At 39.3% G+C, this 138,267-nt stretch overlaps 12 protein-coding genes, 1 long non-coding RNA gene and 1 pseudogene across 17 annotated transcripts; 10 read left to right on the forward strand and 4 right to left on the reverse strand.

Moving 5' to 3' along the window:
* Nucleotides 1-318: 318 nt before the first annotated feature.
* On the forward strand, nucleotides 319-14,090 carry LOC112559132 (1,5-anhydro-D-fructose reductase-like). 3 transcript variants are annotated; one of them, XM_025230115.1, is made up of 12 exons: nucleotides 319-457; nucleotides 905-1,284; nucleotides 4,326-4,490; nucleotides 5,643-5,759; nucleotides 6,452-6,529; nucleotides 8,189-8,305; nucleotides 8,800-8,903; nucleotides 9,390-9,462; nucleotides 10,097-10,180; nucleotides 10,601-10,683; nucleotides 10,950-11,023; nucleotides 13,738-14,090. In XM_025230115.1, exons 2-11 carry the CDS (start codon nucleotides 1,201-1,203, stop codon nucleotides 10,990-10,992), a joined length of 948 nt encoding a protein of 315 aa, XP_025085900.1. In that variant the 5' UTR covers nucleotides 319-457; nucleotides 905-1,200; the 3' UTR covers nucleotides 10,993-11,023; nucleotides 13,738-14,090. The 3 variants fall into 3 exon arrangements, with proteins under 3 accessions (XP_025085900.1, XP_025085898.1, XP_025085899.1); XM_025230113.1 differs by having other exon boundaries at nucleotides 320-457; nucleotides 10,950-14,043; XM_025230114.1 differs by having other exon boundaries at nucleotides 332-457; nucleotides 1,036-1,284; nucleotides 10,950-14,043.
* Nucleotides 14,091-14,560: 470 nt separating this feature from the next.
* On the forward strand, nucleotides 14,561-24,045 carry LOC112559131. The gene is made up of 10 exons (XM_025230112.1): nucleotides 14,561-14,898; nucleotides 17,414-18,448; nucleotides 18,673-18,803; nucleotides 19,060-19,249; nucleotides 20,155-20,418; nucleotides 20,705-20,985; nucleotides 21,515-21,610; nucleotides 21,776-21,916; nucleotides 22,201-22,419; nucleotides 23,070-24,045. The coding sequence occupies exons 5-10, from the start codon at nucleotides 20,253-20,255 to the stop codon at nucleotides 24,009-24,011; spliced, it is 1,845 nt and encodes a 614-aa protein (XP_025085897.1). The 5' UTR covers nucleotides 14,561-14,898; nucleotides 17,414-18,448; nucleotides 18,673-18,803; nucleotides 19,060-19,249; nucleotides 20,155-20,252; the 3' UTR covers nucleotides 24,012-24,045.
* A 160-nt stretch (nucleotides 24,046-24,205) lies between these two features.
* Nucleotides 24,206-29,956, forward strand: LOC112559130. Of its 2 annotated transcripts, none has more exons than XM_025230110.1 (7): nucleotides 24,206-24,615; nucleotides 24,985-25,222; nucleotides 25,345-25,602; nucleotides 26,768-26,923; nucleotides 27,163-27,320; nucleotides 27,466-27,680; nucleotides 27,986-29,956. In XM_025230110.1, the coding sequence occupies exons 1-7, from the start codon at nucleotides 24,233-24,235 to the stop codon at nucleotides 29,215-29,217; spliced, it is 2,640 nt and encodes an 879-aa protein (XP_025085895.1). In that variant the 5' UTR covers nucleotides 24,206-24,232; the 3' UTR covers nucleotides 29,218-29,956. The 2 variants fall into 2 exon arrangements, with proteins under 2 accessions (XP_025085895.1, XP_025085896.1); XM_025230111.1 differs by having other exon boundaries at nucleotides 27,989-29,956.
* A 2,524-nt stretch (nucleotides 29,957-32,480) lies between these two features.
* LOC112560757 (cytochrome P450 302a1, mitochondrial-like) lies at nucleotides 32,481-34,413 on the forward strand. Its single transcript, XM_025232806.1, has 4 exons — nucleotides 32,481-32,540; nucleotides 33,135-33,393; nucleotides 33,636-33,867; nucleotides 34,230-34,413. The coding sequence occupies exons 2-4, from the start codon at nucleotides 33,153-33,155 to the stop codon at nucleotides 34,357-34,359; spliced, it is 603 nt and encodes a 200-aa protein (XP_025088591.1). The 5' UTR covers nucleotides 32,481-32,540; nucleotides 33,135-33,152; the 3' UTR covers nucleotides 34,360-34,413.
* Nucleotides 34,414-34,669: 256 nt separating this feature from the next.
* On the forward strand, nucleotides 34,670-37,666 carry LOC112560560 (probable cytochrome P450 301a1, mitochondrial). The gene is made up of 6 exons (XM_025232479.1): nucleotides 34,670-34,882; nucleotides 35,001-35,151; nucleotides 35,592-35,751; nucleotides 36,232-36,310; nucleotides 36,541-36,740; nucleotides 37,123-37,666. The coding sequence occupies exons 3-6, from the start codon at nucleotides 35,620-35,622 to the stop codon at nucleotides 37,408-37,410; spliced, it is 699 nt and encodes a 232-aa protein (XP_025088264.1). The 5' UTR covers nucleotides 34,670-34,882; nucleotides 35,001-35,151; nucleotides 35,592-35,619; the 3' UTR covers nucleotides 37,411-37,666.
* A 27-nt stretch (nucleotides 37,667-37,693) lies between these two features.
* LOC112560561 (atrial natriuretic peptide receptor 1-like) lies at nucleotides 37,694-58,018 on the reverse strand. 2 transcript variants are annotated; one of them, XM_025232480.1, is made up of 24 exons: nucleotides 57,495-58,018; nucleotides 50,847-50,956; nucleotides 50,058-50,192; nucleotides 49,595-49,807; nucleotides 49,370-49,476; nucleotides 49,038-49,253; nucleotides 48,691-48,829; nucleotides 48,082-48,218; nucleotides 47,419-47,515; nucleotides 45,651-45,759; nucleotides 44,677-44,773; nucleotides 44,271-44,430; nucleotides 43,910-43,986; nucleotides 43,393-43,497; nucleotides 43,113-43,184; nucleotides 42,594-42,756; nucleotides 42,017-42,163; nucleotides 41,433-41,610; nucleotides 41,037-41,177; nucleotides 40,665-40,857; nucleotides 40,212-40,374; nucleotides 39,750-39,860; nucleotides 38,812-39,478; nucleotides 37,694-38,422 (listed from the first exon to the last, which is right to left on the reverse strand). In XM_025232480.1, exons 1-23 carry the CDS (start codon nucleotides 57,809-57,811, stop codon nucleotides 38,997-38,999), a joined length of 3,669 nt encoding a protein of 1,222 aa, XP_025088265.1. In that variant the 5' UTR covers nucleotides 57,812-58,018; the 3' UTR covers nucleotides 37,694-38,422; nucleotides 38,812-38,996. The 2 variants fall into 2 exon arrangements, with proteins under 2 accessions (XP_025088265.1, XP_025088267.1); XM_025232482.1 differs by lacking the exon at nucleotides 57,495-58,018 and adding an exon at nucleotides 52,735-53,586.
* Nucleotides 58,019-60,832: 2,814 nt separating this feature from the next.
* LOC112560244 lies at nucleotides 60,833-61,820 on the reverse strand. The gene is made up of 2 exons (XR_003098498.1): nucleotides 61,767-61,820; nucleotides 60,833-61,440 (listed from the first exon to the last, which is right to left on the reverse strand). It is a non-coding gene; the product is annotated as an uncharacterized LOC112560244 (long non-coding RNA).
* A 972-nt stretch (nucleotides 61,821-62,792) lies between these two features.
* Nucleotides 62,793-68,906, forward strand: LOC112560297 (CD151 antigen-like). The gene is made up of 7 exons (XM_025232060.1): nucleotides 62,793-63,185; nucleotides 65,703-65,894; nucleotides 66,288-66,362; nucleotides 66,643-66,741; nucleotides 67,231-67,419; nucleotides 67,636-67,719; nucleotides 68,015-68,906. Exons 1-7 carry the CDS (start codon nucleotides 63,075-63,077, stop codon nucleotides 68,072-68,074), a joined length of 810 nt encoding a protein of 269 aa, XP_025087845.1. The 5' UTR covers nucleotides 62,793-63,074; the 3' UTR covers nucleotides 68,075-68,906.
* A 588-nt stretch (nucleotides 68,907-69,494) lies between these two features.
* On the reverse strand, nucleotides 69,495-79,404 carry LOC112560296 (SAP30-binding protein-like). Its single transcript, XM_025232059.1, has 12 exons — nucleotides 79,296-79,404; nucleotides 78,315-78,662; nucleotides 77,643-77,818; nucleotides 75,893-76,020; nucleotides 75,422-75,440; nucleotides 74,818-74,906; nucleotides 74,500-74,591; nucleotides 73,967-74,027; nucleotides 73,492-73,543; nucleotides 72,657-72,715; nucleotides 72,107-72,170; nucleotides 69,495-70,717 (listed from the first exon to the last, which is right to left on the reverse strand). Exons 2-12 carry the CDS (start codon nucleotides 78,566-78,568, stop codon nucleotides 70,500-70,502), a joined length of 1,212 nt encoding a protein of 403 aa, XP_025087844.1. The 5' UTR covers nucleotides 78,569-78,662; nucleotides 79,296-79,404; the 3' UTR covers nucleotides 69,495-70,499.
* Nucleotides 79,405-79,541: 137 nt separating this feature from the next.
* Nucleotides 79,542-101,395, forward strand: LOC112558897 (kinesin-like protein KIF27). Its single transcript, XM_025229648.1, has 37 exons — nucleotides 79,542-79,710; nucleotides 79,906-79,984; nucleotides 80,388-80,525; nucleotides 80,903-80,989; nucleotides 81,291-81,398; nucleotides 81,834-81,966; nucleotides 82,349-82,495; nucleotides 82,858-82,938; nucleotides 83,076-83,086; nucleotides 83,434-83,530; nucleotides 83,651-83,772; nucleotides 84,058-84,159; nucleotides 84,703-84,783; nucleotides 85,196-85,317; nucleotides 85,589-85,724; nucleotides 86,162-86,245; nucleotides 86,591-86,677; nucleotides 86,902-87,021; nucleotides 87,426-87,545; nucleotides 87,771-87,947; nucleotides 88,343-88,460; nucleotides 88,899-89,070; nucleotides 89,353-89,449; nucleotides 90,521-90,624; nucleotides 90,776-90,883; nucleotides 91,133-91,232; nucleotides 91,989-92,140; nucleotides 92,532-92,628; nucleotides 92,792-92,896; nucleotides 93,353-93,567; nucleotides 94,045-94,156; nucleotides 94,912-95,049; nucleotides 95,518-95,711; nucleotides 95,934-96,037; nucleotides 96,249-96,363; nucleotides 97,646-97,917; nucleotides 98,229-101,395. Exons 2-37 carry the CDS (start codon nucleotides 79,952-79,954, stop codon nucleotides 98,261-98,263), a joined length of 4,224 nt encoding a protein of 1,407 aa, XP_025085433.1. The 5' UTR covers nucleotides 79,542-79,710; nucleotides 79,906-79,951; the 3' UTR covers nucleotides 98,264-101,395.
* A 1,090-nt stretch (nucleotides 101,396-102,485) lies between these two features.
* LOC112560865 (histidine N-acetyltransferase-like) lies at nucleotides 102,486-106,429 on the forward strand. The gene is made up of 4 exons (XM_025232960.1): nucleotides 102,486-102,590; nucleotides 102,900-103,165; nucleotides 104,771-105,004; nucleotides 105,277-106,429. The coding sequence occupies exons 2-4, from the start codon at nucleotides 102,923-102,925 to the stop codon at nucleotides 105,829-105,831; spliced, it is 1,032 nt and encodes a 343-aa protein (XP_025088745.1). The 5' UTR covers nucleotides 102,486-102,590; nucleotides 102,900-102,922; the 3' UTR covers nucleotides 105,832-106,429.
* A 1,201-nt stretch (nucleotides 106,430-107,630) lies between these two features.
* Nucleotides 107,631-110,663, reverse strand: LOC112560534 (annotated as a pseudogene).
* Nucleotides 110,664-116,890: 6,227 nt separating this feature from the next.
* Nucleotides 116,891-122,647, forward strand: LOC112560606 (histidine N-acetyltransferase-like). Its single transcript, XM_025232539.1, has 4 exons — nucleotides 116,891-117,520; nucleotides 119,928-120,161; nucleotides 120,687-120,920; nucleotides 121,264-122,647. The coding sequence occupies exons 2-4, from the start codon at nucleotides 119,988-119,990 to the stop codon at nucleotides 121,798-121,800; spliced, it is 945 nt and encodes a 314-aa protein (XP_025088324.1). The 5' UTR covers nucleotides 116,891-117,520; nucleotides 119,928-119,987; the 3' UTR covers nucleotides 121,801-122,647.
* A 2,106-nt stretch (nucleotides 122,648-124,753) lies between these two features.
* Nucleotides 124,754-126,516, forward strand: LOC112558898 (histidine N-acetyltransferase-like). Its single transcript, XM_025229649.1, has 4 exons — nucleotides 124,754-124,941; nucleotides 125,041-125,228; nucleotides 125,601-125,834; nucleotides 126,169-126,516. Exons 2-4 carry the CDS (start codon nucleotides 125,052-125,054, stop codon nucleotides 126,514-126,516), a joined length of 759 nt encoding a protein of 252 aa, XP_025085434.1. The 5' UTR covers nucleotides 124,754-124,941; nucleotides 125,041-125,051.
* Nucleotides 126,517-138,267: the final 11,751 nt, after the last annotated feature.

Consider the following 138,267-nt stretch of genomic DNA (forward strand, 5'->3'; position numbering starts at 1 on the left):
AGGGATTCCGTTTTATCGTCATTAAGTGTGTTTCCAGCCCTTTGACTTCATTAATACAGGCTTCTATGGTGCTGGTAGCAGAGTGAGACAGCCGGTGCAGTGGAGTTGTACAGTTGCGTATCATCAGCAAAAACCAGACACAACGAAGGTTGTAAAACGTAGACTAGTGATGCATGTTTCACATTAACGCTATCACACTGCATTTGACTTTGATCGTTTCTGCTCGTCACAGCTTGCTGTTCACCTTTATCCTTATTTATCAGCCAATGAGACAAAACTGTTTCGTACGATAAGGTACACAATTCTTACGCTATAGTTAGCGGATACAAACCATGGAGAACGGCCTGTGACCCGCTTATAATGCGTAGCGAACCTTTTGTTCTTCCTGCACTCTATAGGTCTTACCACCTGCACTTTCTTCAACAGCGTTCCCTTATTTATTCAAAACCGTATCTGAGTGAGTCTTTTTAATTAATCACTTTATTCACTGTGTCTCGTCTTTAAATCCACATTCCTCCCACCCCCATAACAGTAAAGTTTAAACTGTTGTAGTGACCTATATAAAAAGTAAGAACCACCAGTAACTCCCAGCACACACGCCTCCTTTATTGGACATAATGGTTTTATGTGACGTCTGGTCATAACATAAGCCTTGCAGGTCGTCGGTTTCTAAAAGAATGCCTAGACCTCTGCTGAAGTCAGCGAGTTATACAGACAGTGGACTGAATAAAAGATCTTTATAAGAAACGAGTTATTAAACAGAGTTTAGCGTGCGACTCCCCGACACGTGCATTGTGTGATGTCTGTGTTGAGACTGACGTTTATCATACACAAACATAATATATTATCGTTGGCTTCCATCACTGCATGTACTTCGATTTTCTTCTCTCCACCTTCCACCCAGACCCGATACATGTTGCAACAGCTGGTCTGCTCGGTAAAAGAACATCTACAACAGTTCCCGTTACCGAACCTGAACCCGTCTCATTCAGTTGTTTCCCTTTTGACCCGGCCTGACCTCACGCGAAACAAAAGCCAAGGTCAAGGGTTGTATGCATGCCTGCCGATTACTGGCCGCACAGTCAGCTGTGCCGCGCGTGAGACGATCTGTGCAGAAAGGATCTGGTGCTGATAGAGATTTGCTACACGAGTGCAAGACTGTCAACTTTCTTTGGACAAAGCAAAGGCGAAGATTGCGCGATGGCGTATGGCTGCCCAACTCTGAAACTTTTTAGCGGGCGTGCCATTCCTGCTGTCGGCCTGGGGACGTACGCTCCAAGAGAGGTAATGTTGGTGTGTGAGTTATCGGCAGTCACCTCACCGTGGCGATGGCTTGCAAAGCATTTTTTTATTATTAATATATTTTTGTTGTTGTTGTTGCTCGTATTCATGGCTCCTCGTCCTACTTTATAGTCCATTCTCTTTTAGCCCCTATTAAAAATATTACAAAGCTATATGGTTCTAAACTTTATATTGTTTTTCTGTATTTGCATGTTCGATCATTTACTTATAGTTGCATAGACATCTGACACACGTTTGTTGTGTATAGGTAATTGTAATGATTACGAGACGGCCCAACCCTATCGGTATGTATGATACAGGCCACGTTGACAGCCCACCATTATGTTAACCCTGTAATCGCATTTTAACTCGAAATCTTTGCAGTCCTGTTTACAGAGGATCATTCACCCTAATTTGACAGATTTTATATTCAGAATGCAAAGCAATGCAAAATAATCAGTTTAATGCATTAGACTGTGCAATAAGTACTTTCAGTGCTGGACAGAAAATTTAACACGGTACTATATATGCCAGCGCATGATCCACTTACCTGGCAGGCCTAGGTCAGCACAAAACTATGTAGGCAAGGTAATCATACCCTTATCATAAATATCACCTATATAGACTTACATGTATAAACAGAAAATAATTTAGCAGGAAAAAAACAGACTGACCTTGACCTCAATTAATCTTAAGATTTCTTTGACAAATGACTAAGTTAATTAATTCAATAGACATGGGAAAGTGTGCTCTGTTATGAAACAAAAACAAATCAGATAAAATATTATAGCTTTTTTGGGGGTAGGGGAGGGGATTATTTACAAGTTTAATTCTTACATTTCATTATTTTAAATATATTTTTGCCATAAATGCAGGATGTTTTCTGGTTAATTGAACGTACAATTATGCAATCTCACCTGAAGTACCTTTTAAGTATATTTTCTTGGAGCTAAATATAGTACCTCTCTATACTCAGTTTTCTATACAAACTTCAAACATGTAAAGGAACACTTATGTCCTAATGATGCACTTGAAACCATAGACTAATATGTTTTACCTCTATTGGTGCCTTGTGTTTTAGTATTCCATTTACAGCGACATCAGTCTTTCGCCTTTCTCTTGAACTTTTGTAACTTTCTTGCAGTAGCAGCTTTAATATTCTTACATCTGCTAATACTTTCCATTTAAAATGCTGATTCTGCAATGAGCCACATGCATGTAAGCTTCTCTAATATTTTGTGGGGCATTTTGCCATTCAGTTTGTTGCTATGCAATAAATTTTGATTACCACTGATTAGAAGTGAATTTATAAGGTAAAGCCAGTCTTACTGAGTAGTGATGCTATAGTATACTACATATAATTGTATTATATGCTACTTCATTTCATTTAAACATTAAAAAATCCCTTTTGGCTCTTTTAGTTTCAGACTAACAGAACAATAAACAACTTATTTAGTTGTATTTACACCACAACAAAAAAATACTGTCAATCTTTCAAAAAGCAGTGTTTATATCTTTAATGCTTTTATTGAACACTTGAAGCCATTCAATAAAGCTGGATTAATTGTTCGTAGCAGTTATTACGTCTGCTTACAAAGTATATAATTTGTTGCTTGATTTTGGTTCGGTTTTTTTTTTGCTTCTATTTAGAATCGACTTTCGTTTCTTCAGTTCTTCACCCACACGTTTCTTCACTACTCCTCCTCCCATCAAAACAAGGTCATGGGCAGATCTATAAACAATTTGCTCGAAGTCTCAACGTTCAAATAATCCTCAAGTATTTCGCGAACCACACAACAACAAAAAAAGCCCTTGAAATGACATCCAACTGCCCGAGGCAGTAACTTCTCAGTGTGAGAGTATAAAAGAAGCAAAATGATCTTTGCACGTTGCTATCGATTGTCGTCTGCTAACACTTGACACAGTTTGTCCGCGACCTTGTGGTTTTTTCATGGGCGGCTCGCCCACAAGCGCCCCGCGTTGATTGTGTTCCACTGTCAGCTTAAAGTTCTTTCGCGTAATTGTCGGATTATTGTTATAACCGAAACTAAAAAAGAACCCAACAAAGAAGCTCAGTCCAAACGAAGCAGCCCACGCTTTGAAGTTGAATGAAATGTTGACACATTCTTCCCGCTCTCTCACCAAAGAGATTCTCTTTGCTCTCGCACGCAGCCATTCACTTTATGTTTTTAATGTCATATCCCGAAACCAGTTCGCGAGCAATAAGCGCCTGAATATGCAGAAATTCGAAGTATTCAAGGACATTATAAAAAAACCAACGATTGTCCTCGCCATAAAAGAACTGCATGTCGTTTATTAAGATGCTTTTGATCGATTTCGTTCATGTCAACTTTCGAGATACGCCACACATCGAGGGTCTTGTCGCAACCTAGTAAGATAAAGATTGATAGCTTCATGTGAGATAGTCGCTATAGCAACATTTCACGGTGGTTAAAGAATTGATATCACTAGCTGACACCGATGACAGCACATTTTTTTATTTTAAAAAACTTAAATCATGTTCAAAGGACACTTAATTATCACCGGTTTAAGTTCAGCAGATCGAATTCTCATCTTAACTATTAAAAGTAGTTTTAGTTGAAAAAAATCAAAATTTATCAGTCAATATCATTTTTAATGTACCATTATAATTTTGTGTTTCTATGTATATAGTTATTTTGCTACTTTATTTATATATGTAAGGTCTTAAGCAAAACTTGACATTGAGTTCAAGTTTATTAGCTAAACTTCAAAAAATTTCCATTGCCTTGTGTGGATTTGATGTCTTCAAAGTAAGTCTTAAGCTGCCTGCAGGCTCAGCCGATCGAGAAGCAAGTCAGTTATTCAGACCATATTTAGTAACATCAACTAATGTACTTGGGATTTAAGATTTACCTTTAAAACCTCACATAACACCCAGTCCAGGCTTTAAAATAGTTTTTTTATTTCCATACATAATGTTACCTGTTTTTGTTTTGCATTTCCTTGAGACATTTATTGTAGCCACATGTCATATCCTCTTTTTTCATATCATGTGACCACAGAATGAAGAAGATGTAATTCAAGCAGTCAAGACTGCAGTGAGATGTGGCTACCGTCACATTGATTGTGCAGCCATTTATAGGAATGAACGTGCTGTAGGTCATGCTCTCAAGGAACTATTTGTTGAAGGCATAATACAGAGAGAAGACATTTTTGTCACTAGCAAGGTATGCATTCTTCTTTTTTGTTTCTATTGAAGTCTTTTAGAAACCTGTAAGTGCTACAGAATTTGCTTTTATCTTTATTTTTTTTTTAGATCGTAACTTACCTGCATTAAACTGCTTAACATAATTATGTTTTATATGAACTTCTGCTGTTAACTGAAAAGGAAATGTTAAATTTTGTTGATGAACGGTTTAAACAAAAAGTTAACCCTTTTACTGTTTGCATTTTGAACTTACATACATACATTTATATGTACACATATGTCAGGCTTTGTCTAGACCATTATTTCCATATTATTAATCAACAAAGATTTTTTGCTGAGAGAAAAAAAGTTGCAACAGTATGTTTGTTTGCATTGTGTCTTCCAAAGAATTCCTCATAGCTTTTTGACAATGACAATGAACAACTTTATTTGTCCCAGTGGGAAATTTGAACATGGGAAGGTGCTGTAGTCACAAACATAAAAAGTTGGAAATAAAATTAAGAAATAAAGTTTGTTGCAAGTTGCAGCATTAAAAGATGTTAACAGTGAAAAATATTAGGAAATAAAGGAAAACAAATGGGCAAGGAACAATTATATATATATAAAACAAACAGACAAACAATGTCAGGCTAAACAGCTCTTCATTCTGTTGGCAAAACAAAAAAGAAATCAATAAAAGAGTTTCGTGAACTTGGCAGACTTTTTAAGGCCGCCATGTCTGTCAGGACTGAGCAGATTATACCTGCTTGCATGGTAAGGTTATGCTGAAGGTGATCCAGAACCACATTCCACAGAATCAGGCAGCCAAGAAATAAAAGCATCAGAGGCCAGTGGCACATATAATAGCTGGTGTGATGCACACATAGTTAAGGGCTTCTGCTAAGGCTAAATTCTTTGGGGTCCCAGGGACCCTTCTTCAGATTTTTAAGGGGTCCCTGTTCTTCGCCCAAATTTGAATGGGACCCCATTGACGAAAATTGAAGGGGTCCTTTGAACTTTTAATGTGTACTGTACGCAATTTTTTGCGTAAGCAGAAGCCCTGAGTTACATGCACTACTTTCCTCAGAGATTTTGGTGGGTTTTTTTTTAATTTACATGAAATATGAAATTTTGATTTCTTGTTTAATCCTCAGTGCAAAAGTATTAGAGGATTTGTCACACTTTTTTTCAGCTGTGGAATACCTGTCATCAGCCAGACCTTGTACAGCCAAGCTTGAAGAAGACCTTGGAAGACCTGGGTTTGAAGTATCTGGACCTTTACTTGATGCACTGGCCTTTGGGATACAAGGTTGTTAAAGAATGTTATGATTTAAAGCATCTGGACTTGTATATGTGTATGTATACATGCATATCTGTCTGTATGCATATAATAAAATTAATGGAAATAGGCATATATAATTTGAATCATGTGTGCTGCTTGCATATGTGTATGGTCTCCTTTATCCTAGCCTTTTTTGTGTATGTGGCAGATATGGATGATGTTTGATGAATGCCTGCGTTTTTAGATGAGGACATGTTCTTAGAGGGAAACAAGCATTGAAAAGAAAAGAAAACTAATTATAAAAGGATAAATTGTAAGGATTGTAAAGGATACCTGGTGTCTCAGGGGAGGTAAAATGTGCCCGAAGAAACAGATTTTGAGCTGTCTTTAATATGATGTACCCTAGATATAGTAAACCACTTCCCATAAAACTACTTGGGTATGGGACTTTTTACCTTATCTTGCAGACACAATGCACATTGCTTCGAAATGTGTTTTCAATAGCAAAATCAGTTGATCAATACAATAGATGCTTTCTTCCACTGCTGCATAATTTTATTGATTGTTAAAGAATTATCGCTCTTATTAGTAAGAATCTGACTGAAATAAGACCCTTTCTGCAGCATCTGCATTACTCTTCACCTGTATAAACCTTTGCCAGTATTTGTATGCATTTCTTTTGGATAAAAATGATATTTCTCTTGCTTTGTTCATTGCAGGAAGGTGGAGATTTCTTGCCTGTTGATGAAAATGGGAAAGTTCTCTTTTCAGATGTTGACTACCTTGAAACATGGGGTGTAAGTTTATTTGGTTACATTAGTGGCTTAGACAATGGCATCCTTAGTAACAAATGTATTTTTTGTATCAAATTCAAATACTTGCATGTATTACTGTTAAAACAGTTATCTTTAATTGCACATTTGTGGTCAACAAATGGTAATACATGTAAGGATAAGTCAATCACCACATGCATTAACTTTACAAATCGCTGTCTTAACAGCCTTTCATAATGAAGTTATTCTTGCTATATTAGGACATACTTCGCATTGCGTATTATTGTGTAGTAGGACAATGATGTCAAACCAGGCATACACACTATAGTTGGTGTAATGCCTGTGTAACACAGCATACTTCTTCCAGTTGACATGCCTGTTAAAGTTCATGAAGATGCAGGGAGGGAAGGAGATTGGCTTAATTGATACCAGTCATAGGGAAGACTTGATGATATGTAGCAGAGATGAACTCACACCAGTAAAGCCAGTCTTGTGCCATCATGAAAAGATCCCCCAGCAAACAGCCAGTCCACTCCTTCACATTAGTCACCCAGACTTCCTTTTGTTTGCCATGGTGATGACTGCCTTCAACATATCCTTGGCGAACAGTATTTAACAAGGTGTCATGATAGATGACATGATGAAACCTCAGCAACTTTTATCACTTGACAATAATGAGGAGAAGCTGGGGACCCCACCAGAATAGGCTGCGGATATAGTTACTTGTCTTTGGCTCCCTATAGGGAGACCTGGAATAATCTCCTGAAACACTTCTTCTCAAATGCCTTGATCTGTCATACCAAATCCATGAGTAAGGTCCATGTCTTGCAGCCATACAACATGATTGGCACAATGAGATTTGTAAAGCCTGAATTTGGTTTGGTCTTGGAAGATGATATTACTGCTGTCCCCAATCTTGTTGAGTCTGGCCATTGCCACTGTTGCTGCCCACCATCAGATTGATATTGTCAGAAAAGCTGATGTTACTGAACGGCCTCCATCTGATGAACACAGAGGTGTTATTGTCTTGGAGTGTATCATGCATGATCTTCTCCATGTAGGTCCTGAACAGGGCTGGGGACAGAGGGCATCCTTGTCACATCTCATTGTCATGGGAAAGAGCTAGCCTGGTTGTTAAAGAGTGCTGAGTTCCTGAAGCCGCAATACAGTGCCTTTATGAAGCATGCAAGGCTTTCTTGTTGCTGCAACAACCTTTACAACTTTCTGTTGACAACAGACCTGAGCATCCTTCAGGACAATCCAGCAGAGAAATACAAAGCCAGAGGACCTGCAAGTCCTACAGGACGAGGTCAAGTGGGCTATTTGGATTTTTAAGCAAGGAAAGTTCCAGAGCATGGACTAAGTCCCGGTGGAGTTGATCAAAGGTGGCAGGGAAGAGATTGTGAAGGCTCATACCTGTCTTGGATGGGTATCACCCTCATGTAAAAGAAAAAAAGGCCGGGCACAAAGTCTGGTTTGTTACACCTCTGATGATCAAACATTGTGGGTTAACTGTTTTTCATTGAAGACAGTTGATTGACAACGTTATAAACAATAATTATGTTTTAGATAAAAGAAATTCAAAACAGGATAGTTGTCACCAGTTTTGTCTAAGGCACCATTCTCCTCTATCCATCATAGTAATGAAAACTAGAAACATAAGAACATGACATTTTTTTCCAGGCAATGGAAGATTGTGTAGACCTTGGTTTGGTGAAACACATAGGCTGCTCCAACTTTAACAGCAAACAACTGCAGCGACTGCTCGATGAAGGTCGAATTCAACCAGCTGTTAATCAGGTAATGGCAAAACTAAAAATTTCCCTTCCCCTGCTCCATGGTATCTGATTACTAAATTATTTTCTGTCTGTTCTCTTACTATTAAGAGTCTCTTACTATTTCGTATCTTACTATGTCATCATTTTTATTAGACAGCATATGCACGTCATTTATTAGCATCACTGTTACAATAATATATTTTTTTCCACTAAAGCATTCATAGAATAAATTGCATACTACAGAAGTATATCGCTGTTTTTGTCAGAAATATTGTGTAAATGCAGTAATGATTTTTTTGGCTGTATAATTTAAGATCTCTCAATGGTCAGTTTTCATGATGTTGATGAAATCACAAGCCTTTTTTTGTGATACAAATCTGCAGATGATCAGATCATTTATTTTGTAGTTGTTTTTCTTTCCACGAGACCATCATATTATTAACTTAGTACATTTTGTGAATTTTAATTGGTAGCTTCAACTGAAAAATTATAAGGTGACAAAATTTTGTGTTGCAGTTTGAGGTCAACTGCTACCTCACAAACAGGAAACTAATTGAGTATTGCAAGTCTAAAAACATACTTCCAGTTGCATATGGTCCCCTTGGCACACCTGGCAAAAAGTAAAAAACAGTAGCAAAGGCTGAACTAATGTAAATATGTAGGATATAGCTGTGAGAAGTATTTTTGTAACCGAGATTGAATTTGTTTCCTTCCCTTAACATTGAGTTTCGCTAGAATATGTTAGCATATGTAACACTCAGAAGAAGATAAAATGTTTTACTTATCCTGGATAATGATCCTGCCTTTAATATATCTGTAATTTATACTGAACATTATCGCCTCATCATTAAAGCATACACAGTGATGTGCAATGGCAATATATAAACTTCTTTATTATTGGCACATTATCACTTTATGAGTAATAATAATATGTGTATACCGCCTTTCCAAAAACTTGCTGAGGACTTTACATAAATCAAGCATAGACTAAATCAACAACCATGCACCCTTATTTGCATACAACAGACTCATGCACTTCTACAACATAAAGTCACTCATACAAAAGTGAGATTTTAATTTTTGCTATTCTTTATTTATTTTTGCAGTGGCAGTGTAAATCTCCTAAAAGATTCTGTTTTAGTTCAGATTGGCCAAAAATACAACAAATCATCAGCTCAGGTAAAATGATCCTTCGTAACAATACCAGAGTTGACTGCGGTCAAATTTTAGTTATAGTTCTATTTAGGGGAAAGGAAATAAAAAGGCTTTTGTTGAAGATAAATGCATCCTCAATTACTGCACTGAATCAAATGTGATTATAGTTCATCAATGCTAAACCATAAAAACATAAGATAGCCTTACAATCTTTAAAGTAAGAAATTACAAATTATTTTTCATTTGACAAAAATTTTCATCCTGACATCCAAAATTGACATCAATGTTAAAAGTTAAAATAAAAAATCCAGCTATCAAAGAGTCTAGTGTTAGCAAAAGTAATTAATATTTTCTTTTAATTTTCACAAAATCTGGTTTGTTTGTACTATCAGTATTCAGTAAAACTTTTGATAAGGTAAGTTTTAAGATTCCTTGTTTTAGGATATCTTGTAAGTGTAGTGTGATGTAGATCTAAAAGCTTTGAAATACCCTTAAATTATAAATAAAAGTTTTTTTCTACACCACTGACTGATAGGTCGGGAATTTTCCCTTTCCCTGCACAACCTTTCTATTTTAAAATGGTTCATATACTTTTAACATTAATAGAAAGTTTTGAGGATTGCTGCATCTAACACTGACATATCATGACTGAATACAGGTTGCCCTGAGATTTCTTATTCAACAAGATATTGCAGTGATTCCCAAAAGCGTCACACCTGCTCGGATTGAAGAAAACTTTCAGGTATTGCTGTGTTTACTGAGTGGCATCAATGTGTAATTTAAAAAAATAAATTGTATTAAATTTAATAAGAAAACAATTATATGGTTTACAGTCCATTCAGCATTTTTGTCCTGAATGGGATGTGAATGCTTTGTCTACTCTGTTTCTGACATATTTGTACTTTAGACTTTTGACTTTTAAGGCAATAGATCTTTTAAGATAGTATATAATCTTTCTGAGACATAACATCTTTTTATACTTCCACTGGAAATAATCTTCAATAATTGACACTTTAGTGACTCCATGATATTTGCTAGAAAGAGTTTTAGCCCTGACTTTGTGATAACTGCTGCATTTTAAATTTTCTTATTGTAGATCATTTTTAAAGACAATAAAGATCATGATGAATAACAACTATAACAATTTTGATGTTTATTCTAGGTGTATGATTTTAAACTCACAGAAGAAGAAATGGCCCAACTGTTCAGTCTAAACAGAAATTTTCGAAACTACAGAGAGGAAATGTGAGCTTTTCCTGGATAAGTCAATTTTATTGTTTAAATTATCAAATAGTAGAACATATTTAAACACAAACGAGGAAATATTTCCTATTGTTTTAGCATTTAACTGTCAGCAACGCCATATTTTAATTTTGCTTTTCTCCTTTAAGTCCCTTTATGGTCTTAAATAATTTTCTCTGATTCTTAAATAATTGAAACTGCATAGCTTTATTACATTTGTACCCCTGGAATTCTTAAATGTTTTTAAAACGCTTTTTGTTCTTTTTCAGTGCTTTGGATCACAAATATTATCCATTCTATGAAGACTTCTGACGAATGGTGCACCAGGTCAATCACTTAGATAGTATGTTATAAAAACAACACGTTTTACATTTATATTTTAAAAGTATTGTGTTGTCTTTATCCAGTTTGAGAGTGAGAACGAAATATTTCCCTGTTATAAAGTGACAGCAGTGAGCTTGGACTTTTGTAAATTTAATTGGGGAAGGGTTAGGGGTCAAATTACAGTGTTCTATATAAACTACCCATTCTGCTTTTGGCCTCAATTTAATTTCTTTATTTCATTTATTTATTGCTGTTGTTTTTAGACTTTTTTTGCTGAATTTCCTTTGACAAAGAACATAAAGCACATATAACTGTTTCAGTTGTTGGAGTAGCGCAAATATCCCTAGCATCATCTGTTTGTTTACATGCATTGCGTTTGAACTCATCTGTGTTTTGCATGATTCAGTGAAGTGAAGAAGAATACATAATAACCTGCATTTAAGAGCCACTTTAAAAAAGAAAAAGGCTCATGGCACAAACAGCTGTAAAATGGTGCTTTTGTATGAAAAGCACTGATACTTGTTTATACAATAGTTAAAAAAGGGGACCTGGTTGTGTTACTTATGAAATTTCGGATTTTTGTTGCTGCTGTTTTCAGATTTTTGGTAACACTGATGATCAATCCAGTATTGCTGATAATGTATAATGTTGGATTTAATATTTGATCTGTTAAAACATGGTTTTAAAAAATTACAAGAGCATAATTCTTCCTATTTGAAACGGTACACATAATCATTATTTGTGCACTAAAATTAAACTAGGAGAAAATTTACTTTTATCTTTTTGTTGTGTTTTACTTACAAATTATCCCAAATATGGTAAGTGTCTTTGCAAGTGTGCATACAAACCTGCACACATGTGTGCACAATTCCATAACCAATGTTTAAATGTACACAAGTGTATATAAATACCATTTTATTCTGTATTGTTAGAATGTGAAGAGGTTTCCAAAGAGTTCACAAGATTTTGCACTTAATATTAAAGAAATAACACCCTAAAACAAGAGAAAAATCCCAGATCATTACTATGGTGTTTTCTTTAATATCATTCAGCATGAGGATTCATCTTGGCTCAACTATGAAATGGGAAAAATTAAGATGAACATGCTATGTTAACCTGATTTGCAAAAGCTGATCATATTCAGCATATAAAGAAAGAAAATGAACATTATCTAGTCATCCTGTACCATGAGGCAGGTGAAAGTAAATAGCATCCAAATCCGAAGAATGCTGACTTTGCTGATAAAAAGCATGGTCTTCGACTCCTCAAAGGCTTTTTTTTTTTTGTTTGTTTTTTAGCATTTACCTTGATATCTTGTAATGAGATAAAGGTGAACCATGTAAAGGAAATTGAACAGGAAACTTTTTGGATACTCATACTATATACTACTTTCTGAAGTCTGGAGTTGTTAGGCTAGGCTGTGTATATGCATAGTGAATGATTGCTGTCAGTGGTTTACATGTACAGGAGTGTAGAGTTGGCAGTTTATTTCCGGAATTAATAAAATGAGACAATGCATGCATTTCTCAGGTAGAATATTGAGCTTTACTGAATATTTTTTTTACTATTGCCTTAGCTTTATTTAAATGCATGAGCGGGTTCTGCCAGATATATTAATGGGTGTGATGCATGTTGATTGGTTCCCATAAAAGCCTTGCTTAAACTTTTGTTTGTGCATTCTTTTTGAGAGCTACCTATGAGCAAGCATGTTATTGCTGTTTTGGGTGTTCTTTTATTATAAATCATTCCTTACCTTTTGTCTTTTCATTTTTGCAGAGATAAAGTGTGTCAGCATAGTTCTTTGAATTATTTCCCTGTATGTTACTTTTGTTCAGTGTTGTGCAATGGCACACTGTACATTACTCATAAAAAGGCCCAGCAGGCAGCTTAGAAGCCACACCTCTGTGCATGAGATGAAGGTTTTGTATAGCCATTGAATCATTTGTGTGATACTATTAATTAGTAATCCTTGATTCATAACAAATGTAACTTGTAGTGATCAACATGGTGGAGTGATGCCCAGTGATGCCCACTGTACATGTGGTGCAAGGATTGTGCATAGATGTTCCTCAGATAAACTTCAACCCAAGAGGATGTTATCCTTTTGCTTCAGCGATACATATTTTTAAAGCATTTAACGATTATTTCAGGTCTGTCTCAAATTCTGTAATAGAAAAATGTCTAAAATAGTGACTTTTATTTTCACAACAGTGTGCAAGAAGCCCTTTAAAAAATTAATTTTTCAAAATGCTATAAACTCTTCTGTTCAAACTAGCCTAATTCTTTTGAAGATATGGACTGGGAATACAATCAGTCTCCTTGAATAGCGTTCGCATGACAACTTTATAAAATTTCCAATTCTAGTGTGGTAGTTCAGAAGAGTTTTATGTTTTCTGGCTTATAAAACAATGGGTGGGGGCCATTTTAAGCAAGACAAAGATGACCATGTAATGACCACATTATTAAACATGATAGGTCGTAAAATAATACAAACCTTTCGTTCAGTATAGTAGAAATGTTGCATAACATTACTTTGTGTACAATATCTTAACAGTCTGCTGTTGCAGTCACATTTTTCATTTTAATAGCTTTAATCGTAAGCTGAGCTCAGCAGCTGAACTCAAAATTGGGCATTTTCTTTTTATCTAAAAAAGGTTTGTACAGGTCATTTATTATTATGAAAGTGTGCTTGTTTAACTAAACAGATTTATTCATTTTTGTTGCTGCTTGGAGGGGAAATGAAGGCTTGAAGAGGAGATGCCTACGCCGCAACAGCTGAGCAAGTTTTGCGAATGTACACATATGAACTAGAACTATAACATCAAGCTTTTAGAATCATAATGCAACCACTATAAGTTGTGCTCATCATTATATCTGCCACATTTGCATGTATTTTTTAACAGCCTGCTTAGATATTATTCATTTTGTTAATATTTGTACTTAAGCCAATGTTTTATTTCAATGGGTATTGTCTTAGCAGCATTATTTGTACATAAAATATACAGCCTGTTGTTTCCAATAAATTGCTACTAAAACTGATTTGCACTGAATTGTCATGATTTAATAATAAAAATGATTGAAACATGCATTCTTTGATGCTACTCTACTGCACTTAGAAATGCTTGTTTAAGTATAAAACATGTAGGGGAAAAAAAATAGAGAATAACAGTTAAAACTGTGCTAAATAATTAATACCTTCAAGAATTCTTTTATGTGCAATAACTAATGTGCATTTACATGATATGACGTTTTCACATAAAATATACATTTAAATTGCTTATAGAAAATATGCATTTGTTTTCTTTATCTGGTAATGTTAGTAACAAGATCACTGATAGGGGTTGGATAGTATGTGTTGTATGCTAGTACCTGTACTGTAGCACATATCTAAATATTAAACTGGAGAGATGTTCAGTATATCCCTTGTTGCCTGTGCATGCATGTGTTGTTATAAAAAAATATGTAGTTTCTAGACTCTTTTCTAATACTAAACGTCATTGCAACACAATTGCACGGTAAATGTCCAATTATTCAAAGCTCTATTTAATCTCTGAATGAGTAACGTATGTCTACCACCATACTCGCAGGTCACGTTAAAATCATACGCAACTAGCTTCGTGTGCAAGTAAAATACTGTCGTAACTTGGATACACAGTTAACATTCCTTTAACAAATTATATGTTTGAATTCGGTATAATGTTATCTGCACGTAAAATTGCTGTGAGCTGGCACTGGATCACACCGTATTTCCACCAACACTGTGGACTTTTTCTTTCCGGTTTACAACCCGCAACATAGAAATGGACCAATCGCCGCTCGCCTTTAGTCGGGCGCAAGGTCACTGATAGACTCAAGTCTGTTTTCAAGATTAGCGACGCATCCATCGTGAGGAAGGTAACCTCAATATTTCCATCAGAATTTGGCACTGTAATTCACTGTACGCGTTATTTTGATACATATTGCATAAATAATGGCTCCAGGCTGTAAATATTTGACATATGATCGATGTTTTGCGTTCCAACTTTGATGGTTAGTTTCTGGTGGAAGCCATATTGGAACGGAGAATAACTGTCGAAGCCAGTAGTGAACATGGCCTGTCTCGACTGTTTACGTAACACGCAATATTTCAAAATATGCGAAGTTAGGTAAATAAATAAAGAAATTTAGAAAGCTTTTGATATTCAGAGACATTTTACTTGTCTCTGATCTCTTAATAGCACGTCCTGGAGGTATTTATCGTGTTCAGTGGTCAGCATAACTAGGGACATTGGTAGCTTTATGTTGACAGGTAGGCGGTGGAGGGGTGGAGGTGGAAATATTTGATGGGGGCTTGGAAATGACATTTTGCGAGTTCAAGTAGTTAAAAAAAAAAGCAGAGTTAGAGGTAATTTGTCTTATTGTTTTCATTTATATTAAAGAATTATGTTTATGTTAAAAGTCATTAAGGTTGACCGATCGTGTGCGACTCCGAGATTTGATCGAACAAGTTAGTAAACATTTTGAAGAACAGAGCATAGACAATGTGGGGTAAACAAGTAAACAAACATAGTCGATCATTGGTCAGTGGGAATTCGATGGGCTTGAGGTGTAATTGATATGGTTAAAATTACACAAATTCGAAATATGAGAATAATTAAATAAAAACATTCTTCAATCTGCTTTTGTTCACAGCAGAAAGCAGTTTTCTCAGTGGTCAGCTCTAGTGGCACACATATAGGTAAATGTCTTGAGCTCGTGTATTATCGCTCGAAGGAATTTTTGAAATGCCACCGTATTTATGTGAAAGATTACACGATTTAAATAATATGTTCTTAATAACTTCTTGCACATCGTCTAATCACACACTAAACGATGAAAGAAAATATAAATTTACAGGGGTATTCCTGAAAAATAAAGTATATAATGATGCCTCCACATTATTTTGACTCAATGCTTTCTATCCAGATATTTTCAATACTTAAGAAATTGGTTTTATAAAGGATTTTTATAGTACGGTATACACAAAAATACACATTCACTGGTATGAAAACAAAATCCATACTTAAGAGGTATGAAAAGCGTTCGTAAATACAATAATCGACTTTCGTCCTGGTTAAAAAGATCAGAAAAAGGAAAGAAGACAAACAACACTAGCGATTGTGCTGTTGAAAGAAATTTGTCATTTCTGATAAAATGAAAACAGAACGATAAAAGCTGTGCACAATTATTTCCCCGCGCGCGTTATGAACGTTGTCTAAAAGGGGAGACTGAGGCGATATATTCTTTATTTCAGACAGATAAAGATATTTACACATGTTCATTTAGGAGGGATGTAGTAGAGCAGAACGAGAGAGCCTTCAACATTTTTATCATCGACGCTGAGGCTAGTGTGTGACAATGTGCATGTGTTGAAGCCAGAAGTTCAAGCAAACAATAATCTATAAATATTATATAGATATATAATCTTCTTCTTGTTCCTATTCACCCCCACCCCACCCCCCATGGAGCATGGGCCGCAACCACACCCCGCCATCGGAACCGGTTTGATATATATATATAATAGTTTATCTTATATTTTACAATAATTTTTATATGCTTAGGATGCAAAAGACAGCATTGTGCTCGGGGCGACAAAAGTGTGTCTGGGGAATAATAGTACTAAGAATTGGGCGAGCTCGAAGAGACGTGGGGCAGTGGTGAAAGACGAAAAATCAAACATAGGTTTCAATCTGTTTCACAAGAGATACGCGTTGTGTGTGTGTGTTTTTAATCCAGAGGTTTAAGCAGAAAGTAATCCATAAATAAAATACTTTTCATGGTTCTTTATGTGGCAAAGATGCAAAAGACAACATGTCGCTCGGGGCGACAGCAGGATGCATAGGCAATGAAAATATAACTTAAGTATGTTTCAGTCTGACTTGCATGGAGTGTGTGTGTGTGAGACAGAGAGACCCCAACAACAGTAGATACACTGTCACAAATAGATATAGATTTGTATGTGTGTGTGCACATAAGATGAGGGTAATCTTGGAGCCATGTGTTAGAGTCGCTTTTTTTCTATTTGTTATATACTTTTGATTAAAAGAACATCACACACAATCACTTGCAATCGCTAATATATGTGTACGGACAAAACACACACACACACACACACACACACGGAAAAACCATGATGGGATCCATGCGGGTGAGGGGCTTAGTTGGGATTTCTTGCTTAATTGTCGGTCTTTGTCACATCGACGGCGTCACCGTTGTGTTCTCTGCAATATTCATCTTGTCGGCGACTTGGCCATCTTTCTCCCTCTCTCTCGCATGAATTCACATGTCGGGATTTTTGTTATCGCATTCTGACGATAGACTAGTGACAACCTAATGTCGTATGGGCCTTACCAAAGGTCTACCTGTGTAATGTAATACAATTCTTCTTCAGATGGAAGCCAAAAACACGTGGTGTCACAGAGACCGACTATTCGACGAGGCACAACGGCCTCTACGACATTAACCTTTACCAGCAATTTCTGCACTTTGTCAGATGACCACATCCACTCCTGATGTGAAACCGAAGTTTTTTCTGTGCCTTGACTTTACAAACATGCTTTCCGCTTTGGACGTAAGTGTCCTGGCTCCTGCAGGTGGCTGAGGGCCGTGCTAGCCAGTGACGTCATGATGGACAGCGAGGGCGACTCCAGTCCTTTCTCTCTCGCTCAGTCCTTAGGCGACGGCAGTGGCTACCCGACTAGCAGCACCAGCCTGAGCAGTCAGTATCACGCTTGGGCGGCCGCGGCTGCTGCTGCTGCTGCAGCCTCCACGTCGGCGCTGAACAGCACCTCTAACGGCAGTAACAACAGCACAGAGCTGCCCGGGCACTTTTCCCCCGTGTCACCGGGCGGCCACGCCTCCATGTACACCGACCACATCGGCCTACATACGTCACAGGCGACTGTGGACGTGTTGTCCGTGCGGCTTGCCCCGAGCGAGTATCACGGGAGCCAGGGCCAAGCGGATGGATATCACGGCCAGACCGAGGGAAGCCGGCATGCCGCCGCCAGCCAGTCCGACTACCACGACCACGTAGGTGGAGGACAGGGAGAGCGCCACCTAGCAGTGGAGGTTTATCACCATGCTTCCTCCTCCTCCGCGTCCTCCTCCTCCTCCACAGCCCAGCAGCAGGGCGAGTACGGACATGCCGGTCAAACCTCGGACAGGCTCGCCCAGGCGGAATACCACATCGGACAGCAGCCAGACAGGATGGTGCACAACGACTACCACTCCGCCCAGCAGCAGGACCGTCACCCGCAGCTGGACTACCACGTGGGCCAGTCGGACAGGCTGACAGGGCCTCGGCGGGCAAGAATATCATAACGGGACTCAGGGCGAGCGCATGGGAGGACAGCAGGCCAGCGGCTACCACGCTGGGCAGGCCAGCGACCGGGGACTAGGACAAACGGAATACCACTCTGGACAGGTAGGGCACATTTCTGGCTCTCGTAATCAGTACCAGCAGACTGTATATTAATTGTTGCTTCTTTTAAATTAACGACCACATTACTTTCTATTTATTCTTTACCCTTTCCTGTCTGTTTGGCTGTGATGGCAATCTGGGCTTGATCCCGAGCATCTCTCTTTCTCCTTTTCCTTTTTCCTTATTGCTTTTACGCTCATTCTGGAGACTGATGGTTTATCGTGAAGGTTGACCTGGATGTCGGAATGCACTCCGAGTTTGAGCGAAGGCATCTGGAAGCCAGCATCCTGCCCAAGGATCTGGTAGACGGCGGCCAGCGCAGCTCCGCTGTGGACTATCTGTCGAGTCATGGGAGCAGGTACACAACTGTTGCTTCTTCGTGCAGTCTTTTGTCTTCAACACTAGTTTGCCTGTGTCTGCTGGTGATTCCCGGTCTTTTCTTTTATTAATAATTCTTAATGCTATTAGTTAAAGTTAAGATACTGTATGTAAAAGCTGATGAATAGATTTGTTTGCATACCTGCAGTCTTTTAGAGAAATGCGTTGAAAAAATAACAAAACTATCTTTAAAAAAACTTTAAAAGTCAGCACTAAGATGACCTCTTTACCGCCAGAGAACTGGCCAACCTGCACCGGGACATAGTGGGACTGCAGAGAGAACTGGACCTCAGCGTGGGACAGAATGTCTCGCCCTCACAGCGCGGTGCCACTACAGACCTGTCGACCTCTTCCTACGCTCTTGACCCCACGACCCTGCCGCACGACCTCAGTCCCTACAGTCAGCGGGATCTCGATCGCGCAGTGGTGAGTTCACCTTTGTGACCTTTCTGCATGCAATGCGCTGCATATGAACTTTTTTTTTTGTGATAAGAAAGGGAGATCATTTCTAGATCAAGGTAGCAAAAGCATAGGAAGATTGTTTACTTTAAAAAAAAATTCATTCAGGTGTAAAGCCGGAAAAGTCTTCACAGCAGGAGAGTACTTTTCGGGGAATGGTCATTCCAAGAGTGTTTACAAGCTATTCAAAAGAGTGAGAGAGAAAGAGAAAAAACATCTGTGTAGATCATTCACACGAATCTGCAAAAAATAAATGATTAAATAATTTCATATGAGGCAAAATCTCATATAAAACTAGATGCATTCAAAAGTTCGAAAGAAAGGCAGCGTGTGAATGCGAAATCCGGTGGGATGCTGTCTAAGGGAAGTAACTTGCATAAGCCTACATTCTAGAGTCGTTCTTCCCTCCGCGTTTCTCATTCACAGTCGCACTTGGGACACGTTACGAATATTTGCTTAGATTTCTTTATTTTCTATTTATTTTGATGAATAACAGTGCAGGTTATTGATTATTGATTACAAGCTGAGTCAAACTGACGCTTCGTTTGTATGCCATGCTAACATTTCTGTATTTATCTAATGATAACAATAATGATATATACTGTATTTTGTAATAATTATACAGTATTGTGCTAAAACGAGGGAAAATAGTCACTCTTCGTATTGTATTATGGAAAGGGAAAGGGGAGGATTAAAAGGAATCAACTTGTAGAAAGTGCAGAAGCGGGATAAAGTGTCTTATAGCATATCTTGTTTGTCTTCGATTATGAACATGCCAAAATGCCGATTCGCAAGTAAAAATAAAACAATGAAAGAACTAAATGCGTCCGTGTGGAGATCATTGTTTAGTGCCTTGTATTGTGGTTGGACAGATGTCGCAGGAAGTGGTTGGGGCCAGCACGCGGATGGAGCGGGGCGTGGAGGCGGCGCCACCCTGGGTCTGCATCCCCAGGACCTAGCGGTCATCGGCATGGGCAGTGCGCGCGACCTGGTGGACATGGCGTCACTCGTCCGCTCCACCTCCACGCGTGACGACTCTGCTCACGTGCGTGACGTCATCCACCGCCCTCGCGACCTTCAGCGGGCTCTGGATGCTCTGGGACCCCTCGGCACTGCCACCCGCACCGACGTCAGTGGTGGGTGTGCTGTTTGCGCTGCTCTTATATTAATCTTTTTACTTTTGTCATCTAGAAGTCAGTGCTGTCGTCACACTCCCACACTACCACTAGAATCATCATATTCTGCTCCCTTAAATTATTTAGTAGTATCTAGGTTATTACGTCTTCAACTTAGGGTTAATCTTATGCGTAAAGAAATTGCAGTCTAGAGACTCCAAACTGTAAATAAATAAATAGAAGTAAAAAGGAAACATTTTATGTACGTCTTGAACCATTTTGTTGTTTCGATTCCATGGCTACGCAGACCTTACCGTGGCAGCAAACACAGTCACCAAAGGCAGTTCTAGGAGCTACTCTACGTCATCTCGTCTGCTGAGCTCTGGCAGCAAGCGCCAGGGGCTGGTGTCTGGACAGACGGCGGACATAAGAACTGTCGGTGGCGCCAATAAGACCACCAGCACATCCGTTAACTTTTTGTCGCTCGCTGCGTCCCGTGATGCCATGGCCATGATGGGGGCGCAGGAATCAAGCGTGGGAAATTGTTCCTCCAGAATGATTTCGTCTTCGGATTTCTCTCGCCAGCAGGTTTCTTTCTTCGTTTTTTTTTCCACTCCCCACCCTTCCTCCTATTGCTTGTCTTTTATAGGTTTTGTTTCCTATCGTCAATCACATTGTCAATCACAAGACAGATTATAGTCCCATATCCTTCCCATTATTGCCAGAGATTTGAGGAAGATAAGGTAGCGAGAGAGAGGATGTGATCACTGCCCGCCTGTCACGTACAGCTGACCCTGAGAAAAATAAGATCTCTAACACCTTTCTCCCAAAGGACTTAAAAAAAGGTTATGGAAGTGTCTTCACCTTTTATGCTCAGGAAAAAATGATTAGGAAGTCAGGGATTGGTTGCAGGGAATTGAAGATGTCCACATTTCACAAAAAGGGAGAAGCCCTGAACATATCACAAATATTGGAGATGTTAGTATGCACAAAGGGATTACAATGTCTATTAGGTTCAGGGTTGTGATCATTGACTAGTGTACACTAATAATAAAAGCAGAGACCACCAGGCCGTGTTGCTGAGTAATGGATGGTCTTTGAATTATTTGTTCATCAGGCAAGTGAGACTAGCAGACTCAGGCGTGAACTGACGACGCCATACTCGGATCTTGGTGTTCATCGTCCTCTGCTGGGCTCCGCGGGAGTCTACAAGGTAAATGGTTACTACCTTGTAGTGCTGGCCTTTATCGCTTACAACAAATTTGAAGATCTACAACGACTATTAAAAAGGCTGTGTTCATTCGTTACTTAAGCAGGCGGTGTATTTGTATTATTGGCTGTTAAACGCTGGTGTGTTTTCCTTGTGACTGTTAAACAGGCGGTGGAGACGCTTTTTGCCCCACACGAATCCCTTGTGTCCACCGACACGTTAACGTCATCGCGCGAACGGCTGTACGAGATGATGAAGCAGTATCAGTTCTGTGATGCAGTTATGGCCACCAACCTTCACTCCATCAAGGTAAACTACAGCTGTGTCGATCCTGGTTGCTCCCTCACTATCCATTCACGATTATACATTTCACTAACAGCATATGTCCGTCCACCATAGTAGTTGTAGAAGACAAAACATTATTATTGATGATGAGGAGGAGGAGGATTAGGATGATGATGATGATGATGATGATGATGATTTTTTTAAAGAACGCTTTCCTTACCAGAAGGCTAGTTTCAAACGCTTAAGGTACACAAATGTACGCGATGCTACATGTTACAGCAGGCTGCAGGTGCTATATGACATTACAGGTGCACAAGGCGATCATCTGCTCGGCCAGTGCCTATCTGTGCGGCGTGCTAAGTCAGACTAACATGGGCAAGAGGGGCGGCCGAACCCTGACCGTCCAGTTCAAGGCCGACATTCCGGCCCCCTCCCTCAACGCCTTCATCGATTTCATCTATCTCGGCCGCGTAGCGCTGTCAGTGAAAAACGCCCGTGACTTGCACGTGATGGCACGTTGTCTGCATGTGAGTGTTGTTGGCATCGATAACGACCATCTTATCTGGACACACGTTTCCAAATATTTGTGCCCAAGGACCGTATATAGAATGGACTGCTGACAGTTTTTTCCCCCGTTAATTGCTAGCATGATGCTTTTGAGTAAATGAGCTTATACTTTTTGTTATCAACACACAGAAAAAGAGCAGACGACACGAGCTCTCGCGTTGACGGAGGTCCAAAAAATCTTAACATTTTTAATGGTCTTTTGGTTGTTCGGTTCATTAGCTCCAAGGGAGAGTGGAAGTCTGCGATTTTGATTTCATTTTGGTTTTATTGTTTTGTTTTGATTTTTTTTCCTATAAGAAATAAAGAAAAAAAGCAATAAACGTATGGCAAGTATGCTGATGACATAAAGGATTTCAGGTGCTCCATCCTTGACATTGTGGTTCCGAATGTTGGTTTTCCAAGTGCTCGCTGAAACCTGACACCCCACGACTTCACGAGAAGATAACCGTTGAGTTTGATAGACAAATGGCAGTTCATTCTATATACAGTCCTTATTGTTATGATGTTTGACAGTATTTTTAATAAAGCTATTTTAAAAGTCTGCTTAACACAGCCACAGTATTTATCAGATTAAGAATGCCTTTTAGAACAAGGAAATGTTGTCAATCAGATGGAGACCCTGAAGAAAGCATCCGAGGAAGTGCTGTGGACCGCGAATCTGAACAGCGACACCGATCTGAACATCCCTGAACTGCTCTTGCTGGAACAGCACGTGGACAGGCGGGACCAGGCGTGTTCCGCTAACCTTCCTTCACCTCGCGAAGCCCCGGCCACACAGGATGTGGGCGTGGTCACAGACGCTTGTCATGCCGTATCCACATCCTCAAATGTGGCCTGTCAGACGGAGAGCAGCCCTGCCTCAGCAGCCGTCGCCATTTCCTCTTCCGGATTGTCAGGAGAGAGAAGGTCTGCCCCCAACGCCTTATGGGTAGGTGGGTTGGGCACGTTGAGCCTGAATGCCAAGGGAACGGTCAGTGTGAGAGCGAGTGGAAAGTCAGGAGGCCCCCACTCGCCAGTCACAAACACTCCGGAGACTGCGGCACACTTAAAATCGTCGTCAGTAGTCGCTGCCACAACTAACACCACCACCATCGCCAGCGCGACTGCGCCTATAACCAACCCTCATCACAAGAAGCAGCTGGCGTCGGAGGCCTGCAGGTCAAGGTCTGGGGCAGTCAGCGACCTCGCCAGTTCACGGCCGGTGGAAGGGCGCGGCTCGGCCATCAATGCCGTGCAGGCCGACAGCAGCGCGTCACGATCTGTCATCAAATCACGTAAGAGGCAGACATCATGTACTTCGTTAGACAAAGACATGACCTATCCTTCCCCACTCCCCGGACAAACAGTTCGCACCATACATCATTCTTACGGGACCAGGGCTGCTGCCAGGACCCCCGCCAAAGATCTGGTCACTCCTTTTCCACAGGCTTTGTGCAAAGAAAATGGCAAATCTTCAGCCTCCAGCCTTCCCAAGCCCAAAATGGAAACCAGTGGTGCAGGTTCCGCTGCGATCCTTATGTCGGATGAGGTCTGGGCCAACAGACTCAGATGATCAAACATCGTGGAAGAACATTAAAGGGACGTATAGTGGACGTTCTGAGTTCGGAGGGGTTTAAAACCATCTCATCGTCGTCTCCCAACCTCCCACCGACCGCATCTGGTTCGATTCCAAACACTCGTGAGAGGCAAGATGTTCAAAATCCATCGGCTCTGCCAAACCTGTTCTTGCCAGCAACAACGTCTGCTGACTTGTCGACCTTGGCCGTGCCGTCAATGGTTTCTCTGGTCGCGACGACAACGCCACCGCAGCAGACGACACCAAAGGGCTACCGCAAGCGTCTGATCCAGTCCGTAGCCTCGGAGTCGCAGCGAGTTAGCCAGCTGCTGGCGGAACAAGCGGCTGCGGCTGCTGCAGCGGCAATGGCTGCCGAAGCGGCCGAAAGCGGCAAGTATGGCGGCCAGGATGCGGACACTGGCGTCAGCCCAGGGAGGGAGACGATATCTTCGAGCGAGCGGGCTGCCACGAAGCTGGTCTCGCCCCAGGCGCCACCTGCTGGTGATCTGACCAAGTCGCACAGCAGTGGAGATGGCGAACAAGCTAACTCATCTGTTGTCCCTGCGGCTGCCCCGAAACGGAGGAAGAAAGCCAAATCAAGGTCAGGAAGTGTGCGCGTGTACTTTTAGAGAAAAGACAGGAAATTATTCATAAAGAGATTGTCTTTCTGTTGGATAATTAAGAGGAAGAACGGGGGAAGGAAGGCTGGGTGATGCTGAAACAAAGGAATGTGGTGGATAGGAGAATGACAAAGGGAGGGTAGGCAGAAAAGAGAGAGTTTGACAACGATAACACGCGTAGATTTATTTTTAATGGGTGTAAATAAAAAAAAAATGGAAAGAATCTTGAACATAAATGCGACCTTATTGATAAAATTTTGAGAGCCTGTACGGGTTATGAAGATTAGCACACGATTTATTTGCTTGCGACAGAGCATACCTATCATTTATGACTTTTCTTCTTGTGGCAGCGGAGGAGTGAGGGTTCGAGCTCCGCCTAAGAAACGCGCTAAGATGGAGCTTGCCGAGCTGGAGAAAATGATGAGAGAGGAGACGGAGGAAGAAGATGAAGAGGAGGATTCAGGGTTGGCTGGCACGCCCTCTGCGGGCGAGGCGCTGGTTCAAGCAGGAACTCCCACGAAAGAGAGCGAGCGGCAAAAGCACGTGGAGCTGCAGTCCCAGCAGACGACTTCTGGTCGGCGAGCAAAGGTTAGTGGAAGGATAAAGGACTGCCAATATTAGCTGTTATTATCTCGATTTTTCGCACTGTCAGATACCTTATAAATTGACCCCTTACCACTAGTACAATCTTATGTTTCTCACGATATCAGCTACCGTACAAAGAAGGGCGGCGCGCCCGGTGGATCAAGAACGACCGTCTGACGCACCTGGTCATTCAGCTGAGCGTCTGCGCCCTGGACCTGCCGGAGGGGGACAAGCGACACTACCAGTGCCGGCTATGTAGCAACGAGTTCATGGTGCCCCGCCGCTGCATCTCGCACGTCTTGACCACCCACAAAATCCCGGAAGAGGAAGTCCTCGACAACATCTCTGTGCGCAGACGTGACGGGGACGACAGTGATCCCACGGTAAAGAGGGGGAAATGAATCTGCTGAAGAAGGCAGTTGATAACTCTAGCTGTGGCTATGTATTGTATTCGCTTAAGCCACGCAAAATGCATGGATCCCAATTTGTCTTTTCATTATTTATTGTACAGTGGAACCTCAGTTAGCGAACGCCTCGGATAGCGAATATTTCGGTTAACGAACAAAAATTTCGTTAAAAGTTTGTCTCGGATAGCGAACAAAATTTCGGATAACGAACAGCCACGTGAACCACACGTGACCGACCAGCATGTCATCATTCTCGCTCGAGACACAGTTACGATCAGTCGTTCCTTATCTGTAGCATCCTTCTTATTTAGTAATTTTTGTGCTTTATTTTAATAAGATAATCCTCAATCATGGCTCCAAAGAAGATTAAGACCAATTAATAGTAGTGAGGTAATGACAAGGAAGCGGCCAACAAATGAATTGAAAAAGGAAATGATTTCAAAGTATGAAGGTGGCATGCGTCTGTCGGATATGTGATGTCGTATTACCGCAGAGTTTTACAAAAAAGACAGAAGGAACAGACACTGGACAAGATTTTTCCTTTAACCTCAAAGCTACAGAAAAGGGAAGTCGCCCCCGATTTTATAATGTCACGTGTGCTCGTGGAGGGAGAATCAAAGCAGTAATTCCACCCCTTCCTCCCTTCCCCTGTTTCCAACCACGCCGTCAAAACGGCAAGTTTTCTGATGTTTAAATGCTTTCGTTAATGTTTTTTGTTTATTTAACTCCATTTATATTGCATTATAACTGTTCTCATTAAAACAAATACCTTTATAGCCTGTAACTTTCAAATATTAGCGAGTCAACAGGGGCTGGGAACCAATGAAATCTATTTCCTTTATTTCTTATGGAAAAAATTGTTTCGGATAACGAACATTTCAGAAAACGAACAGCTTTCCAGAACGGATTAAGTTCGTTAACCGAGGTTCCACTGTACTTTATGCATTATCAAAAAATATTTAAGCCGCGGTTAAATAGTTTGGACCCCAATCACCGCTGCTTAATGGCCCTACACTCTACCTATAACCTTTGCAGAGGAAATCCTTTATTATCTTTACATAGTTTAAGTTGTCGTTCTTGGCGTTGTTCTCGTCATCCGTGTTTCTGTCACTCAGTATTTTGAGCTGCTTATTCGTTGCAGATGTGCGACATCTGTGGCTACAAGAGTCGTGATGGCCATACATACTACCTTCACTACCACAAATACTTCAAACATGGAGTGCCTTTACCCAAGGGATGGAGTGTGTACAAGTGTGACGTGTGTGGAAAGGAACTTTTTACTAAATTTCAGCTCAAGGTCAGTCCAGAGAAGTAATTGTTAGTCAGGTCACAGCTGTTATAATGCTGTCACAGCTTTGGTCATAGTTGTTTTAATTCTGGACAACAATTTATCATCGCGTCATGAATATGGCCCATGGGTGACTTACAATTGCCAACCTCTTGCTCTGTAATTATCGGTCCTGTTGGCCATGTTGTGTTTGTTGGGAGTTGGGGAAGGGCAGGCAGGCCAATGACAACTAAGTGTGATCTGTGCAGGACCACAAGCGCGCGCACGAGGAGAAGACGCCGTTCGTGTGCGAAATGTGCGGCAAGGGCTTTCAGACGCGCACGTGCCTGCACAGCCACGTCTTCCACCGCCACAACAAAGAAAAAAAGCACTCGTGCGACAAATGCGAAAAGACGTTTAAAACCAAGTAAGGCGCTTTCATCTCTGTGTGTGAAAAGATAAGATAATGGAGGTGATGGCAATGGTGGTGGGAGGTTCTTGTCAGGAGTAACAAAGATTGTGGTCTTTGAGTCGTCTGCCGATGGCTTAGTGACCGACTTTTTTTTTCCCAGGACGCAGCTGCATATGCACATTCGCACGCACACCGGTGAGAGGCCGTTCGCCTGCCCGCAGTGCACCTACCGTTCCACAACCCGCGGGAACATGCGCATGCACCTCGTCAACAGGCACAAGATGGCGCCCGAGGTATCACGTGACGTCATGCAGGACGTCAAGCCCGACACGGACCCTGCGGCTGCCGCGCGCGCGCAGCAACTGATGGCGAAAGGTGAGCGTCAAGTTACAACCGTATTGCAGTTAATTTGTTACCAGTCTACAGGTTGCAGGGTAATACGGAGAAAAGTGTTTCGAGACGAAGATTTCTGGCAAACTCATTTTCAGATTTTGGCGTCCAGCTAGATTTATTTTTTTATTCTAACTGTTGGCAAAATTCACAATGATTTTCTTGAGGTAGGGGTTAGGGTCTCGACTTCCTCTTAGACGAAGGAATCGTTCTACTTCTCTCTGTGTGTTTGTTTGTGTGTATTGTTGTTATTGTGTATGAAAAATTATCTTTATCACATTTGTGCCCAGCAGAATCTCAACGACCGCCAGAGACAGTAATAACGGATGTGTTCGGCCAGCCAGCCGAAACAAAAGGCCGAACGAAAACCAGAAGGAGGAAGAAGAAAGAATCTTGCAGCACCAAGGGTAGCAACGAGAAGTCGGCCTTGCCAGGGATCGCCTGCTTGCCGGAGAAGCTCGGGGCAGACATAGAGTCGAGCGACATGGAGCAATTCCTCAAAACCGCCACAGACGACAGAGCGGTCGACGAGGACATTGCTTTGCGCATGCGCATGGATGAGGAGGGAGGATTCCCGGAGGTGGAGGAGCAGCTAGTGAGTCGGGCCTACATGATGCTGGTGCCGGCCGGCGGCGGGGCCGGGGCAGGTGCGGACGACAGCAGCAAAGGCGAGGACGGCAACAACGTCATAACGCTGCAAGCCACGGGTGGCCTACCCACCGCGGGGCTAGGACTAGACGTACCCGGGGAGGTGGCCACCACCTTAGCTCTCCTCCCGCCAGGGCTGGAGTCCGTGTTCTATGCGCACCCGCCCAGCAGCCTGCCTACCTCAGCAACCTCAGCCACCACCGCCACCGCCATCATCGTTCCGGAGAATCTCATGCACACGTTCCAGCAGCAGCACCATCCGTGCTTCTACACTCACCACCACCAGCAGCAGCAACAGCAGCCGTTCGCTAGCTTCACCGTGGTGGGAGCGGCGACCACCGCCGTGCACCCGCTGACCTCCCACGATCTGGTCATGCAGGCGACGACCCTCAACCCTCACGCTGTCAAGGGAGACGACCACTTAGTCGGGGTGGACGGAGGGGTGGTTGATCTAGGGGGTGTGGAAGTGCAGGTGGTGGAAGGCGGGGCCTTGAGGCAGGGGGAGCTGGCGCTACAGCAGGTGGCTTCGGCCGGGGGGGCAGTCTCATCCTCCTTCGTCCAGCAGTCCATCGTCACCTGCCCGGACCCCCCACACGCCCCCCAGGTGCACCTGTACATGCAGCACTCCCCCATCAGCCCCCCTGCCCCTCTTTCGCCAACGCCGACCTACGACGCCATCACCCCGACCCCCGCCGCCTTCAAGCAGGAGTCCGACCCCTTCCACGACCCACTGACGTCAGTGGCGAGTGCTGCAGCACTGACTGATCATTCTCAAGCACAGCAACAGCATTACGAGGCCAGCCTGCTGCAGGTGTACTACCAGCAACAGCAGCAACAACAGCAGCAACAGCAGTTCTATTCCCAGAACTATTGACAGTTACTAAATCCGGCTCAGTTCTTTAGTGTGTGGTTTATTAACACACCAACTGCTACTGAGAGCTTAGTATTTTGAGATTTTTCAGTCGAGTTTGTTTGCTACTTCACTATTTTGAAAATGTAATCATATCTGCTACAAAACATTACATAAGAGGTGCCTGTTTTGTAACGGACTGAAAAAAATTACCTAAGAGGTGCATGTTTTCTAATTGGGTAAAAGAGAATTGCATAAGAGGTGTGTGTTTTTGGCTGAAAAGCATTACACGAGGTATGTGTTTTGTAACGGGTTGCCTTTAATAGATAATCTTTTTTTCTTTTATTTCTAGTGCAGAAAAAGTTAAGTGTTACTGAAGTTAGTTTGTCGAAAAGAGGAAACCATGAAATTTTGGAATAGGACAGAGAAAGTGATAGATGTTTCGAAAACCAGCCGAGTATTTAAGCTTCTATTTATTCACCTAATAATAATAATATTGGTGGAATTGCCTTTTCTAGGTGTGCATGCTTATGCTGGTGTATATATATATGTGTGTGTGTGTGCGCGCATTTGTGATTGTGCGTGTGTGCTTTTTTTTAATACCGAAAGCGAGTATATGTTACATTTACCTGAATAATTCCTCGAATTCTGAGGGCTGTTTGTTCATTGATTAGCAGTATTGATTTCGCTTCATTTGCAAATGTACGAACTAGTTAATTTTATGAAATTGTTAAAAATAAAAGTCTTTCACAAAAGTCTTAAATGCTTGTCATTTTCCATTTGTGAAAAAGCTAAGCTTTATAGCAGAAAAGTAAACAACCGACAATAGTAATAAACATGTGATTTATATAGCACACAATCGCGCTCACAAATGTGGAAGACATGGACAGAAGACAAAGGATGGAAGGAGAAACAACTATGCAGACTTTAAATAAAAGACACAAAGAGGAATCAGGGAACAAACAGTAAGGATGGACAGTATCATAAATCTGCAGAGGAAGACGAGCAGGCGGACTAGTCAACAGACTATAACCACAACTATAATAATCGGTGTAAGGAACAATGCTCGTGGGACAGACGTATTTTTTGTAGCTCGTTGAAGTAATTCGATGGTAGACATGGAGTGAAAGATAGTTTTGCAACACAGTAACTAAAAATTTGGGAACATATGTGATTGTTCTGGTGACAGGGATACAGACTGTGTGGTCATCAGACGAAAAGCTGACTAGTCTGGCTGGAATGTAAGGATGGGATTTAATGTCGGTAAATTAAGCAAAAAATATATATAAATTTGGCACAACGTTTTTTAGCATTTCCCGTTTACATTATTTAAGTTTTATTGCTATATATTTATTCACACCCTTCTCCAGCTTTTATTTGCATTATCTTTCCCCGAACAGCCATACTATCATATTACAGACATTTATTCCCTCATCACAGTCTAAGTGAGGTTAGTACACTAGTCCTCAAAGACTGGTTCTAATTAACATCTAATTAACTAGCAAGCTTTTCTGCGAACTCACTTGTTATTACTTAATCCAATAAACGGAATTTTCAAATATTAGGTACAGTACAGACATCTGCACATGCGCAGAAAGCCATGCTATCATAGTACTCAACGGTTTTTGACCTGTAGGGCTTAGTGGACCTAAGACAATAAGGCTCGGGAGGGGGGACTGCGAGAACTTTCTTCTGCGATGAAAAGGTCAGTAGAAACCTTGGCGGGTCGCTATTAGCGCCGGTGGCGTAAGAACACAGCATGGTCGCGAGACAAGAGGATGAAGCCGCAGGTTGCTGGAGGCGCTGGCGTCAGTGGAGCATGCTGGGATACCAATCCTCTGCACGACTAATTATCGTGGATCATACACGTCACTGGGTCAAGGGTGAAGAGGTCAACACTTGTAACCGTGGATTGCTCAAGGCTGGACAGAATATGTTGAACTTACAGTTTCTGAATGTTGAGAGAAAGTATGCTTACAAGGTAAAGAAGAAGTGGAAGGATGAAAATTAGAGGTTTAGTTTCAGATTCAAAGACCTCGGGGTCTGATGATTGGCGCGAGGTGGTACACCAGAAATTCTTCGGTCTTTTTTCTACTTAAGTGTAAAAAGGAGTAATATCGTTGTCTTCACGGCCTTGTCCCAGCATGCCTGTCTGACCCAACTCCCTCAAGTGCACCACTGCATCACTCTTGAGACCTTTTAATAGGCTACAGCTGTAATGTTGTTGTACATCATGGAGTAGTACATGGACGATATTGGATGTTACATCTGCCTCCTTCTTTACTTAAGCCAAAATAATCATGATTATCATCATCAGCATTAGCATCGTCCTCCTCCTCATCATCATCTTTATTTCTTGACTTTTTAATGTCCTCTTTATCTCACTCTTCCTTATGCATATTGCAAATCTTACGGAAGTATGCTTGTGAAGTCTGCCCCTGTGTTCATATGTAATGCATGCCAAGCTAACAAGTCTTAGTTTGGACCCCGTTAGTATGATCTCTTTCTCCATGACGGACAGGGGTTCTTGACACTGACTGATGGGACTAACTGACTGCATGAGACCAACCCTGATCTTCTTGTTGGCTTTTGATACTTTTTGTCACTACCATCGACTGTCAGCCAGAGGGGTAGTCGAATGTACTCTGTGGAATAGGAATATCTAACCATAGTAGCCCCAGTCCGTGACTTCTGAGAACTTGACTACCCGTTTCCTTACTACCTAAATGTGCACTGCACGGTAGATGCTGTAAAAATTGCGATGAAGGTAACAAACAGGATACGAATATCGGTATGAGTGCAAGTAAACGCAGTTAGGTGATCACCAGAAGAGTTTGGCGAATTCAGAGAAATGTACAAGGCGTGGGTTTGAAAAACTGTGAAAAATAGAAATTGATCAGCAATGAGTAATCTGATTTGCAATGACTATACAAGTCTGCAGGAGTGCCTCGAATTATGACAATAACTCAGTGTTTTCTTCGTGATTTCGGTAAGCCGCTGACGAAAACTGCAGTCGCCCACTTTCTGTGTGACCCAGACATGACCTCAAGTTGACTCCAGTGTAACCACGCACTAGCGTACAAAATGTCCTTATATGGCGGATTTCCCAATGACGCCATCACTCGGGGAGCAGCACCCAGCATCTAGAACTGAAATCAAGGCTGATTGGATTAGCAGCCGGACCCTGCTGTGTGATCCGCTGAACCCACAGATGCCGGAGGACGTGTGACTGTGGTGAAGGGTATAAAAGACCTCCGCCATCAGCTGCTGTCACTGCAGCTCCTGTCCAGCTAAGGAAACAGGCTCATTCTTCGATGTACCATTGCTGCTAGAACAACGACCATCAGGTAAGTTGCTACGTCAAATGCTTTTAAGAAGTCTATGGAATCAAAAAGAAAGTTGAAAAAATCATGTTTACTTCTCCCCCACGTAATTTTCCTTCAGAAACTAATAAACAGAGAAAGAAATAAAACATATACATAATAATCTTTTCTTTCTATTGTTTAAACAGGAATCAAATGCACCTTCATGACAACAAAAATCCAGAAACATGCAGACACAATGCAAAGCAAAATATATTAATTTCAACAATTTTGTTGTTGTTGTTGGCCTACCGATGATCTTCGGCTAATGAAAAATCATTCACGCTTAATCAACGAATATACGTCGAGAAGGAATTAATGTCTTTGTCAAAAGTTATTTCTTATTCCTGACTTTGGATTACAAAAATTGGTGTATACATCATGCTACAGTATTTTCGTAGACTGAACAGATTTTTCTATAATTTCTAACCATCGCATGAAATAATGGGGTTTTATATCGCAAAGAAGACGACCTACTTATGTCACATTTTAGCTGTATGACTATGTCAGCGATAAAGAAATCTGCAAATACAGTTTAATATCTAGGTTTTATATATTCACTGTATTTTTTTTTTACAGCTATCACAACTCACAGACATGGCGAAAGTACGAGAAGTTCTTCGCTTTCTTCAAAAGAAAATGGGCCAGCAATGTCACATGTCCAGTATCTCCCTCCAATCTGAAGTAACCCCCTCCAGTCACGTGATTTACAACAATTCGATAAAGACACAAGAAGAAACAACGAATATTTCATACCCAGCATCTTTACAAATGTCTGATATTCCTGGACCAAGGAGTTTCCCAGGTATCGGGGCGATGTGGCAGTACTTACCTGGCGGTAAGTCTTTTAATGTCGGTTCTTTCATGATATGTGTTTACTGTCATTAATTTTTTTTGTACTAAAACTGTATTTATACTTTACCAGGGATAAGGTTTTTGCGACTCATTGAAACATTCAAAGCACTCAGAATTGACAAATGAAGAGTTGATGTTTCATGCAAACATGTAACAGGGTATCATGTCTCACCAAACTAACAAAGTCCGACCAAAAGCTGCTTGACAACCAATTCTGATGTTTAGGGAGGTTTTACGGGATGGATCTGAACGACGCAATACGCAGACTGCACACCCTGTATGGGGATGTAGTGCGCGAGGAAATAGTGCCAGGACTCACGGTCCTCAGGTTGTTCAACCCGCACGACTTCGCGGATGCTTACAAGGCGGAAGGAGAAAGTCCACATCGGGTACTGTTCGGTTTGCTTAATCGCTACAACGAGGTGAACAACGAAGGGGTCCAGGGTCTCCTCACGAGGTAACTTGCTCCCTCACCTTTTCCTTTTTTTCCCTTCTTTCCTTCTTTTCTTTTCTTCCTGAATATTACCCTCCTATTCATTCAAAACAAATTCATAATTAGACAATTTATATCAAAAACGAGTGTGATGCTTGGAACTTACAGAAAAACTTTTCTGATGATTTATATATCATGGAAAAGGGTGAAATTACGAGACACTTTTTCACTGTTGTTATAAGAAGAAATTACTAAACCACGTTTAAAGTTTAATGGGGATATAAGTATTATATATGCCATAGCCAATCATAATGTGAAAACAAAATAAGAAAATATAATAGTAATTGATTTTAATGATGACGATGATTACGATATTATTATTACAGTCAAGGCAAGGAGTGGAAACATCTACGACGGGAGGTGCAACAGGCTTTATTGCCTCCGAAGGCTGTGAGCAGTTACTGTGAACAACAAGTGAACGTTTCCAACGACTTTGTTGACCACATTTCCCGCTGACTGAGCAGAAAGCCATCCTTGACGATTTTTTACCTGAAATCTACAAATTCGCGACGGAAGGTGAACTTTTGATGATGTTGTGTTAATGACGAACTTAGCTGATAGGTTCTTCACTGTTATTTTTGTTGATTGATAAATTGTTCGGTACTATCACTTTAAGAAAAAGCTCGTCAACGTTCTTTCAAAGACACTGACTGCACATGGTTTACGAACAGTTGATGTAATTAAATATATTTTGGGAACAGTGACAAAAGTATTTAGTAGATGCGATTCTGGTGTTGTCCTTGTCTTCAGTCGTTAGGTTCCCTCCACTCTGTTGCAGCTGTCGGCACCGTCTGTTTCGACCATCGTATCGGCCTCCTGTCCGGCGACAACAACGACAACGAAGAAGGCGAAACTTTCATCCAAGCCGTGCATGAATGTCTCACCTTGACACAGAAGAGCTCAAGCTCATCCCCCTGTACCGCATCCTCCCCACACCTGTCTTTGAGCGGTTCTCGGCCGCTCAGCGCGTCATCCGCAGGTGAGAAATGCTTGAAGCCATAAAGAAATGACAGGTTAGAAATTTAGTGCGATTTCATGTGTTTATATATGTTTAAAATTATGAAGGCCACTAATTAAATTCATTAATTTGTCCACAGACTGACGCATCGCTTCCTGCCGCTGGCCATGACTCCAGAGAAGAACGGGGGGACGGGCAAGCTGGTCAACTACCTGTTGTTTTCCACCAAACTTACCTATCGCGAGATTTTCACCTTTCTTGCCGAGTTCTTCTCTGCTGGAGTGGATACAGTAGGTTCTACATTCATTCTATTCTCCTTCTCTCTTTATTTCTTCTTTTCTCTAATCTCGTGCTACAGGTTTATGGCCCGTTCCTCTATCTCCTTTGCAACGATTAAAGAGAGTAACATTGTTTTTAAGTATTTATTTAATGAGTAATAAAGAATATAATCATTAATATTATTTATTTTGTTCATTATTATATTTCATCATTATATTATATTACTATACTAATTATTTTACACATTACTATATTTGTTAGTTCATACACTATTTGTTTAAATTTGAATTAAGTTATCACTGAAATAGAGATTATCACAACACCAAATGTGGATTATTTCTCCCCCGAAAGTTCCTTCATCATTGTTTTTCCCTGTCATTTTGTCTGAAATATAATTGCATGATATGGCTCTGTATCACGTGATGTTTGATGTATTCATATTACTTTTCAGACCGGACATTTCCTGGCATTCACTTTATATGCTTTGGGGCGAAATCCTGAAGTTCAAAGAAATTGTACAACGAAGTCAAAGATATGACAGACAGCAGCATCACATCCGGGGCTTTGGAATCTGCGCAGTATATGAGAGCTTTTTTGAAAGAATCACTCAGGTATCTAATTCCAAAAAAAGCAAAATCATTAAATAATAAATGTTTGAAGTCTTTTATAATGTTTTAATTGTTTTAAGTAGTGCTGCAGCCTGTTGCAGCATCTCATGCACATAACAGAATCAACTTACCTGATTAGATGTGTCAAGCCTAATTACTTAGTGGTTTAAGCAGAAGCTGAAGCCAGTCAAAACAAACATAACAATAAATAACAGATGTTTAATGGTTGTCTGTAGTGAGTCAGCGGATTCTGGTTTTATCAAGGATTCCCATTCACCCATTCATTTCAAGAGTGATTTCGTTCATTCTACAATTAAAAACAGAATATTCAAAAAAAGGTTTTACATTCAACATCTTGGAGAGAACAGTTTTTAAGTTGGTTACACCACACAGCATTTCTTGTAGTTGTAGTTGTAGTTGTAGTTGTAGTTGTAGTTGTCAACGCCGGCCAGGTCCTAATGGTCCTTATTATGAACTCTGTAGGATGTACCCAGTGGCTCCAGGTCTCGGGCGAACTTTACAGTCAGATGCTGTCATCGCAGGCTACCATGTCCCAGCAGGAGTAAGTAAAGATTTATTTCTCCCTTCCTTCAATTTCTTCATCTTTCTTCATCAGACCAAACCATATTCTTCATGTTACCTGATTCGCTCAAGGACCTGGTTTCTTTCATCATTTCTTTCAGCTCTGTACAAATGAACTGTAAATAATGCAATGAGAGTGAAAGTATATTTTACTGAGGTAACACTTGGCACTTAATGAACATATTATTCACTTCTGCTTTGTGATTTCAGACGAATGTGGTTCTCCATTACGACATGGCGGGAAAGACAACCGATTTATTTCTTCTCCGGAAGTGTTCTCACCTGAAAGGTGGTTGCGCAGCAACAGAGAAAATATCTCCCCTTTCATTACACTACCCTTTGGTTTCGGACCCCGCAGCTGTCCAGGGCGCCGTCTGGCGGTACAGGAAGTCAGCATCGTCATTGCCAAGGTAAACAGGGGCGCACACACTGACCCGAAATATTTTACAGCAATTTTTGTTACAATGAAAATGTAATATTGAATCGACCACAAAATCACACACAAAATGGTCAAGGGTTCTAGAGAGTTTCCATTATTGAGACTCATGCTTGAATTACCAAAAAAAAAAAAAAAATCCACAATAACAGTTAAAACTTTCCATTCATTATTTCAGGCGATAATCATAATTCTCTACAAGAAAAAGAAAGTGAGAGATGTTTCGGATCTTCTGTCACATAACACTTTACCACTTTATTATCACTCACTTGATAATTCTTTATATAGATATACTTTTGGGTGGGCTAGCTAGATGAGAAAGAGAAGAACTGCATGAATTTATATTTCTATTTCAGTTGTTACAGAGGTTTAACATTGTGTACAATGGAGATGAGCTGCCCATCAGCATGCAGATTCTCAACACACCTGCCGAGTCTCTGTCCTTCACATTTGAGAAACGAAACCTTCCGATGATGTCTCTGTTCCTGAACTCCAATTTCTTTCTACGAAGTGTCAGAGATATTTCCATTTCCTGTGTTAAGAACAATACTGATATCTTTTCCTACAATCGTCCAATTTTCTTACTGCACTCTGCGTTGTCATTTTTCTTAATGAGAATATTAGTACCATTTTGTAACTTTTAAAACGAGTGATTCAAAATAAACCAGAAATGACATTAAGACAAAGACTATGAGTTCTTCTTGTCTGTGATTTAAACATTGTATTGCCATACTATTGTGTGTGTGTTTGTATGTCTGCACTTATATATCAATCTGTCAGCAGATTGTAAGAGATGAATTAATATTTTAATTGGAGACACTACAAAATATTCAAACACTTGTATTTACTAGTGTGAAGAAAGTTTTGACTTTCATTTTCCCTAAACATTTAAAAGCTTTGTTTGACACTGTGAGGTCATGTGCTTCCCGATTATACACGAGCAACACTTTGCAATGCAAACCTTCAACTTTATTCGAAGATGAATTCATAACTATTCATAAAAATGTTCTGAGATGCAAAATACCATTAACACTGGACTGTACAAGTGACCTACTGTACAGTGATATAAATAAATTTGTCGCACGGCTACTTGTAAAAATATTTTAACAACTGTGTGACATCTCATTTTGTAAAACACTGAACATCAAATGCAAATTCTAACAAACAATATTTACTAACCAAACAACTTGCCACAGATGCATCACGACATACAATCCTGATTACTAAGATCAATACAACATAATTAAAACTTCTCCCCCTAAAAAAAAAACTTAATCACCCTGCCAACCCAAGCTGTCTGTGGACTACATCACCACCAATGTGTCACTGACACACAGCAGTGTGTCACAAAGGTGTCGAGTCCAAGGCTCTGGTCATCCGGGAAGAGATCTGCTCTTTGAGCAAAGACACGTCCAGCTTGGGTGAGGCCGGCCTGGAATTGTTGGGTGAGTTCCGGTGCTCGTGTTGACCTGCTTGGGCTCCACGTGCAGGTACGCCATGACACTGGCACGCCGAGCCTGGGCGTCCGAGTTGGAGCGCTTGAGGTCACGCTCCAGACGCCTCATGCCCTCCGTGATCGGGTTCAAGGATGTTGGCTGTCATCTCCAGCATCGAGACGGTCGACTCGTTGCGGGCACCGATGTTGACAGTGTTGTTCTGTACGAGACAACACTGACCAGGTTAGATATAATAAACAAGCCACGCAGAATAATCGTATATCAGCAACACATCCATTCTTAATGGAAAAGAAAGGAAAGAGAAAGAGTGAAGGATTGATAACAAAAGGATGCGCTTTTGATGCTGTTAATGTTAAAAGCTGAAATCAGTAACTGTAACAAACAAAATTACTGGTACATAACAGAAGTTTCGAACAAAGGAAATTTTGGCGGTGATTAGCCTACAAAACCTTAAGAGGATCTGACATTGGGAATGATTACCTCAACTAAATCCCGCAATCATTTATTCCAGTATGTTTCTGACACTATACTTTGGATCATAAATTCCCCTGAACACCATATAAATCTACTAATAATGTAGTTTCCTACCTCTGCCTTAGGGTTCACGAACAGGTGTTCCAGTGGGTTTACATCCTTAATTCTTCTCTCTGCCTCCTCCAGCTGCTTCTTCTGCAGCATCGTCCTCAAGGTGCGCCCAGCGCTGTTCACTCGCTTCTCTTCGCCCGCTGTGCTGTGATGCAGCATGTCCAGGATGTGCTGCACGGAGTCCCTGGTCAGCTCCGACAGGCGCGGTCCGTGTGTGTGTAAGGTTCTGACTGAACCCTCGACGTGGGCTCGAAGTTCTTTCTCAACAACTTCACATCCACATCCTGGAGTTCGCTGGCATCGTCCTGACTGGACGTCACGGAACTGGTTCGGACAGGTTGTGAGACCTCGCCCACGGAGGAATTGCACGGATGGCTGCCTCCACCAGGGAAACCGTGACGTTGTTTGGCGTGAGAGTCCGTTTCCGACTGAACGGCAACTGTACTGGGAAAGACGGATGGCTGGCCTCCTGGCAGCTTGGTGTCGGAGCTCCCATGATGGTAGTCAGTGGCGTCCGGCACGTGCTTGTGGTAGTCGTCGCGGCCCCAACAGAAGTAGGTGGACAAAGTGCCTTTACCCTTCACGCTGATTTCGCCGCGCGGGACGATGTGGTAACCATGGTAATTGATGAGCTTGTCGCGAGCTTGAGACGACAGGTGAATCTTCATGGCTAATGACGAAAAAAACACGCTCTGAACTACTACTACTAAAACTAAAAAAAAAAACTAAAAAACTAATAAAACCACTACTACTACTAATAATAATAATAACAACAACAATAAAAATAATTTTACCGCCTTTCCCTTGCGCTAGACGAACTTAAATCGCTTTATACACAAAAGAGACAAGATAAGAAATAGGTGCCACAAAAAACCTGGTCCCGAAAAAGGTGAGGTCTCCAACACATTTCGCTTTACAAAGATGAAGGAGAGGAGTCTTACCTACTCCCGTCGACTCCATTCTGGAAGCAGTGTTGACAGCATCACCAAAAAGGCAGTAACGGGGCATCGCCAGACCTACAACCCCCGCTACCACTGCGCCAGTGTGGATCCCTGTGACAAGAACCACAATTTGACACACAGAACACATTTCTTCAACCCTTGTCTCTTGTTTGCAACCCCATCTTTCCCAAACCAGGATGAACATTGGCTTTATTATTACTATGCTGTTTTAAAATAGTTTGGGTGAACAGTGTCAATCAGGAATGGCGTGTTTTCATGGAAGTAAATGTTTGTGTCAAATGCTAGAAACTTAATAAAATCTTAGTTTTCTTCTCCTACTTGCGTTTTTCACTTTTCAATAATATATACTTAATTCTTTTCAGAATAGGTAGCTTTTTGTAATGAGCTACAGACAGCAAGAAGGTTGGTTAAAATGCCAGGTCATACTACCCAAATGTTTACCTATTCTGATCATCAGTTGCCGTTCGGGAAGGTGAGGGATACGAAAGGTGCCGATGGAAGCCAAGATGTCCATGGAGCAGTCTGCGATCTCTTTGATGTGCCGCTCCCCGTTCCGCTTGGGCAGACCGCTGGCCAGCATGTAGGCATCTCCGATCGTCTCCACCTGAGACCACCAAGACACAAGTATGGACATCGGACATCGGACATAGTGTCATTGGACACTAACAATATTCTCGGCCAATTTTTATTATTACCACGTGATGTCATACAGTACATGGAATGTGATGTTCAGTTGGTGTATGGTCAAAAGAACCGACAATTCTGAGATTCTGCAGGAGTATGAGCAAGTCGAATGTCTCAATTGCTGAATAAGAAAAACGAAATGCTGACAAGAGTCTGCTTTCTAAAGTAACGAAGAGTTAATATAAACAATGACAGACTGTCCTGTCCTACCTTGTACACATCATAGGCGGTGATGATGTCATCGAAAAGTGTGTAGAGGCTGTTGAGCAGATTCACCACCTCTATAGGTGTGCTGTCAGCACAGATCTTAGTGAAGCCCACGATGTCCGAGAAATAAATCGTGACTTCGTCAAAGAGTTCTGCTTTCACCGGCTTCCCGCTCTTGAGGTCCTCTGCCACCGACCTGCAACACCATCGTAGCTCATTACAACTTGTTCCTGCGGTTGGAGGATGGAGGCTTTGGCTCATCTTTATTAAATGTTAACATATAAACTTTGCATGCATCGTGTTAAATTCGCAATGGAAATGCTAGAACGGACCAGAAGATCATAAAATAATGGATAGCCTGGGGTAGTCACTCACTGGGGTAGCATGCGGTACAAGAGATTTTCTGTCTTTCGTTTCTCGGCATCCAGCTCGGAGGTCCGCTCTGCCACCAGTTCCTCCAAATGGTTGGCATATTTCTCCAGCATGGCTACCATGTTGTCGATAACTGTCATGTGTCTGCGACAAAAACAAAAATGGGATGATTTATGGTGACAAGCTAATTTTGTCATAAAAATGTTCAGGCAGTTTATTTACTCTGTCATGGGGGTCTATTTTCCCCTTTCTCTTTTGTTTTTTCATCACCACAAAGTAGCAAAGATTCCCACCCTGCACCTAATCCATCATTTTTTCCGTTTCTCGCGCCTACCTGGTGGAGGGATTTAACAACTGTGCACAGGTGCTGGTACATGAAAGAATCGTTGTCGTACTTACTTGGATGGATTGAGTTTGTTGAGGGTCTTGAGCACCCGAGCAGGTGTTGGGCGCATCGCCGGATCCTCCGCCCAACAGTCGCTTATCAAAGATGTCAGCTCTGAGTCATGGCGGATGTCACGTGCCAGGGTGGGACGAAACGGGGTGGGATTGGGGTTCTTCACCTTTTGGATGATCTCTGGAAATGATCCGTTTGGGTGATGAAAATCAAAGAAAGGCTTTTCAGCACTGAGGAACTTGGAGTGATTGATTGATTAATTAATTGATCCATAATCCATTCGTAACACTGGCATTAAAACATTCTTCAGTTTTTTCATTCTTCAGTCGCGATATCTTACCAAAGCTATCATCAAAAGGATAAAATTTTAAAATGTTTAGTATTTTGGAATGATTTTTCCATCCCTTAAAGACATGCTCGAAATGTACAAATAATTTCCAAATTTTCTTTAGGAAAGAAATCATTTGTCAGCGCCTTGTCTTCAGTTTTTGTATCCTGCTGTCACTCGATGTCCCTTACACACCTGTTCACGACATGCACGTGCAACACTTAACATCTTCACCGCCAGGTATATCACACTACCCACCTGCAGAAGACATGAATGAATAATCTGAGTACGGCCCGGATCGTGTAAAAACCTCCTTCAAAATGATGCCCAAGGCATAGATGTCAGCTTTTTGTAAGTCCACCCCGGTCTCACCCTTCAGGACCTCGGGTGCAGTCCAAAGCTCCTCTGTAACACGCAATACACAGCAGCTACAGACCAGGAGAACGGGTGGGTTGGTTTCAAATTTTAATTATTTTTACAGTAATGTAGGCGGGAAACATATCAAAAGAGATCAAATGTCAGCATCTACTTTCTTCATTTTTTCTCTCACTCACCCACTCACGCACACACATAGCTACTGTCTCAAAGCATGGCGTTTCCCAAGTTTTCTCGAGGCGTATCCCAACTGTCTGTGTGGAGGAGATTTTTCACCTGTCATCTTAGAATGTCGAAAACAAAAAAAAATAATCACGCTCCATAGCAACGTGCAATAACCAAACAAAACAAGCACCACCCAACCTCCTGCCCACCCACTAATTTATAAGACAGGCGTGGAAGGGGAACAATTGTCTAGTAGAGTCAATTTACTATATTTACTCCACAAGACCATACTTACTGTCCCAGTTATCCTCAGCAGATACAGAGCCCTTGTCGTAGGCACGAAGTTTGGGCAGACCGAAGTCTGTCAGCTTACATGTCCAGCGGCTGTCCACAACGCAGTTCGAGGACTTGAGGTTGCCATGGTAATTGATGTGTGTTTTGTGTAAATACTCCAGCCCCTGCACAATGAATGGTCATTAGTGATTTGTAAAGGAGTAGACAGTCATAATCGCTTCAACATTTATTGGATATCTAAATAAAAACAGCGACTGGACATTGTTAAATATTAGCTACTGTTTATCTCTAGAGGTTTGTAGATAAAGGTCAAAGGGTATCTTCTGTGTCAACGGGGTTTTTCAAGACTGCATCAAAGGTCTGTCTTTTGCTTGTTTTCTTGTTCTGTTGTCATGTGAATCAACAATATCTTTAATGAAAGTGTGAATTTCGAAATAGTAAAGTGTTTGAAATAAAAATGGAATTTACTCATTTTCTCGTGAGGGCGACTGACAATTTCAGGAAAAAAGAAATCGCTTACCTTTGCAACATCTTGACACAAAGCAAATTTGAATAACTGGTCCAGTTTGATGTTGGTATTCCAGATAACATCCTGTGAAAGAAACAAATCTTTAACAAATATTTAACTGATCGACAAATTGAGAGATATATACTTCTAATCTTGTTTTGCTGTTAATACAATGTGTTTTATTGTAAACTCATCATATTCGAAAGTAGACAAACGCTAAGGTAAGACTACCTGAAACGTGAATTTATATAGGAATATATGAAAATTTAGTTGAAAATCACTCTTCTCTTACCTGCAGGCTTCCTTTAGCACAGTATTCCCACAGCAACAAAATTCGACTGGGGTCTACACAAGCGCCAACGAAGGCTGTGACATTCTGGTGCTTGAGTTCCATTAGCTGCGAGTGACAACAATTAAGACAATAAATTATACAATATTTAAACATAAATAGGTCTGTAGACTCTATATTTATGTTATGTTTCATGTTGCATTGTTGTTGTTTCCTTGTCTGATTTCTGTATCTGTACAAAGCACAGATTTTTTTCCCATTGCCGAGAAGATGTTCAAATTAGAATGTCTGAATGCAGAGTGCTCTACAGAAGATAAGTCCGAGGCGAGAAGCTGTACACCTTCATTTCTTCTTTCCTTCCTCTCACTGCCGATATTTCTTTCTTTAATAAAAGTCTTTCGTGGCACCTTAATAACTTTGAGTATTGGTACAGGATGACTGCTAGGAAAGGAACCCTTACACGAACCCTGTTTTTGTTATTTATTTGTTTGGATTTGGTTGGTTTTTTTCCTTTGCTCACCCTGTTAAACTGCTCCAACATGTCCTTTGTCAATCCTACGCTTGATCTGTTCATTCTTTTCACAGACACCAAACTTCCTGGTGACAAAAATCAAGTCTCGAGCCTTTAAGATATTTGAAAATAAACTGAAAGCCAGGCTGGGAAAAAAAGACTAAAAGTCACCATAAAGTACCTAATCTACAATAAAATATGAAACACTATTCAAATTATAAAAATAATAATATCACAGAGTAGATCATCGGCTGAATATTTAAAGATAAGGCTAAAAAGAATTGGACACAACAGCTTTTTTTTCTACAAGGCCCAAGACAGAACTCAACATTCAGTATGAGCGAACAAAGACCGAGATTTTTCTTCTCACCTCTAAGGTATGCCACGGACCCGAACATGGTGGCGCCACCTTCCAGCAGGTGGTGAGAGCGAGGTGAGTCACTGGAGCCTGTCAGGTTGATATCACTGTTGGATTTCTGTAGTTTCTTTGACCCCGTCTGTTTTCTGCGACCCAGGTTCCGAAAGCTGGACTGTCGACAACAGAAAGAAATGTTGCACCTGGACAGCAGCATCTTCAAGGAAATAATATTTCACATACTTACAGATCTTTTGAGCAGCTTCACAAACACAAGCTGAAGGAGGACTAGAGAGCATGCGTGGATGTAGTGCAACGATTATCTGCGATGATATTATAGAGCATACTGTCATACAGTTAGATATCTTCATGACAAAGGATAGTCTAACAAGAAAGAAGTTGTTCAGGGTGTGCTACTCACCCTCACACTTCCACACAGAAAGGCTGTGACAAAGTCGATTTCTTCAAACTTCACTTGCCAGATTAGACTTTTCATTTTCTTTCGTCGCCGACATCGTCTGAAAACGTCCGATGATAAGAAATCCGTTTACTAGTGCATGCAATAACACAACTGCATTCACAAGCACTGTTCTTTCTTTCTTTCTAAATATTTTCTTTCTTTTGAATATCTCTTTTTCTTTCTCTCTCTCCGCACCTACACACGTCTTTCTGTTACATATTACTAATTATTCTTGTTTCCAATGCTCATTTTTATGTTTCTGATGTTCATTATTCCTGTGTTTCTAATATTTATTATTTCTGTTTTAATGTTTATTATTATTTTGTTTCTAAAGTTCATTATTACTGTGTTCTATTCATTATTCCTGAACATGTTTGTTTTTATTTTCATTATTTCCGTGTTTCTAGTTATTACCCTTTTTTTCAAAAATCATTATTTATTAGTTAGATATATAAATATGAAAATGGAAATAATTTGCATGCGGACAAATCGCTGCTGTAACTTGTACTCTTTTACATTTCTGTCAATACTCGCAGGACTTTCAAACCTTTGAAACTACTGTGTAGTACATGTGTGACACATATAAGCTTACTGGCTGTGGAAAAAGAATTGTTGTCGTCGGTCGTAAAAATGTCAACCAACCAGAGTATAATTAACTCATCCCGATGAGACCTGAGGGTAGCCTCTGAGCTTCTACTGACTCATCCTAGCTGTAGTCTCTCAAATCGCTCGCATTTTTAATTTGAATGCTACTAAGGATTTTAGAAAAGCGATTTAAAGATTTACTTCTATCATTGTCGGTCTTTGAGAGCATCTAGTTTCGAGTTTTCTAGTTTTATTTTTTCGCTCCTAACTGCTTGTTTAGGCAGTAGTGCTAGTAGTGCTAGTAGTGTTAGTAGTGCTACTGATGTCGAGGCAAGTGGACACCTGCACACCTGAGCAACACCTGTACAGCGATTGCGATTGCCAGCACGACGGAGGATCCTGCAGCAGCGCCGATGATGGAGTCCGTGTACGATTCGTCTGCTGGCTTTTCCACCGGTTCTGAAAGAGAGACAAGCTTCACTCTTGCAGCCACGAGTTGGTCAAGTTGAAATATTTATATTAAAAAAACATGTCATGTCTTGTGTGTGAACGCTGTTGTTAAGAAAGTCGACGGTGTCAGGTGTGAAGGAGACAGAAACGACTGAGGAGTTATTGAGTAAAGAAAGAAGAGAAAACAGAAGAGACAAAAAAGGCCTTCTATCTATCCCTCTAACAACACAACTTGGAAAGAAAAATTCATGTTTAGAACGGTCTATCTCTAAACAGGAAATATATCAAAATTGTTTCTCTTTCAATATTCGCTCCTGTTTTTTACCTTAAAATAATTTCATACGCCTTTTTCTTAATCACATTATATATTTTTTTATTACGACTAAAATATTACATTTGATATTTTGTACTCGGTGTGTTACCATTACCCATCAGCACAATACAGTTCTACATTGTTATACACAACTTTTCATATTTAATGTCTCACTCTAACGTTCACTACCGTGGTCTTCTTTCATCTGTGGCTAAGTGGGTAAATGTGTTTAGTGTCATTATGTTATTGCTTTCTGTTGTTTTAGTGTCCTTTCTTCATTATATTTGGTCATCGCAGAGAGCCCGACCTGATTTGATTGTGATGCTGCGAGATATGAGCGCTCAATACTACTATTACTACTGATACAGTTTGATTATCATATTTCAGATTTCCACAAAGTTTTTTAAGTAGTAGCAAAGTTTTTTTTTAATATAGTGCAAATATTTACTTTAAAAATGTTATAACATGGTTCCTTTAAATAGGATTTCCCTTTGCAAATATTGGGGACCAATGCGTTTATTCGATGTTGATCTTCTCCACATAGGTATCAGCATCTTTACTAGTCATGAAATGAGGCATGCCAACACTGGGGTCAACTGGAACGATTGATTATAATGTGTTAAGTGATCAATGTGAGTTTCCCTCCATCGACAGAGACAGAGAGCACACGTACAATATCTCCGAACTGACAGACACACATATAGATACAACTACACCTACACCGCTGTTCAACATGCCAGAATGTTTATTAGTAAACAAACAAACAAAATGTGAGCACAAACACATTTTTGCATGTTAGTCAGAAGAGGGACTTGCACCAAGTGACCGTAGACTCAAAAGTAAACTTAAATGTACAAACAACCAGTTTATGGAATGTCCGGCCTGCGCTTCATTAAGAAGCCCGAGAAAAGAGATGATTTATTATTTGTCATCAAGAAACGTTTGAATTGCGCAGACTTCCAATCACTGTAATGAGAAGAAATCACTGCGATGTCAACACTATGGATTAACAATGGAGGATTTAGAGAATGTTAGTCAATCATGGGTAGTAATAGATACTCCAATAAAAAGATCAAAGCACAAAAAGCCGCTTCTCTTCAGTTTGAGACTTTTACTGTATTAGAAAGCCGTGTCCCTCCCCCACCACACACACACAAATAAATACACATAGAAAGATAAAGATTGGGGAGAAAGAGGAAGAAATGAGGAACTGAGAAAAACTGATAACAAGACACAGACGTACATTTCTCACACATGGGTATCGTATTATCAAAACAGAGACAGACTACAGTGAGTGGTCGGAAAGCTTCATCATGCCTGCAGGAAGAGCAGTATCAACAGTGATGCTTGGTTACCTTTCTTGCACAGCTCCCCCTCAAATCCACAGTCAGGGGTGTCTGGAGGCGCTTGACTATCTCCTTCTCGACCATCAGGCCACCGGATGTTCGTCACCTACCAACGGAACGATAAAGTTAACGGGACCTCCACAGCCTCTGCTTGAAGACTTGCCGCCAACCACGATTCCAAATTTCTGCGACCCGAAGCTGAGACTTTTGCTGTTGTTTTAATATCTCCTATCAAACTACCATTGACCACAGATTTCAGGACAGTGGTACCTGAAGGTCTAGATTACATAGGTCTTTTACATCATGTCTGCTCCCAAATCGAGGATAACCCTCACCCTTGACTTTCTTTCCATACACGCTTGTAAAGTCATTTCTCGTTTTTAGTTTAGCATTTCAACTTACATATTATTCCATCTTTTAACTTTATGTCGTTATTACTTTTTGCATATTTTTATACATTGGTGTTTGCCAAACTTGTATGGATTGGTAATTATGGTAATTGGTAATTGGATGTTGATTTTCGTTTAGCAGCTTCCATTTATTTTCTATTGTTTTTGCGTCTAACTTTCTATCTACCTCATTTGAATTTACAATCGTTAAGTAATAAAATAACTCTGGACAAACGCTCTTAAAGAGGAAACAGTGTATGGGTGTACACCAAGTGATGCTCACCCGCGCCATGTAGCCGCCGTCAACGGTGTTGTCGATCTTGACAAACTCCTTGAATCGACCGTCTGCTTGCATGTCCAGCAGCCACATGTTAAACAACCGATCACAGTCCATGTCCAGCGCCAGCAAGCCGGTCACGCCTGCAAAAAGGCAAACAAACAAACACATGTATCCTGTCAAACTAATAAACAGACCCTGTGTTGCCATTGGTATGTATAGCTAAAATATAAAACTACTCGTTTTATAAGCCAGGGTTAATCACTTTAACTTTATTTCTTCCATGGTCATCTGTTTCATTGCTTTTACCGAATTAAAGAATGAATGGAGTGAGAAGTCAAACTAAACTGTTCTGAAATGTCAAAAGTCACCCAACCCACAACTTTCCGTTTAGTTATGTATAAGAAAATGTTCGTCTCACATTAAGACTTTCACTGAGCTTATGCTAGTTGCTCGTCAAACCAATCCGAATGGTTCACATCATCGTAGTCATGCCGAAGAATTTCACCTACTTTGTGCACACTACCATAATGTTTTTCTTTGAAATTTTTCTCCGTTTGTCTACTTACTGGCTTGAACCTTTCGCTGTTTCCAGCATAGCAATCCTTTGCTTACCTTTGGTTGAGGCAGCTTGCGCCCTCTGGAAGATGTAAGAACCGTTTCTGGGGTCGACGTCTGCTGCCATGGTTTGGTTGACCAGGATTGCCCACAGCAGCGTGGCATCGTACAGGAACGGAGCGTAGGCGTCCAGGGTCTGGCACCACAGCGTGTGAACACCATCAGTATGCATACAAATGATCGTTTATCTGTCTGTCTGTCTGTCTGTCTGTCTGTCTGTCTGTCTGTCTGTCTGTCTGTCTGTCTGAGCTACATTCTCTTTTCCTGTTTGTGCGCTGTCTCTCTATTCCTATGTGTATGGGAGGGGCGAGATGGGGACGAAGTCAGGATAAATGTGAACTCACGTTATTTCCTGTCGGAAGTTCCCAGCGAGAGTAGTTCAGATCCTCTGCCCGAGACACTAAGGTCTCAAACTTATTGTACACTTCCTCTTCCGCCGGCGCCATCATCACGTAGATGACAGATTCAAACGCTGCACGTGCATCGTCATCAAATGTGTCATTTCTGTGCCACACCTTGTCTGACAGTACATCCTCCTGTAGTTCTTTCCGCGTGTACACCTGTTGGAGAACAACAACATGTACACAGGTAACACATCAGATGCCAAAGCACCGATTATACAGCGATGAATTAACAGAAACACACACTTGTTGTACAGGTTAAAAATAGCGCTTACGTCACTGTTGATGCAGATGAAGGCGAAGTCTCCGGAGGTCATGTTGAGTTGATGTGCCACCAACATGTATTTCCTCATGGACAGCCACGGCACGGACAGAATTATCACTAAAACATACATTAACACCAACACTTACAATGATCATCACGGAGAAATAAATCAGCAAATCAAGAGCATCATTATAAAATAAAAAGAAATTACAATACTCTCTGTGCGGCAGCTCACCTCGTGCATACTTGCGCACTTGCATGAAGATGTCCTGCACCTCGCTGTCCGACTTGTCGATGTTGACGCCGTGGGCGGACGTGATGGTGTTGTTGCGCTCGCGCAGGTAGGCGACGATGGCGCTGTGCACGGTGCGGTACGTGCTGTCTTCGTCGAAGATCATCGCAAAGCGGTCCCAGCGAAACAGAATCTTGACATACATCATGGTCTTGGCTGTGAAGAGAACATCCCATCTCTCATTAAACCCTCTTTGCCATTTCGCGAACCCTTCTCTATCAGCAGACGTTCCAAACTCTTTGTTTCAATATCATCGGCAATCTCCAATGTATAGCATCTTTGTCTTTGTCATTCCAAAACCTCTAAAATCAGATTCTCTTATTTTTTTAATCTAAAGCTTATGTGTGTATGTGTGTCATGACTGCAAGTTATTGTTGCTTTGTTTAATTTTGGGTATATTACTCACAAAACTGATTTAGAGGTCCCAGAACTCTGACGAGGGTTGAGTAGATGTGTCTGTACTTCAGCTCATGGTCGTTGGACACCCACCCAAAGACTGGAATGTTCCAGTGTGACGCCAGCATTGCCACCCCGCTCATTCCTAAGAAAAGAAACACAATGGCAATGGCAATGGCAGAATATGTATCACGTGGAACACTGTGTGAGTAATCAGAACTATTTTTCTGGCAGAATATGTATCACGTGGAACACTGTGTGAGTAATCAGAACTATTTTTCTGGCAGAATATGTATCACGTGGAACACTGTGTGAGTAATCAGAACTATTTTTCTGGCAGAATATGTATCACGTGGAACACTGTGTGAGTAATCAGAACTATTTTTCTGGCAGAATATGTATCACGTGGAACACTGTGTGAGTAATCAGAACTATTTTTCGATTTCGGAAACCAAGATTCGACCTGTCATACCTTTATACCTTCTGTACCATAATTATGTTCATCTAACTTTCATGGTTTCTACTTTTTTAAAATAAAAAAAATCTACTTTCAACCAAAGTAAATGTCTCTGTATCACGTATTCGGAAAAGACAATGCGTCAATAAACTTGACAGGACCGTTAGTCATTGATCTCTGCTGACAGTCATTAGCTTTTCACTGAACGCAGAAACCAATAGAAAAATGAGTAATAAATGTATTACATAAAATGTTATAAATAGATGTGAACTAAACACAGTTCACATCAGTTGGTGTAAGTAGTGACCTTTTGGTCTATCAACAAAGGCAGGACAGTTGTACCTGGCGAACATGGCGGGCCGAGGAAGAGGTCGGGGTCAAAGTCGCTCCGAGCGTCGACGGCGGCTGTGATGGCGGCCTTGGGCTCGCACTTAGAGTCGTACCACTTGACACTGGACACACACAGATGACAAGCAAATGATAAATTGTTTTTTCGAGTTTGCGCAAATATACAGGAAATTGAGATCCTCCTCATCATTTTCATCTTTTTCTTTCCTTCTTCTAAGTATGTCCAAGTGTAAAGGCATTGAAAAAGTCTTAATCTCGTGAACTTTAAAATTCTTCATCAAAGTCACTCAACCGTTATTGGTCGCGTGGCAAGCATTCCAAAACTCCAGAAGGTTGCATAAAATAATTCGTTTCAAAAATATTATATTACAAAAAATGGTATTACCCAAATAATAAAAACGAGGGATTTTTTAAACAGTTCAGCATATTTTAAAAAATGCATTACAATAAAATGACACAGCTTGTGAAGTGTAATCTCACGAAACTTAACGTAGACCAAACATAACAAAATAAAGACCTACAAGTCACTATAATGATAAGACCTGACATCTATATTTGTTGCGACTTGTGACTTTGATTTGAAGACTTGAAATAATTTGCTATACGAAAACAAGACATTCACCAGGGCAGAAAGGCCAAACAGTTCTTTCCGGCAAAAAGGTCGGTTAATGAGGTATGAAAACCTGATAGCGATTCATTGTCTCTTGTGGCCATGAGAGAAGTAATCGAAGAAAAACCGTTTCCGGCGATCACTCAGTGAGAAATGTGCCTCCAGCATGGAGACCTAGTTATTAGCAGAATAGTCCACAATCAGTCAGCTGGACAAACAGGTGAGTCGACGGCAATACGATGTTTGCTCATCGTTATTAAGTCCCTCCGACAGACTAATTATACACCCGAGGATTTCTGTGTCAGTGAGCACATGTAGATTCGCGTGTGTTCGTGCATGTTCTCATGCATAAGTGTGTGTGAGTGTGTGAGTGTGTGAGTGTGTGAGTGATGCTTGAAGTACATTAAACTAGAACATGTCTGTTTTTGATTATTACTTTCTCCGTTTGAAGTTGTTAGTTGTGGCTCCATATGAAACAACACTACGTAGAAGAAAGTTTGTCATATGTATACTACTCTGACCATACTTAAACCAACATCGTAACATGAGATGGGAGATGGGTTGCTATGAGAGAGAGAGATGATGGAGAAAGACAAGGGGGAAGACAAGACAAGAAGCTAGGCTTTCTCAAGTCTTTTTAAAATTTGTATTAATCATTACAGACTAGAAAACTCGACATATCATCCGCTTTATGAATGTTATGGATCATCGAGGATATCACTAGTATTTAAAACTTTAAAAACCACCTACGTCAAGAATACCTCAACTACCTGATGGTCTCCTCCTTTTCGGACCTTCTCTGACAATTTCATCTCCATCCCCCCATTTCACTCATAAACTTTAATTTTAATTTGCCACTCTTCTTTCTTATCTATGCAACTAACTCGTGGCTACAAATAATTTATAAATGTTTATTCTACACTCTAACAACATAATAGAGATTGGTAACCCAGCATTTCTGGCGTGTTCATTCAACCGTCGAATGGACTGAATGTGTCAGCAATGTAAGGAGTGGAGGATGAGTAGCGCAGTCTCTATTTATCCCAGTCTAGTTCGAAACCAGGGGATGATATTAATGAAAAGTTTGTCCTTAACTACTATTAATAATAGTATTGTAGACAAGAACAGAAAATTTTCTTCCTTTCTTTCTTTCTCTCTCTCTCTCTCTCTTTTCTTTCTTTCCAAAAACCGCGTTTTTATATATATGTCCTGCATTTGAAAGTAAAGTTGTGGAAAGGGGAGTGTGGTCCACTAAGACAAGGCAGGACTTACCGCAGCTTACTGCCCCTCAGATGCTGGGCCTCGATGGCGCGCAAGGCCAGCTTGAGGGCGCTGACGCTCGTGCCGGCGCTGAAGCCACCGTGCATCTCCTTCGGCGCCAGCCACGCGATTCGGAACTCTTTCCTGGTGATGACAGTGGCGGCACAAGACGACAGAAGTACAGACGAGAAAACCACGGCTGAGACAGGTGATATTACTGCCACCATTTCCAATGGTGCAGGGTCAAGATGGCGACCACGACTTCTCCACAAATCTTCACAAGATTCTGCGTCCGGTGTCCAGGCCGCACATCACCCCCTTACAATTCTTTTTTTTTTCAGATCCTGTAAAACTTGATTTTAAATGTCCTCCACTGTCGTTATTTATAGATGAAAGTTTTTCATTTAAGTTTGGTGGGGGAGGTTTCTTGGCTTATTCTTTTGTAATTCTGGTTTTCCCGAGTTCAGAGAAAGGAAAAAAAAAGACCAAAGCTCACATTGAGGTTCCTTTCCTGAAGTTCCGAGAAATATCAGATCGCTGTAAATTATACAACCTCCTGGTGGTTGGGGGGATGATGGCTGTATTCACCAACGACACACACACACGCGGCTCGTAAGGGAAGCACAGACTGAGTGCACAGCTCCTGTTGTCGACAGCCGTGGTGGCGGTGGCGGCGGCAGGAGCTGAGGATGTGTGACAAGACAATCCATCATTCCTAACTCGGAACATCGCCACGAGACATACGTCAGTACAGGAACGCTTTGTCTCGGCCCATGTAGACACACTGACAGTCGTACACGGGCAGAGCACGAGCATCATGCTGTCACCAAGGCATTTCTGTGTGTCAGCGACATGTCCCCCTCCCTGGCGACTTGAATGTTCTTTGGGTGTGTGTTATGTTTGTGTGTATGCAAAAGTCTATATACATTTCTTAACAGCCACAGTTTACTGTATTGTCGTGGATTTAGGTATTATTTAGTATGTATAATGGCTACTTTATTTCTTTATTATTATTTATGATAGCAAATTTACTAATATCATGTGTTAAAGGGAAATTTATTAGTTATGTCTAAAATCCTCCTCATCATCATCATCATCATCATCATCACTGAGTGGTTAATTTTAAAAAATCAGATTGGATCACTAATATCGTAGTCATCTGCAAAATATTGTTCTTCTTTATCAGCTAGTTTCGGTGCAGTTTCTAATGAGCATTTAAATATTTGTCTACGTATTCGTGCATCCTGTATTCAAGATAACAGACAAGCAACAAGGGGAGATATGTCTTAAAAGAAGCCTCAGATGGCAAGTGGTAAATAAATTGCTTAGCAGAGGAGTAAGAGACAAGACTCATTGTTTATTTATTTAAATGACTTTGTGCTTTTTGTTTCTTTGTTTAAATGCGTTTTCACTTGAAACCCCAAAAAACAATAGATTTTTAAAAGTAAGGGTAAGGACAGTTATGCAAATACAATTGTTTCAAATGCCATGAGAAGATGACCAAATTGTGTGAATGGCTATATCGAAAAGCAGACCCTTGAGGTGAGATTACCCGCATCTGTGCCACTGACAAACTTTTTGCAAGCCCTCATCGGAAGCTAAGATATTATTCTGAATTATGATGAACTGAAAACAATATATGTCTGCAATTAAAGATGTGTTTCTTTGTATTTATATTCCTTTCACGGAAGCGTACACATAAACATCTGAAGATTGTGTCCCCCTGCCGCCACAACCGTCTAAGCATGACACTAGGAAGCAGTGTAAGGAGTGTCACGTGACTTGTTGCAGGTGTCAAGACAACAAGCTTCTGGCTGACACATCTCACGCAGAGGAATTCAAAAAGCAACACGTCGCCAACGAAGCTTAACGATACGACAAGAACCGATACACCATGTCGAACAAAGGAGATGTATCGTAGGCTGTATCGGTGGACACCTAGGACACAACGCTCCTAATTGTGTTCCACTTCACAATAACTAATCTTATCGACGAGGTGTATATTTTATCTTCTCGTTATCATATCAAAATATTTCAGCATTTTCTGTAAAACTCATCTCACTCACTCACGTATCGTCAGTTACAAGCACTGCAGTATAGATATGTATCGGCACACAAGCGACACATTGACAATACGATTATAAGATTATTGAGTTATCTCTTGAAACTTTTGTCTTTTTATGTCTTTCAGACAAATGAAGAACTATGCAAATATTTTTCTTCATTATCATAGAATTTCCCAGGGGTAATCAGGGGCGTTAGAAGATCACACAATCATGAATTTATTTCATTTCTACCTATCTCTTCTATTGAATTGTTATTTATTGTGACAACCATAATGTGATATGACATTGCCACGTCTGTAAGCAAATTTTTTTAATATCTTGAAGTAGTAAAAGTCTCCGATGTTTAATAAAGCCCGCTGCATTCTGTATAATAATATACGGCGATAAAGTCCCTCCCTGTAATGTTGACTTTGCAGAAAGAAAACTCTTTTAAAAGCTATAACCACCTCTTATTTACTAATTACATCCTGGATATTTTATGACATTTGTTTAGTTTTTTCCTGAGGCGGAATTCTTTATCCCAGATGACGGCCTCTGGCTTCTATTTTTTCTTATTTTTTTAAGACCATCCCTAGGGGAAAATATATGGCAAACTCCCCGCAAGGGAAGACAGAGTATTTCTTTTCTGTCAAGTCGCATGGGTGATTAGTAAGCATGTTAATGAGAAAGATTTTTTTTAAAAAAAGATGGTGATTTCGATATTCGATCGATGTATCTAACGAAAGAAATAGAGTAATTCCATCAGACTTCAAGAAACATTATCCGAACATTTATTAAAATTAGAATTTTTTTTCGGGATATACTTAAGTTTGTGATGTAAATAGCTTGTGGTTCATGTGTAAACAGTTTCTGTTTTTCTTATAAACAGCTTAAATTTGCATCAGTCTAATTGACTGATACTCTTAGCAACTTATCTAAATCTTTTGTAGCCCCCATCACTAGTCTGTCTCCAAGATAAGATTTTTAAATTAAAAAAAAATTACGTTACTGTTTTAATTCCTGGCTGTTAAGCAATGTGCTTCTCAAGTAAGCTTTGTTCACATTTGCTAATTGTATGCAAGAAAAGTGTCATTTAAGCCACTTGATGTGTGTGTACCTGAGAAGGCCGCTCTTCAGAGAAAGTGAAATGTTGGCACACCTGGCCACATAACACACAGGTGATATATGTTCAGATAATAATGGACCCCGCGGCATGGAAGCCGTTATTCTGCTCCACACTCGCCATGTCAGTCACACAACAAATTTTGGACAAACTGAGGTTTGTCATGGTATTTCCGGTATGTGTGCGCATGGCTTGTGAATGTCATCCTCCCATTTTCCTCCATTTCCTTCCTCTCTCCTTCTCTCCTCCCTTCTCTCTCTCTCTGCTGTTACTAGTGGTGGAACAGTGTGTTTTGAGAGAAAATAATTTGTGTATGTATAAAAAATAAAGAAAGAGTAAGAGACTAAAATGACAAAGAAAGAACGTATGCGTGAGTGTGTGAGTGAGAGAGAGATAGCGTGTGTGTAAGGGAGAGTTTGTGTGAATGTGTGTGAGTTTGTGTCTGTGTGTGTAGTTGTGCGTCTTTGTGTGTGTGAGAGAGTGTATTTATGTGTGTGAGAGAGTGTGTTTGTTTGTGAGAGTGTGTGTAAATATATATAATATATATAGTGTGAGTGAGTGTGTGATAGAGAGTGTGTTTGTGTGTGTGCATGCTTTGTGTGTGAGAGAGTGTTTGTGTGTGTGTATATATATATATGAGTCCGCGCGCGTACGTACCTAGTGCCAAACAATCTTCACTAAAAGTACACAAGTTCATTAAGTGTACCTCTATAAGGTATTTATTTTGTAGGAAATAAAACCCTTCCTTTTTCGGGATTGTCGTACATTTCGAAATAACATCAAGGATGTCAGCCTCAATTCTGTTTTTTATTGCAACAAACCAGTTTCTGAAGCTTCTGTGTGCGAGTAGAGGAAAAACACTAAAACAAATAAATTAGACTGTGTGTAAACAAAGAGCATCAGTGAACTGATTGAACTTGAAGTTTCCAGTCTTCTATTTACAGCAACCCTTCTATCAATTTTATTTGTCTCAGCGAATACTCCGAAATGCATGTGGGTCCCTGATTAGATGCAGTTTGTTCTTATTTCTTCGTTTGCTTTTGTTGTGTCATTAGAATGTTGCTGACTCATTGATAGCAATTCTTAGAACTGCAACAAGAACTGTACCATGGACACTTCAAGAAAGCTTTCATGAAATATATTGAAAGTTATTCACAAATAAAATTCACACATTGTCTGCTACTCTAATAAGGTTGTTTACAACCGCCCATCAAAGACTAGTGCTTTTCACGCTGTATAAGTGTGAAGTATATATTTAGAAATATGTCGGTTATATCATTGTTGTTACGCTGAGTCAGCACTGAGGTTACATAGCACGAGAGAGGTGGGGTTAGGGGGAGAAAACATCTTCTGGAAGCAAGATTTGAACCCACAACCCCGACTGTCTATGCGTAAGGTGTTTGAACCATCCAAGTTATCGTCATGGCGTCTCAACATGTGTCTGACGAAAAGAAATGTACCGCTGGAAACTGCAGCTCTTGACATATTAGGAAATTTGCGAACTGCTCTGGAATAGAGGAAGGATGTGGAAGGGAGCTAGAGAGAGAGATAACCTACCTGTCCCCTGTCACGAGAAATGACGTCAGAAGCCGCGCGTGACTCACCTGATGGTGTGGTTCTGCAGAAAGCGCGACTGCGCATCGTGGAGCGCAAACTTGAGGGCCATGACGCTTGACCTGGCACTGAACTTGTCCGCGTGCGCCGGGGCCAGCCAGGCTATCCGCAGGTTCTTCCGCCTTTCTGACCATGACGTCACTTCCCTTCTAGCGCGAGGCGCCTCTTGGGACCTCACTTTCGCGCCCAGGGTGAAGAGCAGTCCGCGATCTGCGGAACTCAGCAGCAGGCCATCCACAACCCCGAGTTCCATCATCCAGACTCCCATGAGAATTATTCTGACTGTAATCATGGTCTCACTAGTCATTACTTTTAGTAATGTCGATGTAAGTGAAGAGAAAACACAAACTTACAGCCACCTAGTTCAATGATGTCATAAACTGAAGTATTTTTCTGTCGTTAGAGATGAAAAATGGAAGGATGTTTTTTTTCTTTTATTCTGCCTGTCGAGGTGTGGGTTTTAAATGCAGAATGGGCTCCTCTCGTCAGTTCCCGGCATTTAAAGTTGTCTTCTTTACCAATTATTATGTCAGCAATGTTTCTGTATGACAGGAATTACAAACTCTCGGAAATCTCCCGCTCATCAAACGAAGCAATTTTTTTTCTTTAACGAAGAAAAAAATCAGGTATGTTCACCAAATTTCTTCCTGTCTCTGATTGCCTCCAAAAGTAGGATAGAGTCCTTTCAGTTAGTCTCTGCCATTCGAGTTCTGTTTCTTGACGATATGCGTTTTCGATTACACACATTGCACATCCCTAGCAATCCTCCGCGTTCATGAGTGAAAGTGCCTTTGGTCCGGATGCTTCTTGTGGTTCCTTGGTTATTGCAGCTGCTTCACTCGTTATGGAGACAGCGGAACACAAACCCTAGAGCAAGAGATCCTTTTGAAATGATCGGATGAGCAGCCAACTCTCCTCACCTTCAGTCTTATCAAAGAGTCTTCAGAGCATGGACAGGTATTTTAACTTAACGATTCGCCCACACAGGTGAGTGTTTGACCTAGGTAGGGCGTTTCGACAGACGCAAAACATCGTTGTCGCTAACACAAAACTGTAATATGTGGTCCACACCTTGAAATTTGACATCCCATTATTCCTTTACCTTGCAATAAAAAACTGGACATGCCTTCTGTGGAAAAGAAATAATTTGCTCTACTGCAAAGTTGTCTCTTATTTTCTTTCACTTTTTGGGTTAAAGGATGTCACTAGTCCTACAAAACTTGCCATGTCGGATTGTTTCAGTTTGAAAAAACAAATCAGCAAACAGGATGAAGGAAATTTCTGACAGTCAAAGTTTCAAAAAGGGTGAAATAAATATATTATTTGCTTCAAGTTTTACCAATTTCGTGATGACACCAGCCGCATGATGAAAACATTCCAACCATAAGTTTCGTGAAGACAAGATCCCACTGAAGGTGTTATAAATCGAAGAGGACACGTCCACCTTTCACCAAACTATGTTGAGAACGAGGAGTCTTTGTGTAAAGTTTCAAAGGTGACACGAAGATGTTGAGTTCAGTGAAACAAAAAACCCCAAGAACATCAGAGAAAACTGATCATTAAACAGAAACAGCGAACTCGCACTGACTCCAGGCTACTCGAGACACCGCGAAGACTTGAGGTCAGATGATGGTCACGAAACAGGTCACATCGTTACATCCAAACATGTGGAAGGTTTCCTTCAAGTAACACTCTCGACCAAAACCATGTTTGTGCGCTTAAAAAGTTCGCAGGAATAAAAATAAGGTCCCACAGTATCGCACTTATACACCTTGTCTTCCTCCGCCGCCGTCCTCGACACCGAGTGTCGCTCACCACGAGGTGGGGACCAAACGAAGCGTAGCCGCACCACTACAAAGGAACTGTTTTGACAGGATATGATGAACTACGAACATCTGGTGCTGTACTGATGCTGACATCCCCTGGTACCAGCCATCCCAATGTCTTATTGGTGTTTTCAACTCTGTTTGAAACAGCTTGTGTTGTTGCCGCAACAGTGAAATCGAGAAGTGAATGTCCTCATTGTTAAAACACCTGTCCTCCTAAAATTACCGCGGAAAGAGGGATACCACGGAAAAAAAGAAAAGTGATTGGATTCTTACATCATCATTCGTAGTTTTACTCTTTCAGTACGTTTACAGTTCAGTGTTTCTTGTTCCTTAATAACGGAAATAAATATGGGTTGTCGATTAAGAATAACTGAATGAATTTTCAAGAGTTGGTAATCATCCCATTAGTTTTCCTAAAGAAACCCCACTAACATAAACAATCTTTTTGTCCTGGAAAAATAATAAAAAAATAAAGTACCAATATTATTTATTCGTAAAATTATATCATGCCTCCTCACAAAGTCGAAGTCATACTGCAGTCACACTGTACAAAACAAAATGTCATCGGTGTCCTTGCGTTTGAATTCACGCCGCTGTGTCTTTCTCTTGTCAAGGTGGATGACAAGGTGCGACCCGCATGAAAGATCTAATAGAAGAGACATTTTTAAGTGTACTTCATGACTTGATTAGAGATTCAGGGAAATTCCTGCTGTCAACAAAACTATAACGTCAAGGTAATCCGGGGACTTTATGGTGGTCGGGGAGTAATGTGTTCAAGATCCCATTTATCTTGGGACCATGATTTTTATAACTTGGTGTTGACTATCTAATGTTATTCACTGCCTTATCCCCTCCTCCCCACAACTCACAAACCTCTAAAAAAAATCAGCTACCCGTTCAACAGCGGGGTCAGCTGGGGCAAGCACATTGCGTCACACGGGTGTCATACCGGGAGGTGGTCGCGCCTTCGGGTTTGGATATCCTTGCTGTAATTTATTGGCTATCCACTCCCACAAAAGTTTCAAACACAGAACATACAAATTTACATGCAAAAGTTATCTACAGAATGACGAATGGGAAGATGAAGCCAGTAGTCGCGCCCAGCTTTCTCAATCAAGTTGAAAAACTTCAAGAAAGGCCGCAAATTTTCTGTCTCCATCACAGTTGTCATTGTAGGACGGACCACTTGGCGTTACTCTGTCTTTACAGTCGAGCTGGAAGTTGCGAGGACCTGACATCGGATACCGGACAACATCGATCAACAGCAAAGTTCCGATATCTCTGAATGTTTTTCTCCCGAATATTCCTAGGTATCAATAAACAAACATATCGCGGAAACTGTTGACTTTGACTCGCCAGTGTGTGTTGTTTATCCTACCTCTTGTGCCAGTTCCGGTTTCTATGCCAACTTAGCTTAGTGTTAAGTCTCCACAGTTAAAAAAAATATTTGCAAATACTTGCATCAAACAGACCAGATATCGATTCATCATGCATATGACTCTGTTTCATTCTTTAATATGTAACAAATTTCAAAAGATAAAAATTTCCTGGATGTCTCCAGCTTCACCATAAAGATTACGTTCGGTAAGCAAACAACTTTTGTCTTTGATCTCATTTTTCATGTCTTTGTCGTTGTTATCACCTGTCTTCTTCTTCACCCACCCCACCTCTTATTCTTAACACTCCCAGGGCTGCTTTCCCAATGATTCTTAATTCTTCACCAATTTACATCCACTCTTCAAAACTCGTATACTTCGCATCCTCACTTTGCTTCTCCCAGAATGTGTCATCGCTCCGATGCGCATTCCGAAAGTTTGTAATAAAGGTTGCTGGGGAGGGCAGGGCAGGGAGGTCGGAAGGAAACGGATATTCCTCTTTAGGACAAGGGCAGGCAACTAATGCATTCATCAGATCTGCCTGCCCGAAGGAGGAGGCCAGAGGAGGTGATTATCGTGTGACGGCGCGATTAGCAGTTGCTCGTTTTCTGGGAAATCCGCTTCTCTCTCTCGCCATCCCGGCATTCGTTATGCTGTAGCCAGCTTGTCTTCTGCGTCTAACGGTCATATTCATCTTGCACTGAAACAGCCTCCAGGCTTCTGAGATAAAGCTGTCAAAGGAGATAATAGAAATCATCATCATCACCATAATCATCATCATCATCGTCGTCGTCGTCGTCGTCATCATCATCATCATCATCATCATCAACATCATCATCATCATCTGTTAACCAACAAAGATGTAGCAATCAAGCAAACAGATGAAACAAAAGGAAATAAATTCATCAACGATAATCATGGTCGTCGTCATCATCATCATCGTCGTCGTCTTCTGTCTCTCTCCCTCTTTCTTCCAAGACTTGCCTTACTAACCAAGCACTTTTGCGGCTTACAATTATCACAATGAAAATGTTTTTTCGCTCCATTTTTTACTCACATGCACACGCAGGTACAGACTCCTCAACACACGCACACGTCCTCGATTGTTATGAACACTGTACAGGATGTGAGCTCTTCACAGGGAAGTTGGACGACAAGGAATGCAGGCCTCGTCGTTGAGACCCATTTACACGATGCAAGCCTGTGTACAGTACAGATCACCACCATGCGCCTTCATAGAACTATCTGGTTGCAGTTTATTAAACAAGTTATCAGATCAGACAACAGATGTGTATATGAAACTCTGCCTTGTCTCAGCTGCATCCCACATATAACTCAAGACATATAAAAATATATTTTTTAAAACACCTCTGGGATTATTTTTTTTTCCTCAAGCTACATCAATAACGACTTCATCAACTTTACCTTCGCTTAATCGATTTTCTCATGTCAGTGCATCTCACCCACACTGCTACCATCGCAATCTTCTTCATCCTAGTCGGGAAAAGCATCATTGCCGTATTTGTTCATTTACCCGAAGTCTTTTTTGTTGGTTTCATTTTGTCATCTTCACACGAGATGACTGCTATGTGCGACTCCTTGAATACTTTTATACAAGATATCTTTATTGTCTATAGTCACAAGAGACAGAAATTTTTCTTCTTCGTTATAAATCAGAGAATACCTTAAATCCACAATTTGAGACCATTTTACAGGATCGTCTGCCTATAAGTTGACTATTTAACACAAACGCTATATTTAAAAAAAATGACCGAGTTGTGTTGGCGTGTAGGCTGTCATACAACATTTATTTTAAAATAACTTTTTTCTCCTCCTCTTCCTTCTACGTGAGGCGAACCTTGTGTTTTTAATAACAACTGATGTGACAATTCCTCAAGTTGTTAGATTTGAGGTTCAACTTACTTTTTTTGGTACACAAACAGCTTTAAGATGCCTGGAGCAGATAATGTTGAAATTTTTTCAAGGTGTTTCTTGTTTGTACTTTAGCTGTGAATGTTCACCACATCCTGTTAAAAACGCTTGGCTTATACCAAGCTTTTTATATGTGTGGGTCATGATTTGCGATAAGCTAACTGAAATGGTCTGGCCCGTGAGAAGCCATCGGAAGTGAAGGTGGCTGTTTAAACGGCAGCCGCGGTGTTTCTAATGTATCCTCGGCCTGAGATAAAGTTCAGAGGAGACACCAATGCAGGCCGAGGTGTGGACTCACCCGAGTCAGCTCACCCTCATCTGCTTGCGCAAGCTCAATCAGTTAAAAGCAGATCAAAGATTAGATGAAGATGGTTGATATCGGGTAAGGTAAATCCATGTCCAGAATACTTTACCCCGTTCTGACCATGTCAAGATGAAGTCAAAACTAACCATAGCAACAAGATTGAAAGACAAACAAGACGAAGGAGCTAAGCGGCTGCTTTTTCTGCAGCGTGTGGCTATCATCATCAACGCCATATTTTGGGTGAGTCACAGACAGCTTTTTGTTTTGAAAAAAATATCCAATGTTACGAAGACTTTAAAGATGATTACAAAGGGGAAGGGGAACTTTCATCTCAAATATTTATAGAAATCAAAATTAGAAGTGATGGTGTTACTAATGACAAAAGTAACGCGTCTGTATCTTCCTCCTCTTTTTTTTCTTCGCAATGATGTGGTGGTGGTAATTTCTCACATCTTAATTAAACATTCCTAGAGATCAATTCATCTCAACACCTTACTATTTGACAATAATGTAGCTTTGTACAACAGGACCTTCACGAGATCAAGAATATTTCCAGTATTTTAACTGTAATATCAAATCGTCAAGATTAATCAAATAAAGTATTTTCTACTAACTCGTTTATACGACGTAGTTAATGCTTCAAATACGTCGTAAGAATATACATTTTTTTTGACTAAATGTCTTAAAATAATAGAACACATATCTTAATTTTAAAAACAACTCTTCTAAATAAAAGGCTAGCTAAAAAATAATTGTAGGAAGTACGACTCCACGTCAGCGATGACATTTTTACAAAGGAAAGTTTAGGGAAGGGTGTCCATTCAATCACAGAACAGATACTAGGGTATTAAGTTAAGCTTTTCAAAAGAAACGGTTCTTCTTCAGCGTGACAGATGAACGAACAAGCAGACAGCCAGAAGTAGTTTTCACGAGAGTTCCAATTTCATTGCATAATCAACATGATGGATGAGCAAGCAACCGCCAATAGTCTTCAGTTTCGCTCATGCGAGTAGCGTAATGGTTGGAGTCATCATCGTAATTACTAAAAAACAAAAAACAAAAAAAACAAAAACACACACACACACACACACAAAAGAAAGGATTTTAATTAAAATAACATTGTTATTGGCGTGAAAATCGTGTTACATGTTAGGAATCTTCTAGACTGTACAAAAATATTATTATATATATACAACATTGAAGAAATGGTTCTGTGCTACGAAGGAGGAGAGTTAAATGTATGTCATACACCGGTAAAAGGATGTACTTGTAGGCAGGGACATATTCTAGAAATTTACAGCACAGAGAAACCCAAGAGATCGAAAAGGCACTTTGAAGAGAACTTTATGGAATATTTTGAAAGAACAAACAAACAAAAACGCCGGAGCAATAAGGAGAAAGAAAAAAAGGTAGATCGAGGGATAAAGCTCAGCCATTAGCGAGGACCAGAAGAGCATCAAGAAACGTTGTGGCCACAAGAGATTGTAGTATTTAAAAAGCTGTGCAATAGAAGAAAACAGATTGTCTAATCAGGAAACTTTGCCATGTTCAGCAGGAAATAATCTGTTTTAAATAACTTAGGGTAAGGTAAGATTGTGGCACTTTCTGGAAAAAAAGCGTTTTTATTCTGAGCAGGAAGCAATGTCTCAGATCTTACTGACCTTCCTAAAGCTCAGCTTAAACACAAAGTTCTATCTCCCAGTGGTTCGAATCTTCCTTTTTCTGCAGTGCAAGGACTGTGTAAGTACTGTGTATGAAATTTTGAAGCGAGATTTTACACTTTCTGTGCATCCTGTTACACGAAATTTAACTTGGAGGATGTAGGAGTCTGCGAACAGGTGAGAACACTGTGTCCTGTTGAACACGTGTCTCACAGACAAATAACATTTTCTGCACGAGCAGAATAAGACTTGGCGGTTGATCGCATTAATACACATGGCCACACAGGTAACAACTGTCTCACCCTCCTGCGTGATTAAAAAAAAAAGATGGAGCAGACGAGAGTTTGAGCCATTGGGCTATTTTTAGCTTCTCTCTTCACTTCAGCAGCTTGGGTGAGATTCCAAACCTGTCGTGTAAGTTTGTCGACGGTCGCAACTTCTGAGATAACCAAAGAGTATACAGCCACGATTAATTGAAAACAAAATCAGCAAATTAGTTCTACAGTTTAGTTTGCAAAGCATACTTCGAATAACTGCGAGGGAGGACGAACGAATTAAGAGATTTCACTTGGCAGCGATCGCTGGTACTGAAGACTTATTTTGCCCACCTGTGAGGTACTGCCTGGAGGCTGTTTTAGGTGTTCCACCCCAGTTTAGTGCTGTTCTGTAGAACAAAAAATTAATCTTAAAACTGCAAATAATGGGGCAACATGATTCCCAATCTCCTCGGATATAATTTTTTTTTTGGTCAGATCTGTAGAAAAAATAGCGTGCCCGAGGCGAGGACTGAACCCTGGACACCTTATCCTCACTGTATTAGTGATCAGTACTGAACTGTTGCGCCACATCAATGCCCAGGAAAATTTCTAAATACTCAAACTTATCCAGAGTGGCGGATTGGATTCAATTGTTTAGATTGGTTACTGCAAAACTAATCTTATATAAAATATTTAATTACATGTTTCTTGTTTATGATCTCTCACTTTCACTCATTCTCTCGATAGTCTAAACGCTCTCTTCCCTCCCACCCCGCATCCTCTGTGCCCTGCTTTCCTTCATAGGTCTTTGATCTGATCTTTGCGATTCGGCAATGCAGGTGACTGGACCGGGTGTAACCGGGTTGGGCATCTGGTTGTATATCGTGCTCGGCGTGTTTGATCCTGTCATCAAGAGGACGGAGTTCTCAGTCCCTGCTTATCTCATCACGACTGCTGGACTCATTTCGGTCCTGGGTGGAATTTTCGGCTGCATCGGAACTGTGACATTTAGCCGGCGATTGCTGATGATTGTGAGCCTTTTTATCTTCTGCACAAGTAAATCTCAAATGAAAATGTATTTTCTGTTTAAAGACTGTCTCAAAAAATATCAATCTATTCCTAACCCTAGTAGGGTGCATTTTTTAATGATGAGGTGAAAGCTAATTCAAGCGAAACACGACATCATGCGAAACGCCACTGGTAAGATAACAGCTATGCAGCTGAAATTAGCTGATGACATTAGTACTCAGAGAATTTACATTGTTTAGTTCAAAATAATTTTGCAGTCGGTCTAGCTTTGTTTTAACCTCGATGCTGATAATGCTGTAGAAATCCCTTTTACAAGATCACCGTCATTTAAAATAATATTGTTTCAAGTTGGTACTGATGGTCATGGAACACTTTGTCCATTTTTTTTTCTTCAGTATTTTGGAATGATGTCGGTGGTTTGGACCATGGAGGCCATCTCAGCTGTTCTCTGCTTCCTTTCGTATGACGAGGCATGTAGTTCTGAAAACAAGACATGCACTTTACACATGTTGATACACGCACACAAACACACACATTTATTTCCACGTTGTAGGACTATGCAGTCGTGCTCTGACAACTACCAGAAGAACGAACTTTTATCTTTTATAAAAACTTACCATGTTCGAAAAATATACTCAGTACTGCAGAATGTAAGTATTGTAAACATCAGGTTGCACCACGTCCTCAGTGAGAATGACAGAGCTGCTGAAGTAGTTGACTACCATGACCTGAGTTTTGTGCTTTCCTTAGGCAGTGGATACAATTCACAGAATGATCAACTACACGATTCCTGGGCAGTACTGGACCAGTGCAGCCTTTACATCCACGATCGACCTTCTTCAAAGAGAGGTAAAACAATGCAAAAAAGAATGGAGGCCTTCACAAGATAAACGTGTCCAAGTACAACCATGGCGTGTTTTTTTTTTCTCTCTTTTTGTATACGGGAATGTCTTCACACGTGCATCTCGATAATAAAAGTGGAGGTTTGCCCCCAACCCCTATTTTTGGAAAAAAATAAAGTATCTTACACTGAGCTTTACCTAATAGATCTTTGAGATTTAAAGGAATTAGACTGATGTGCAAGAAATAATTTATTCTTATCCCTGCTACCTTGTTCTACCTGCATAATCCGTGTATGTCGCCATTTCTCTCTCACCTCAGTGTTCCTGTCTTATCTCTTCTCCCCTTCCCATAACGATTTTGACCATAACCATGTTCTCAGAAGTTTAATTCTGCATGAACTTCACCCCAAACATCTCTCTTAACCTACTATGTCTGAATAAACGTGAATACAACAAATAGCAGTTAACTGTGAAAGTGGTCCAACTTCCTTTTCAGTTATCTTGTTGTGGCGGCCAGAGTTTCCAAGACTGGACCACCAGTCCTCATTACATCACGACAGCAGATGCAAATGTCAATAGTTCTCTCCAGACCTTGCCCCTGTCCTGCTGCCTACACAACCTGACACTCTGTAGACAGCTTGACGGAATGGGGCAGCCGATGTTTCCAGAACTTCTCCATCATTCGGTATTTACGTATAAATTTTCCTTTGAAAAGGAATCTAGAAAATAAATGTTTTCACCTCACCCTTCCTTCGTCATCCAAGCCATTTTCTAGTAATTGTACGAACATTAATTAAGAGACACATTGCCAGGTTCCGGGTTGCTTAAATTCTGTTTTTCTTGAGTTTAAATGGTGGTACACCAGCATTGCAAGCTGTGATGGCACGGTTTCATTATGCAGGGATGCGCCACGAAGCTGGTGGAGAGGACATGTCGCATTCTTGCTATAGCTGGCTGGACGGTGACAGGAACGGCTGGAATGATGGTAATCTTGTGAACAAAAATTAAGCGTTTGTGCTAATGGGTCCTTCAGATAAAAACTAAGCCCTTTCTCTCTAAGAACGCGGACACCACACATTCCCAAGCTATAGGTTGTTAAAAGAACCTGGCTTCTGTAATGTAATAGCCGAGTTTTTTCACAAAAGAAATACAATTTATAATTTCTATTGTTTCTAAAGTTTAGCAGACTAAACAATGTCAAAATTTCTTCTTTCTTTGAATTGTATCGTACGTTTTCCCCCTGATTATGTTTATGATGTGTTGCTTTCATATTTTTTCAGCTCCTGGGCATGTCTGCGGTCTGCTGTTTCATCAAATCATTAAAGGACTTCTTTAGCTGACCGTCTCTGGAATGTTTAAACTCCTATTTTTTAAGCAGCACTAAATGTTATTTTCTTAAAAATTTTCATGGACGAAAAAAAAGTAGCACCTGTCCCCGGATGACTAGCAAAATTATGGCACCTGTACTTAATTACCCCTTTTGCTACTCAGGTAAGCATAAAAAGTAGGGTGGGAATCATTTTGTTTGTTTAATTTTACACAAGCGGTCTAGAAAGACAGTCCACACACAAGACAAATTGTCGTTCGTGTAGTAGAAGGAAGCAGTTAACATTCTGCCTCCGTCGGGATCAGAGCGTCACCCTCATACCCTAACGGCCAGTGACGTAACATGCGGTTGCTTCGGTCCTTTGTTGCTCCACCCTGACCAGAATGTTTCTTTACACGTTATATTCATGTCTCCCTCCCGGATGTTAGCCGCTTGCTGTCTCACCGGCCCTCCTCTAGCCGCGTCAGCTGGATAATTAATATTCACACTCCCGAAAATGAAAACAAATGAGCTTTGTGCACAATTTTTGGATGTTTGCTTTCTTGTACCATCGTAGCAATTCTTTTGACGCTTTTCCAAAGTGGTTCCTAATCATCCACGGGACTCATTATTGCTTTTTATTTTCACCCAATGCAAAACGTCAATTACAAGTGTGTTTGTATATATAGTTTTTTTGGTTTTGTTTTTAGAATTCGAGTTTCATTTTTCTTGACATCTGTGACATAATATCCACTGTATATATCCAGTTCTAGACGGCTCGAGCATTAAATAATTTAATCACTAAAGCAGTGAGTGTTACTACAGGACTTATAAAAAGAATGTACCAGCCTCATGAAAAGTCTGAATAAAACGGTATTTTTTAATAGAACAGTAGTCTTTGAAAAAAATTTAATGGCAATGTCTATCATCATTATCTAAAACCAAGAAAAACACCAATATAATGGTAGAACCGGCCCTATATCTTGCGAAACATTGTTCTAAATTTCTACTTCATGTATACCTCTTTCAAGCAGATTTATTACAAGAAAACAAAAGAAACCTGACCACAATTATTATCCGAGACAATCATTGCAAAATAATTTCCTTGTCTTGTACCGTGCAAATAAATTTTTCTCTTAACGTATATAAAACACAAAGAAAGGAAAAGAAATAGAAAATGTGAGAGAAAAACATTAAGTAGAGAGTGTAGATTTCATCTCTGATGTTAAAACGAATTGTTGAATGAAAGGCGCGACATATTTCTGTGATCAGGAAGGCTGTGTGCATGATTTAATGATGTCAAATTTAAAAGTGTGAACAGCAGACTTCATGGAGATATAATTTATGCAAATCATGTGAAATCGTGAGCACAATGTCCTAACAGTATTCGTCACTTAAAAAGTAATAATGATAATAGTGAAAAAAAAAAACAACACAGACCATCACCGCGGACCTCTCTTTCGTCGAGAACAGATAAATGGCTGTTTATTTTCATGACACATGTTTGCAATCAGAAAAGTCTCTCCTTCAGAATTGATACCGGATTGAACCCTTACCTCTTGTATGTCAACATTTTTTGAAGAGCCGGGATCCTGTTCACAATTGTAGTCCCCTGTATTCACTGATTAGATTTTCATCTCCGGAGACAGAACACTGATTAAATAAGCGTTAAAGAGACGAGATGAGAGGTTTACAAAGTATGTCGTTTGCAAAGTAAACTGTGGACGACAATTGGCATGTGTGTGGCGACCATGTGAAGAGATTGGACAAACACTAAGTGAGCGTTGTTAGTCTCTTTACTGTCAGCATAACCTGATTTGAAAATTTCTTTATACGACACTATTCCATGTTTTTAACTCTCATCTTTTTCTGCAAAGGATATTTAGCACAGATTGGTCAACAAATAAAAATAAATAATAAGCGCTACAAAAACACTGTTAGCATTCAAATGTATTGTCTCCTTGGGACTTGTGATTAAAATGTACCTTTATGATATATTACAAAGACAGCGATTAGTCACTTCTTATGCCATACACATTTTCTACGAAACTAGTGACGCAATTCATAAACTGTCAAGACTGTTGATAAAGGATCCAGGCCAATATAATGAGAAAACTATCACTGAAACCATTTTATACATGTGAAAGCAATAACACGTCCGAGTTGGTCAGTTTATCTGAAACCAAAAAAAGGTTTCACATACACTTTTTGCACACAATGGTCATATACAACACAGGTTCAGCTTGATGTCAGTCATGACTTATTCCCCCAGATAAATCGCATTCACACATCTGCACAAAATCTGCAGTCCCTTCCTTAGTAAAACGTTTCAACAACAGTGTTACCTACCACTTTTTTCCTGGTTCGCTGTGAAGTGTCATTTCACAGGGATACAGCTGAACCAAGTAACATCAGATCAATCAAGAATTATCAAAGCACTCGACTATCCACTGCACCCATCATTTAGTCACAAGATTATTTCCAATGCCACCTATGGACGGCTTCTTGAGCAGGGTGCCAACTGCAGAAATGACGGTTGCTTTGGTTCCAGTCGCCGTTGCTGTCAGATTTACAACACCAGCAGACCCCACTGGTCCCATGCTACCGGGCCGCTGCTGTTGCTGCTGCTGTGCTGATGTTGGCTGCGCATCCCACTTACTCTTTCGTTTTTTCTCATCTATGTAAGACAGATGGTAAACTCGTGCAAAAAGACTGTCATATCAACAAACCAATCACTACAATCTTCTGACTCAGTAATGTGCCAATTGTTGACCAATACTAAATATAACTGCGGAACTAATTAATTTACGCATCAAAAGCAGTATAAATTGTATACTTTGGTGTTCATAAAATTTAGCACCTTATTGTTAACATTATAGTTCTACATGATCTAAAACACTGCAATAAAAAAACCCACACAAATTAATGGAAAAATGTCTTCTTAATTATGTTCAAAACAAAATGTGACCCATTACGATGAAATAAGCAATTTCGTGACAAAGCCTTTCGATGTTACTGACTCTTTTAAAAAATGGATTCCTTGGTTATTAAACTAACAGGAAAATATAATGCATTTATTACGTGAATTCATGCGGATTCGGCCTTATTTTCCCTCTCACAACCCCATCGTATTATACTTTGCCAGAAAGATTCTGAAAACGATTTGAAAACGTTTAGGGGTAAACAAATCTAGTCGTTGATCATGATGCTATCCAATGGGAGAATCAGATACTGAACTGTCCTTGGTAACGGAAGAAAGGCGATAAGCGATTGGCTGAATGGGACGAAACTCGTTCCTTCCACCAGGTTATTCACACGTGCTGCATACAGCGAAATTATGGCAAAAACGTGTGACGAAGCATTATTAGCTTTTAATTCACGAAGCCAGGGAACATTTTGTGCTTTTTATTGAATAAAGGGGAAAGTGCTTATTCAATGCTGAGTGAATTAACAGTATATATGCATGAACAAAACACAATTTGGCATACAAGTTGTGCTTTTAGAAATCTTAATCTTTCCGAGACCCGTCAGTTCTCAAAGTTTTTGGCATGTCGCAGAATGCAGTTTTCTTTAATTTTCTACTTATTTCTGCCATGCTAGTAGATCATTTTCGACTATTCTGCTGTTTCTGTGAGTGTGCACGCTAATTAGAATGCAGTAACAGTTCTCTTTTATTTTATTAAAAGGGTAAGGCACTGAATATTCATTGCAAGGTACTTTTTGTTAGTTGAAATGATATAGCGTGCGGTATTTTATCATCATGCAAAAATTTAGTACACTGTTGAAAAATTAGAAGTACCAATTCTAAAGAAAAACCTAGTGGAAGTGCTGAATCTTCAAACCCGCTTTTCTCTAAAAGGCCACCACCGTACTTGCACACATCAAACCTTTATAAAATGCTCAATTTTAGGACCAGAAGAACAATTTTTGTATTAAAAAAATGTCAGAACCTGTACCATTTAAAAAAATATCCAATATGCAATCTCAAATTTCTGAGTTAAAACTCATTTTATTGTGGCAGGTCACAAAAACCCATGTGTCTTATAATACTAGAAAGATGACAAACCTGGTGCTCCAGAAAGTTCTGGTGCTGGTGCAGCAGTTTTCTTTGTGCCTGATATGAACTCAATCTGAAATCAGAAAAAGCTCCTGATTCATTTCACTACTTTTGTGAACTTGTCAGTTTATCAGGAATGACAGATAATGCTGTATATAAGGTTAGGTACTGTCTTGGTAAGAATAAGAGCACTGTGCATGTTCTATACAGGTGTATGCAATTGTTCATATTTCTGTTAAATAAATCTGGGTCTCCTTTGTATAAGTATAAATGTACATCAGGATCACTTGCTTTTCTTTATATCTGATATTCAGATTTACATTTTTTACTTTCAAATAAATGAAAATATCCATTTGTAAATAAGTTCTACATGCTGCTTCACATAGTAAATATTATGATTAAACATCCCAAATGTGATTTCACCAACATTGAAGTGTGTAAATATTACACTTGAACCTCCCAAGATGCGATTTCATTTACATTAAAGCATGTAAATTTCTTTCTCTGCCCCTCTCCTTCACTTTTATCAGACCCACTGCTTTATCTCAGGTGCTCAAACCTTTGTCTTCTCCTTTCTTTCTTTTTCTCTCCTCTCCATGTCCTTCTTCTGAGCCTTGTCTGCAAGTACATGAAATTAACACTGACACAAGCACAAAACGAAAACAGACATGGCTAGAGAAGATCAATGACAGTTTGACAACAGATGACTTGCTAAGGAACATGCTATGTGATACACAGTTATTTTGGAAAGCAAGAACAGAATCCATGTTTCCTTAAACTACCCCAACAGCTCCCAACAACAGAAAAAAGAAAGCTGCACATCCAACAACACGATCAAAGACAGAAAGTCATCCCAAGTGAAAATTATTATTTAAAGTCAGTTTAATTAGTTATATGACACTGATTCCCAAAGTCTGTATGATTAAACTCTTAAACCCAAGTTCATGAGATACAAGCATAAGAGCTTCCTGTTTAGAATGCACCTTCCGAAACAGCTCACTAGGCAGAGCTTTAAAGCAGTTTATAAGCATCTTCAGACTTTTTTCTCATGATGGAAAAGCCCCACCTATGCTTATAACAGGAAATTTATAAGGACCTATTTGCTAAAACTAAGCACTTTAAAGGTCTTATTTTGCCCATCACAAATATACAAAATTATGAGCATTTATAAGAATCGTACACACCTTACAGCTTAATTTTGTTTATGAGGCTAGACTTTTAAGGATTAAGGTCACATTATTTTTCTTAGCATACATCATACTCTTCTTACTTTATTAATTATTATTTTGCAACAAAGATAATGAACAGCTGTATATTTTGGGGAACCCTTTTTAAATGGGAAATGAAAAAATAGCTATTCAAAAATATTGTTTAAACAATGTGCCCATACTCACCCAGTTCATCATAAAAGGACTCCTTTCCCCACATATGAGGATTGTACAAATCCTGGAAAAAATGTCTTTTATGAACATTTTCATTAGCAATGGCTGTGCAACATAGATTATGATAATTTAAACTACATGATGACTAGCATTACACTTAACTCTTTTCTAGAAATTTGTGTCCACAAAAGTGAACCTCTTCACTACCAGTTCCTATTTTGCACACTGTAATGTGAACAGGGTAGTGTCACAAAACTCATCATGCTGTGCATAAATAAATGTGAATAAACTCAGGCATCAAAACAAAACAAAAACATCGCTATACAGTTGGCAGACATAATATTATGAGAACTCTTCTTTTAACTTGGATCTTCCACTTGAATGGTAATGGTCTTAAACAGAAATTAAACAGGAGGAGTTCTAAAACCCCGTTCAGGAATAAAAAAAATGTACAACAGCCTGCATAAAGATGTAATGTAAAAATTACCAGTGGGAAGTTGGATCCTTTCTCATCAATTTTAAACTGTTGGATTAGTTTTTCATAAATGCTGAAAAGGAAAAGAAAAACAATAAGTTGTTGTGATAAGGGAAACTTTCAGTTTTGTCAGCAAACCACCTTTTGTTACAGATTACTGAAGTCTGAACTACGAGTGAACTGCATGAGGCTCTGTAAGAAAGATATGCTCCTTAGCAGGAGTTATAATTTTCAACAAGCTTCATAATTTTCAAGACTGTTTCACCCATAGCTATCGAACTTGCTAACATTAAGACAAGTTTTCACACAGATTAGTATGTCATGTCTCTGAGGTCAGTCTTGTCTACAAAACAGCACTAACATGCAAACACTAAACAAACTCATGGCTTTCAAGTCTCTCCACACCCACCTACTCTCTCTTTCATCAGTCACACTGCTATATCACAGGCACATCATTGTTATATCACAGCAACTGACATGATTTTTCCTTTCTCTCTTTTTGTCCAGTGACAGTTAAAAATGGGATTCTTCTCAAGACACCCTACCTTGGATTCCGAAAACTTGTTAGTCTCTGAATCTGTTTATTGGGGTCTACATCGCCTTGCTTTGTCCTCCTGTAGTATTCATTTATCTTTTCCTGCAATGAAATTTAACTCATTTTTAAAGACAGAAAAATCTAATATGATAATAGTCCACTGTCATATCTGCTTGCTACATATTCAGATTTCCTTTCCCTTCTTACACTAATATTTATGTATCTTAAAAATCGCTCAATGATTAAAAGAACATAAGGACAAAGGGGATGGGGGAGCTAAAAGTCTAAACATTCATATTACAAATTAGAGCTAGATTGATAAGAACACCTGTAGCTCTCTGGAACATTTGCCTGCTGGCTCAGGTGGCAGCTGGATGTTGTTGCTGTCTATCCCTGCCAGACCTCTAGGACCAGGTGCTACCAAAAAAAAAACTCTCTCCCATCAGTTTTGTCATGGCATGTTTGTGCTGTAAGTCTTCATTATAATGATGAGAGGAAACAAAAATTGATTCCTGGCCATGATTATTTCAGAATTTGTACATTTTCCTTGTGCTTGTTCTCTGGGTACTCTCATTTCCTCCCATGCTTTTGATCTTTATTTAGACATTTAATGATGTTTTGTTACTTGAACTATACCAACAGATTTTTTTACTTACATGGATATTATGTATGGTAAAACTTATTTTTTTATGTGTACATACACTTACAATGGTATTTTTTAAGAATCTATTGACGATGTTTCTTTTTTAATCATCAATTGCAAACTTCCCTTAAATGGATGTCTTTTTTCTTAAATCACAATTTAAATATTCATTCATGAAATTTATCAAGAGGTCCAATCAAACAATTGTATAGCAAGCCAATCTGTTAAAAATCAATAGGGACAGACAGGATGAGTCACCAATGTTAGGTGTGTTAAAAAAAATACTTACATGAAACAGCTATCTCTTGCTGAAAGATAAAGTACAACAGTAGTAATTAATGTCAGTTCAAATCTCTTAATCTCCTGTGTTAACAGAAAACTTCAATAAAATTAAAAATACAATTGCGCCTTGTAATCTTCTTTTCACTCTAATACAAACATAAACTAACATTTAGAGCAGCCGAACGTATTTGTCTTGAATGATTTTAAGGTGTGATCAAGAATGATTTGCAGTCCATCTAAAGTATATGTTCAAGCTATTCATTAGACATTTTTGAGCTATTTACACTCTTTCAGGGGGGGGGGGGGAATTGGTGTTTTACGCCGTGTCAGCAACTAAGGCTATATTATGGCAAGGAGCCAGCCCTGTAAACAGATGCCACGTGCAGAGAAAGATCAGCGTGCCCGCACTCTTTCAGATTATCTAGTAACACAACTTACTAGGTGGTATGTAAAACAGTCTGTAAAACTTTGAACTTACTGGACTGTTAGAAGCTGGTGACTGGTCCATTTGTTTCTCCTCATCACTGCTTTGTTCATTGCTTTCACTGGCTTCCTCATCTTCATCCTGGTCATCTGCTACGTATGATACCAGGATTTTTGTGGATGCTAGAAAAAAATTAACAGAATGTAGTAGTTTGTGGACACAGCCTTGTTTTCTGTATGTTTCAAATGTGTTAGTGGTATCATTACAAAAAGAAAATAGGAAAACAGGATAATAATAATGTGAACTTATAACATGCAGCATCACAACCAAGATAGATCACACTCTCTGTGCAGACTAATAACGATAAATGAAAGACAACAGCCAGTGGATAGTGATGTATGTATTGAGACACTGAACATAAAGATAAGGTACAAGAGTACAATGTAAAACAATGGATGAAGGTATGAAGGGATGTAGATACTTTTGACAGTGTAAGATGGAGTCATTATATGATGGTTAGCATGACAGACAGTACTGCCAGGGAGTTAAGAATAGTAATTCAGGGATAGTTCTTAGTGAGCAGATGTGTTTTCTGAGAGAGTTTGAAGGTTGTTTTAGAGTCCATGATAAAATACATGATAAAGAGGACCAAGTACAGAACCTTAGGGGATTTGGATGCAATAATAACTTTAAGACAGATGCAGAACTGGATTTAATCTTACTGCTTGCCAAATCATACATATACTCCAACCATTTATTCGGATACTGCAGCATAGATATAAACTTGAATTTTAATGCACACTTGGAAATGAAAGAAGACAAAATTATAAAACAGTGGCTACCTTTTATGCAACTTGTCGACTAGAATTTAAACAGTGTCTAGACTTTTACACATATGATTTGCCTTGCATTACTTGATATGTTTGTTACATTATATATGTTTGTTATATTGCAATCGGTGTGAATTGTTCAAGCATATAATGTGTTAAGCCTATAATATGCTTAACATGTTAATGGAAAATAAATATTATATTTAAAAAAAGAAAAAGAACAGTAATTCAGGGATAGTACTTTGTGGAAAGATATGTTTTCAGAGAGCGTTTGAATGCAGCAATGTCCGAGTGGGGAATGTGATGTGGAAGAGACTTTTAATGCTGAGCAGCATAGAGGGAGAATGTCCGTACGTGACTGTCTTTGTGGGAGAACGGGAAAAAATGCACGTCTGATGAAGAGTGAAGGTTTCAGGCAGGAGTTTGGACAGAAGATTTCATTAGTGAGAGGAGTAGCCTTCAAACAATATACAGCAAAGAGTTGAGAACTTTTAGTCTATTCTAGCTTTAACTGGTAGGCAATGAAGTCAGAAGAGAGTGAAGACCTGTTCAGATCTGCAAGTCCAGAAAACAAGATGAGCAGCCGAGTTTTGGACTTTCTGAAGCTTATCAATGAGATACTGTGGACAGCCAGCAAGAAGAGAGCTGCAGCTGTCTAGCTTAGAATAAATGAGCAAATGAGAATTTTGGTGGTTGAAATGGGCAAGGTAAGATGAATTCATTAGTGAGTCATTAACAGAAAAATATAATATCTAGTTAACATTTGCCTTTTAAATTTAAGGACCAACAGCTTATTTAAATTTGAGAATAAGTTCAACAATTGCCACTGTTAAAAATCCAATCAAACCCCAAACGTATGGCACACTCTCATATTCAGACCTAACCTTTTTATCCCAGTCTTTTACTAATGTATCCTAATAACCTCAAAAATACATTGTGAACTTTTAGGGAGTAATACAGCATAAGATGCTTACGTTTGGAACTTTTCTTCCTTCTCCCAGAAGCACCTTCAGCAAAACTAGAACCAGAATTTTCATCCTGTGAAGACACAGCCATAGGATCTGCAGCAAGTCGTGCCACAGCATCTTGAGAAGCTTGTGATTCTATTGTGCTTAGAACTTCTTTCTTATCTTCTGTCTCCTCTTGATAACTGCAACATTGCGGGAAAAAAAACATGAGATAATAGTATCCCTCGTTACTTTGCGCCTCACCTTTCGCAAATTCACTAGTTTTGGGGTTTTTATTTGAAATAAATGGGAAAAAATTATTCACAGATCTATGCTTCTTCGCGGATTTTCTGCTCTGCCCTTATATACCTCTACACATGCATAGAATGCTGTTGCAAATACTATTTGCACATAACAAAGCTCTCCACCATAGGAGAGTAATTTTCTTCTGCTTTCCTAATGGCAATTGAGAATGCCAATATTTGAAGGCCTATATCTTGAAATTTAAGCATAATTACCTACTTGTATTTTAGGGATTATTATTTTAAAATTAACTTAATCCAATCACAAAAAATGTTGCACTTGGGTTGTCACTTAATCAAATGTAATATATTTCAAGGCAGAAGCAATAAGGTTAAATGTTAAATATATGTAGCATCCACACAACTACTGATATAGTAACAGTCCAGCAATGTTTACCTGTCATGGTGGTGTTCTTCTTCATCAGATATGAAGTCAGCAGGTTGATCTGTGTAGCTATCCTGTGAAATCAATCGCATCAAATCATTATTATCTTTGTAGGCACTGTTTCGCCGAACTCTGTTCTGTGGAGGTTTAGCATCTGATGAGTTATCCACTGAATTTATTTCTGTAAAGGATGTTTCCTCATCCGAGTCTTCTCCATAGCCTGCTTGTAAAAGTGACATGGCAGTTGAGCTGTCATTGCGCTCCATTTTGAGTCTTGCAATGAAGCACAGGAAGATGCTCCTTGCCTTTGAATGCGTTGATATTACAGCATGGATTCGTTTACACCAACATTCAAGGAAACTGAAAAAGTAATAAATATTCTGGTTTTAGTTTCAGTAACAGGTTTTCTTTACATGGTGGGGTTGTTAACCCTACCACAACCTATTTTACCTCTAGGTGAGGTGTCCACCTTAGTCGCCTCTTACGAGATGCCTGGCTGGATGGCTATTGGCAGGGACCCTATTCTTACAATGCTCGCTAGGCAAGCATACCCCGGCCGGGGTCTCACATATTACATGCACATAATTTTTCACAAACACAGATAGAGTTGACTTGTATGCTTATCTAATAGTAATAATGCTTTTGAGTCTGTTCGGACTCTAGACCATGGCGTAACTTACTTTATGTAGATCTCTGAATCCTAATGGAATTGAGTGAGTTTCTAATACAAAAAATAAACCGATATTCGATGCATCCACTTTGAAATTATATTTTTTGTACATTCATGAACAGACTATTTTAAAGCTCCCTTGACTTGTTTTTCAAATGTGTGTGATAAGTGTTATCTTGGGGGTCTATTTTATTGTTCGGAAAAGAAAAAAGAATTTGGGGCAAATTTAGCAATTCCTCTGACATATTGTCTTGTGGCAATCGAATCTTTGTTTATTCATTGTTAATGTGGGAACAAATCTAATTCATAAAAATAGACTTTACCAGAGTAAGCTCGACCAAATCGACTTTGTTGACGGTTTCAAAACAGTATGAACACGCCACAGGAAGCGGAAACGATTAACCTTAACACATAAAGTTCTCAGATAGTTTCGAAAAAACTTGTCGAGCCTATAAGATTATCTGTATTATACGTATTACAGCTTAGCTTTAGTTAAACCAATCAAAATCTAGGTCTTTTCCATTTATTTCTTTGATAAGACGATCAGTGCGATAATTTCCATAGTTTCGTATTATTAATGGCGGCGTGCGCTTATTTACATTAGATTGTTTACGGTGTTGCTGAGAGGGACTTCTACGAAAGTTGTTTTACATTTGGACATCTGAGCGAAGTCATAATCATTGCTTTGATATTTCTTTTGTTACACGAGATCGTCTAATGTTAGAATCGATGTGAAAGGTAATTGAACGAGTCAAGACATTCGGCTACGGCCATTCATAGCAACATAACAAGCTAGAGCGAGTTAGATCTTTTTTTGTGCAATCGCATCGATCCGTGTGCTTATGAGAAAGTAGTATGTTTTTGCTTGCACGAATTTAGATTATCCTCTATGCTTTATTTTTAATGCATTGGACGTGATTTCATTAATTCCAGTCCACATATAGTCGTGTCTAAGAATGAGACGAGGAATCAAATCGCCATGCAAGAGGACAACGTTAAGGTTGCCGTAAGGGTGAGTTACAGATCTTTTTAGTAAAAGTTCAGACTGGTAATGTAAAATGTAACAACCTTTGCTTCTCGAAAATATATCCTTTGCGTTATTTGTCTTAATGCTTATGTCAACAAATATACTTAAGATCATGAATACAATCCATAAAAATCTTTTTAAAAGTGTATTTTTTTCCCTTGTCCAAACAGAGTAACTGAACTGTTGAACTCATGATCTGTTTACCTAAGAAAAGGCTAGCTCACGCTCAAAATGAAGTTGTTAACATAACATAGTTTGTCACTGAAAACTAAAGATCATACAAGATACGTGACAGTTGACACATTTTAGCATTCAGTTTTGGACCTGAAGATTTTGACTAAATTGAATCTAATTTTTACGCTGTGTTTTGTTTTTGTTTTTTTGGCAGGTCCGACCCTTGCTGCCAAAAGAAAAGTTGGGTGGAGAACAAGTGTGTGTTCGTGTAGTATCTAATACAAACCAAGTAGTGGTGGGTAAAGACAGATCCTTCACATTTGATCATGTCCTGTCTGCTAAAAGTACCCAGGTAATTAGTCCAATAGAGAAATCATGTAAAGAAATTTTAATATAAATATGTAATAAAAAGAATTTTTTTTTTACAGGAGCTTCATAATAAGCATACATTTTGGTGGTAGAAAGCATTGTCAGAATTAATCATCAAGCAGCAGTTGATGATTCTGCTTTAATGATTACAAAGTTAAGAACAGTAGTTGCAGATTCTACAGCTTTGAAAAAAAAATTGAGTTATAAAAACTTGGGGGATAAAATAATATCAAATAAAATTCATATTTGAAAGAGAAAAGAGAATATGTACCATATTTGTTTGGTATTTGCTACTGTGCAGCCTTCAAAAAACAGGCCATTCATAAAAGTTTGAATATTGTGCTACTTTGAACTTTTCAGGATGACATTTATATTCAGTGTGTGGAGCCTCTAGTGAAGTGTATCTTTGAGGGTTATAACTCCACAGTCTTTGCTTATGGGCAGACGGTAAGCTTATCAGCTATCTTCATCATGTGCCTCCCCTTTTTGCTAAATATTTTTTCCTTAATTTAAGCATTTATTTCTCCTTATATAAATCTTAAACATTTTCCAATGAGGATTAACTTTGATAATATTGATTAGAAATATAGTATATCATTCAAGCTGAATCATTTGTTAATATATTTCTCATTTTAAATTGGATGAACATATTTATTCTGTATGTGTGTGTAAGAGAGAGAATGTGCAGGTAAATAATTTGACTATATACACTAGATCCTTTTTTCATACGCTATTTAACTTGACATAGGGCTCTGGGAAAACATATACAATTGGTGGAGGAGACATTTCTACCTTGACAGAAGAGGAATATGGCATTATTCCACGTGCTTTGCATCAGATGTTTGAATTGATGAAGGTTGACAGTTGATATATTGCTTGTAATTTGTTTTTGCATAGACATTTTGGCTTCTGCATTATTGACTGTTTTCACAATGTGTAATGTAGTATTAGTCTCAGTTTTGGATCTAGTTCGGAACTTGTGCTTCCATAGATTTTCTGCTGCCTTATGCTTTTGCCATTGCTGTTTTATTGACTGTGTGTTAATTATATGCTTTAAAAAGTGCTTGTGCAGATAAAAGCTTAAATTGATACTTTAAAAACACTTATTTCACTGTAAAAATCATAAAAAAATGCATAAATTCTACTGTAAGAGCAATACATTTTTGCAAATAAAATGTTGTTTGAGTTTGTTGTTAATAAAAGTAGATATTTCATATATTTGATCAGTTGGAGAAATAAAAATCATTTAATTATTTGTATATATTAAAATAACTTTTTACAATGTCTTTAGAATAACACCAGTGTGACATTTGACGTACGAGTGTCATATGTAGAAATATACAAAGAAGAATTGCGGGATCTTTTGGATTTAGACACGTCTAGTAAAGATCTTCATGTCAGGGAAGATGACAAAGGCAATACAGGTAAGATGCAAACAATAAAGGTTACATTGATAATATAACTTCTCATTCAAAATCGTTTTTCTAGACCTAAAAATATTTTTTGCATGCCTTTTTGTCTAGTTATGGTACATTTAAAATAGTGCTTAAATCTATTAAGTTGCACCTACCAACTCAAAGTCAGAATATATACAAAAATTAAAAGTATTGTACCTGTATCTTAGTAGATGTATTAAACCCTTTATCTTTCCCATATGTTGATCAAGGCTATAAATGTTCGGAACAAATCACTACACTAACAGAGCTGGCAACTTTATACTAAAAAATCAAAGCTAAATTGAGTAGCTGTATCTAGAAAGAAACTTGCAGAACATATAACATCACATAATCTTCTGTCTGCTTGCAGTCATTGTTGGAGCACAAGAGATGAAGATAGAGTCATTGGATGAAGTGATGTCACTGTTGGAGGCAGGTTCTGCAGCACGGCACACAGGGTCCACACAGATGAATGAACATTCCAGTCGATCTCATTCTGTGTTTACCGTGGTGATTGGTAAGATTATTTTTGTTTTTAACTAACAGTTATCTCAACTCATATCATTCATGCTTCTTTTTTGCTCATATGTTTACGCAGGCTGCCAAATTGCTACTGACAGAGAGATGATGGTGGCAGTGGAGAGTGTGTGATGTTGTGGTCTGCCTCCGGTCTTTTCTTCTCTTTATGTTTGCACCTGTGAAATTATTCTTTATCCTTCATTTTTTCTTTTTGGATTTTGTATATTATATACTGTTTACAAATTTCCACATGTTTATTTGAGATTTTTTAATAGTAAAGAAGATGATTAAATTTATGAACCATGCATCTGCTTTAGGAGATATAAAGTGGAAAAAATTGTAGGGAGTTTCTTTTTAAAGGTCAGAGCTGGACTGAAATAGACCCTCTTGCAGAAAAACGAAACCTAAAATCTAATGGCAGCCCTGATGAACAAGAAGATGGTATGTTTCCCATGTTGATTTGTCACATTTAGTGTCTGATAATTGTTAGGAATGCTGCACATTAGCAAGCTAAGTCATTATTTTTTTTAATCTAACCATAGTTGTAAGATTTATTCACCTTGCTGCTAAACCACCAGGGCAAAGAAAAGTTTGTCTTCAAAGTCAAATTTCAAACAAACTGATTCACAGCGACAGATCCCTCTTGTGCTTACGTGTATTTAGCGCATTTAAATAACTCTATCACTTGTTGAAAGGAGATAACTGGAATACAGAAAAATCAAATTATGTATCTTCATGTCATATGACACAGAAGAGATGATGCAGCTTCCATTTGACTCTTTTGCTCTTTATCATTGTCATCATAAGTCAAGCTGTTATCCTCACCACAGAGACTTTACAGCAAAGAGTGAAAATGTTTACACTATCATCAATATGTATGCATTTTAAAGACCTGGTATGTGATTGTAGAGTGATTGTCTTTTAACACTCTTGCAGAAATTCCACACTACATGTCAGGGAAAGTTTCATTTTGTTGATCTAGCTGGCTCAGAGAGAGCCCATCGGACAGGAAATGTTGGCGACAGATTTAAAGGTTAGCCCACCTTGTATCACTTTGGCGATGTGTTGTCTAGTGTGTAATTTTCTTTTGTCTCACAATGCATAACAAAGTGTATTTTATATCATGTTCTTTCATGTAATGTGCTTTCATCAGAGTCCATCCACATAAACTCTGGACTGCTGTCTCTTGGAAATGTCATCAGTGCTTTGGGTGATGTAAAAAAGAAGCCTGGACATATTCCATACAGAGACTCCAAAATAACAAGGATATTAAAGGTAACTAGAGATTATTTTTTTTTTTAAAGCTGCATTTGTTTTCACAGTCTGTCATGTGGTGTCCAGCAGTGTAAAAAATTAGATACTTGTTTCAGGCAATTTTTTTTTCAGTTATTATGGTTCATATAGATTTGGATCTTCATTTAAAGAGATTTTCTATTGAATGAAGTGCATTTTGATTGGGGTGATAGAGTGGAGGGAAGGTTGGCTAATGATTTTCATTAAAAAGCTGTATTTAATTCATTTTTTCTAAAATGTTTCTCTTGGCTGTAAATATAATTGCAGGATTCATTAGGAGGAAATGCCAAAACTTTGATGATCTGTTGTGTCAGCCCAGCATCATCTAATTTTGATGAAACTTTAAATGCACTTAAATATGCGAATAGGGTAAGTATATGTTGTCTCATTTGTCATCATCTAATAAGATTCAAGAATCTTTATTCTGTCACCTTATTTGAGGTATTGAGATTTAGTCCTTGCAGATAACTAGGCTAGACAGGCCAATTTTATCGCAGTTGACACTATTTTCGTGAAGTTTGAATAAATCCTCTGATGTTTTAATATATATCGGTTGGTCCTGACTTGAGGGCGATATGATAACTGGATTTTACCATCTGTAAATTTACTGGTCTATATGAGTGCTTTTTTAACACGGGTTCAAATATTTTCATGTATGTTCTGTCTGCTGAGAAGTATATATCTCAACCTTCCAACAAAGTCTACAGCATAATCCCTCTTTCTTACATCCTGATAAATGTGCATGTTCATGTGCATCTGCATATATTTTAAATACACAGACACTATCCATTACATTTTTATATTAAATGTAGTAAGTTATACTTTGGTTACCAAGTTTTTTTGTATCAGTCCAGTATTTTAATACTAATAACTTCTGCTGCAGAAAACTAATATGTCTTCATTTTTTTACAGGCAAGGAACATAAAAAATAAGCCAGTCATTAATCGAGATATCCAGTCTATACGATTTGAAGAAATGCAATTTGAAATCTTGGTGTGTGGCTTTGCTTACTTAAAATCTAAGTTACAGAAATTTCCCAGCTTTTAAAGTTAAGTCAGAGAGTAAAAAATAAGACATTCTCAATGAATCTGAGAGCACTGTATTATTGAAACAGCTAGATAATCTGAAAGGGACTTTATGAAAAATATTTAAAATCAAATTTTTAACTCCAACTCTTCAGTTTTATTAGCTGTGTGACAGCCAATATTTTTTAATGCTATAAAGCTAACAATGTGTTGAATGATTCTAGGGAGTTTGTCATTTAGATTGTCATTATGATTTATTTAATTCAAGCTTTGGATCTGATCAAACAAAATTGTAAATTTGGCTTCAGCTATGTTATGAGTTGTAAAAATTGTGTTTTCGAAGAGATTGCATTCACAAAGTTATGCTCCTGCAATCTTAGGCTTTGAGAGAAGAGCTGGCCAGACAGAGAACAGGAGTGCAAAGTGCATTTGGAGATTGTCAGTCTGAAATATCACTGCAGAATGCAAGTCAGATTAAAGACTTGGAGGGCAAAGTCATCAAGTATGTTGTCCATTTTTCTTAAAAGTAATCTATCATTGCTTAAATAAGTTTAAAAAGAGTGTCAAGTGCTCATGTCTTTCTCTTAAAGAAATGCATTTCCCTCATTTTCCATTCTTGAAAACCTACACTTTTCTGTGAGTCCATTTGTTTCATGTCTTTCTCTTTGCTGTTTATGCTTCCATTTGTTACTCTGTTTCTTGGATATTGCTAGTACATCAACAAACTAACATCAGTTGGGATCTATTTTTCACTATATACATCACTTTTACAGGTTGCAAACAGAGTGTTCACACTACAGAATAATTGCAGAAGAAGCCTACAAACAGTTGACTGAGATTCAGGGTCGTGACCTTCTGTCTAAAAGTCTTGACATTCGATTGAGAGACTGGTTAGAACTTATGGAAGAGGTTAGCCTTTTACTCATGTCTGAGATGTGACCTTCTGTTTATGTGGAGAGTATGTTTTGGTGATAATTCAGCTTTCTCTTATTGAGCCTTGCATCTTTGAAATTACCTGTAAGACATTATCCTTCATCTCTTTTTCCCTTAAGTTGAATCTGTTATGATGAAAATGGGCAAGACCTTTGAATAAAGTATTCACTATCATACCTTGGTAATGTATAGTTACCCATCACTACAAGAGATAAGAAAAATAGAGCATACCTGGGCCACTGCAAGGTTGTGCAATTAAGTCAACGGCTACATCTTTTGAGCACATGATTCTAAACAAAATGTATGCATTATCCAAGGGGATAAAGTATAGGAAAGTGCTTGCTGCATATAGCTTTTGACATTTAAAATGTTGTCTTGTCATTTACTTGATAAGGTGTTATATTTAAACACAGATAAAAAACAAGGTGCCAGCTACATTAAGCAGAGAGGACTGGCAAAATCAAACTATTAAAGACTTGGAATCTGAACTCTTGAAGGTATGCTGTCATCATTCCTGTACCACTGACATCTTGTCAAGATTGGTTTATTCGCACAAAGGTCACAGTTAACTTTAAACAAGTTGAATTCGTTTTGCCATTCTACCATTTGATGTGAATGTCTTGTCATTTGTCAGCAAACAACCCCTATGCTCTCTCACTTATCTATAGCTAGATTTGTACCGTTAAATAATAATAAATTTTTGAAAGGCCATCCCATCAAGATGTTACAAAGCATACACGACAGTAGATGTTTTGCTTAGTGGCTTATTATCTGGGGTCATTATTGGTCATCATTCAAAAGGAATATGGTTAGCACATATACTATGCAATGCATTTTTTCAGTGCAAGTCAGACCTTAAAAGTGATGAAGAGATCTTTGCGGAAAAAACAAGAGAAGTGAAACAGCTGAGAGAGCAGCTGGCAGAAATGGTATGGCAGCACTTTATGATCCATAATGGAAGAACAAGAAAAATATCTGTGTTTGATAAGAAATAGCCATTTTGAAATAGGAAGGAATAGTTGTGTCATTTTTAACTGATTGACAATAGTTCTTACACTATGGCTAGGTATTGGAATAGTTGCTATTTTCTTGGCTGACAGATGGAAAGTGGAAGACAAGCAAAATTGTATATTTGAAATTAATTACTGGACAGGAACAGGCAGGCCAGGAGCAAGCCTCAGTCCTTACTGAATGGCACCAGCGATGCCAACAGCAGGAGCAACAGCTCATGCAGCAGCAGATGAAGATTGAGGAGTTAGAGGCAGCACTGAAGGTAATATGGCATAACAGTTAAGTAATATAGTAAGAAAATTAATTTTTTTGTAATATGGGGAAGTGGATAGCCAAGTGGTTAAAATGCTGGCATCTGACCTGAGAGGAATGCTGGTTTGATACCCAAGTAGCACAGCAAGCTTCCCTCAGTTGACCCAGCTGGCAGCAATGGGTATCTGACTCAAAGAGGGTTGGGGAAGGCAAGGCAGCAAGGGAGAGGATATGAACACCTCCCTCACAAAAAAGCTGGCCCCAAGAAAAGTGAGGTTTCCAATACCTCACTCCCCAGCAACCTGAAAAAGTTAGGGGAAGACCTTTACCTCTACCTTTTAGTGATATATAGATATATAATTTATGCATTGTAGATAGCTGTTACCTTCAATGCATGTCACCTGTTTGCCACAGATAGCCACTGTGAATGAGAGTAGCATTCTGGCTTCAGCAACCATTGCCTCCAGTATGTATCCTACCACCACACGCAGGCCAAAATCTGTTCCAGTACATCTTCACAGTAAAAGTGGTCACGTGAGTAGACAGTGGTTATATACAGTCCACAGTGGGAATGTGCAAGAGCATGATAGGTTTAATTGCTTGTGAAGGTCGAGGTCTTTCGTGCAGACCTCGATTGAGGACTAGGGTGGGTAGTTGAGATTACCCCTGAAGGACTGATATTATTTGTTAGTTTCAATGAATCCTACAGCCTGGTGGGAACATCTAGTGAATCATGCTCACTTTGTTCACTGTGTGCAGAAGGATGGACTACGACCACCATCACGGCTGATCAAGACAAGCCCAGCTCTGTTTTCCCTAGAGCGTGTTATGCAAAGTTTCCGTGCTCGTTCACAGTTGCTTGTAAGCCGTCTTGAGGATACAGATGAAGTTTTGCATCAGACTTTCTCAGATGATAGTGGTGATGATGCAGTGTATGTGTGAATTTTTTTTTTCTTTCCAATTTAGAATTCTGTAAAGTGTGTGTTGCGAATTAGGAGAGTTTAAATGTCTTCATTACAATTCTCATTAGTATATGATTAGTAAACATAAAAAATAACCTACTGGTAATCCTTGTAAAAAAGTTTGTATTTTGCCATCTTGATTTAAATCAAACAGACCTTGCAAATATTATGTCTGTGTATGTATGAATATTTCCACTTGAGACACTTTTTTTCCCCTCACTCTCAAATATGCTATAAGGCTGGCAGATTTACTCTTTGTCACATTTTGTTTCCTGTTTTTTACCTTCCCCTGACCGATTTCACCTGTCATTCCTCATGCTTAGATGGAATGACATTGCTAAATTGATGAGAGCTGCTATAATTTTTCAGAGGTGGAAAACAGCTTCAGCGACGAGGACCTTTAGAGTAAAAAAGACTGTCAAGGATGAAGATACAAGGGTTGAGAGATTGTCCATGGAAAATATGAAAAGTAGCAACGCTTACACTAGTAAGCTGATTATTGTTTACCCCTCTTTCTGTAATAATTCTTTGTCAGAATAATTCTTTCCTGAGTCCTTCAATTTGAGGCAAAAATACTGAATTATTCTCTACCTTTTCAACAGACATCCACACAGTAAAGCTCGACTTCAATAATTACAAAAAGATTAAATCAAGAGCTTTATTGTGTGGGCGTCTGTGGAAAGTATAGAAAATAATTCAGTGTTCTTGTATCCCATGGAAACTCAGGAAAGAGTTATTCTGAGATAAAATACTACTGACTGTCTCACATTTTGGAGTAATTATGTGAGAAGATTATAAGATAATTGCTATAATCACTAATGAATTGTGATTAAAAGAGGTGTCTCAGGTTAGCGTTGTGTTTGGTCTTGGACATAATTATTGCAATAAAAATAAAGGGTTAACTTGAATTTTTTGCATTTGACAGGTCTGCGGTGTAGCACACGTAACATGGACATGGAAGAGACTGAGACAGGAAGTTTACTGATCAACATGGACGTGCAGTCCAGCGCTGAAGTCCAGCGCAAAAAGATCAAGCAAGCTCAATTAAAAATCCTTGAGGCCAACCAGAAAGTCCGAGACCTCTCTATCAACATCAGGTGAGTACATTACAGTCAAGGAACCAGTCTGATCTTTCTTTTGAGCAAGATGTATTGATGTGATGATCAGGAAGTAACTGCTGTGAAATTAACAAGTTAATGTTTCTATTTTATAACACCAGTTTAAATAATTGGCATTTCCACAATGTGATGTACACGCTAGTGCATGCATCATGCATACCATATTTTCTTTTTCTTTTAAAGGTTTTGTGTTTGTTAACTTTTCACAGAGATGATTGGAACTCAAGAAAATGTTTTTAAGGTGTTGTATTTTTATAACAGACTAAAAGAGCAGCTTATCCGAGAACTGGTCAAATCTGGAAAAGATGCGGAGCTAATGAACAAGCAGTATGCAGAAAAAATTAAAGCTTTAGAAAAGGTTTGTATTGGTAATGTTGGATACTTATATGACTATCTTGTCACCCATCCATCCAACTCGGATGGTGTACGAGATGCAATGGTGTCAACGTGGGTATATAATCCATAATCAGGGCAATACAATATTGTCGAACCTGATTATCTCCCCTCTCGTGGGGCCATCACACAGCACACAGAAATGGAACCCCAACAGTTTAAAACGTTCTTACATAGGGGCTTGGAGCTTTCTCCTCTGTAAGTAGACTAGGAGTTCAGACAAGGTTACAAGTGCTCTCTTTTTTTGAGACCAAAAAATTCACTAATTATAGGACACTATACTACCATCAGGCGGCAGTCCTCATGTCTGTCTTCTCATAATGAAAACTTGTTATCGAAGGGTGCTGCTATGTGTATAAACAGCATGGCCCTAGTAAGTCCGGTCAGCCTATGCTCTTTCTCAGACTTGCTTTTATGGCACTCATGCCTCAGTAGTTTGCCCTTTTGTCTCAGCAAAGGGTCTGGTGTAGACGATCTGTGACAGGTGCTCATCCAGCAGTCTGATGCCTAAACTGCATGCAACATTATTAAAAATACTTGCCCATGCCAGGCTGACAGCAGCCTCACTCGAGCTGTACAGGAACTTAAAAAAATCCCTGCAAACTATTCTTTGTGACCATGTATTTCCATGTGGGTCAACTTAATACCTGGCAATACATTTTAGCTGTGATGGTTTGTCTGATCCTAACCAAAATTTTGCAGTACAGCAACTAACTCACTATGTCTGTGTTACATCTTATGGAAAGGGGAGTTAAATCTTCTGAATCTTTTTACATTTCTAGATAGATCAAATGTCTGTTTATGACTTGGCCTGAGTGAGCTTTGACTCTGCAAACTTCATCCTGGTTGGAAGTCAAGCATACTTCCACACAGCCACATAGTCTTCCTATTGATAACAAAATCTATAATGATAATTTATATTAACCTATAATAATCCCTAGAATATTATAAAGATTGCAATAAGCTATGGCCAGAAAAAATCATAATAGACATGAATAAGTAATGATTTGATTTTATCCATGATTATGGATTTCAGGAGAAAGATCAGGCCCGGCAGGATATTGTGGACATGCAATCAGCTCTGCAAGATCTGGAGGCAAAAGAGCAGCAGGAATCAGCAGAGAAACAGCGTCTGCAACAGTGAGGATGTATTTTCATGATAAAGATACTAAAGTAGCATTGTTGTTGAAAGAAGTAGTTTAGGTCACTACTCTTTCACTATGAAACTAATCTTTCTTTGCTGCTATTTGTTCGACTTCTATTTTATCTGAAGTAGAGTATTTGTATGCAGAGATTACAAGCGTAAGATTGAGGCAGCACAGCAGAAGGTCACAGTGCTTCAGAAAAAGCAGAAAGAAACGGAAAAAGTTGCTTCATTTGCACACCATCATGAGAAAAAGTAGGTTTGTCTTCAGATTTATTTGTCTTTTGATGAGTTAAATCTGATCATGTTTGTACTTCTTCTTAATTTAAATGGGACATTTGATTAGGAAAGAGGAGGGAAATAATAAAAGACAAGAAAATCAAGAATGTTCGGTAGATGTTTGCCACATTCTGCAGACATGCCAAAAAACTTCAAAAGAATGAAAGAATCAGTTGTGTGCATTATTTTAGAGATGATCTTGATGAAAAATCGTAATGCTGCTAGGATTCAGGATCTCGAGTTGGCTGTGGATCGCATGAAACAACAGCAAGAGGTTCTGCACAAGAAGCTGAAGGACGAAACAGAGCAGAAGATCAAGCTCGAGGTTAGAATAGAGACAGAAAAATAAATGTGGCAGAGCAAATTTATTCTTCATTGTTGTGTGTGGTCACAACAAAATGTTTTATTAAATTTTCAAATCTTTTTCTTTCTCTATGAGTAAAAGATCAAGCTGGAAGTTAAAATGGGTTGGTTTCCTTCCCATCCCTCTCCCTTATAGTGCAAAATCATTTTTAGGTAAAAGCACTTTCCAGCTAAGGCAACCAACCAAATAGAATGGATGTAGCAGGCAGAGGAAATTCTTTATTGTGTGTAGTAATGATGGAATGTTCTACTATGTTTTGAAATTTTTTTGTCTTTGAATATGGGGGAAAAAAAACAGAAAGGAAAGAAAGCTTCACTACACACACACATACACTCAAGGGCTTTTGGTGCCTGGAACAAGTAAAACGCTGTCCATACGTTCTCCTTCTGACATCCCCTGCCTATCACCTTCATTTAAAATTTGTCGATGATAACGGTGATCTTAAAGGATTTAGCCACTGACTACTGTTAATTTAAATATGTTGATACCAAAAGTAGGGGTTATTGTGAAAATATAAAACATTAGAACTATAACATAGTGTATACATTAAAATAGAAACCTGCGTAGAATATTCTTAAAATAGAAATCTGTTTCAAAAAGCAGTTAAGAAAAAAGACAGCAGATGTTTTTGATCCCTGCCTCCCTGTTTCCTTCAGAACACTCATGTACACTGTAGGTTAGAGAACTTGTGAAGGATAGTATTTCTTTTATGTTCAGAGAGAGATGCAGAAGGAAAGCCAAAAAGTCAAGGAGTTGGAAATTCGAAATGAACACCAACAGAAGATTCTGAAACGGAAGACAGAGGAGATTGCTGCTGTTCAGCGCCGCTTGCGGTCTGCCTCTTCAAGTACACTACCTCCAATACATGGGTGAGCTGTTTTCTTGCTGAAGCATCATTTGCTTGTTTGGTGTCTGTCACTTACTATGTTGAGGCTATAAGTTTTCTTCTGGTATGTGCAAAGTTAGGGACGTTTTTATGATGAGTGAGATAAAGAGTAAAATTCTTTTATTTTGGTGTATGTGTGCTTGTGCATTTAATGTTAGGCATGCAGTGCTCTGCAGTTTCATTAAAAGACAAAAACAAAAGAGACTTGAAAAAGACTTTGTCTAGTTTTATTTCATTTACAATTTTTTTAGCAAATGAAATGAAACTTGACACTTTCCAATTACATTTAACTAGAATATTGTTTGCCTTTCTAAAAATGCTGATCCTAAAGTGGCTGAGTGACATTTATCTTGTTCACTGACTTTCAAACGCAGGGAAGAGCAGGACAAAGTAGAAGAACAAAGACGACAGCTTGATGTAGAGATAGAAAGGGTTCTTGCGGAGAGACAGAAAATGGATGAACTTCAAGAAGCAAGTAGTATTTGAATAACTATTTCACTCTGTTAATCTACCTACCTGACCTATCAACCTACCTGCTGACCTAATACCTGCATAACAGAAATTTTATAATTTATAATTCTTTTTTAAAAAGCACAAGCAAAATAGCTTACCAACATATATACTCTTTGGACAGGAACTGCAGAAAAGAGAAGCAATAATTGCCAAGAAGGAGGCAATGCTGGCAGAGAAAAGTGAGCTAGAGATGAGGAAAATGCGCTCAAGTCAGATGCTAAGCAAGGTTAGGTTAATGAGCAACATACTTTAAACCTGATAAAGCGTTACTGGTGTTTGCTAAGAGCATTTTTAATTTTTATGCATTCTTATATCGTTATTTGCTTTTGTTTTAGCTTTTAGACTTTTTTTAGATGCTGAAGTTTTCATTAAGTTTTAAAACAAGTTCTTTTTCATCTACAGAAAAACTGAAATAGAAATACTTTTACTCTTCTTCATACAGCCTTACTGATATTTATTTCCTTTCTTCTCACTCCTCGTTCTCCTCTTTCTTTACTTTAGCTTTTTATATTTTCATTGCTTGCTGCTTTTCTTTTTATCTCTTTCTCCATCTCTCCTTCTCTTTACACCTATATCTTCTTCTGTGTTTTTATCTCTCACAGAAGGGTTACTTAATCAACAGTCATTGATAGTTTAAAAAGAAAAAAAGGTTTGAAACATTTGAGAAACCTAATGCTTTTAGGAGCTTGTGATAGTGTCAACTCGTCTGGATTCTGTGGAGCATCACCTGGAGGAGAAACGACAGGAGCTGACTCAACTTCCAGCAGAACAGAGAGCGTTGGCCAAGGAAGAGATCCAGCAGCTTAAACACAAGCGAGAAAAGTTATTCAGAGAACAACAAAATATAAATAACAAACTGCATGAGGGAAAAATCTTGTCATCTGCTGAGGAGAGGCGGTAAAGAATAAAACTTCTTTTCATGTCATTTCATTTTTTTCTAAACAAAGTGCCTTGTCATTTTGCATTTCCTGTTTATTGACCTTGTCTTTATTGGCATCAGTTGGTCTTTTATTTCTCTTAAAATAAAATTCATAAGGATCATTATGCTTTGATTTCTATGAGTTGTCAGTTATTAAAATGAAATGGTGTAAGAAAAAATAAAGTTTAGGTAATGATTGAAAAATGTGGTTCCTTTGTGCACTATGCTAACATTTTGCAAGGGCTTAAAAAAGAATGTATAACGTAAAACATAGTTCGAGGCAAATATTTCTGATAGGACATCACAGTACATGATAGCTCACAGAACATCAAAGAGCAAATCTTTGTGTGAACAAAATGGACAATAAGTTGGTCCAGTTCTGCTGAAGCTTTTGCTATGGTACAATTTGGTAACAAAATAGCTCCAACATTATGAGACTAAAGTTTTCTCTTCAGGTTGATAGAGCTGGAGGAGGCTATGGAGGCTTTGGATGCTGCTATTCAATACAAGAACGAAACCATCAGCAGCAGGCAGATGGAGCTGCGCCATTCCCAAATCTTAGCAAAGGTAGATCTTCCTTCTAGGTCATTGTTCTGACAGGAGCTTTAGAAAAGATTACATACAGTCTCAAAGGTATAAGAATGGACATACACAGGTGTGAGTGCTTGAAGGAATATGTGCAACTACATCTTTGTGAATCTTGAACTTGCTTAAACAGTAAATTTTATACAAATTCTCTTAAATTGTTATTGGACCTTTTGAGGTAACACAGACAGCATTTAAAAAAAAAAACATTCGATTAAGAATTTTATAGTATGATGAGTGTTGACTGGTAGAATTATAGGTCCAGTCATTTTATAGGATTTGGGGCAATGGAAGTCACAGGGTACAAAGTCACAAAGCTTTCATGTTTATTACTTCCTTTTCTAAATGCATATCTCCTGGTAGGTGGATCACAGATATGAAGAGTGCTAAAATCATTTGCAAAATATTTTGTGTAGTGTACAGAATAATGATAGATGAATACAGAAAGGAGAAGTAAACGATTTTTTTTTAAAATCACACATATATATCTACCCAACAAAATGATTTTACTTAAGCACATGTGTGCCTTACGGTTGCAGAACAATGACCGAAAAAGCTAGTGTTGCTGGGGTATGATCAGAAATGATAAAGTTTGCTTCCTACACAAGAGTTAAATGTTGTGCATATACATATTAATGATAGATTAGTCCTCATGTCTGCATCAAAATATTTTCAGAATCTTTAAAAGTTGTATCATGCGTAGGAGATACAATCAAAACTATTGACTGGTGTTGCAGAGTGATGATGGACTGTTGAGCCGGCTGAACACTTTATCTCCCTCAGAGATACGTGCCATGTTATCACGTTACTTTGAAAAGGTCATCAACCTGCGTGAAGCAGAGCATAAACTGAATCTTCAGTGCAGTGAAAAAGAGGTTTGTTTAGATTGTTCACATTTTCCCTACATATTAGATATTCCAATCATATATGTTTGTGTGTGTGCATGCTTAGATGCAACTACCTGCTTATGCACAGATTCACATATGCACAACAAACATCCATGCCTTGTCTCCACATTAATGGTGAGCAAGTGCAGGATAAGCTGCACCATATTTGTGTGTGAGGGGGTGTATATGTGTACATGTGCACATATATGTTTGTGTATTGTTTATATATATGTCCATGTACAAAGAGAGACATGCTCACATAACCAACAATTTTTTCATCTAGTATTGCATGTGCTTATGTAAAGTTTGTTAAAACCTTGTTTTGCGCTTGTGAAAGGCACTGAATTAATGAACTTTATTATTATTACTGTAATTGACACTTGGTACAGTGAGGTGTTTGATGTTTACTCAAAATATTCTGTTATGCTGTTAATTTATCCCAATGGAACACTCCAGGTCAAGTGTGAGGAACAAGAGAGAATAATTCATGAGCTGGAGACAGCACTGCAGCGGTCAGCGCTGGAACTTGACCGGCGCTTGACTCAGCAGCAGCAAGAGTATGAGCGCAAGATTCAGATGCTGATGCATCAACTGATGATGAGTGAGGGAGGGAACGCAGTGACAAATGGAGACATGACAACCAGTGTGAAGTGGTGCACTGGCACAAGATGTGCCTGCTGGTCATCTTAATGTAGTTTATGTGCTTTAGTCCTGCACTAAATAATATTTTGAGGAAGGTTAAAGTAACGAGCTTCTTAGTAACTTGCAGAAAACAGGAAGTTACTCTGTACTTATAATGAATAGTGGTCTTTCATCTTTGCCATTTGAAAAATGAGAACTTACAGGTAAAGTATGTTACGTGATTGTTTCAGAATTCAGCATCTCGAAAAAGAATTGTATTTCTACAAGAAAACAAGCCGTGATTTGAAAAAGAAGATCAGAGAGCTGTTATCCAATGGAGTGCTACCACCTCAAGGTACATTCAGATAATAAAACACTTTTTTGATTTCCCGTTTTGCGGCCTTTTCATTTCTTTTCTTACTCAAATACCAGCGTTTGAACTGTTCATTTTTCATTTAAATTTCAATAAATTTTGTTATCATGATTTAAAGGTTCATTTCATAACAGCAGCATGTATTTTGTATTTGTTGTTTTATTGTTATTGGTTAGTATTTTCACCCTGGCAGTTGCAGAAGAGATAGGCATTAGTGTTACAAGCTCAATTCAGAGTCTGGCAGATGGAGATGGAGGTACTCCCAGGTCCTATCATGCAAGTGCTTCCAGAGATTCTGTTCAGTACAGGTACATTCATTCTTGATATGTCAGGACTGCTTCATAGAAAAAAATCTTATGAGGAAATAATTTTAACATATAATTTCTAATTATATAATTATAAGAGATAATTAAATTTAATCTCGTTTTGTTTGGTTTTTTTCTTTGCTGGAAGCAGAATTTTGGATTCTTTCTGTGTTCCTTTAAACTCATTTGTATTTGGGAGTGAACGTGTATCTAGTATGTTTTCAAAAGTTTGTGTGAAAGCTATGAACATTTCTCTTCCTGGATACTAAAATCATCCATACATAAATCCAAGTTGTCTTTGGTTTTTCTAGTTTTCTTTTATATTTCATGGTGAGCTTTAGTTTGAATGGAATCCCATTTGGTTAGAACATGTTCTAGATTTACATTGTTGAATGCCTGAAACATAAGATCAATAGCACATTGTAGAGTGAGTGCTTAAATCTGCACTGCAAATGAACAACACACTCCAACTTGAAGCCCTTAAGCTAGGAATCAGAATAGTTTCTGAGAAGAACGAAAATGGCAATGTCATGCAAGGACTTGGGTTTTTAGCTGCCCACCCCTCTTCAGCATAGATGCCCTCTAACCTTACTAATCAGTGACTGCTAGAGTTAAAGAAGATCAGGTTTGTCACAATGAGGATTGGTCACATGATTTCTAAGATGAGATTTCAGACCTTGTGTGCACAATCCACTCATTGTATACAAAGTACTCTGTCCATAGGACAGAGCATTAGGAATGTATTGTCCTAAACTATTGGTCTTAATGACTATGATAAATTATATTGATAAGTACAGTATATTGATTATTTGCAGTAGAAACAGGTCCAAGCAGAAATGCTAATGTGTGCCCTTAGACAACAAGGCAAATAGTGGTTGGTGCTTTCTTTATGAAGGTCACTAAATTATATTGTGGGAAAAAACAGCAGTTGATAAGTAAAAACAGCAGTTTAAACATTGGAATAATTTAGGTTATAGTCACCTTTAATTAGTATTACAATATCTTTTATCTACTGCTCATTTTGGTGTTGTTTAATATTCATCTTTAAATTATAAATATCTAATGCATTTCAATATATTGAATACATTTTTCTCATGAAATCTAATAAAATGTTTCCAGTGAATCATTCAGTTTACAAATACAAATTTTTATTTGAACATTACCTTCAGTACAAAGTGCTGTATATTGATTACTCTTAGTGTTTTCAGCTGTTGCAAGATTGAAATCTGACATCAAGTATTAAACAATGTATATCAGTTCATCCTGTTATTTTGACATCTGACAGAGACAGACCAGCCAGCCAAGGTCGCAGAAACAGTCAGCCAAACTCAGCCTCATTCCTCTCCCTTGCGGGTGTACCATCACCAGTCAGCGCCACGCTTCAACAAAGAACGTCTTCCGAAGATCGGCCAGCGGGGGGTGGCCTCAGGAGTGGGGGTAGTGTGGTCACCCCGGTCAAGATACCTCGCAAAGATCTGCGCATTATGTCAGAGGAGGAGGTGTCACTGCGACGTTCAAGCATGAGTCGTGGCAGCCTTAACTCCTCTCTGCCTAGAGGTGAGGTATATTGATGGATGACCGCAATAAAGAGTTTTACTAGAAGAGCCCTAAGCTCCAAGTAGACGTACCCCTACAAGAAAGGGGAAATTGCAGTGGTGGGAGTGGTAATGATAATGAGGATTTCCAGAACTATTACAACATATATTACTCTTTTATTTCACTTTATAAAGAGCTCAGAACTTTGAAGATATTGATCAACTTTTCATGAGAAAAATACATAGCTGTCTCCATTCTAAGGCTTTAGCCATGCACAATACATTGATTATAATTCAACATACTTTCAACAAGGTCCTTTCATCGTTTTACAGATTCTCTGGAAGGTGGCAAAAATCCTTGGGGATAATGAGAATCTGTTATCTTCTCTCCTGGTATGTGGACCACAGATACAAAGAATTGCTAAAATCATTTGCAAAACTATTTGTGTGGTGTACAGAATAATGAGTGATTTATAGACCCATTTGCGTAAATTATTCTGGTCTGTACGTGCATTTGTAAGTGTGTGTCAAGCGCGTGTAGTTTATTATGCAAAAAAAGATTTTGGTTGTGTTTGCATTCATTCTAAGAAAAAAATCCATTCCATCCAAGATCCAGTTCGTAACTACCCAGTTTATTCTTGAGTAATTGTTCAGTCATACAATTTGACAAATAGTCTAACGTGTTCGACAAATTCTCTTAGTAGTATGACATAATGTATACTATGTGGTGTAGCAAAATGTCTTGCTGTGCATTGTTGCAAAATATCGCTGTATATCCACATGTTTAAAGCGTGAGAGTTCTTCCTCCCATTCCTTTAACAAATAAACAGACTATCTTCAACCAATCATGTGAGCATGAGGTACATTATGTGAGTGGAACAGATCTTTATAGGGCTCCTTAGAAAGTTTATTACTTTTATTTCTAGGTCTAGTGGTTGTTGCTTCAGTTTATCTTTTAGGATGTGTGGGAATGATGAAATGTATATATTTTGGGATGGTCATTTTTTTTTAAATAGTGAGATGTAAACATACAATAGAGCAACAAAGATGCTTTTATGGCCTCTCTAAAAAAAATTGTGATAACTTCTAATCCTCCCGTTGTGTTTATTATTTGTTTTGAGGGTTAATTTTTAATTTTTTATTGTTGAGATGAGAGTTAAAATGGTGTGTTCTGTGTCTTTAAGTGTGGTAACACATGATCATCCCACCTGACAATGGACATACAGGTGCAAACTTTACAGTTTTAACATATCAAAGAACAAGAAACCATTTGTTTTTTTCCTCATTACTGTTGTGCACAAATCTACATTTTAAGATCCCAGATCTGTATTTGTAATATTTAATCAAAGGATTGTATGCTGAATGAAATTTGCAGTATCAATTTCTTCTTCCAGTCATAAAGGGATGTTAGGGAAGATAAAAGACTGTTGCATTTATATGTCTGCTGTGAGATTTTAAAATTTTAAATGCAAGGACGTATTCATGATTCCCTCTAGTTCACAGTTTTCCATGTATATGTGTGCAAATGCAAAAACTTATGAGAGAATAGTATTATGTAAGAACTATGTTTAGAGTAGTTTTCATTGTTGCTTATTTTTTACATTTCATGATTACTAAGATTAAGTTACACATAAAGAGTGAATAATAGAAGAGTGTTTGTCATTACTGCTCATATCATCTGGATGCTTTTCAAATGAATATTTCAAACTAGTTCATGCATCAAGCATATCAACCAAATAGATCGTTTCAAGTCTTGCCCATTCTTTCCTCAACAGTTGTGGGCTTATCTCCACTGATATATATTCTAATGTGTGCATATTATAAAGCAATACAGTGTGAAATTTCTTGCTGTGTGATAGTCATGTAGAACTTATTTTTCTGGATTGGCACTATCATTCTGATCTTCATCACCATCACAATTTACAACTGTTTTTGAGACCAGCATCCATGTTTGTGCATGTTTTTTTCCCCGTAAGAAGCTGTGAGCTCGCCTTTAATGGTGGGAACAATTCAACATATTAATCTACACCATCATATTCATGAGCTGAACATGAAGAGAAATATGCATTTTGATCTGGATATAAAAAATTTACTACAATCTTATTTTTTATAAATTCAGTTAGAAGTATTATAGGCAAATATTGTATGCCAACTTGTCAGCAAAATCTACCCATAAATGGGTGATGATTTTGCTGCAATTTCAAGCAAAGAATGTGCCATATGTGTCACTGACATTGTATGAATCTTTTCTCACATGAATTCCTGGTAACATGTTACTAGAGAGCAGCTGTGACCTGTAGCAGTAGAATTTAGGGATCATAGATTGTTCTAGTTCTTGGTCAGTTAGTCATGTGAAATAAGGTGACCAGACATCCCGATTTAGGCGGGACAGTCCCACCTTTGACCGCGTATCCCGCCTGCTGGATCACAGAAAATTAAGTTGTGCAACGTGGGAGGAGAATCAACATATGACAAATTTATTTTCCCATGTTTCTCTTTTGAATCTCATTGCAGATAGGGAACTACATTTGCTCACACATTATTTATAAAATTAAGCGAGGAAGGTTACAAGTCACGTTCATTAGTGTATAAATATGTAGAATGCTTACTGACCATTCATGTGTTCGGTGTTCGAAAATTTTAGAAAATGGTGTAACATTACAGTGTGTTAGACTTTGGAGCAAAAGGCTGCCTTGAGCTATATGCCCACCAAGGTGGCAGGAGAGGGTTGTTTCCCCTCCCATGCTGTGCCAACGACATTGTTTACTGACAGTTCATTGCTATCACAGTCTTTATACTGTTAGCTGTTATTTCTGTAGCAGTGTTATTTTTCAAGAATTCCATAATACATAGAACTCTTTAAGCTAGATTTGGAAACTGACCCATAATTATTATTCTGTAGATCTTAACATAAGGATCACCACCACCAACCCAGAAACTGAAATGTTATTTAATGCTTTAAAGTCATTTGTGATGAATAAGGAAATATAAATATATCGAAAACTACATGTAAATGTTTATATCAGTCATCCTTTAAGGAGAAAAATGGATCATACAATTGTCAGGAAGGTGATTGTGGGGTTTTTTAATTGGAAGTTTTAATGTGATTTTTAAAATTTGTTATTTATCCATCCATCCTGCCTTCCGTTGTTCATACCATCTCCCACCCACTCAAACTCATGGGCCATCAGTACAGTCTTCTGTGAAAATTTATTTTAAAAATTTAGTTGAGACACAATATCACCTATATTGTCTTTGTGTTCTGAGCTATTTTGACACATCAAATAAGACATATCCTTCAAGTTTGTAAATAAAAGTTCCTACTTGTGGATTTTAGTGGAAGAGGTCCATAGTTGAGCAGAGTTCAGTACAGCACATTTCAATAAAACCGTCCACATCTGCTGGTGTTTGCATATAAATGTGAACATTTTGTGTTATATATATGCTGTATGTTTTGGCAAACAATCCACCATTTCATAATAAAAACAATTAGCATCCTATTTACTAGCTTTCTGACTTTGATTTAGTAAGGCTGTTTGCTAGCTGAGATGTATACAGTGTACACACACTCAAGAGAAGGAAAGCAAGATCAGCATTTGTACATGATAGAAATACAGTCGGACCTCGATAAATCGACCTTCCCTAAGTCTAAAACCTCCCTACATTGAATTAATTGTTAGTTCCCGGCCAAATACCTGCGCCTAATACGCCATTTTCGCTAACTCGAAAACTCCCTGTTCGAATTTTTCAGGTCCCTTTGAGTTCGACTTATCAAGGTCCGACTGTAGATGCTCAAATTGAAGCAAAGCCCAAATGGAGGGGAAAAAATCAGTGCAGATAAAGAAAAAAAAAACTACTTTCAACAATTCACTTTGGCATTATTACCTCCAAAATTTTCACAAACGATTGGAGGCGTCCGTCAAGTACTTTTATATCAATTCCTTCAATGGTTTTGTCTAAAATGTGAAGTGGTGAAATCTTATCATTAGTTTAACCTGACTTGATAAAGCTCCCTGGCATGATTCGCAGTGCTCACAGTTTAAATCTCATTTTGTAGCACATACGTGTTTAAATTGTTTTAGATTTTCGTTTTGATGGGATTGAACAGAGATGTGTGCACATAAGGTTACCTCATGCGTTTGGGTTTAGAATATGAATTTAGGCAAGAACTGGTGAAATTGTGTAATTTTTTTTCTTTTTTTAAATACAGAAGTCACAAATTAGGTTGCACCATATTACTGACAAAAAATATTGTACCAGCTGTATATGAAAATTTTTATTCACTGTTGGCGCGTTTTCACCAAGTTTATCATGATCGAAATCACTGTGGTTGCTTCAGTCTTCAGAAGCTTTTGGTCTCCGCCAGCAACATAAACTGTATAGCAGTGTCAGTAAAATTTTCAGTAACAGCAAAATTAGGCACATTATCTAATAATTTATGCTTTCAACATCCTAGTTAAATTCACAATATTTTATCACCTCTTTGTCACCGGCACTTCCTCATCATCCGGGCGACTTACGTTAGCCTCCGGTCTACGGAAATGCCATTGATAGGGGAGCTAACTCTGACGACTTGAGTCAGCAGACAGACAGAGTGCTCCATCGTGTCTTGAACTTCATTCATGCGATAGTGATTATTAGTCAGAAAGATTGGTGATAAGGCCTGCATTCTTAACCCAGTGACCTACATTTAAGGTCAGTGGAAATTCAAATGCACCTGTCCTAGTAGACGCTTTAACTACTCCAATTTCAGTTTAGTTCCAAAAGGGAAGGGCTGGTTGGCCATCCTTACACTATACCTCACCCACAGGGTTACATCTTAATACTCTTTTTCTTTACTAGCTCGAGCACTCATCTTCATCATTTAAAAAAATCTACCTAAAGGTTCAATTTACATGGGAAAATGAATAGCGAATTATGGGAATATTAAGGCATACATTAGAACTGACCTACCAGTTCTGAATTAGATTATCTAGCTCATTTTTCCTGGACTGATTGAGACAGCCCGGTGAAACGAATAACAGACAATGACGACGGCAAGCAGCATGAAAGAAGACAGAGGTGAATGCTACACTCCACCACAATGTCCTGCTCCGAGATCAGAGACGGAAGAACAGCGCGTGTGCTTAGCCACATTAGAGGACAGGGACCCCGTCATTGCCATCGACAGAGACATCTTTCATGGACGAGACTTTCTTCCGGCGATTTATCCTTCGTTAGTACAAGGCCAAGGTGTTTACAGTCACATTTGCAAGATAGGGAACCGAGTGGTAAGTTTACGTGCCTATATATACGTACGTGTGTGTGTGTTTTGCGCCCGTAGATATATGTAGATAAACCATTTCTGTGTATTTGTTGTGTACGAATATTGCATATATATGTGTTCACATATAAAAGTGTGCATAAATGCCATAGGTAAAACCGTTATAATAGTAAATTAATGTGTATGTAGGTTTGTAGGACGCAATATAACATGATTTGTTTTAAAAGTTATCTCCAGGATCTACCAATTAAAATATCAATAAACCGCCTCAAATCTCGTCTATCTTCAAGCTGTTGAACAAGGCAAATAATGTGGTCTGATGTACAGTAGTGTCGTACTGCATACAATGAATGCTTTATTGCAGATCAAATCGCTTAATGTATTTTTAGATGTCAGACAGGGGAAATAAAATTGAATGTAGTCATCATTAACAGCAGCTGTGGTGTCGGTGGCAACAACAAAGCAACAAAACAACATTCACAACAAAGACACAACAAAAACAATGACAACCACGCAACAAAAGCAGAATACTGTTTTCTTATGTTAACACTTACTTATGAATGTATCACAGAAGATAAAAAATGTTGACTTCCAGGTCTAAGCGCGTGCATCTCTTTTTCCATACAGTTTCAAACATTTCAGCACTGCTTTCACTGTATCAACAGTCACTGGGGACTAATGTTCCATAAATATATATACATGTATATCTTCCACACTCACAACTTATTTTAAATCGTTTAAAAAAATTACACAAACAAAACACAGCTGACCTCTACTTGGGGACAGACTATACTCTAAATGCCGCAGTCTGTGGGGACCAGCGACCTCACTACTCAATAAGTCACGGTCTCTGGGGACGAGCGACCTAACCTTTTGATATATCACACGCTGCCTCTTAGGGTCAGACGTTATTTTCTGGGCTAGATACTCCAGGATACTAGTAAAATGTGAACAACTCACAAAACAAAAACTCTTCAAATATTTCATGGCATCTGTCAGGTCCATTACTCTGTGGCATTAGCCTGACACAAACACTCACGGCCCGCCTCCCGGCCCTCCACTCCATGGCCCATCTCCCGGCCCCGCAGACTGCGCTTAATGACAGTTACAAGAAAGAGAACACATTACTTATTCATGTCTTTTAAAGAAATAAAGGAAAGAAGTCAGCATACAGAAAGTTCGAAATACAAAAACCTGAGATATACAAACACCGCACCTCTCTAAGTAGACGCAGCCTTTCACTCCCCTATACACAGTGTCCCTCCACTTGTCTCATTGGGAACTGAAGCGCTGCCCCATAACAGTTAACTATATCGTCTTCCCTCTTCCTTTCCAACTTCTAAAAAAAAAAAAAAATCTGTTAGTCATTTAGCAGGTGCGCTCAGCCACCATCGCTTTAGTGTTAGCAGCTTCGAATTTTTTTTTTTCTGGATATGAAGGATGCAACACAACTACATGTAGATGTTTCCTGCTTTATAAAAATATTGTAACCAAAATCCCTTGCCTTCGTTTAGCTGCTGGCTTCTGTGTCATGGTGTAATTTTATCTAAGTTCTATCAATCCCGAGTGTGAAGGAGAGCTTATACAATCTGCCAACCGATGTTGCCTCTAGGTGAGCTTTACTTCAGTGGAAATTGTGGACGGAGGACAAACCGTGGTGACATCAGGAGGCCGCGTGTCTCCAGACTGTCGTGGTTCCGGTGTGTACGGGCGATTCATAAAACAGGTGTTGCAGAACTACACCTCATTGCCAGGAATCAGGTATCTGGCCTTCACAACGAACAACATTAACATGGACGCCAACGGAGCAAAAATCCTCAAGACGCACAAGCTAATCCTAGAAAAGGTACTGTCTTTGTAACCTAATATAATGAACCATATGCCTGGTCCCTCAAGGGGTTCTTTTTGTCACGTGTTGTTATAATGTCACCCTCTAACCTGTAACCAGGTATCGGTGCTGTGGTGCTGAGGATCAGCTCTCATGGGCTTTATTTCTGAGCACACTGTCCAGTTTTGTCTTCATTCACTCTTTTATGATTTTCTCTCTCGTTCAGAATTTCCCTGACTCTTAAGCATCTTTATTACCGGTTTTAATCCGTTTTCATTTTTCTGAAATAGGAAATCTTTACCGTCGATGTAGATGGTTCTGCAATGGACAGCAGTATTAGTGAGGAATCCCTTCCTGGGGTGAGAAGCCTCACCGAAGAGGACATCAGAAGACTGCTGTCAGCGGATCCTGGACAACTGCGCCATCTGTTCCCCGAAGAGAGGATCGTCTTGGGTTGGAAACCTTTTCGCTTGATGGTTTCCAACCTGCACCACCTCCTCACTTACTCATCGTCTCCCCGACTGTTCCTGGCCAGCATCGCTGGGAACGAAGATGTGATCTCCACACCGTTGCTGTCGTGCGGCAGCTTCTACCCTTGCAAGCTTGGCGTCTGCTACATGCTCGACATGTTCGGAAACGGAAACACCCAGCAGCTTCTCACGCACTTCGAATGGCACGTGCGACAGTTGCATGGTATTGTGGGAAAGAGCAACGCTTTGTTCAGTGTTTTCTTTTCTAGAAGCGTCGAAGGTGAGATGAAGCTGATGCGAGAAAACCACCCATTCATTCACGATGTCCAGCATCCGCCGTACAACAAACTTGTGGTCTTAGAGCAAGAATTGTAGCCAATGTCGTGATCATTCGTTTGTCTGAAACTTTGTCACGGTCGTGATGTGGTTATTGATAATGTTTTGCTGACGATTATGTGGCTGGGTGACGGTCAAAAGGGATTTTTTTTTTCTCGAGGCCGTTAAGTCTCCGTCAGTGAGCTATGCATTGCTTGCTGGATCTTATTTCAGAAACAATTGTTTATCGCAAACATTTAGTGTGGGCAAATGTTGGACACACGATTAGCTAAAGGCAATCAATAAATGTATTGAATAAATTATTCTGTGCTGTACACAAACAGAACTAATTCGCAGCAGCTAATGCCATTGACTGATAGCGCCGCCCCATAGAGCCCCTGTTTGTCTGCGAGCGTTGTATCGTGCCATATTTTATTTTGGTTATTGCTTCTGATAAAATGTTATTGTATTATCTATCTTAATAAAGTTGTGTAATTTGTATATGGAAAGCCGACTTGGGAAGTAAATATCGCCAGTTTCAGACTATTGCCAAAATTTTGTCTCCACTCTCCCTTCTATAAAGGGCGGTCTAGTGGCGTCACTGTTAGCGCCTGTCACCAACACAGTGAGGGTTGGACTTCATGGGTTCAGCTCTCGCCTCGGGCACGCTGTTCTTTCTCTGCATGTGTCATTGTTTACATGGCTGGCTGCCTTGCCATGATATAGCATTCGTTGCTGGCTGGACATAAAACACTAATTCCCCCACCCCTTCTATAAACCTTTTTCTTATTTTTTTCGTCATTGTCAAAAACTGTTGTATTCCTGTTCATTACTGTTATTCGAAATACTGAAGGGTTTTATGTTAATGTTCTCTTTTAATTTTTTTTTAACATACGTTCCTTACGGCTTTTCTTTTACAAAACTAAGACTTCGAAAACATACATACCGCAGCGTGATTTATCATAAATAGTTGCTGCCTTTCGTCTTTCTGTCATTAGCTCCTTATTCTATTTATTTTTTTTTTGTACTTTGGTAAGGGTTTGAATATTGATTTGGATGGGGACTAACCTTGTTTATGCAGCATACATCGTCAGGTTGCAAATCTCCATGTTTATTCGCAAATAGCTTATTGACTGATAGATAAGGATGCAGTCAGGTGCACTCAGAGGGTTCGGGTGCCGTGAGGACCGGTTGCACAACACAACACTTTTAGGCCTCAGATCTGCTTAGAAAATCAGTTATTTAAGAACACAAGCATAACACAATTTTAGAGAGTTTTAACACTAAAATTATTTTAAATAAAACTGTTTATACCAGACTTTCGGTCTAGCCAGCACAATGTTTCACATACGCTAAATGGCATTGGAATGATGCTTGAAAAACATTTCTAAATTTGATTCTTTAGAATAATTTCAAACTTTTAAAAGGCGGTACAGTTGCTGGTTGAAATAATTTGCTTATTTACCAAAATTAAGTGACATTTAAAAAAATTTAGCTAATAATTGTTGTTAAGTTGAAAAACCTTATGCCCACATCAAAGTATAGGGTTGCGAAAAAAAAAAACCTTGAACATATATCATAGATTGTAATTTTGAATATGCATTTTATTCCCACAAGAGCAATTGAGAAAAGACAAATGATTCAGGACGCCCCTTTCTTGCTGTCCTCCCGACGCTGCCACCCATTCGGTACCCAGGTGTCTGAACTATGATATTCAAGATTTTATCACAAGTAATCAATAAGCTTAGTCACAAATCGCAAAATCCATTCGAAATTAAAAAGACTTTTAAATAACTAAAACAAATTTAAATAAGTACAACAAAAATATGAGAGTATTTTTCACAAAGAAAAACTCAACATTTTAAATTCCTGTATTTATTAACCCAATTCAATAAGTTAAGTAGGTATTTTGCTAATTGAAGTCAAGGAAGAAATTTAAAATAAAATTATCATGTCCATATTCCCGAAGATTCGAGATGGTACTATAAGACAAATAAATAATACGTGAACTCCATAAGTGCTTGTGCTGACAAAACACACAACTACACACACAAGAGTGGGGGGAAGGGCCACAGTTTTAAAAGACAGATCACAGAATTTCTAATAAAGTTTATAAGCGGGCAAACTTTTGTCAACATCTGGTCCCATAGTCCTGGCAATTGTATTGGGAAACAAGTTTGGACTTCGTACATTGACTGAAGTTCAAATCTCCCGAACATCTGGTCAAAACCACTGGTTTTCTATGGCGATCACACACAACTTTGCCAGACTTGTAAAACATTCAACAACAATGGTTTCATGTGACCTTCACATAAAACTTTGCCAGACTTGGTCAAACGACATTTGCCACAGTTAAAAAGGTCCTCAAAAATTCTCCCAAAACATAGCATATGAATAGGAAAGCATATACTAATATCATCAAACTTTAAAAGTACAATTGCATGTAACCGTTGAACTTTTTAAAGAACTTTTGTCAGTGTCATCGATAATTTTTTCTGAGGAACCAAACACTTTATGGAAAACTACAGAAAACATACTGTTATTGTCAGGTTGTGTGTCACAAAAGCAGCTGATAAATTTAATGTTCAGTGCATCCATCGACAGGCTTCTGAAGTAAATAAGACCTGACTATTTCTCTATGACCATTTATGAAAGTTATAAACTGTGTACCACAAATATTTTAAGTCACAACATACAAGTGAGAAGCACAGAAGACTGGGGATACACGAAGAACAGCAATAATGAGATGAAACCGGAATTCCAGAAATCCGATAACTGTACCACAGAGAAAGAGATTTTAGACAAGAAAAATAAAGAGTAAATTTCAACTTGAACATGTTTCCTGTGATTAAATTATTTATCTATTTTGGTAAATGAAAAGTTTCACTTCAATAGCTCCAATACACAAGGAAATGCAGGAAATCATTTGGCGACCTCTAGATGTGACCATAGCAACCTCACCTGGAAACCAGTCTGCGTGCAAGGGACAGACCAGTCCTCAACACCATCCGGGCGTCCAGGTTCCATTGTTGAACATTGGGTGGGCGCTGGGCTCTAAATGAAGCCCTCTGGAAGGGACCAGAAACTTCCAGTGATACTCCAATCGAGCTTTCAGGTGGCTGACAAGGTCAAGGTGATCCTGCGAGATGTCGTAGTTCTCTTGGGGGTCGTTGATGACGTTGAACAGCATATAGTCTTGCAAATCGACATCTCTCTTGAAGTTCTTTTCCTTCTTTATCTCCGGAGGCGCGAAGTGACCATCCCTTTTCTCCCTCGCGCCCTGCACCAGCTTGTAAGGACCCTGGCGAATGGCGGACGAGTCGTAGACATCATCTATCTCATACAGCATCTCGTACCGAGGTCCTTCTTTGCCCATTTGCAGCGCCTGCCACTGGCTGACTCCGTCGATGTCAGAAAATTGTCTCTCTTCTCCCTCCGCGGCCTCGAGGAAGGTCGGGAACCAGTCGCTGACGTGGATGAGGTTGTCGCTGGTGTAGCCGCTTCGAGCGAGGAGCTTGGGAGCGTGGAGGAAACCAACGGCACGCGTACCACCCTCCCAGTTAGCACCCTTGAAGCCCCTCAGGGGCCAGTTGCTGGACGGGACATCCTTGGTGCCCCCGTTGTCCGTGGTGAACAGCAGCAGTGTGTTGTCCATGAGCCCTGCCCTGGTCAAGGCTGCTGTCACGTTGGCCACGGCCTCGTCTAGGGCCGCGAGCATGCCGCATTTGACCTTCCGGTCTTTGTTGCCCTGCACGTGACTGCAGAAGCGGTTGACATAATGCGCCGGCGCCTGCAGCTCCCCGTGCACGGCCTGGAAGGCCAGGTACAGGAAAAGAGGCTGGGAAGGCTCGTGGTCGCGAATGATTCGGATTGCCCGTTCGGCCAGCAGCCAGGTAGAGTAATGGCCGCGGGCCGTCCAGTCCACTTCAGTGTTATCACGGAAATCGTAACCATCCAGATGCGCCATATGAGTAAAATAATCCTCCTTGGCGTTGTAGTATCCGTAAAAGGAGTCGAACCCGCGGTAGGTCGGGGTGTAGCGCCAGTTGCAGAAGCCCAGATGCCACTTGCCTATGGCGTGGGTGGCGTACCCCAGCTTCTTCAACGACTGCGGCAGAAGAGTCACATTATCCGGGAGGAACTGTGCGCGGCCTCCGACGATCGTGTCGTGCTGCAGCCCCAGGCGGTGCGCATACATGCCGGACAGGAAGGCTGCCCGTGAAGGTGAGCACGTGGGGTGCATGTAGGACTGGTTTAGCACCACACCTTCCCGGGCCAGGCGGTCTAGCGTGGGAGTGCGCATGACCGGGTTGTTCCATCCGACTTCGTTCCAGCCCAGGTCGTCGGCCATGAGGACCACGATATGGGGCCGAGATGCTGTCGGCGTCGTGTCTATGCCTGGAACCAGCAACAGCAACAGCACAGGCAGCATCGACATACAAGATAGCGACTGACACCCGAAATTATTCAGCACTACTCTGTATGTCAGGACCATTTTGTTTTTGTTTTGTTTTTTTTAAACGCTGCTGTGATGAACTGGCCTCAGTCCGATGGCTGCGGTGTGCGAGCGAGGGAACAAACTGACGGCCTCGCTCAGGTGCGTCCTCATGCACACTGACATCAAAAGCAGCTGGTGCGGAAAACGGATCGGGTGTAATATAATAGTCAACACAAACTGACTTGGTGCGTCATCCCGGTCACCTCCCTCCACTCACACGGTAAACCCTCCTTAACCGCACCCTACCCCCTGCTTCCCCCGTGTCAAGGCAATGTCCTCTAGTGTGCAGCATGTGCATTTTCAACCCAAAGCAAGATGTCTTCAGTACTAAACTCATATAAAGGCGTCAGCACCCAGACCTAGTGCCCTCCATGATCTATTTCAAGGTTGGATTAACCAGAGGAGTTATGCGCTTGGCTTACATCTTGCAGCTGTTGACATTTGAATATATTGGCGACTGATCGGTTGAACGGAGGTTTTTAATGCTGCTTGTTGTTGTTGTGGCGTTTTTTGTTTTGGCATTTTGTCAATTGCTGTTTATGTTGTAAATTTTAAACAGTGTTGTTAGCTTGGAATGACTTTGCAAAGTTATGCGCGTATAAATATTTATCATAACTTTTACTCATATATAAAGTTACTTAGCGCCTGGCTGGAGGTGACGTATGCATGCTTTTCCTGTTCAGTAATGAGGTAAACATTTTGCTGCATTCTGCACATACATAGTACGTAGTGTGAACACATAACCATATATATTAAAAATTATTGATTTTATATTACTTCATGTCGTGTTATATATATTATATGTGTGTAAGAAAATCTGCTAATTCCTATTCCCAGCACGAGTAACCATCACTGGACTCAGCATTCAAATTCCTCCTACGTTTCGAGATGAAATAAATTATGTTTGAAATGAAGAAGCTGCTCTTGGGGTGGGTCTAGGGGTTGGCAAGTGGTTCTTACTAGGGCGCTTACACCACCAACACCTTCCCTATCCCCATGCGAGTTCAATACAATAAACTTCCGCAAGGTCTCATATAGAGAAGTAAGGATAGCAGGGTGGGTGGAGGTGAGACCACTACTAGAGACCTACCCGTACAGGGCAACGCCTTCTGTGCACCACCTGTCTGCTTCGTAACAGCAGTGTCCTCAGTCCTCCCTCTTGGGGGAGCCTCCCCTCCACCTCCCGCTCCTGTATACCGTCTGGTACACGATGTGCTCATTGATCACGAAATTAATAATTTTTATCCCCCTTCCCCTTTATATTCTTCCGAGAGAGATCGGGTGTTCTTGCATGGATTCAGACATTAATAAACAGCCGGTGGGGTGTCCCGAGTCCTCGGTCGACTGTACTCGTGTGCATTAAAAATCAGATATGTGGGGTAGTTTTTAATCAGATTGTTAATTTCCCGCAGACAGCGTGATTTTCAAAACATTTCCGTGACATTTATAAACCACAAAATAACCAGAATGATGTGTTGCTTTGTCATCACTAGCCTCTTGTGTTGCGTGCCCAGATTTGGAGGAAACGGTGGGTGGATCAAGGAGCAGGTCCGTGGCTGGAAAGTTTGCATTACTCAGAAATGAGTAACCGTTACCAGGAAGGATAAAGTCCGCTGAAGGAGAGAAATAAACTCCCGTCTTCCAAACGCCACGCTCTAGATACAGTGAACCACTGACGTCTATTGCGCCGATCAGTCAGTAATACATAACTTTACATTGACATCTGTGCAAATCCACACCGTTTGTTCAATCTTTATCAAATCTGTCAGCAGCAATATTTTTTTACAAGAAGATCGTGGACTGTGTTGGTGTCTGCTGCTGTACCTTTGGTTTTAATATATAATGATAGCCGTTATAATACGTTACCGACAGCTCCAAATAAATAAACGAGGTAAAGAAATCTGTCCTGATACTCATCTCTGAAAAGATCTACCATGTAGAGCAAATTGTGAGGTACGACCTCTACTTAGATTGTGACAGCTTACTTATTTAAGAGGGCATTCTCTGTAAGAGAGCAAAAGTCAGAGAGAGAGAGAGCAAAGGAGCATCAGCGTGATTTTTTTCCCCCCTTCATTCAAAATTCTTAGTTGCATATGTAAAATTCTGGATGGAATAAGCGTGACTCAAATGAAGTAGTAAATCGGAAGTTGACAAAATAGTCACGATTGGGACTTTGCGAGTCATCCTGTCCCTGACAACATCAGGTTCCTTGATTGCGACCTTTTGTGACAAGGAGTCGCTGTGTACTCCGCCCCCTCCTCTAGTCCCTCCTCTCTCCTATGCCCCCCCCCCTTCTTTTCTTTCTCCTTCCTCTGTTGACCCATCAAGCTGAACTCTTCGTTATGCACAGCATTTGAAAATAAAACAGAAGTTAACAACACATGGTGGACCTCACTCACTAAGCCACTGAGATGGAACCTGCACACACACACAAACACACAAACACACATAAAAATAAAGGATTTTACTAACCACTAACGTGGTTTATGCTACTAGAAGAACATGTAAGTATTTAGAATATTTGTGGTCCAGAAATTATGACTGTATTGCTTATGGCCCAGATGTATACTCAAAGAATTGTGGTAAATAAAGGAAACAATATGTTCAGCTGACATATGACTGTATTGACTGCAATTTTCTTCTCTGACATGCAATTTTATGATGTCAAAGAAATAAAAAAATGTCTTTAGCAAGCCTGCTATTTCCGAGTGCAAGCAGAGAAAACTCTTTTACACAGTGCAGACAATAACTACCAAGTTTTAAAGCTGAAAAAACCATTTTTGAAACTGCTCTTGGGTGTTAAAAGTGTTTCTAAGTGATAAGTTCATATGACATAAACACTGCACGGAGAACACGCACGGGCATATAAACAATGTGCACACGTGTACATTAAAAGTCATTAAAACATGCACGTGCGCACACACACACAATCAGAAAGAGAGCAAAAGACAATGAAAAAATATGGGGGTTGAGATGAAGTTCTCTGTGTGAAGGTCAGAGTTCAGATACAGGTACAACACTTACTTCGGCCTTAATGCACCACCTGTCTAGTTCTAGTTACAGCTGTTGACTTTTATGTCCTTTACATCCCCCCTCACCCACCCAACCTTTTCCACACACACACACACATACACACGCACACACACATACACACATACATACACACACATACACACACATACACACATGCACTTGCCGTGTAGAATTAGGTTTGCTCACTGTTTACACACCGAGGCAACAGATTTCAGTTCCCCTCCCCGCCCTCGTGTTCATCATCATCATCAAACAAATCAATGTCACACAGCTTCTAATGACCCACAGTTTATGAAGTAGCTGACAGTCTGTGCCTGGTATTCGATCAGCTGTACACCAGAGCAATATAAATTAATCATCTAGCAAATCAAACAAATAAACACACAAATACATTTAATAAAACCCTTATAATGCGCGGTATATTTTGCACTCAAAATGTTAACGGCAATCGCTCGGCATGATCATTTCATTTTTATTATATTTCCAAACTCATTCTACCGTGATAGTAAAGACTCGAAACACGCTATTAATAGTTTGGAATGTGATTTCTGAAAAAAATGTTGCAATGAAGGACAACCAGTCAGTCAACAAGAATTTTATTTCTATGAACGCGTGACTTCTGGGAAAAAATGAATCACAGTTAACTGACGCACGCTGGTAAAGAGACAACAACAAACACGAGGCAGGGGGAGCGGTTATTTCTATTTAAAATCATATCACCCTCGGATCGACCCCGACATGACCTATACGTACTGATCCACTTAAGATGACCTCTTCCCGACAACGAAAGTCAAATCGACTCAGGCCAAATAAAGTTCCTGAAGAGTGACATCTGCTCCCGGACTTTACAGTAACCGACCGTCTCTATAAAGAATAATGAAACCAAAGGCTTTGTAAAGATTCATTAGAGAGAAAATCGTGTTTATGCACCATTGTGAGATTTCAACCGTCTGCACGTGCACTCAGTACCAACCTCCAAACTAAAGAACAATGACGATAAAGGCTGTTTTCTTAGAGGGCAATCATTGAAGAGAAAGTCGTTGTCTGATTTTTTTTCTGTGTATTGTCAAGTCGGCATTTTTGTTAAGATGGTGGCTGAGCTTGCTTAAAGAACGCCTGGCTCTGTTCATGATATTTGACATTAACAGGTACTTTGTAATGGGAGTTCGATTCGTCTTTTGTGCTTGAATTGATTCGACTTTATGTGTTGGGAGGATATGGTCATCACAGGTGTAGTTTGACTCAGGCGGGTGATAGATGACTGGAGCCGTATGGTTTGGGTCGCAGTGATCAGTGACCCACTGAACAAGCAGTCTCTTTTAGAATGTGCTTAATTTTGCTGTGATTTCTGCAGATATAGGGTAAATGGTCGGCCAGAACCAGTCTATCTCAAACTGTACTTAATTTTTTTTGTCTATACGCGAATTCATCAACAAGAAAAGTCATAACAGAGTATACACTGTTAGTCGTTAAGTTGGGTTGGGTAGGTAGTCCTTACAGACATGACGATTATATTGCGAAATATGTCCGTAAAAAATTGTTTTGGTCGTAACTGTGGAGGGATCGTAAGGTGCAAGGTTGTAATTTTACGGTTTTACTGGTTGTTAACATTTCCAGAAGGCCTTACAAATATACACCTTTGTCGCATTCTTTTTATGTGGGACACAAGTGTTGAGCAAACTCTGGAAACTGTAACAAATTTTCCAGAAATGAGAAAACTGTTTTGGAACAACGTGGTATCTGTCTTGTCTTGTAAAACAGCCAACCTGGAACATGCCTTTCCAGACTTCAAAGTCGTATCGAGTGATGGGGGACAACAAAGCTTTCGTCACCAACACCTTTGACCCCATCTTTATTCGTTGTTTTTTCTCTCCTATCGGCCATTTTCTAATGTTTTTTTTTTTAATGCTGTTCAGATTTTTTCGGCTGTAAACATATTCGAGGTTGTGTTCTCTGAACCTAACAAATTGTGAAAAATCTGTTACCACATTAGTTTGCTGTGAAATCTACGCTACTAAAAACTTGTTAATCCTTTCATTTCTCATTAAGGTGAGATATTATGTATGCGCTACATGTTTTGAGAACTATTAAAGTTTTTGAATGTACTTAAATTTATTGAATGTAAACAGTGTGTAGACATCATTTGGAGATGTCAGTATCTCGATTACTAAGTAATCACATTTCTAGATCTGTTACTTTAACTTCTATCTGTTACTTTAACTCAGAGAAATTGTTTTTACTAGTCTTCACACTCATTTTTAAGACCTTTAGGGATTTTTGGAAGTTATGCCACTTAGGTATAAAGTTACGTCCGCCTTAAGACCTATGACCTTACGTGCACACCATTACAATCAGAACAACATTCGTGCATGTCGTCACACATCACTTCTGTTGATTACAGTCACGTGCTCCAATCTGGAAGTGGTTTGCACTACTTTGAAGGAATATAATTAGCGGCTACCTAAAGATGCGAGACACTCATTTTGCAGCCTTTTATAAGTTATTATTGACACGTATCAAGCTCGTTTGACATTTAAGGACTAATCAACATAAGAAAGGATAACTGCAGCTGTGACACAAATGTGCCGAGGCGTTTATGCTCCATACATTGCTTCCAAACAATAAACATCGTTTAGTCAATCAATACACAAACATAATACATAGCTGTTAGACTTCAGTAACAGTTTGCAATACTTACCTAAAAGTACCGAGGATGAAATTTAGAGGCGAGCTAATTATCTTCCCTTGTTCGTCCGTCTCTGTTACTGTCACACTTGCTGTATAATTTACTATCCCCCTCTACTCCCACCACTCTCCTCATATGTTATGAATCATCAACAAAAGTCATCAGCTAACATATCTATTTCCACCCGTTATGCATTATGCACGTGCGGTCGCACCTGAGAGGTGTAATTGTTTACTCGCTGCAGGTTTTTCAGAAATGGTGGGAAGCATTATATTCCTCCAGCAGAGTATGTGCTTGTGACGATTCTACAACTGGTGGGGAGAGCGGCCAGGGTTAGGGTGGACAGACAAAACACCAGAAAAACCCATTTTTTTTTCTTTCTCTCTCTTTCTTGAGTGACTGGTCAAACGTCCACTCTCCCTCTCTCTAATAATTTGCTGTGCTTTGTTCTGGCCTAGACATGACTGGCTCGCGATAATGCTCACGAAAGGAATGTCTCTTTAAACTTAATTTAGAGGATTTCAATGTTGAAAGATTATGGACTAAGTAATGATTCAAGTTTTCAAGCTGCTTACAGATGTACACAGTAGAAACTTTCAACACAGACAGAGACATGACATCTGTAGTGACTCATGGTCATTATGACATGGGGAAGATACAACCCCATTTACAATACAAAATTGCACGTTTAAGAACAAGCTGTAAGCAAATGGTCATGAGTCATATTCTCTTTCCAAATGGGCATGACTAATTCATGTAGGTATTTCCTTACTTTTCCTTCTAGATATACATCCACATAACTATGAGTAATTGAAACATTACCTATTGAATAGCATGGTGTGTACAGCTGCAAGCACAGACATATAAAAACAGTATCTTTACATTAACTTAACTGCTTTTGACTTTGAAAAGGATTCGAGGGAATGTACTCAGTAGACTCCTGAGTTTGTAACAAAATATTTTTGAAAAGAAAAGTTCGTCGCGGGGTCGTCTTTCTTCGCCTGGCGAGTGAAAGATGAGCCAATGCGTGTTGAGTACCGTCCTTTGTGCTCTAAACAGTCGGGCTGAATAAGCCGACACATTCACACGCATCCACCCCACCAGTCTTCACACACGTATACACGGGTGTATCCACCCACACACACTCTCTCTCTCACGTGTGCTTACAATCACCGCCCGCTGGCGTCCTTTACACAATCAGTGTTTGTTGACAAGTCTGTGCTAGTTCGCTATATTCTCTATTAATTCATATCGTCGACAATATTTTGACTCAGTCGAGTACACAGTTCAGGGTGGACAGGTCGCTGTGGCTGACGCACGTTTCAAGTGTCAGAGCGAAGCAGACGAACTCTTCAGGATTCGTTTCTCGAACTTCCCTGTACAGACACGACTTATTTTATCTTCGTTGAACTGAAGATTCAACAGTGTGTGTAGAAAATAAACAAGTTGAGCTTTTGCTGTGAGTCTTGATAAAGTGTCTAACCAAGCAAGGTCAAGGTCTGGGGTACCTGGCCGGTCATGATGCAAGGGAGGTAAGTCGTGTTTTTGTGCATGGTTAGCGATGAACAAACTGATGTAAAAATAATAGTCTACAAACGAACACTAACATATTATCGACAAAAAAGAAAATATTTCTTATCGGAACATTGTTTCTATATTGTGGTGTATGTTCTAAGATAGAAAGTATATTTGAACTGAAGACAGGATGTCTACAAATCTTGCCGGACCCTGTACTTCATGAGCTGTGCTCTGAATTATTTTTAGCAACATAACTGCAACAACAATAACAGCCAGACACACCAGTCAGGAACTAAACAGTTATCAAAGGGGCTATACAAATTTACTGTATTATATTATAGATACCAAGATAATGTGTCATCGCTCTTTATTTCCAATGTTAAAACCTAAGAGTAAGAGACAGCAGCGTGATTCGAGCAGTGGCGTAGGAACCAGGGGGGCAGCGGGGGCAGCCGCCCCCCCAAGGAAAATACAGGGGGGGCAGGAATATCCTTTTGCCCCCCCCCCCAATATTTGAGACGTAATTCTCACAAAGAGCAAAGAACTGAAGAAAGGTAGGGGAACGTAGAGAGGAGACGGTCATCACCGTCACAAAAGCGGGCCCTGAGGCAAGTGGAGGCTCTAACACCTCTGACGATCTGGGACAGTCCGTTGGTATTGTTTGCCATGCTAATTGCAGGCTGTGTTGAAGCCTGAGCGAAGAAAGCAGCCGGACAGTACATCGGTACATCGAGTGTCGTCTCCCTCCCCCCTGCCCCATAATGCGACGCCTTTTCTTTGGCGGTTTTCGTTTGACCAACATAAAACATCCCCCATCCACTCGCTGTCACCCTAAAATTATCTGCTATCGCTTACAACCAAAGGGGCCGCACTGGCCATCGGGAACACAGAAAGCCAGTAACGAATTAGTTGCATACCAATACCCCAGTCTTGCCAATCAGACAGGAACCCTTACACTTTGTGAAAAGCTAGCCAAGCACGAGGACTTCCATCTTACTAGACACCAACGGTTTAGTGCGAAGTGACGGCTTTGACTTCACCTAAGTAAGGCAAAGACTCTGAGTCTCTATATTGGTAGTTTTCTTTAGAGACAGAGAGACTGGTATTATTGCAATCTACGACTCAGGGGGAAGTGCATAAGTAACATTTCTAAAACTACACAAACAACTCTTTTATCATCAACGACTGTGGCTGGTACTCAACATAAGTTATCTGTGTTATAATATACTGTTTGGTTTGTATATATGTGTCCGTGTTTTGGTAGATGGCCATAGAACGTGTCGCATCGCTGGCTCAGCACCGTCGGGTAGCGGAGCGAGGAAGGGGTGGCCCTGCGGCCATTCCCACCCTAGTTCGTCCCCTGGCCAACGGTGGTCTGGCCAGTTTATGGCCCTTAATTATAGGGTAGCCTTGCGTCCTTCCTCTCTGGTCTCTTTGATTCTCTTTGGGTGGATGGGGCTATTTTCCCAGGGTGTGCGGACACCAAGTTCAGGTATAGGGCTGTGTCTCTTTGTAACGTGCATTATCTCGCGGACGCTGGTCCCTGTGGTAGGGAAAGGTTCTGGAGGTTTCTCGAAGCCTATAGAAACCTGCCACACAGGACTGGGAGGACGGCGGGGCGAAGAGAGTTTTTGCGGTGGTGGAGAGACCTGTGCCCGTCTCTGGGAGTAGTCGGGGTTTGCCACGTGCTGTGTTACTGTCGCTGGAACTGGCGCGGTGTCTAGAAGAGGGTTCCAGCAACCAGCGTATTTTCCCCGCGTTTGTTGTGAGATAGAACAAAGCGTGTCACGAGCCGTTGGGTGAGTAGGCTTAATTAATCTTTACCTTTGTTTTTCCACGCAGTTTTTCTTCCTTAAAACAAACAAAAACATACCTGAGAAGTTCCATGACACAAACGCGCTTGAATAACTGTCTCATTATGCGTGTATTTAAAGAGAGGGTTGATCTGCTTAATCTGGACGAGATTGCAATGGAGTTCATTTATAGAAATCACCGAAGACGCAGTTTTTTTGGCACACTGACTTGCCAACCTTGATTAATATGATTTATATGATTATAACGTTTATCACATTTCTTGTGAATGCGTTAGCCGGGGAGTCATTCTTTAATTTGTTTTTTCTTATTTAATGCTGCTTGCCTTTTAACAATAAAGCAGCGTGTTGTGATGCTACCACTGTGTACGTGCGTGCGTGCAGTACCCCCCCCCCATCCTTTTTTACGTAATGTGCGAGTGCGAACGCCGTTCACTGTCAGCAGGGAGTTTGCCCCCCCCAACGCCGAACATCTTCCTACGCCACTGGATTCGAGAACCAGTCGTTCTGTAGTTGAAGGTGTGCACTGCAGGTTTTTATATTCTATGATCTTTCCAAAGATTTTCATTTAGCTTTTCTCTTGTTATTCCTTTATCGTGGCCCAAACCAGTGCAGCGCAGTAAAGCAGCACAGAACATCCTAGTTGTTGGGGTCACAAGTGCTGGCTAAGATGGCCGAACAGGAGGATGACGAGGTTTGCGAAGCGAAACTTGATGATCGAGACTCGGTGATGGCCATAGATGACGACGTGTACGATGGCATCGACTTTCTCCCGGACACCTACTCCAGTCTCCTGCAACAAGAAGATGTTCGGTGCTACCTTTACAAGAGAGATGGCAAAATTGTAAGTAGAATGAATACCTTGGCCGTTTTTGGTTTTTCATTTTCAGACCCCATTTTAGTAGGAGAAGTAGTAAGCGAAATTTGCCATAGACCAGCGATAAAATATTGAACAGTAAGTGGATCACTGTCTCTAGGGGATGGCACGTGAAGGGTAAAGGTCAACTATGTCGTTGAGCCTTGATCAGGTTTTTACTTCTGGGTGAAGTCTCGTCACTATTCCGGGAAGCCTCCATCCGGTGATTCTTTACTCTTAATAAGTCAACCGTAAAAGCATCCAGACTATGGCACCCTGTTTTGAGAAGCAATGATTTTTGATTATAACATAACATTAATAATCAGAACAACAAATATCAGGATGTTAATTATTTTAATGATAATGACGATGATAATTATAACGGGATAGGTCATTGCACCAGAGTGAAAGCAAAAGTAAAAAGATTAATAAATTAATAAAATTCTAGTAAGGAAGACGGAAGTATAACTTGTTTTCATGTAAAACTAACTTTTAATGGGTTGTTTATTGCAGATTGGGTTCATGAGCACTCAGCTGATCAACGGACGACAGACGCTGCTGGTCTCTTCAACAAGAATAGCAAAGGAGCACAGAGGTGTAGGAGTGCTTAGCCGCTTTAAAGAACTCGCTCTTTACAAATATTTGGATGATGTTCTGTCAACAGCACCCAAGCTTCGCAAAATTACTTTTGCAGTCAGTGACAGAAAACTGATGGAAGATCCACAGAACGAACAGGTTGCCATCAAGGTATGTCGAAAAAAAATTTAAAGATGTCATTTTTAATGTGAAAAATAAATATCACTGATATGAAGTCAGAATGAAGTCAAACATTTTCTTAGTCTGCTTCATAAGCAGTAAGGATTTTTGATTTTTTCTTATTTTTTTTTACCTGATATTTTACTTGTACATGCATATCTTAATTGTTTTGCGATTAATTATTAAGATTACGCTTCTATATCTACGACTAAGTCAGTAGTCGACTGTCGCGAACAGATGTTTGTCGTGGAAGTAGAGGTGACCTGAAGAAACAAAAAAAAAATAACTAAACAATAATGACAATAAAACTTACTGTGTGTATATTCTGTTTCAGAAGCTCGCGAGTTTCAAGGGGACAATGACTAATGGGAGCCTTACAGAAGATCTTCCAGAAATGAGAAAACTCTCACTCGATGAAATGAAAGATATTTGTAAGAATGCCGAGACACGCCATCTTTTTCCAGATGGAATAATAATTTTAGGGTGGAAGCCATATCGAATCATGGTCGAGAATGTAGCTGTATTTACACATCACAGCTCAAACCGCGTTTTTCTAGTAAACAAAACCTCAGATAAAGAAAGCCTTCCACGATTTTTTTCAGCAGGCAGCTACTTTAGTTGCAAGAAAGGTATCTATTATATAACAGATCTTTTTGGTGAGGCAAGTAACGAAGAACTGCGAGGGCACATAAATTGGCACATGAAGCGGTTATATGAGAAAGCCGAAGAGACAGAACAGGATGTTGTCTTCAGCATCTGTTATTCTCCAAATTTAGATGGCGCTGTGGAGAATCTACCTCTGTGTTATGGGCTAGAAAAAGCAAATCTTTGTGTGACAGAAATTATTGTGATCGAACAAAATCGTCCCTGAACAAAGCGCCAGTATGTCGAGGACAACAGTCGTCAGTACCTCTCAGAAATGGTCAGTCACCATTAAGTCTTCCTAAGGGTATGTCTGGCCAAGCATTTCCCTTGAAGAAATAATACTTGTCCTTTGAAAACCTTACAAGATGTCCTGTAAAGGCGCCTGTGTGACATTAGCATAGATGTATCAGGGCTCTGTTCACTTTGTCCAATAGCAGCACATTCAACTATAAAAGAGGAATGAGGACGATGTCTTCACTTTGTCGAACTAAGTCGGTGTCGACTGTTTCCCACACCATACAGTGCAGTAGGGGTCCATTTTGCTGTGCTTGGTGTGGAAAGCGGAAGCCAACTGGTATCTGTGACTGGCAGAACTTCTTGTAGAATAACGGATGTATGTCACAGGTCGGTGGATGATAAGTGAACAGAGACGAGCGTAGGTCACCTCGACTACGAACGATGTTTCAGAGGGGAGTACAGGATGGGGCGGGAAGCTGTGTGTGTTAAAGGAATATTATAGTTTGTTTGCTTTTATGGTTTCGTTTTGTTGTATTTTGTGTTGGTTTATATTAGTGTCGGGTGTGGAGCAGCGAGCAGACGGAGAGTGAGTGACGTCATCGTTTGTGTGTCTAGCTCCGCCTTCAGGTCCGCCATGTTTGTTATGGTCGTCATGAGTTAATTAAGCGATAAGAAATGTATGCACTCAAACCAATACAGAGTTAAAAACATAAGGGGTAACAAAATATTTGAATTAGAAGCAAACATGCAAACAGAAGGGGACACAAAAGTCCTTCTCTTTAGTGGTTGATAAAAAAAACCCTATTAAAATCTTGAAACAGATGTATAAAACGTGAATGAACGCGATGCCGCCATTTCGTCATACTAGTAGGTATGGGTCGAAAGCTTCCCGCACCAAGCAATTCAAAATGGCGGAAGCGGCTGCCAACTGCATCTCAAACTAACAAAGAGCTATAAACACGTGGTTGCAAAATATGGGTCGACCGCTTCCTGCACCATGTGATGAATAATGGTGGGAGTGGCAACGACATGGCATCACAAAAAGTATGAACTAGAAATGAATAAGATGCCTCCACTTCACCATCCTAGTAGGTCTGTCGACAGCTTTTCGCTCACCAAAAGATGCGAAAAAAGCGGGAGCAATTTCCACATGGCATTTCAAGGTAACCGATGCAAAGTATAAAACTTAATAGGCTTTCAAAAAGCTTATCCATTTATGTGATTATAAAAAAATTATGAAACGATGTCGGACTGGATAATAGACCATTGCTCTGCTTTGTTACGAAAACCTGTAATTTGCATTGACTGTAGTTTTATCATGGAAAACCTTCGCCCTCTTCTGTCGTGTTCGTCTTGAACGCGGGCAGGTACGTGGATTATCTCCCTTCTTTATTTTAAGCAGCATGGATTGTAGCCCTTTGCTGTATATAGGATATAGGAATGCATGGTAGTGAGCATGACTTATGAAAGAGCGTAACTAAACGAAATATTCATGTTTTGTCACTCCCAAACAAGTTAAAATAGAAAGACTTGATGAAGACTTTTTTTGTGAAACTGGGAATACGAGTAATTCCTTGTAACTACAAGGTAATGAATAGGTATTTTCTTTATGATGATGATGTGTACTTATAACGTGCAGCATCAAGACCAAGATAAATCACACTCTTCTATGAATATGTTTGTAACTGTCGGAAAAAGACTGGAGTAAAATTTTAATATTTGGTTGGAAATTTTATATGACTGATGTGTTATACATGTTTGGTTGTTATTAGAGAAGTATTTGTTAGAGTAACTTAAGTGATTGATGTGTTTACATGATCTGTTGTTATTAGATATGGATTTGAGTGGCTTGTGTGTTAGAATTGTTTGCAGCTTTTCCATAAAAGATAATCAAAGCTCCCGACTAATATAAAATGCAAACCTCCTGTACAGGGAATGGTGATTTATTGTGACAAAGAATACATGTGGGACACAGTGAGTGTTCGCTTATGTGCTTTGTCTGTAGTGTGTGTCCCTGACACTTGGTGACCCCACCTGGTGACCCCGACGTGATCTGTCGTGGGTTTGTCTTGTCTCGTGGAAAGTCGGATGTAAAATTGCCTTTAACCCTGTGTTTGTGATCTCCCTTATGATTAGGTGTAGACAAGTTCAAGGTGAAGTTATGTGATGTCATTTAGGGAGGTTTGAACTATTGCTACTTGTTTATTGTTGTTAGTGCCTTGTGTGGGACTTTGTGCATTTACTCCGCCTTCAGCTTCACGGGTGTAAGGGTGTGTAAATTCTAGTAAGGAATTAGCTTCTGTTCCTACTTTTCATCTCACCTTTCTTTCTCAGCTCACTGCTCTCTGTGTGAAAGTGTATGCAGAAATCGAAAGTGAGAGTGGATGTTATCTATCTTATCATTATCTGTCTTAGTTTTTTTAATGAAAAGATTTTGGGTTTTGTATACATAATTTCATACTTTTATATGACTATCTGATGTTTGAATAAGTTAAAGTCCCTTAAATAAATTATGTGATTTATGCGATGGCTTTGAATTGACTATAGAATAGTTTCTGTGTGTGGTGACTTTTGTTGGTGGGTATCTCTTAAACAAAGGCAAAAACAAGAAACGAAGTCTTAAAATCGTTCTTTTGTAAACAACAACAAATGATTGTTTATATTATGTGTCTTAAACATTAATCAGATATTGACTCCGATGATCAGCACAGACTAAGAAAGGACAGTTTATAGACACAAACTAGCACAGATGAAACAGATCACCCTCAAACATAAAGTTAATTATAAGTAGATGATTTCAATAAAATTGTCATTTCTTTCTGTTTTTACTGTCTCAGTTCTATAGTCAATGAGACACTTTAGTAGTTTGAAAATTGATTTTTTAAGTAAAACTGATATTTTTTGTTGTGGTGACAGGAATAGTTAGGACTAAAAGTGTAGTTGTCTGGATGGGATGTAGGGGAAGAGAATTTCTTTGGTCTTTATTATCCTAGTAATAGAACAGACCTATTAAATATAGTTTATGTTATTTTTCAGCCAACGCAACTGCAGTAGCTGAGAATGATTGACCTGTACTTTGTTCATAACAGTTACAAGACTTTTAAAGTGAAAAAAGTCGGCTGACTACAAGGTATCCGGTTTGTCTCTAATCCTTGTACAGGTTAAGCCATTAGAGGTAGACAAGGACTGAGTTTTCACCTCACAACTCGAGAACATTCCCTGTCGACAGACACGGCTGACATGCAGCAGATCCCATCAGATGAAGACGTTTGTGTGGCATCGCTGGCTGACCGAGACTCAGTCGTGGCGATAGACGATGACGTGTACAGCGGCCTGGATTATCTCCCTGCCACCTACCCGTCTCTTGTGGAAGGACCTGGCGTTCGTGGCTACCTTTACAAAAAAGGAGGCAGAATTGTAGGATTAATTGATAGATATATGTATCTCTCACATAGTTTAAATACATTTCTACATAAGTATTTGTTTCTTTTAGCCGAAATATTTTTACAAATCAGATGCTCCAAATGTATCTACTGTTTTTTTTTTTTTTCAAGTACCGTCGAATGTAAGGTATGACACTTTCAAGGTCTTAAAGAGCAATTCTTGCGAGGTACTTTAAGGTCTACAAATTTGATTCTTACTTGTATACTGTTTACTTTTGTTATTTAAAAATAATGTAATTAAATCGTAACAGAATTTTGAATATTTTAGTTTTCGTATGTTAATAACGCAAATCAAATGCAGCATGTAGTCAACTGTATCGATTGTATCTAAACACCTTTGATCCAGGTTGCATTTTTGAACACTCAGCTGATAGACGGAGGACGGACAGTGATACACAGTACAGCAAGAGTGGCGCCTGAATACAGAGAAAGCGGAGTCTTTGGGAGATTTCACAGACTAATTCGTAGCAACTACATCGGGACACCTAACATTTGCTACATTGCCTTAACGGTCACTGATATCACCATGACAGCGATTGGACAGAAGCTTCTAAGAACGTATCGACAGGTCACCGAGAAAGTATGTTACACATTGATAATGTCACCATTTTTTTAATATTTCATAGAAGTAAAGTGTTTCTAATTGTCACAAAAATAACAACATACTTTTAACAAACAATTTTATTTCCTAATAACGTATTTGCTAAAATGCTATGAAATTTCTATTTAGACTTGTGATGTATAAAAAATAATTGGGATTTAGTACTTTTAGAAGAGATTAAATAAAGTTATAATATAGGTATGTTTTGAATGTTTATTGGGTAATGTAGACATATTTCCTAATTATGTTATCCTAATGTCTGTTTTAAAAGTGTTTGCAAATCAAAACTTAAACAGCATTAATTCTATTTCAGACAATCACAACTGTTGGGCTGACATCATTTGACGTTAGTTTCAAAGTAGATAAAACTACAACACTTTTTCCGGGATTAAGAACACTCTCTACTGACGATATGACATCTATCATGTCTTGTGAGGACGGCCGCCTTCACCATCTCTTCCCAGATGGAAGAATTATTCTAGACTGGCAGCCATACCGACTGATGGCAGCTAACGTGCCCCTCATCACCAACACCTGCACACACCGCGTCTTCCTGGCTACAGACGCCAAGATCCTCCCTTGGACACAGGCTTGCTGTCTGTCCCTACAGTCCTGTCTGCAGGAAGCTACTACAGGTGCAGTAAAGGTACCCAGTACATAACAGATCTTTTTGGCGAGGGAAGTGAAGAAGACCTGCGCGCGCATATCACGTGGCACCTGTTGCGATCAGCTGACGTAGGAAACGGAAATGTTGTCTTCAGCATCTATCACACCAGAGGGTTGGATGACATTATCGCAGATCTGGGCAAGACCTTTCCACTTAAAAAATTCAGTTTGTCCTACGAGAAACTGATCGTGTTAGAACAAGATGTGTCAAAGGTCGAACGACCCCGTTAGCAGTCGCATGTGAACAGCAGTCACCCTGTTGTCTAGTGGAGCACCAGGGAATCTCAATCGTTTTGAATATTGTTGCTGATTTTGTGATTGTGGGTGTGGTGATAGTACTGTTTTTATATTGCTTCTTACTTTTATTTTTAAGTGGACGAGATAAAAGGATTTAACAACATTTAAAAGAATCTCTTTAAAAGATTCTAAAATCATTTTAAAAGTTATGATTTGGTGAAAGCTTCTATGATATTACAATCAGTATGGTTCAAACAAGATTTTATGAATGTGCATCCATGAATTTTTTTTCTATTCATATTTAATATCCAAATCACTTTTATTTGGCATTTTTTACTATGGGTGTAACAAGCATTTCAGTCTCTAAATTAACAACTGAAATGCTGAAATATATTTGGTACACAGCTCAGATTTTAGAAAACTGCTGAAAGGACTTTGACTGGTAACTGGTTGTCTGCATGTAGGTCTAAGAATAATAATAAATATTGCCAAACGCTAAAATATACCTTTGACACGAAAGCATTCACAGACGGTGATGGACACATGTTGTATTCCTTATTGTTATCATACATGTCGCTCTAGTAGAACAAGTCAAATCGGAGGTGAGAATCCCATGATTTGTACTTTAATTAATGTATAATAATATTGCTGCATTAGCAAAATAACTCATTAACTATAATTAGACGTTTTTTATTGTTTTACCAGAAACATAACAGAGATGTAACTTTCAATGTTTTCTATTTAGCTAGATTATTTGTATGTGTAGAAACTTCTGCAGTCTGTTTTAATATACATCAAAACAACTAGTTTATATAAAGATCTTACAGATATTTTACTTGATGCTCATTACTTTTAGTTTGTTTGGCTTTTTATTTTTTTTATTGTTCTATGAAGGTATCATTCACTATGCCTAAATATTTATGCTTAACTAGATTATTTTAAGATAAATAAAAACAGAATAACATTTCTAAACTATACTATCTCTACCTATTTATAAAGCAGCTTTGAAACTTTTTATTCATGTGGACATGGTGTATATCTGCCTCTGTGTGTGTGTGCATTTGTAAGAACGGATACACAATACAAAGACTAAGAGATAGTCACCCTTCCAAACTCTATTTTTCTGTTCGTTTTATTAATTTTATCAAGTTTTATAAATATTCGTGAAATGGTGACTTGAATACCCTTTACTGGACACTGAGGAAAAAGTCGCATAAACGATGATATCAACCTTGTAAAGGAGATCTCTAGTTTTACTTAAGATTATTAATTTTTTTAAAGATTAATACACAAACAGGTATGTTCTTTAATTTATTCAGGATTAGTTCCAGCGAATCGCGATCGTTTCACCAAAGAGCATAGTGTAAGCGAGCGCGCACACACACAGAAGTGGTAAAAGATCGGAGGTCGACAAAATCCTTGAAAAGCAAACAACAGAGACCATCCTGGATAATTTAGTGCCGGAGCATCCATCACCTAATACTGAACAGGTGTTGTCTCCCTTTAGAATACAAAAACTAAGTAAAACACCAACATGAAACAACATCAGAGGACACAGGCTCTCGTACTGAAGGAGGCTGAACACATCAATCTTTACAGCCAGCGCTTGACCTCACAGAGTTCATGTAATATCGATGACTTATTAAGCCAAATAGTTAAGTCCATTTCGACGATTGCTAACAGTCTTAGTTATTAGCCGAGTCTTGGCACCTCAGATGTTACGAGTGTGTCGACTGCTAAACAGGACATGACACCTCTACACTTCTCACCCAGTTGGTATATTTGTAGGATCTTTATGTCTAAAATAAATAAATGAATAAAAGAATAAATGATTTGGAGTGTATTATATTCGTATTAAACTTGAATGAGACAATCATCAATGTCACTAGAGTTGTGAAATAAAGTCACACTAAATGATACTTAAACACAGTTGTGTTGGTTGTGTTCATCTTGTCAGTTTAGGAAGACAATTCTCTCTCAGAACGACGACGATCGGTTGCCGATGTTATAAAAATCGAAAAAATCCAGTGAAATCGACCCTTGTGTCCTTCCGCCGAGTAACCACATAGCTTCCCGAGATGGTCAAGAAGATGAGACTGGTGTGACGTCAGTCAGAGACGGACATCAAGTGTCGTGATTATTTGACGTCAGTCGGAGATGGACAACAAGTGTCGGTGATCATTTGTGACGTCAGTCGGAGATGACAACAAGTGTCGGTGATTATTGTGACGTCATCGGAGACGGACAGCAAGTGTCGGTGATCATTGTGACGTCAGTCAGAACGGACAGCAAGTGTCGGTGATCATTGTGACGTCAGTCAGAGACGGACAGCAAGTTCGGTGATCATTGTTAGGGTTTGAACTCGTGCTCGTGGTGTCTCGTGAGTTAATTTAGGTTTTAAAGTGAACTTTCAAACACAGTTTTAAAAATTCTAGAAAACAGTTTGCCTCACTTGTAAGCAGTCTGGTCATGTGTCATAAATCACGACGGAGAACGAGACTTCGTCTACCAGTGATGCCCAAACCTTTTTCGGCCTGCGGCCATATCCATTCGGACAACCGTATCGCGGGCCACTTCACCGCAAAATACAAAAAGGAAAAAAAAAATAGAGCAGATACCATTTTTTATTAGAAACAAGTTGTACTTACCAATTAATTATTGGTAATTGAGTATATTTGAAGTTGTTTCCCGAAACCAACTTCTGAATGTCCGGCCCTCATCGTAGAGAACACCAAGTCGGAGCACTGAATCGAAATGTTCGTTCATCGAAAAAAGAGATGAAACGCCCCTACATACGGGATAAATACTTCTTCTTCCCTTTTTTTTTTCGTTTTTTTTAAGGTCTTCTTTATCACTAACATGCCGATTTCCTGCACTGTGCAGAAGTTTCGCGGCGGATGACACCACATCGCGCCGGATATGGCCCGCGGGCCGTAGGTTGTGCATCCCTGGTCTAAGCAAACGAAAGAATCCCTGATAATTTCTCTTATTAAACACAACGTGCTATAAAACCTTCAACTGTTTCCATATTAACAGACGCGAAAATAGACGAGATTCAAATGGAACATAGAAACTTTTACTGTTTTTTTTGTTTTTTTTATAATAAATTGATATTGTGTTCTTTTAGTTTCTAGAAGTGATATAACACATTTCTTTTCCGTAACTACACGGTTTTCATGACTAAATATGTTTAAAATCACTGATAAGGTGTCAATCTCTTCATGGGTCTATGCTCATTGAAATGCAAATACAAAAGATGGCAGAAACAAGTGTGTACTCTGCGATGATGTTGTGAAGCCAACCCCCTCGACCACAGTACAGTGCTTACAATTGTGACCGACAAGAATTTGTCTGGTGTGTCCACCAGAAGTCAATACAACACACTGTTTTGTCATCGTCCATTCCGCTAACAGTGCATTCACTCATAAATCTCACATGGATGTGCAGTGCGTTTCACTTAAACATCTTTACAAAGTGCATCGCTATACACTTGCCTACTACGAAAACAAAGACTTGGATTAATGACGAAACCCACAAAACAATGTTCAGTTGGATTCTTTGCCTGGAATACTGGTGTGGAAATATAGTTATAATGATTCTGTAACCTCAAAGTAAAATACTATTTCTCTGAATGTGGGTTAATATTTACTTCCGTTCTCGAGAACACACGTACAACAATACTGAAAGACGTCAACAACATGGACATACAAAGTAAGTGGAAAAGTTGTGTTTACTTCGTGAAGCCCTTAACAAATAGAAATGGTGTAATTGTTGTTCTTCAGCCAGACAGAGCCAAGTCACGACAAAAGCAGCCTGCCCAACATGCAAAGAAAAAAAGAGCGCCGAATGAGATCTAACTCCGGAGAGACATCATCTGATGGGGTAGAGAGAAAATCTAGTTTATATGGGATGCTCGTCATGCTGACCTTACTATGTACAGTTTCTTCCTATTCACGTTCATCTAAATCCGGGATTCACTACTTCGCAGGGTCTTGTTGTTATTTTTTTTTTTGAGTGAAGATATCGATCCTACTTCCGCTCTAGAATTATCGTTCTACAAATACCATTTAGAATACTTCAACAGAAAAAAGACAAAAATTTACGTATATTTGTATTTCTATAAATACCATGTTTATTTGTAGAAAGAAAGAAATAATTGTAACAGAAATCCTTGCTATGCAACGTAAGCGACGAGCCATGATTTTATCTGTAGGCCCATCGCACCATTCGCATCAGGTTTGAGTTTTCTCTGAGTACAGTTATAATTTTTTTTATAATAATTGTTTATCTACTGTATTTAATACCATGATTAATATATTACTTTACACTCACATATATGTTTTAATGTGTACAGTTATTATTGCATGGTATGTCCTATTTCGCAGAAATTCTTATCGAGAGCCGGCTGGTCTTGAACCCTATCCCCCGGATAAACGATGGAACACTGTATTTGCATGTTTGTCAACATGAATCTTGGGAACGAAAGCTTAAAAAAATCATTTCATAGACAGGTGAAACACTAACATTCAGTGTTCATGATACAAGCTTCCCTAAAAAACAGCTTGTAAAGAAAATAAAAATATAACCACACAGAATAACTTAACACTAAAATCAATCCTATTAACAATATGATTTTTTTAAAAAGCAGTAATTATAATATTAATAATGTATTCGACATTCTGTTTTGAAGTACAACAGGCTCTCACATCATTATAATACAAAGTGTGCACAATCAGTGGATATACAGTCTTAGCAGAGGCGGCGTTAGGAACCATTAGAACAACGCCGGAGGCCTGGGCCGACCATCTGCCGCGGCCGGGTCCTGGCACGTGTATCAACATCCCTATTATATGATTCCGAAGCACTGATTTATATACATTAGACTGACCAATTTGCGAAATAACGCACGAATTAGTTTAATTGTTCCCTAACCTTCCACCGTTTGTGACGTAGCGGTTTTTTCTTAAAGCGAAATAATATAGTGACGACAACTTAATAAACTGCTTTTATTATCGTTTAAGTTAGAGATGGATTCAAAATCTGCTTAATAAAACTAGAATTTCTTGAACGTCAATTTTCGTCACAACTTGTTTAAACACAGCTAACAATAAGTCATAAAAGATGACCTCGGGCTGAAGTGTCCGGCCCCTTCGAGAGGGGCCTGGGCGCCGCCCATTTGCCACCCCCTAACGCGCCCGCTGTGTCTTAGAACTAGACAAAAGCAACACAACACAACACAAGCAAAGTACAAAGTTTAGTAAACACAGCAATAAAGAGACACGAAATAGAAACACTATTCTCTGGAAGGACAATTTGGCTAAACCATGATTGACAAGACAATAAGAAACCAAATTAATGCATCCTGTCACAACACATTACAGTGTATGGAGCTCCCGTCTTTGAGTTACTGAATCACGTTAATTAGTTATATCCATAACTGGTACAAGTCGCTGAGAAAGCACATGGACAAACCGCGGCACCGTTAACAATTATTTTCCATTGTCTCATTCCTATAGATTAATGAGATAGTAGTTTTGAAATTGATCATTTTCTTTCTTTTTTTTTTAAGTAAAACGATATATATACCACCAATCTAGCACCAGTTGTTTTCTGGCTGTAGCCGTCTTTTTATCTTAGTAAGCACCTACTACCTGTAATTTTATACTTGTGTGTGTCTTTATTCACTGTAATTGTAAGACAAAAAAAGTTTCTATCAGTGGTGTAATGCGAAATAAATTGGTGCAAATCATATGCATTACAGAAGGAAAATAACAGTAACGATGATAAATTAAAAGAACAAATACAGAAAACATAAAAGGAACCAAGTAACAAAAACAGAGGCGTATCGTATTTTTCATGAAGAAGACAAGCAGGAAGATCATTAAGCGGAAACAGGGAAGAGGTGAGAAAGACTAACCACTGAGGACTTATTAGGAGTATGCCCAAGAAATGTGCCTTTTCATATATTTAAAGGTTCAGAGTGGTAGTGTGGCGACCATGATGCAAATATGAAAAAGGGAGGATTCCATTGTTTCGCTAAACAATACCTAGCGGACCATACGTTGTTATTCTGGTTACAGGAAAAAATTAGTAGACTAAAAGTTAGCTTGTTCTGAATGGAGATGAAAGAATTATTTTTCAGTCTTTATATCGCTGTAATAGACTAACATATTAAATAAATGTTTATGTATTTTGCGCGATCGAGCATCATTGCAGTATCTGAGAATAAATACCCTGTACTTTGTTCATAACACAGTACAAGAATTTCTGGTGTGAAAACAGGATATCGGTCTGACTACAAGGTATCCGTTTGTCTCTAATATTTGTACAGGTTAATGTCATAGTTACAAGACTGATTCACCCCACAACTCGAGAACCTTCCCTATCGCAAGACACGTCTACATGGACATGGAGCAGATCCCCATCAGGATGAAAAGTTTGTGTGGCATCGCTGGCTACCGAACTCAGTCGTGCCATAGCCGATGACTGTACACGGCCCTGATATCCCCTGCCACCTACCCGTCTCTTGTTGGAAGACTGGCGTTTCGTGGCTACCTTACAAAAAGGGGGGCAAAACTGTACAATAATATATATATATATATTTACAAAGTTAATACTTTTCTACAAATTATTCGTGTCTTTCGCCAAAATATTTCTTCACTTATCAGATGCTCCAAAGTGGTATCGTACTGTTATTAATTTTTTTCAAGTACCTCGAATGTAAGGTCCGCAACGTTCAACTCTTAAAAAGAAATCCATGCGAGCTTCTTAAGGTCTACAAATTCATTCTTACTTCAAACTGTTACTTTGTATATATTTTAAAAATTTATGTAATTTAACTCGTAAGAATTTATTTTCGGAATATTCATTTTCTTATTGTTAATAAGGCAAATAAATGCAACCATGCAGTGAAATGTATCAATTGTATCTAAACACCTTTGGTGGCAGATTTCATTCTACACACTCAGCTGATAGACGGAGGACGGACTATGTTACACAACAGCAAGATGCGCCTGAATACAAGAAAGGAGTCTTCGAGATTTTCACAGACTAATTCGTAAACAAATATATCGGACACCTAACCTTTGCTACATTGCCTTAGCGGCATGATATCACCATGACCAGCATTGACAGACAGCTTCTAAGAAACGAGCAGACAGTCACCGAGAAAGTGTGTTACACCTTGATAATTCAGAATCCATGTTTATGTTTTTTTCATAAAAAAAGTGTTCTAATTTCACAAAAAAACTACATACTTTAGAAAGCAATTATTTCCTAATAGCGTATTTGCTAGAACTGCTATAAATTTCTTATTAGACGATGAATTTAAAAAAAGAATTGGATTTTTCTTTCTAGAAAGAGATTAAACAAAGCTATAAATATAGTTTATTTGAATGTTTATATAATGTAGAAATATTTCTAATTAGATTATCCCAATGTCTATTTTAAAAGTTTTGGCACATCAAAACTTAAACAGCATATTTTGTTTCAACAATCGCAACTGTCGATTGCCATCATTTGACGTAGTTCAAGTAGATAAAAACTACATTTTCCTGAATAAGAAAATTCTCCACTGACGACATACATCTATCATGATCTTGTGAGACCCGCCTGCACCATCTCTTCCCAGAAAGAGAGATTATTCTCATCAGAAGCCATACCGACTGATGCAGCTAACGTCCCCCTCATCACCAACACCTGCACACACCGCGTCTTCCTGGCTACAGACGCCAAGAGTCCTCCTTGGACACAGCTTGTTGTCTGCCTACATCCTGTCTCAGGAACACTACAGTGCAGTAAATACCCTACCGTAATAACAGATGTTACGGGGAGGAAGTGAAGAAAGGCTGCTCCGCATCACGTGCACCTGTTGCGATCAGCTGACGTAACAACGGAATGCTGCTTCAGCGTCTTCACGCCAGAGGTTGATGACTTCTCACAGACCTGGCAAGACTTTTCCACTGAAAAAAAAGTTTGTCCTACGAAAACTGATCTGTTTAGAACAACTTATGGTGTATAAAGTCTTTAGCAGTCGCATGTAACACAGTCACCCTTGTCTAGTGAAGCAGCAGGAATCTCAATCTTTGATATTGTTCTGTTTTTGATTGGTGTCATAATATACTACTTTTATACCGCTCTTACTTTTTTTAATGAAGAGGAATAAGATTAATGCATTAAAAGACTTTTAAACTATTTTAAAGGTATGATTGGTGAAAGCTATGATATTACAACAGGTATCGTAATCAAAGATTATGATGAATGTGAACCCGTGAAATTAGCTTCTATTCATATTTAATATCCGAATCCACTTTTATTGGCATGACATATGCGTGTAACATGCATCAGTCTCTAAATTAACAACTAAAGCTAAAATATATTCGTACACAGCTCAGATTTTTAGAAAACGCTGAAAACTATGACTAGTAACTGTTGTCTGCATTAGGCTAAGAATAATAATAAATATTGGAAATCGCTAAATTATACCTTTGACAAGAAAGCATTCACAAACGGTATGTGACACAATGTTGCATTCCTTATTGTTATCCCTCTTTCCCTTACATCCACTCGGCTAGTACGCGTGAACAAGTCAGTACTAATCGGACGTGAGGAATCCCATATGTGTACCTGTAATCACTGTTAAATAATATCCTGTCTTCAGCAAAAATAAGCCATTTAACAATAGACGATTTTCCTTATGTTACCAACAACATAACAGAGAAAACTTCAATGTTTCTATTATTTAGCTATATTATGGTTGTAGGAACTATTCAGTCTCTTGAAAACATTAAAACAACTATTTTATTAAGCTACAGAGTATATTGTGCCCGTTACTTATGTTTGTGCCTATTTATTTTACTTTATTGTTCTATAAGATAATTAACTATGTCTATAGTTTCCTTTAAACTATATTATTTAAGATAAATAAAAACAGAATAACATTTCTAAACTATACTTGCCTTCTATTATAAAGCACTTTGAAAGTTTTGTTGAAATGATCACAAAATACTCCGCTAGTAACAAATTACACAAATACTCAAGGAACTTACTCGCCGCCCGATCCCACCACACAGAAACTTTACAATTCGTCTCTGTCAAATGTTTATGATGCTACAGCCAACCGTACCCACCCACACGAAACTGGACTCTAACTTAAAATTCACTGTTGGTTCAATGTAATAAACTAAAAAGCCCAGATTCTCCACCTGCAAGGCGATAAACATTCATCTTATCAGTCTTCCAATACAACAATGGAAATACTATATATCATTCAGTTTTTATATATTATCTCAGAGTCACAACTGCTTAATCAATTCATAATGCTAGTATGTCAAAGATCTCTTCGTCATGGTACTTAATTTAAAGCAAAAGAATATCTCATGTACTCTACATCTCTAGGACTGCAACCACTCGACACACAGGCATATAAACAGCCACACTTGTAAATACATTCTCTCATGATAACCAATCAATAAATAGATCAGTCATATTGTGATTCAATACTGAGTTTCTCATATTGAAGTTGAACCCCAAAAAAAAAACAATTCCATTCTTTCAGGCATCATAAAAAGATGTCTTAAAAAAAATTTATCAAAAACCTTTAGTATTTAATTTGTTATAAATTTGTGCGCTTTTAGTTGTTACTATTTCCTTTTATGACTAATTAGGAATAAAGATACTTGTACTAACAGCCAGTTATATATCTCCCCAATTGGGCGTATAAGTCTCATAAATATTTACACTTTGTAGATTCAAAAATGTTATTTAAAACTAAAAGCCAAATATTTTTGAACACACATCGACAAATACGTCCCTGGTGGCAAGAAAGTCTTAATGCGAACGTGCGTTCTATGCGAATATTTATCCGAAGTTGTATGTGCTATGAAATCCAGAAATATATTGCACTTATGAATAAAAGATCCATCTTCTGCATTAATAATCTACTTTCAGAACACTAAGAATCTGTCTGTCATTTACTTGACACAAGTTAACATATTCTGATCAATATGCTCCCATTTCATCATCAGTTGTCTTCTGAACTTCGGCATATGTTTCCTACAACACACATAGTCTCACAGGTATATTTCTTTCTACTTTATTAAAGCAATTGGTAATAAAATTAAACGCAAGCCTAACACACTATCTCAAGTGCCTAGATCGCATACACCACCCCTTTCCGACTCCATATTCAGTTTCATTTCTCTTATGTACAAGGATAAATTATACAAAACTGGTCTCGAATATGACCACACCTATGATCCGTGTATTGGTTTTGTATTATTATTCATTATACCCCTTGACATTTATCAATTCATCAGTTGATTGTGGTTTGCTAGGATTCTACTATTTGAAAGCTTCGACTGAAGGATCTGCATCATCAGCCTCTCATGTGCAAAGTTTAAGTGCAATTACTAAAACTACTTCAGACTATTAGAGACATCACGATTAGCAACATAGACACTCGAGATAGGTTCATGGTCCCTAACTTAACCACATGAATCTCCTTAAAAAATTAATCCCAAGACTGCCCAGATTCTGCGCAGTCGCGTTTGGGAAACGGAAGCTCTTCCTTATATATTTCATCCAACAAACTATGAAGCCAGAAAAAAATGATTTTTGAAAATCCAAAGCATGTTTCTTCATTTCGTCATGTGCATATATTAATTATTTCCAAAACAACGACTAAGTAAAACGCAACATACAATGTCCTCTCATGGCCATAAGGAATATACATCCACAGCACACAAAAAAATAAAAAAAATAATTTCGAAAAACCGCACCAACAATCACAAAACAAAAACATAAAATTAGACACCGAAGTAAAACCAGTAGTTTGTCACTTGCCATGGCTTGTTTTGGAAAAAAAAAATCAAAGCACTTTGCGATGGCCTTCAAATTAAAATTCCTCTCAATCGGAACACATACCTGTAACCCTTACAAAACGCATTCTGAGGCCAATCCACAGTTCAGATCTCAACAGCAATCGCAAACGATGCCCTCTAAAGGCTGGCAAACCAGCACATCAGGACTACAAAAGAATGTAATACAAATTCTAGAGTCGTGCCTCTCTACGAATATATAGCGGACTCTCTCGCTGTTAAACTTCACCACTATACTGAGCAGCTCATGTTCATTATCGTTAGAACATCACAAGTTGCATCATCGAACATGGCATAATCGACATAAACATCAACCTTTAAATCATCTCACGAACAGACAACAACTTTCCTCTCCACCATACACATCGCCACCCGCCACACCCATACCACTCAGCTGCGGCCAAGCCCTCTTCAGTCTTCATCCAGACTTGGCTTATACCCTCTTTTAAGCCCCTCCAATAACCAGCTTCACTACGCAAGTACAACACCACACGCTCTCCACTGCAGGCAGCTGTGGTTTCCTACCTGACGTGAAGTTGGTGGCATCTTGTTAACATTTAAAGATATTCATTGAGTCACATGTTGGTAACAGGTACACACAACAGACGGAAGAAAAACATGATTATCTCCTT

The sequence above is a fragment of the Pomacea canaliculata genome, linkage group LG3 (genome assembly GCF_003073045.1).
Source record: "Pomacea canaliculata isolate SZHN2017 linkage group LG3, ASM307304v1, whole genome shotgun sequence".
NCBI lineage: Eukaryota > Metazoa > Mollusca > Gastropoda > Architaenioglossa > Ampullariidae > Pomacea > Pomacea canaliculata.

Excerpts from the sequence above, each read along its gene's own strand:
- LOC112560757 (XM_025232806.1), top strand. The coding sequence starts at position 33,153 with ATGGCGAAAGTACGAGAAGTTCTTCGCTTTCTTCAAAAGAAAATGGGC. Across the intron at positions 33,394-33,635 it reads GTGGCAGTACTTACCTGGCG|GGAGGTTTTACGGGATGGAT; the intron begins GTAAGTCTTTTA and ends TCTGATGTTTAG. Across the intron at positions 33,868-34,229 it reads GTCCAGGGTCTCCTCACGAG|TCAAGGCAAGGAGTGGAAAC; the intron begins GTAACTTGCTCC and ends TTATTATTACAG.
- LOC112560296 (XM_025232059.1), bottom strand. The coding sequence starts at position 78,568 with ATGGAGCGCAATGACAGCTCAACTGCCATGTCACTTTTACAAGCAGGC. Across the intron at positions 74,028-74,499 it reads ACAAGTTTTCGGAATCCAAG|CATTTATGAAAAACTAATCC; the intron begins GTAGGGTGTCTT and ends TTTCCTTTTCAG. Across the intron at positions 72,716-73,491 it reads GTCCTTTTATGATGAACTGG|ACAAGGCTCAGAAGAAGGAC; the intron begins GTGAGTATGGGC and ends ATGTACTTGCAG.
- LOC112560561 (XM_025232480.1), bottom strand. The coding sequence starts at position 57,811 with ATGACTAGTGAGACCATGATTACAGTCAGAATAATTCTCATGGGAGTC. Across the intron at positions 45,760-47,418 it reads GGGGGAGCTGTGCAAGAAAG|AACCGGTGGAAAAGCCAGCA; the intron begins GTAACCAAGCAT and ends TCTCTCTTTCAG. Across the intron at positions 43,987-44,270 it reads GTCCGTGGCATACCTTAGAG|GAAGTTTGGTGTCTGTGAAA; the intron begins GTGAGAAGAAAA and ends TTTTGTCACCAG.
- LOC112560865 (XM_025232960.1), top strand. The coding sequence starts at position 102,923 with ATGACGACGGCAAGCAGCATGAAAGAAGACAGAGGTGAATGCTACACT. Across the intron at positions 103,166-104,770 it reads GCAAGATAGGGAACCGAGTG|GTGAGCTTTACTTCAGTGGA; the intron begins GTAAGTTTACGT and ends TGTTGCCTCTAG. Across the intron at positions 105,005-105,276 it reads ACAAGCTAATCCTAGAAAAG|GAAATCTTTACCGTCGATGT; the intron begins GTACTGTCTTTG and ends TTTCTGAAATAG.
- LOC112559130 (XM_025230110.1), top strand. The coding sequence starts at position 24,233 with ATGGTTTCTCTGGTCGCGACGACAACGCCACCGCAGCAGACGACACCA. Across the intron at positions 24,616-24,984 it reads AGGAAGAAAGCCAAATCAAG|CGGAGGAGTGAGGGTTCGAG; the intron begins GTCAGGAAGTGT and ends TTCTTGTGGCAG. Across the intron at positions 27,321-27,465 it reads GAAAAGACGTTTAAAACCAA|GACGCAGCTGCATATGCACA; the intron begins GTAAGGCGCTTT and ends TTTTTTTCCCAG.
- LOC112560560 (XM_025232479.1), top strand. The coding sequence starts at position 35,620 with ATGCTTTGGGGCGAAATCCTGAAGTTCAAAGAAATTGTACAACGAAGT. Across the intron at positions 35,752-36,231 it reads TTTTTGAAAGAATCACTCAG|GATGTACCCAGTGGCTCCAG; the intron begins GTATCTAATTCC and ends TGAACTCTGTAG. Across the intron at positions 36,311-36,540 it reads GCTACCATGTCCCAGCAGGA|ACGAATGTGGTTCTCCATTA; the intron begins GTAAGTAAAGAT and ends TTGTGATTTCAG.
- LOC112560297 (XM_025232060.1), top strand. The coding sequence starts at position 63,075 with ATGAAGTCAAAACTAACCATAGCAACAAGATTGAAAGACAAACAAGAC. Across the intron at positions 66,742-67,230 it reads TCGACCTTCTTCAAAGAGAG|TTATCTTGTTGTGGCGGCCA; the intron begins GTAAAACAATGC and ends CTTCCTTTTCAG. Across the intron at positions 67,420-67,635 it reads CAGAACTTCTCCATCATTCG|GGATGCGCCACGAAGCTGGT; the intron begins GTATTTACGTAT and ends TTCATTATGCAG.
- LOC112560606 (XM_025232539.1), top strand. The coding sequence starts at position 119,988 with ATGGCCGAACAGGAGGATGACGAGGTTTGCGAAGCGAAACTTGATGAT. Across the intron at positions 120,162-120,686 it reads ACAAGAGAGATGGCAAAATT|ATTGGGTTCATGAGCACTCA; the intron begins GTAAGTAGAATG and ends TGTTTATTGCAG. Across the intron at positions 120,921-121,263 it reads ACGAACAGGTTGCCATCAAG|AAGCTCGCGAGTTTCAAGGG; the intron begins GTATGTCGAAAA and ends ATTCTGTTTCAG.
- LOC112558897 (XM_025229648.1), top strand. The coding sequence starts at position 79,952 with ATGCAAGAGGACAACGTTAAGGTTGCCGTAAGG. Across the intron at positions 81,967-82,348 it reads AGATGACAAAGGCAATACAG|TCATTGTTGGAGCACAAGAG; the intron begins GTAAGATGCAAA and ends GTCTGCTTGCAG. Across the intron at positions 83,773-84,057 it reads AAATAACAAGGATATTAAAG|GATTCATTAGGAGGAAATGC; the intron begins GTAACTAGAGAT and ends ATATAATTGCAG.
- LOC112558898 (XM_025229649.1), top strand. The coding sequence starts at position 125,052 with ATGCAGCAGATCCCATCAGATGAAGACGTTTGTGTGGCATCGCTGGCT. Across the intron at positions 125,229-125,600 it reads ACAAAAAAGGAGGCAGAATT|GTTGCATTTTTGAACACTCA; the intron begins GTAGGATTAATT and ends CCTTTGATCCAG. Across the intron at positions 125,835-126,168 it reads ATCGACAGGTCACCGAGAAA|ACAATCACAACTGTTGGGCT; the intron begins GTATGTTACACA and ends ATTCTATTTCAG.
- LOC112559132 (XM_025230115.1), top strand. The coding sequence starts at position 1,201 with ATGGCGTATGGCTGCCCAACTCTGAAACTTTTTAGCGGGCGTGCCATT. Across the intron at positions 5,760-6,451 it reads ACTGGCCTTTGGGATACAAG|GAAGGTGGAGATTTCTTGCC; the intron begins GTTGTTAAAGAA and ends TGTTCATTGCAG. Across the intron at positions 9,463-10,096 it reads ACAACAAATCATCAGCTCAG|GTTGCCCTGAGATTTCTTAT; the intron begins GTAAAATGATCC and ends GACTGAATACAG.
- LOC112559131 (XM_025230112.1), top strand. The coding sequence starts at position 20,253 with ATGGGCAGTGCGCGCGACCTGGTGGACATGGCGTCACTCGTCCGCTCC. Across the intron at positions 20,419-20,704 it reads CACCCGCACCGACGTCAGTG|ACCTTACCGTGGCAGCAAAC; the intron begins GTGGGTGTGCTG and ends ATGGCTACGCAG. Across the intron at positions 22,420-23,069 it reads TGATGGCACGTTGTCTGCAT|ATGGAGACCCTGAAGAAAGC; the intron begins GTGAGTGTTGTT and ends GTTGTCAATCAG.